At 43.6% G+C, this 144,179-nt stretch overlaps 1 long non-coding RNA gene, 1 other non-coding gene and 1 pseudogene across 2 annotated transcripts; all 3 read right to left on the reverse strand.

The window, feature by feature from the left end:
* Positions 1 to 6,013: 6,013 nt before the first annotated feature.
* LOC119851831 lies at positions 6,014 to 76,232 on the reverse strand. The gene is made up of 2 exons (XR_005291419.2): positions 75,685 to 76,232; positions 6,014 to 6,190 (listed from the first exon to the last, which is right to left on the reverse strand). It is a non-coding gene; the product is annotated as an uncharacterized LOC119851831 (long non-coding RNA).
* Positions 20,692 to 20,872, reverse strand: LOC119852394 (annotated as a pseudogene).
* Positions 24,371 to 24,589, reverse strand: LOC119852392. Its single transcript, XR_005291644.1, has one exon. It is a non-coding gene; the product is annotated as a small nucleolar RNA U3 (small nucleolar RNA).
* Positions 76,233 to 144,179: the final 67,947 nt, after the last annotated feature.

A 144,179-nucleotide genomic window follows, 5' to 3' on the forward strand; every position in this document is an offset into this window, starting at 1 on the left:
CTCTTTTTTTTTTAAACAAAAGAGTAGGATTCTAGCCATGTTGGGTTACCTTGAAAATATGAAGTAAGTGTAACCTAGAGCTTCAGAAACCCAGAAGACAAGGTTAAAAGAACCCAATATTTATTTATTTTAAATATTATGATCTTTTGGGCCTTCCTCCTGACTTCTAAATGCCTGGGGTTGGCAATACTGAGCTATACCATCAGTTGGCCACTAATAGTTGGAATTGGGGCAAATTCCTGTATAGACAAGGCTTAAGGGAACGGAGTATAATTTTTTTTAGAAACTGGAAACTGGAGCCTGGCTTGTACGGTGTCCTGACTTTATTCCGGGGAATTAAAAGCTGATCCCTTCATGAGACTCAAAGACTGGATTAGTATTTATTCAACCTGGGGAATTTAGTTCTCTAATTGCAGAGGACTTGACATAATCTGAGTTGGAACTTTACTAAGTTAACAGTTAGAAAAGTTGAAAGTAAAATTAAAGTTCCCATTTGATGTGCAGCATTGCTTACTTGAGATTAGCTGTTATTAATGAAAGCTACATACCAAATGCTATAAAAATCTTAAATCTAGAAGAAAGAGAATAGAGTTTTACTTACAAAATAATGCTTTTTATTTAGAGATTTTGAGCCTTATATTAAGAACTTAAAAGTAACTGGTGAGGAAAACCTCTAACTTTGCTTCCTTTGTGGATAAAGTTGAGAAGCAAACAACACATTTGCAATGGAAAATTGCAATTATTCACATGATCAGCTCACTCCCAGCCTTCTCCCCAACTCTGCATGCTAAGTTATTGAGCCCAAGTTTTTTTTTGACATACTTTTAGGGCTAATTTGTGCGGAGAATGGATGACAGGGGATGGATCACTCGGTAATTGCCCAGTTCTGTTCATTGCCTCCAAAGCATCTGGCACCAGCACTGTCAGAAGACAGGATACTGGGCTAGATGATCGAGTGGCCTGACCCTGTATGGCCATTCTTATGTTCAAGGCATAGCAGGTGGCGTACAGCCATCCCACCAGCACAGGAGCCTCAGAAAGCATCGTGCCTCAGATAGGCACAGTGTCCATGGGAGCCTGCAGGGAGTGTGGCTGCTGTGACACCCTTGATCTACGAGTACATGCTGAGCCCACCAACATGGGGTCAGCTGTGGTAGCCTAGTAGCGGTAGATTCGGAATCCTTGCACTCAGGGAAATACAAGGACTGTGACTGTGCATGTGCAAGAAGTGAGGGAAAACTTCCTGCCCCTTGTCCCCCCAAGCTTTGCATACGCTCCTCCTATTACCCGAGAAAATTCTCCAGTCTCTACTTTGTATTTCTGCCCTCTATTCTGAATAAGTAAAAATTACTCCACCCTGAGCTGGACACGGCAGACCCTGAGCACGCTCAGTGAGAACTTAGGATTTCTAAAATGGCAGCCCTAGCAAAGAGCCAAGTATGTTTGGGTGGACCAGTAGAATCACAGCTCGGAGGTAAATGACAACCGGGAGCATGTGGAAGATTTACTGCACACGCTCAGTAGCCACCAAAGATCCTGTTGGGTTCTGGGGGGTGGGCGGGCACAAGCCTACCTATGGCTTAAGGCCCCTCCCCCAGCCTATGGGGAGGAGCCACTGAGCCCAGGCCTCAAATAAATATGGAGGACAACAAAAGAAAAAACAGGCAGAAGTATGAGGGTCAAAGGGTCAAAAGCAGGGAACCTGAAGGGGACACCAGGCAGTAAGGGGTGACCGAGAGGGCAGTTAGCTGAGCCGCTAGCTGGTCAGAGCCCACTCATACCAGGCACAACTTGTTTTAAAGGTCAGAGCCGTCAATCAGAATTCTGGGGTAACCGTTAAGACTGGGCATGTGAGAGTGAGGTAATTGTTTCTAAGAATAGGTATATTAAGAGAGGTAATATTAAGAAAAAGTACATTAAGAGAGAGCTACAATGTAGCCTAAAAGGCCAGCTGCCAGCAACGGCTTAGGACTCCAGAGTCTGCATCTGAGAGAGAGATTGGCATTCGGACAGAGCCGAGAAAAAAGCAGAAGACGACAAAGAAAAAGACTGCTGCAGAGCAGGAAAAGAAAGCTGGAGTGGAGTAAAGCTGCCTGACCAGGAACTGAACAGCAACAGCAATTTTTAAAAGGAAACATCCATGGATTTATGGAGTAAGCTTGATAGTCTTTGAATTATAGTTTAGTATAAATATACAATAGTATATAGAGTTAGTGTGTGTCTGATAAGAATGCATAAAATTCTGGTATTAATTGCAAAGTATCTATGTAAACTTTAAAGCAATTTAAGATCTGCTGGCAGCAATTTGTTGCAAACTGGCCACTTGCAACAAATGGCTTCGCTGAGAATCATGTAAACTATATGCTATTGTAGTCTGAATGCTCTTTATCTTGCACTAAGGGATTTGTGTTGCAGGGATTTTGTGCCTTGTTTGGATTTTTAGATAAGATTGTAGTAGGGATTATAAATTACATAAATAAAAATATACTTCGTTTTGGAAAGAATACTGCCTGTTACAATTACTTTATGGGAAAGCTATATCCATGTCCTTTAATGTTTTCTTAACAACCCCAGGAACTCATACCTTGGGAAGAACAGACCAAGGGGTAACAGACAGTCATTATAGTGGTGTCCCAAAATTCATTTTTCAGGGTAGTACTGTTGGATCCACTGTTGAGCTCTTATTGCATATAAAGCATTTGATGTGGCTCTCCACAAGTTTTCTTCAGTAAAGTTTCTGCCTGTGAACGTTCTACACCGGCAAAGACCCCCCAACTCATCTTAACACCATCATTCATTTACATAATCTTCTTATATTAATTTATATTTACTTGCAGCATGGGCAGCCAGGATTTGTGACCCTCCCTTTCCCATCCCCCACCCAGAGTCACAGGAAACTGCCTGAAAACACTAGGCCCCAGCAGCAGCAGCTCCACATGAAGTCCCTACAAGAGCCCGTGCACCGTACCAGAGTGGATCGGCTTCGCCAGGAGGCAATTTAAAGGGCCTGTGGCTCCCAGCCGCGGCTAAAGCCCTGGGCCCTTTAAATTGCCTCCAGAGCCTTGCTGCCAGAGCCCTGGGGAATGGGAAAGCTGAGAAACAGATATTCAAACAAAAACAGTGAGAATTATATTTTGTGAAAGCATCTAGGGAGTATGGATTTGGATACCTTTAGCTCAGAGTCCAACCTGAGAAAAAAAATCAGCAGTCTATTGGTGAAATTGTAAGCCCAATGCACAATCCTGTGGGGAAAAAACCCTAATTATCCATGCTATCAGCAAAACATGGGCACCAGCAGCGGGGAAATTTCCCTTTCACCTCCTACAATGTACCTCAGCCCTGATTTGGAAGGACCATCTCCGAGGATCATAGGATAGTTCAGTTTTCATAGCCATTCAGTCTTTGGCCTCTTTACTAAGACTGCCACAAGTTATTTACATTTGGACTTTATTTTTAGAGCTGTTCAACTGACAGATAGCTAAGAAAATGATAAAGAATGGTGATGTGTATAGGGGAGTGCTATTGATGCTGAAGTCATGCTGGAGATAGGTTTCAGAGTAGCAGCCGTGTTAGTCTGTATTCGCAAAAAGAAAAGGAGTACTTATGGCACCTTAGAGACTAACAAATTTATTAGAGCATAAGCTTTCGTGAGCTACAGCTCACTTCATCGGATGCATTTGGTGGAAAAAACAGAGGAGAGATTTATATACACACACACACAGAGAACATGAAACAATGGGTTTATCATACACACTGTAAGGAGAGTGATCACTTAAGATAAGCCATCACCAACAGCAGGGGGGGGAAGGAGGAAAACCTTTCATGGTGACAAGCAGGTAGGCTAATTCCAGCAGTTAACAAGAATATCAGAGGAACAGTGGGGGGTGGGGTGGGAGGGAGAAATACCATGGGGAAATAGTTTTACTTTGTGTAATGACTCATCCATTCCCAGTCTCTATTCAAGCCTAAGTTAATTGTATCCAGTTTGCAAATTAATTCCAATTCAGCAGTCTCTCGTTGGAGTCTGTTTTTGAAGCTTTTTTGTTGAAGTATAGCCACTCTTAGGTTTGTGATCGAGTGACCAGAGAGATTGAAGTGTTCTCCAACTGGTTTTTGAATGTTATAATTCTTGACGTCTGATTTGTGTCCATTCATTCTTTTACGTAGAGACTGTCCAGTTTGGCCAATGTACATGGCAGAGGGGCATTGCTGGCACATGATGGCATATATCACATTGGTAGATGCGCAGGTGAACGAGCCTCTGATAGTGTGGCTGATGTGATTAGGCCCTATGATGGTATCCCCTGAATAGATATGTGGACAGAGTTGGCAACGGGCTTTGTTGCAAGGATAGGTTCCTGGGTTAGTGGTTCTGTTGTGTGGTGTGTGGTTGCTGGTGAGTATTTGCTTCAGATTGGGGGGCTGTCTGTAAGCAAGGACTGGTCTGTCTCCCAAGATCTGAGAGAGCGATGGCTCGTCCTTCAGAATAGGTTGTAGATCCTTGATGATGCGTTGGAGAGGTTTTAGTTGGGGGCTGAAGGTGATGGCTAGTGGCGTTCTGTTGTTTTCTTTGTTGGGCCTGTCCTGTAGTAGGTGACTTCTGGGTACTCTTCTGGCTCTGTCAATCTGTTTCTTCACTTCAGCAGGTGGGTATTGTAGTTGTAGGAATGCATGATAGAGATCTTGTAGGTGTTTGTCTCTGTCTGAGGGGTTGGAGCAAATGCGGTTATTATCGTAGCGCTTGGCTGTAGACAATGGATCGAGTGGTATGATCTGGATGAAAGCTAGAGGCATGTAGGTAGGAATAGCGGTCAGTAGGTTTCCGATATAGGGTGGTGTTTATGTGACCATCGCTTATTAGCACCGTAGTGTCCAGGAAGTGGATCTCTTGTGTGGACTGGTCCAGGCTGAGGTTGATGGTGGGATGGAAATTGTTGAAATCATGGTGGAATTCCTCAAGAGCTTCTTTTCCATGGGTCCAGATGATGAAGATGTCATCAATGTAGCGCAAGTAGAGTAGGGGCATTAGGGGACGAGAGCTGAGGAAGCGTTGTTCTAAGTCAGCCATAAAAATGTTGGCATACTGTGGGGCCATGCGGGTACCCATCGCAGTGCCGCTGATTTGAAGGTATACATTGTCACCAAATGTGAAATAGTTGTGACTTTGTCCTGACCCATTCAAAACATTCAAAAACCAGTTGGAGAACACTTCAATCTCTCTGGTCACTCGATCACAGACCTAAGAGTGGCTATACTTCAACAAAAAAGCTTCAAAAACAGACTCCAACGAGAGACTGCTGAATTGGAATTAATTTGCAAACTGGATACAATTAACTTAGGCTTGAATAGAGACTGGGAATGGATGAGTCATTACACAAAGTAAAACTATTTCCCCATGGTATTTCTCCCTCCCACCCCACCCCCCACTGTTCCTCTGATATTCTTGTTAACTGCTGGAATTAGCCTACCTGCTTGTCACCATGAAAGGTTTTCCTCCTTCCCCCCCCTGCTGTTGGTAATGGCTTATCTTAAGTGATCACTCTCCTTACAGTATGTATGATAAACCCATTGTTTCATGTTCTCTGTGTGTGTGTATATAAATCTCTCCTCTGTTTTTTCCACCAAATGCATCCGATGAAGTGAGCTGTAGCTCACGAAAGCTTATGCTCTAATAAATTTGTTAGTCTCTAAGGTGCCACAAGTACTCCTTTTCTTTATGCTGGAGATAGTTATAGACTGATGTCACTGTTATAGAATGACAAATCCCTGGCTCTTCCGTTCCCATATCGTTGTGTGTGTCAACTTTCTCTCATTTCCTGGGAATAGGTTCTTGCCTCTTTGATTTGATCATCTCATTCAGGTCTCTTATACCAAACCAGTGACCAAATATCAAATGAATATATTGAATGAACCTTTGGTTTTAGTTTTACTTTATTGTAATTAGTATAGGGTTTCTCCACACACACAAAAAGATTACTTTATAAAAGGAAATAATGGAGAGAGAACCAAATGGTTATATTTATAATAAACATGTAATTTTAGAGGGTTAAATGTCAGACATGACATAGAAACAAATTATGTTTTTCAGTGAATGGCTGCTGGTGAAAGATGACAAGTTTTTTGTGGCTAACTCATTGATGGAATCTTCAAGAGTAACAATGCATTCAGGAACATTCACCGTACTCCTTACCTGCAACAAAAGGTCAAGAATGGGTGAAGGCAGAATAAGATCATTAATACCTTGTGAAATAGAGGCTGCAGATCAAACCTGAAACCTTCTTGAAAGTCTAGGGGTAATCACCTTTCCACTGATTTATGGCACAACCTTCAACAGCTAATAAGAGTTGTGATAAGATTCATAATAAAATAAAACTAGTCAAAACTAGCATGGTTTGGGGTTTTGTCATATTACAAACCCAAATCTTAATTACTAATAAATATTAGTATCATAGTAGAACCTAGAGATCCCAGTGGAGATTGGGATCCCAAATTCACCAGGGACAGTAAAAACACTAAGTGACAGAGAGAACCCAAAAGCTTACAATCTAAATAGACAAGACAGAAATTGGGTTGAGGAGAAACGTAGGCAAAGAAAAGAGGGAGATGTTCAAGTTCACACAACAGGTCAGTGGCAGAACCAGGATTAGAACTCAGTGCTCCTGATCCTTAGCTCTTTGCTTTATACACTGGCCCATGCTAACCCTGTTGTTGACTGTTCAGGGAGTCTTGGCCTGGACCTGAAGCCAAGAGAACTTCACCTTAGAATTTTGAGGTCAGTGTAACCCAAACTCTCCTGCCTGTATATTCCCCTCCCCATTCAAACCCTTAGTAATCCTCCAGGTGGTCATGAAGAGAGATAGTGAGCACAGGAAAGACCTGGCTCCAGTCTGTCTCTGGCACCAGCTGTGTGTGTGCTCAGCTGCTAATGCAGCCTCCAGCTCCCAAGAGGTGAGGCTGAGGAGCCAAGTAGGAGGAGCTATCATAGCCAGGTCCTGGGCAGCCAGCTCTAAGGTCAGCTGGGTCAGGACACCAGGAGGTCAGAAGCAGGAGACAAACTGGATATCAGAACCAATCAGCAGAAAAACTGGATGTTAGCAACTACAAGTCAGATGCTAGGAAATCAACCCAGAGGAGCACCTGACACCAAGCTGTTCAGACAGCTTCCTGTGCCTACTGCTGGTTTATGTAGGGTCAATGGGCTAATCAGCTGCTCTGGGACTCTGCTAGTCAGACTTCAGAGGTGGAGCCTCATACTGGGGCTAGGTTTATAGGTTCCAGGGAAGCTGTGGCTTCCGGGTGGCTGGTTAGCCTATAGCTGCTTCTATGAACCCTCCCCCTAGGTCTGGGTTCAACAGAGCTGCTAATCCCTTAGGAGCCCAGAAGTTTAGCTCCAGGATTCCCTCACTAATCTGTAAGAAGTAGCAATTAGTAGAACAGGAGTTTGCTATGACATGTTTAGAGGCCTTTCCTGACTCTGCCCTTCCTTATTCAACAAATCGTCCCTTGCACCACCTGCCTTGCTCTCCAGTGATGGCGGCTTATCTGCTCCTCCTTCCCCACAGACATTTTTATATTCTCCCAACACTGTCCCACCATTCCTGAACAGATCCATAAAGCTACTGCCCACTCTCCCTTTCTCAAGACTCACTTCTGCCTCAATGTATACATGAAATTAGCCAACATATGATGGAAAGGAAGCTGAGGGGCAGCTGATGATTAAGTACATATTGATGAAACACAAAAATAGTTTCTATCTATGTATCTATTTTAATTGTCTCTCCTCCCCCAAACCCTTCAGTTATTACTCAGCACTGGGGCAAGGACTGCATCTTCTTGTGCCAAGCCTGGTATAAGGTGGCACTTAGGGCTAGTGTAATAAAAATTATAATAAATATGTCCAGAGTTTAATATGCTGGAGGAGTAAGGGGCCTGATCCTGCAATCCTCAGACAGGCAATGCCTCCATTGACTAAAATGGGGATTTTGCCTGCACAGGGAATTCAGAAACCACTGGGAAGTCTAACTTGCTTTTCATCTTAAGGAAACAAAGAGCCATTTGATCAATATGCAGTTGGTGTGTCTGAGCATTTTTTGGTCTTGGCAACATAGGGGCTTATCTCACAGTCTGCATGCAACCAACACTCCCATCAACTTCAGTGGGAGTTTTACCAGCACAAGGACTACAAGACCCTAAGTACAATTTTGAAGCTTTCAAGGGCATGTGAGCATCTTAAGGTTTTTTGAAGATTACTAGGGCATGTTTAATGCAGATGGCGAGAAAAGGTTTTTTAATGAACACAGAGAATCAACAGCGAATTGACTGGTAGTGACAAGTAACAATGAATGAGCAAAACATACTCTAATGAAGGAACCATTGAAAATGAGGTTCAAAAGTTTGCAGTACTGGTAGGTTTTGTATACGCTAGTTAAGAAACACCACGTGACAGAGCTAAGATCATCTGGACCAAAAGGGATAGAAGTACACTGCACAGACAGTTTGGGCAGGGCAAAACATGCAGATTGGATCAGTTAAGTTTTGCAAGTACTCAGACTGTCTGGTGTAAGACTTTATACATTGTTTCAACTAAAATAGAGTTAAATGTTTTTAAATGCTGGGAACAAGATTTATTCTAATCCTCCAAAAATGAATCTACTTGCTGGGATCCCTGTGGAATCAAGGTTGAGTAGTTAGTGTGTGAGAGAGTGTCAAATATTTTTAACTTTCATTATTTAGAAAAAAAAATTACAATCAACTCAAAGATGCATACAATAAATAAAATATTTAATCAGCCGAACTAAGATCTATAGCATATATCGATTATGTATTCATTGCAGAATAGAGAGGTGCTAATCTCTTCCACGATAAGGTTGAACAAGCCTCCAGTTATAAACCCATTTTGACTCCTCTCCCCAGCTTTGTCAAAACTAAATTAATACGTCTGCAGTCTGGCAGGCTTAATCTAAAGATAGAATTGTCCTAAGATGTTTTGAGGCAAAGCGGAATAGACATTTAGGAGATATAAGGGGGGAAAAACAAAATGGGACCAATTCACTATTGCCCTGAAACTTGTGTAACCATGTACACAAGTGCACACAATGGAGTCTGCCCTACCAGACAAGAAGCTGGAGTTCTGCTCTCTGAATCCACAGATCCCATGAGATCCATGAATATCTGAGAATCTGAAGGATGCAAGGGGTAACAGAGCAGTAACAGTAGATATCCATCAGGGATCTGTGGAAATTCATATATATACACACAATGGTGATAAACAACATTCAGAACCTAGAAATGAGAAATAGTTTTGAGTCGATTTGGGGGTTAATTTAATTTCATTCACTACTGATTCACTCACTATTTCTGCAGAATTAAGGCAAGTCTTGTTTTTGTTGTTAAGGGCTAGTTATATGGTAGCAACAATGACATAAATCTTAATATTTGTCAACAGAGACTATATGGGCAGTGTGACTGGGTGTACCAGGCTCTCATGGCAACCTAATGGAGGGCCTGCTGCTCAGTTAAAAGAGTTATTGGTGGGGAAAAGAGCAGCCATTTTGGAAACCAGCAAGATCTGGTTGTCCAGCAGCCAGAAGGGCTGGGGATCAGCAACAGCCAAACAAGGCCTAGCAGGCTGAAATAAAAAGGAGCTGCCTGCGGACAGCAAGTCATTTCCTAGCTGGAGCCAAAGAAGTGCCAATTGCTGGCAAGGATTAAGAAGGAACCCGGCTGATTCAATCCCAGAGAGGGAATTTAACCAAGAAAAGGGAAGAGCCTACCTTGTTTATAATTGGCCCTGAAGGGCAAGGAACTGTTTTTATTTTTTTTCTTTGAGTTTGTTATACACTGGAAAGGCTTTTGGAGTATGTGACCCAGTTGTTTGGCTGAGTCACAGACCCCCAGAGGCCAGCTGACAACCTGCAGGAGGTGCTGGTAGCCAAAGAGAATGGCAGCATCAAGACTGGATAGCAAAGGGGTCTCAAGAGTGAGTGAGTGCAACCCTCCACAGGTAGTCACTAGTTGTTCTTGTTAGTCAGCTCTCTGCACATACCCACACTGTGCATGGGTCAGCCAGCTTGGACAGAGTTAAAAATCAGTCAGCCATTCTCCAGAAATGAACACAATTGAATACCTGCTGATTTTTTGTGGTTCAAAACAGTTTGGTTCATTTTTATTTTTTTTTCCTATGCCTTTGCAGTTTGTGGTTTTAATAGGAAGACCTTTTTGCAAGGCTGTGTCTAACCTAGTCAGAACAAGGAAGTGCTGGAAAGATCAGGCTTTTGGTAAGATTAGGAAGTCTTGTTATAATTTTGACTGTAGTAGTCAAGCAGTGAGCAACCTTAAACTGGATTCTTTATTCAAATAAACCATAGAAGGCAAGAGATTTAATATTTGTTTCACTCTTTCTATCTACTTGCCTAGGAATTTATAGCCCTCATTGCTGTATCTGAGAACATCCTGCCTTATTTCCTAAGCCCCTTCCAGTGTTCTTAAGTGTATACCGAATTTACAAACTATAGCTGTATTCAGCTAGTATTAGTTACAACAGTCTTCCATCCCAATCTCCAAAACAAAATGACTTGGATAAATAAGTCCAGATAAGTACCTCAATCTTTTCAGATTCACCCAGCCACAAAACCCCATCATTTTTTATAGGTTAACCAACTGAGACTCAGTTTTGATAAATAGTTAGAAACTAAATATAGCACATAGTGAACAATTTAAACAATTAAATATGAGGCATGAGCCAGTAAGCAAGTCATGGTGTGTTGTCTTCATCTCCATTGCTTGACAGAACACAACAAAAACTCAAGTTTTGGGGTACATCAAAGAAATTGAATGCTGAAAGACCAGGAAGTGCCTTGGTATAATAAGTAGTTCTCTGTCCAAGACACTTGTATGTAGCAGGGTTTTATTCAGAGGGAAGATAAGAAAACAGAGATAAGCAGCATTTCATCCCTCTGCTTGGCAGGCTGGCATCCATCACTGCATCAACATGGGAAGATGGATGTCAAACAATGCTACAATTACTTGTGAGAAATGATGGAAAAAATGCAGACAAGATCTATGATTGCTGAGCATTTTTTTAATATATTATATATATAATAATTTATATAATATATAAAAATAAAACAGATCATCCATCAGTCAGATGCATCTCATTCCCTGTATGGCTGTACCATTTATTCTGGTAACATATCTTTCAGCCTTACTGCTGAACCTTTCATACTGACTTTGAATACTTTAAGCATCTATATGCAGAGACAAGAACTACACAATGAATCCCCCACTTTACAACACAGAGCCGCTGGACAGCAGAGGTTTAAAACTCAGTGAAGGAGCACCCTAAAGCTGCAGCAGAGACCTTACATAATATGATGGTGCAGTGCAGAGGATGGAATGTAAAGCTGCCTCATCGAAAGCAGACTCTTGGCATGTATAAACATAAAAGCCGATGCTTCATACACTCCTCAAAGGGAAAGTTTTTTTCCTAGCCTGGGGGGGGGGTCACAAACAGGTGTTGGAGGTTGCAACCACACTCCATCCCCACCATATTGCTAAATGGGAGGGTGGCTAAGAGGGGCTTCCCAGGATGGAAAACATTGAGAACCACGGACTCAGAGGTTGGCTTGTGCCCTGAAACCTGAGATTTACATCCCTTCCCATTTAAAAAAAAAGTCTTACTGCTGTAAATTTGGCTGTTTTCATTATCCATATAAATGCCTGGTTCCCCAAATCCTGCTACTCTTGTGGTCTCAGAATTATTTCATGGCAATAAATTCCACAGGCTAATTGTGGATTGAATGAAAAAATATCTTATTAGTTTTAAATTTGCTGCCTTTCATTTGTATTGGCTGTCCCTTTGTTCCTGTAATAAAAGAGAGTGAATTGAAGTCCCAGATCTACTATATTCCAGTCATTATTCTGAACATCCTGTGCGCCCTTATGTCCTCTCTAACCAGTTTCCCCTCTAAAATAAACAGCCTCATCTGCAGTGGAATAAGCAAGGGTTTCAGCATGTGATTGTGTTGCATGTTAAACCCAACTGAATCCTCTTCTCTTTTGCATTTGCTCTTTTCTAACCTCTTCCTGAATGCAAAAATATTTTCCCAAATTCCCTTTTCTTCTTTATTCCATTTCCCATGTTGATGAAACAAATAGATGAGGAGGACGAGGTGTTTATAAGTTTTCTAAATTTAAAAAATAATTTATTATTTAGATGTATAACATAGCAGTAACAAGAAGCTCCTGACTGAACACGCAATGCCTCTGACACATACTTTAAAATCTCAATGGGCTAGAATTTTATTCACACAAAGACCCTGCCAGAGTGGGGTAAAGTGGTGGTCTTCTTACAGCAAATGAGAATAAAGCCCAACAAATCAAAAAAAGCAGCAGCAACTCTTTAGGGTATTAAAATACAACAATAACGGAGTAGCACAAAAATACACCAAATACCCCCACTTTTTTTCTTTAAACTTCACCTGCAACAATATTTGCTTTCTTTTTAGCAGCTCTCCAAAGACAACATGTCTTGCAGTGTGCGTGGAAGGTCATCAGTACTGAGCTATTTCTGACCAGGAATTACAAGAAGCAAATGTAAAGCATAGGGAAGAAGGGTCAGGACAACCATTGCAATTGTTTCTCTTCATTATTACCTATGACTTGTTCTGGAGAAAATAGGGCCAAGACAAAATAGTCACTTGAATGTATGGATGGAGAGCTGATATAAAAGAGAGGCTTTTACTTTTGTGGCATATTAATGTCATTTTGAGGTACATAAAGCCTATACAGATGAGGCAAATTTCATCCAAACAATGTTCTTGCAGAGTCTCATAGACTCATGAGAAAGAGCCAATGGGGGAATGTCAGCTACACAGCAGTACTGAAGAGAAGAAAGGGAAGCTCAGAGCATAAAGATCTGGTTGAGGAGAAAGACAAAAAGGATTAGTGTGCTTGCAAAGGAAATGAACTAACAGATTAAATTTGGGATTTGAAAGTACTAATAAGGGAAGAAGCACTGAAACCTCAAAGAATGTTATTAAAGGGCTTATGCAGAAATTGGAGAAAATGGAGCAAAAGAAACCAGGAGGCGGGCGGCATCCGCAAAGAGAGAAAAGAAGAATAGAATGAGCTCTTCTGTAACAGAAGCTTGAATTTTAAAGTATCTAGGAGGTTTGTAAAGGATGGGAATAACATCACGCCTTCCTCTCGATAACTCCCTTCCCTGGGGGCCATCTTGCTGGGCTCTGAGGCGGGGCACTACTAGAGATTCTGACGCTTGCTGCTCTTGGATTCTGGAAGTCAGTTTGTAGGGTGGGACAAGTTAGACTGCTGCAACATTGTTCATTATTAATATTAAAGATGCAAAAGCTTGCTAGGCCCAGAACAAAGTGCAGATAAAGACAAGTGACCAGATATCCTGGGACATTAGGACCTTTTTGCCCTGTTCCACAGGTTGGGGGAAGCATGCCTAAAACAGCTTAACTAGCCACTGGAGGATTCCCCCTGCCTCCTCTGGTGGCATACAGCTGCTGTAGTGGCTTCAGAGCCATCCCCTCTACTAGAGGACTCCATGACCAAGGAAGAGGGGGTGTGGATGGGGTTTCCCTGTGCCCAGCTGCCTTTGTGGACCCTAAAGGCTGTTAGGTTGAGTACAGCAGGCTGTAAACTATGCCAGAAACTAGCTTGGTGTCAGGATAGTAAAGGTGACTTAAAGCCACCTACCACTTCCTCTCCAGACTTGCAACCCAGATAACAAGTTACTAGCACCTGCCCTGAACAGCCTACAATTTACCCACAATAGAGTCCATTGATGCACAAGCCTTCTCACAGGATATGGCACAGAAGTCAAATCAGTAATGTTAAGGGATAGATTGAGTCCAAGCATAGCCCTGAGTAGGGGTCATGGCGCACATAGCAAACCATGCACATAGGTATGCTCTCCCTAAGGGAAGCACAAGGAGGCAGTGGGCCTCAGAGACATAGTGCTTCTGGTGCACTATTGCTGTGCTGTAGGGGAGCGGAAAGTCAATTGCTTCATCCTTTAAAAGGGTGCAGCATGCTTTCCCCTGTTCATGCAGCCAGCTGTGCTGGCTGGCACTCAGGGACTGGTGCAGCCCAAGCATTGGTTCCACAAGCCTGCTCTCTTCCCATTACCTGTAGCTGTGATCCAGGCTGTGCTACTACAGCTGCACATAGGGGTAGCAGCTGAGGATATAGTCCCCTGTAGAGGTGCATTCAGCCAGGGCTCTTTTTAATTGCCTCCCCTTTTGTTTCTAAATGCTTAGAGAAGAAGAAATGACGTCAATTTGATTGAGGGGGAAATGCAATTAATAAAAATATTAATACATTCCTCTATTTCCAATTAACTCATAGGGGGGTTATGAGACACTAACCTCATGTTAAACTCCTTTTAAGAATCTCATTGAACATCCTCCTCTAGAAAAAATGACAATGCAATAAAAAAAAAGATTCAGGACTGTGTGGGGTGTAACTGGAATAAGAGAGGGCAAAAAAAGAATTGCTGTGTTCAGTATCTGTTACGAGCTTCTGAACAGCAGGGCTGAACTATTACAGATAAGCCCCCACACATCATTTGTTGCTGTTGAGTCCACGGGAACAAGTAAAGACTATTCCTGCCCTGGAGTGCTTACGAATTAAAGGCTTTTCATTGACATCAGTAGGCTTTGGATCAGCCTGTACAGTTGTGAGGCAGCGTAGTCCACCAATGCCAATCAGGAAACAAGCAGTTAAATCATTCAATACCCCTTCTACAATCACTTCCCCAACTACCTTCCTTCTTCCAGCAGCACTGCAGCCACTTCTTCTCTAGCACAGCAGGTTGCAATTCTGTGAAGAGCCACGAATGGCCAGATGCCTTGGATGTCCTGGAACACCAGGCAACAGAACCCTTGAGAGCCCCAGTCTATGTGCACTGAGGGCACTGATGCTTCATAGAAATGTAGTACTGGAAAGGACCTTAAGAAGTCATCAAGCCCAATCCCCTGCACTGAGGCAGGACCAAGAAAGCCTAGATCTTCCCTGCAAGGTGAATGTCCAAACTGTTCTTTAAAACCTCCAGCGATGGGGTTTCCACAACCTCCCTTGGAAGCCTGTTCCAAAACTTAACTATCCTTATACTTAGAAAGTTTTTCCTAACATCTAACCTAAGTTTCCCTTGCTAAAGATTAAGCCCATTACTTCTTGTTCTACCTTCAGGGGACATGGAAATTAATCTGTCTTCTTTATAACAACACTTAACATATTTGAAGACTGCTATCAGATCTCCCCCTAGTTGTCTTTTCTCAAGACTTAATACTGAGCCTTTCCTCATAGGTCAGGTTTTCTACACCTTTTGTCCTTTTTGTTGCTCTCCTCTGGACTCTCTCCAATTTGTCCACTTCTTTCCTAAAGTATGGTGGATACAGAACTGGATACAGAACTCCAGCTGAGGCCTCACCAGTGATGAGTAGAGCAGGACAATTATCTCCTATGTTTTAGATACAACACTCCTGTCAATACACCCCAGAATGATATTAGCCTTTTTCATAATGAGTCACATTGCTGACTCATATTCAGACTGTTATCCACTGTAATCCCCAGATTCTTTTCAGAAGTACTACCCTCTAGCCAGTTATTCCCATTTCATAGTTGTAAATTTGATTTTTTTTCCTTCCAAAGTGAACTACCATGCACTTGTCTTTATTGTACTTCATCTTGTTGGTTTCAGACCAAATTCCCCAATTGGTCAAGGTCCTTTTGAGGTTCTAATCCTGTCCTCCAAAGTGCTTACAACTCCTTCCAGCTTGGTGTCATGTGAAAATTTTATAAACATGCTCTCCACTTCATTCTTCAAGTCATTAATGAAGCTATTGAATAGTACTGGACCCAGGACTGTTGACCCCTGTGGAACTCCACTAGATACACCCTCTGAGGTTGACAGTGAAGCATTGATAACTACTCTTTGAGTATGGTCTTTCAATCAGTTGTGTGCCCACCTTATAGTAAATACATCTAGATTGTATTTCCCTAATTTGCTTATAAGAATATCATGTGGGACTGAGTCAAAAGCCTGACTAAAATCAAGATACATCTCCTGCACTCCTCCCTCAGAGCCATCTTTCTCTCCCTTTGTTCCATCTCTCACCTATACCTTGTGTTGACCTGCCTCCCTTTCTGAGCCCCCTAGGTCTCTGAGCTGAGCAGAGCTGGTGAATCAGGGAGATGTGCTTAGGGAAACAGAAGTGGCAGAGGGAAGTTGGTGAAACTATTAATTTGTTGTTAATATGGGGAATAACATTTTATGGGTCTAGTTTTGAAAGCCTAGCGTGCATGTGGAGATGAGTATAGAGTTTGGAATTAATTAAAACAGAATGATTCTTGCTTGCATATTTATACCTGCCTCTGGAAATTTCCACTACATGTGTCCGACGAAGCGGGTATTCACCCAGGAAAGCTCGTGCTCCAATACATCTGTTAATCTATAAGGTGCCACAGGACTCTTTGCTGTTTTTATAGATCCAGACTAACACGCTACCCCTCTGATACTTAAAACAGGCTGTCTGTCCTCACCTGCATTCAGCCATGTGGAATGCCACCTGGTCCTCTTGCCTCTGATGGTTACAGACTGACAAGTTTCCTCTCTGGTTTTCACAGTGTCTGGTTCCTTGGTTGCCAGTTCATTGTTCTTGAATGTGGGAAGGTGATGCTTCCCAAATCTGGCTCTCCAGGAAATCGTCAGCCTCTCTGATGTCTTTTGGCATCTGTACTTGTCCTTCCAAACCAATTATCTTTTCTTCCAGCACAGCCAACAACTTGCACTTCAAACAGAGTGTAGACAGGTCCCATCCCAGGGTACCCCCTTGCAGCCTAAGGTGGCCCTGCAGATACTTTGCTTGAATTTCCCTCTGAAGTTCCAAAACTTACACTGAGTCCTTAAAATGATATTCCCCATCTCCTGGGGTCTAATTAATTAAGTCCATCCAACTCCTAAAAGAGCCTCTTTTGTTCCCTCCCCTTATTAGGCTCAGGGTTTCACAGGCCTCCTTCTGGCCACAGTGCTTCAAATCCTGGCCTGCAAAGTCTTCTCCCCTTAAGTTCAGGAGGTTCACAGCCCTCCTCCTTTATGGGGCCTGTGTTTCCTAGTCATAGCCTCCTTGGCCTAGAGACTCTCCCCACTTCCTGGGGCTGTGTGCCTTGCTTTCAGGCCTGGATTCCCAGACCTGTAGACTCTCTCCCAGATTCAGGCATTACACAGGAGTCTCCTTTCTGGGGCTGTATCCAGATTGAGTTCTTCCCCCTCTGCAGCTCCTCCAGGAGCTAGCTTCAGCTGCCCCCCCGACTAGGCTTGGAGCCTCCTTTTGATTCACCTGTGCAGTCACCTAATCAGTTTCTTAATCCTTCCCAGGTGTGCCTAATAACCCTAAACAACTGTCTGTACTAGCATGGAGACACAGGAGCCTTGCCCAACCCATTCTACAAGGCTCCTGGCCCTAGGTCCTTAAAGTAGCAATGATTTGGGATGGCCCTGTGTCTTCCTTCTCCCCGACACTGACTGTTCCCTGGGACCATCTTCTTCTCTGCCAAGTATTGCTTCAATTATTTTCCAGCCTTCATATATCTCTTTGGACACATGGTACAGGGTAACTGTTCTCTCATTGTCCTCGCTGGCCTTAAAGAGACAGTGTCCTGTTATAAAGAGGAAGTCCCTTCTGGCTTCAAGCAGGAAAAAAAAACAGTACATCTGCTGCAGGTCATCAGCACTGTCCCATCGCTGGCCATCACAGTATAGAGCAGGGATTCTCAAACTGTGGGTCAGGACTCCTCAGGGGGTCACAAGGCTATTACATGGGAGGTGATAAGCTGTCAACCTCCACCCCAAACCCTGCTTTGCCTCCAGAATTTATTATGGTGTTATAAATTAAAAACACTTTTTTATATATTTAAGGGGGGGTCGCACTCAGAGGCTTGCTATGTAAAAGGGGTCACCAGTAAAAAAGTTTGAGAGCCACTGATATAGAGGATAGAACTGTATCTAGAACAGAAGCTTCACACAGTCCCTCCAAAATTATCTTGGCCGCTTCAGTTCACTTGCTCAGGAGTTTGCCTGGCAACTAACGTTGTCAACACCATCTTTCAAAAATATGGGGCAGACCTCAGATGTCCTCATAGAGGAGGGGGCTTTGCTGGGGGGCACAGACAGGGAGTATCTTCCTTCAGTGTGGGGAATGCTTTTGCCGCACGGCAGGACCCAGAAACCTGCCCAGCCAGCCTTCACTCCTTCCTGTTATGGAGCAGCTCCAGCCCTTTGCCCCAGCTCCCTGTGCAGCCCAGTCCCACGGTAAGCCCCACTACTTCATGTGTGCCAGCTCTGTAGGAAAGGCACCCCGATTCACTGAATAGACCCACCTTCTAGCAGATAGGGTGACCAATCAAAACATTGTACAGAGAGAAGAAGTAGTCATTGAATGCTGCCTGTTTCATTCTTCAGGATGTGTAAAAAAGCCCATGAGAAGGGAGGGAGTCAGCAGAGGAGGAAATATGGGATAAAAAGCATCCCATAATGATTTTGTATGGAACCGGCAATTTTTTATTTAAATAACAGTCACCCTTTATTTCTACAGGACTATTGACAACCTTACAAGCAACTAACCTTTGTACTAAGCCACACTGTTCAGCTCAGTGCCCTTGTTAACAGGGAGAGATTACCCACTCAGACATCAAATTACTGGGCAGATCAGAGACCCAATGGTCTCAGCTGCATATTCTGCCAAGACATAATCATACCTTCTCATTTAGTGGCCCACACCCAATCATTAAAAGTGTGAAGCAGAGGGATGTTAGTCTGATTGTAAGTGCTAGCCTCCACATAAACTTAAATAGGACACCACCTCCTCCACCTGTTGTATCCTATCACCAAATATATTTTATGGGCAAAATTTTCATTTTATTTATACAGCCAGAATTGTCAACTCTTGGCTAAAGTTAGGCACGTAAATCCATGTTTATGCATCTGGCCCATAACTGGGTGTTCTAGGCCTTGCAGATAATAAATAAAAGTAGTTTGATTTTCAGCAGTATGGGAGGACCCACAATTCCCACTCCAATTGTTGTGAGCCCCAGATGCTCAACATCTGAAAAATTAAGCTATTTATCTAAGGTGCATCCAATTCCCATCAGCGTCAGTGGGAACTGTGGCTGCTCAGCACCACTGGAAAGTCAAGCTACTTTGGCTCAGGTGCCCACATATCTATTTAAGTGCCTACCTTTAGCCACCATATGTGACAATTTCCACATATGTTCATATATACCATTTCGGCCACAAAATACACATCACTTTTTTAAAACACTCAGTGTCCTTTAGGTTTGGAATTCCAGGAAGCACTTGAAGAAAATTAAAAAGAGACTGCCAAAAAATACAGCCATCATCAAGCTCCAGCCCTAAACTTTATTGGAAAACAGATATTAAGTATGTATCTTTATTACATTTTGAAACCATGAATAGTAGATGGAGCTGGCTAAGGCTGAGCTCTGGAACAGTGATCACATGGTTTATTATTCAAACGTAAATGAAAGTGCATTGTATTATCAATTAATGTTTGGCTCTTTTCTAAGAAATACATAAAAACTGCCAGGCTTCAGCTGGTGATTTACATATTTAAGTATGTTTAATCTCAAGCCTAAAAGCAAGGGTTGGAAGATAGTAATAGCCAGAGCTGTTGCCAAACAATTTATCCCTGGATTTAGCATGATCATGAAAGGAAAAACTACAAGGAATTTAATTAACTAATACCTCAGCTTGTTCCTGCCAAGTGCTGGCCATTTTCCTTTAATTCAGAATCGATTGCTGAGGAATGACCCACATTAAGGTCAGTGTTTGGAAAAGTCAACACTGTATACCTTTTGGAGACTTCTACTCTACCAACTCGTTTAGCAACAGCTTGGGCATGCATGTTGCATTTTCAGGTTTTAGGGCAACATCCCTCTGCCCTCACCCAGCCCAAGTAGCTGGACATGATGGGCAGATGTGTGATGAGGCATGGAAACCCTCCCACCCTGGGAAACTGCTCCAAAAAAGCAAGGATATATAGCCATAGGCTTGCCTTTGAACCAGACCAGAGTCCAGATAAACTCCATCAAAATGTCTAATCGCTATTTGCCTGGATGGACGCCGCTCGTCAGTGTGTAATCTAGAGTTGGTGATGTGTTCTAGGCTCCTCAGAGACAGTGAACGATGGGAATGCTGGGTGCTGTCCTCCTGACCTCTGAAATGCCAGGAGGAAACAGACAAAATCTTCCCAAGCATCAGTGGCTCCAGTGGTGTTAGCAGGGAAGCATCATAAATTCATCCCAGTGTGGAGAAAAATCAACAGGTGCCACGGGGACAGGAACCATCAGACAGGGGAGGGACAGAAATAGCTATGAAGATAAAGCAAAACAAAAAAGACAATCTTTTATATGGTAAACCTGCTGACTGCAGAAAATGGATTCAAAGACATAATGGAGACACAGTAAGCATGCAAAGAAAGCCCCTTTTTAAAACCTAATGAAAAACAAAGCCCAATCATCTGGGAGCTGAAAACTGACAGCATCTCACCACTGGAGGCTCAGCACACCAAACTCAAAAGCAGCACAGCTCTCAGCAACTACACCCAAGCACTTTTTCACACACACAGCAGAACACACTCAAAGCTAACCACTCAGACTGTGTTCTCTTCTTCTGCTCTTCTACAGCAGAAAACAGCTACTACAAAACAGTGCTTTCTACCACTCTTATGCTCAGAAGGAAACACTACAGCTCCTCATCAAGGTTACAGAGTAGCAGCCGTGTTAGTCCGTATTCACAAAAAAAGAAAATGAGTACTTGTGGCACCTTAGAGACTAACAAATTTATTTGAGCATAAGCTTTCGTGAGCTACAGCTCACTTCATCGGATGCAGTGAGCTGTAGCTCACGAAAGCTTATGCTCAAATAAATTTGTTAGTCTCTAAGGTGCTACAAGTACTCCTTTGCTTTTTCATCAAGGTTAGTAAGACTAGCCTTTAACACCTACCCTTCTTTACTCACCAACTACAGAAATAACCCTCAGAAAGCACAGCCTTAACCAACAAATATCCTGCCAGCCACGGACCATTCCGGCGCATTGTCCTCTCACTGGTGGTTGCTACAATTTGGCCTACACAAGATAGAGAGCACTATGAGAAGCCCAACATGAGCAGATTCTGGCTCTCAACTCTGCCCTCCATGGTCCCCTTCCATAGGCTGCCTCTCAAAGCAAAAGCTGCTCAAAGTAGCCTTCCCCTTTCATTTGCATAAACTGAAGACACAGACAGGCCACTCCACCAATATTCTCCTTCTCCCTACTCTGCAGTGCCTAAGACAACAATCCTCTAGCTGGCCAAGCCAAAAGCTCTCTAGAAACTGTAACCTACACAGTTTTGGACACCCGGAGCATGTTTCTTTGGCACCAGTGAACATAATGGAGGAAGTCAGCAGTGGGGAGCCAGGCTCTCCAACAAGGGGCATTTCCTGAACCCAAGGACCAGTCTCATCATTCTCCAGGGAGCAGGAACCCCCTGGAGAATTTTTTTGGGACCCATCCCAGAAGCTTTGACTTAAAGGTAGTGTTATGTTTTTCAGTTTTTACTGATATTCACTGATAAGTTACCATGTTTTTTAATTAAAGGAGTTCAGATTTTACTGATTTACACCCATTTATCAAGCCACTCAATATTTTTGGGGTATTTATTTTTGTTAAACACTAATGCTTTACGCGATTGTTGTGTTCTGAAGCTCTGAGATAGAGCAGTCTTGCAGTGTAAAATACAGAACACACACACAGCGGAGGTCAGAAAAAATCAAACAATGTTAATATCATGCAGTGATTGGCTGACAAGGAGATGCTGCCCACCTATTTCTTTGCATCTGTTTATTATGGCACTGCATTTAATCAATCCTCCACAGATAAAGATAAGATAAAAAGGTAAACATGGAACAAAACCACAAATCTATGCCTGGATATCAGCAAGAAAATCAGTGCATAGAAATTTTCAAGAAAAGTAAAGACAGAAGTGAAGAGGATGCGTTGTGCTGCAAGTACTGCAACATTGAGATCAGTACTCACGCTGACAGAATAAAAAGCAAGCAACAGAAGAAGCTTAAGAAAGTGAGCTTTGGGATAAACAGTCAGTATCAGGAGCTTTCACCAGGGCTTTAATGAATGAGAGAATATAGCCATGAATTTGTGTGTGCTCTTTGTTTTGCTGGACAATCACTATTAATTGCAGAGGGGCCTATTAGTGACTTTATGTGACATTACTGTCCAGCAGCAAAAACCCTTCCTAATGCAGACAACTTCACTCGTAAGTATCTGAAAGAAAATGACAATGCTTTAATAGCTAAAACGATAGAACGAATTGCTGGAAATGTGGTGTATAGTCTGATTTTTGATTAGTCTCCTGATGCTTTTAACTATCCAATTCTTGGCCTTTTGTTTTTGTTTTTTTACTTCAAAATGAATAAATTTGCATAGTTTTGTGCTGAGGTGATATTCATCCCCTTTGCTGACATGGATTTTGTCGACACAGCAATAACTGACCTGTTTGAGACGTATCAACTAACTTGGGAAAATGTGGCCACAACTAACATAGATTCTGCTTCCGACATGGCTAAATTTACACAGGAGATTAAACTCAATCAGAAACCAGAGCTACTACATATTACCTGTCCTGCTCAACGTTGCGCTTTCAGCAGCTACTGTTACAGAAGAAATGAAAGAAGTGAAATTTTGCATCATTGGATTCAGGGCCATTTTCAAGCATGTGAACAAGTTGAAGGCTTTGTTTTACACAGTGTGAGATGACTACAGAGCCAACTGCTGATTACCCTTCCCTGTTTTGCCACATTGGTGGGTGAGCTTGTACTTTGCTGCCAGCCATGTAAATAACGCGTGGACTGTGCTAATGCATCTCCTAGACCAGTGGTTCCCAAACTTGTTCTGCCGCTTGTGCAGGGAAAGTCCCTGGTTTGTTTACCTGCCGCGTCCGCAGGTTCGGCCAATCATGGCTCCCAGTGGCCACGGTTCGCTGCTCCAGGCCCATGGAAGCTGCTGAAAGTGGCGCGGGCCAAGGGACTGCTGAATATTCTTTTTGGAATGTCATCCAGGTGTTTCACCCCCTTCCTCAAAGTGAATTTGGCAGCAGACTATGACCGTTACACCAGAGTGGCTCAACTATTTGCCACTAAAGATGAAGTTTCAAATCTGAAAAGGGAATTTACTACTTATATGAACTTGCCTAACCCTGACAATGTGAAACTGGATGTGTTGGCTTTTTGGAACAGTCATCAAGACACACTTCCCAACTTCAGCAAAGTGGCACGGTGAGCTTTGAGTGTACCCCCTGGATATATTGATGCAGAGCACTTATTTTCAAAGTTGAACTACCTCTAAGCCAGCAAGAGGATACTTTGAAGAAAATTATGTGCGTATACACAAATCAGAACTTTTGGAAAAAAACTACCAGCTCTGAGACAGACAAAATATATTTAGTGCATTAAAAATTATACTGTAGTAAAATGTGTATATTATGAAAGCTTTTTTCTTTTTTACCCTCCCCCCTGATTTTTATGGTTTTTATTTTTTTAATTTTTAACATGATTTCATCCCAGGTTTAATGTTTAGAAAATAAGCTGAAAAATTCCCGGATTTTTTTTTTTTTTACAAATAAGAAAAGAAAGCATGGTATTCTACTTAAAAGCCAGGATATATACCAGAGGCTTCCCTTTGACCTGGACCAGAGTCCAGATAAATGTCACCAAAATTTCTAATCGCTTTTCACCTGGGTGAAAGTCACTCAGCAATGTGTAATCTAGAGTTAGTGATGTGTGCTATGCTCCCCAGAGTGTGAGAATGGTGGGAATGCTGGTCGCTGTTCTCCTGATCTTAGAAATACCAGTGGGAACAAACAAAAACTTCCCAGGCATCAGTGGATCCAGTGGTGTTAGCAGTGAAGAATCATCCATTCATTCCAATATGGAGGACAATCAACAGGGTACCACAAAGAGATAATCTGTCATATTTAGCAAAGGAGCAGAAATAGCTATGAAGCAGAACAAACAAGAGAATAAACACAATCTTTCTATGGTAAACCTGTTGACTAGAGTTTGGAGCAAAAACATAAAAGAGACAGTACTCATACAAAGAAAGCCCTTTCCTAAAAACTATTGAAAAACACAGCTGACCCACACAGTACCTGAGAGCAAAGAGAGCATTTCATTGCAGGGATCTCAGCACACCTAACCCACAAGCAGTACAGATCCCAGCATCCACACCCAAACTCTTTTTCACACACCCAGCACAATAAGCTCAAAGCTAACCACTCAGACTGAGCTCCCTTCTCCTGCTCTTCTAAGGAAAAGCAAGACACTCTTCCACAGCAGAAAGTAGCTGTCACAGAACAGCACTTTCTACCACAATCATACTCAGAAAGAAACACTAGAACTCCTCATCGTGGCTAGCAAAACCAGGCTTTTACAACTACTCTTCTCCAGTCACCAACTAGAGAAATGACCCCCCCCCCCCAAAAAAAAACAACATAGCCTTAACAATACCCACCCTGCCAGTCACAGACCATTCCAGCACATGCTCCTCTAACTGCTGGTTGCTACAATTTGGCATTCATGAGACAGAGAGCACTATAAGAAGCCCCAGGTGAGCAGATCCTGGCTCTCAACTCTGCCTTCCATGGCCCCCTTCCATAGGCTGCCTCTCAAAGCAAAGCGGTTCAAAGTAGCCTTCCCTTTTCATTTGCATAAACTGAAGACACAGGCAGGCCACTCCACCAATCTTCTCCCTGTTCCCTTCTCTGCAATGCCTAAGACAACAATCCTCAAGCTGGCTAAGCCAAGAGCTCTCTAGAAACTATAATCTACACAGTTTTGGACACCCAGAGCATGTTTCTTTGGCACCAGTGACCGTAATGGAGGAAGTCAGCCGTGGGGAACCAGGATCTCCAATGAAGGATGTTTCCTGAACCTGAGGGCCAGTCTTATCATTTTTGTACTAGCAGGAAATCCCACCTTTTCTGAAAACCACTCCAGAAACTTTGATAGGGCCTCCACACCCCTTAAACATCCCAGATGCAGGGTGGAAGACAGTGAATCTGTCACAACCCACACCTCTCATTTTCCTTTCTATATCCTCCACCCCTTCAGCTACCAAACAACCCTCCATGTTGCTACAGTGGTTTATTCCTGTAAGAAGTTTTTGTGCAATTGGTGGAAGGATTCACATAGAATCATATGATTGGAATTGACCTCAAGAGGTCTTCTAGTCCAGTGCCCTGCACTCAAGGCAGGACTAACTATTTTTTAGAAAAAAGAAAAGGAGGATTTGTGGCACCTTAGAGACTAACAAATGTATTTGAGCATAAAAATATGGAACGCTTCACGAATTTACATATTTTTATGCTCAGATAAATTAGTTAGTCTCTTTGGTGCCACAAGTCCTCCTTTTCTTTTTGCAGATACAGACTAACATGGCTGCTACTCTGAAACCTATTTTTTGGACTCTCTCTGACAGGTGTTTGTCTAACCTGCTTTTAAAAACCTCCATGAGCAATTTATTCCAGCTCTTAACTACGCTGAAGTTGGGAAGTTTTTCCTAATGTCCAACCTAAACTGCCCTTGCCACAATTTAACCTCTTCGTTTCTTATCCTATCCTCAGATGTTAACAAGAACATTTTTTTGCTCTCCTTCTTGTAAGGACCGTTTATGTTCTTGAAAACGGTTACCATGTCCCCTCTCGGTCTTCTCTTTTCCAGACTAAACAAACCCAATTTTTTTCAATCTTCCCTCGGAGATCATGTTTTCAAGAACTTTAATCATTTTTGTTGCTCTTCTCTGGACTTTCTCCAATTTGTGCACATCTTTCCTGAAATGTGGTGCCCAGAACTGAAAATAATACTTTTGCTGAGGCCTTATCAGCATGGAGTAGAGCAGAAGAATTATTTCTTGGGTTTTGCTTACAGCACTCCTGCTAATACATCCCAGAATGATGTTCCCTTTTTCTGCAACAGTGTTACACTGTTGACTCATAGTTAACTTGTGATCCACTATAAAAGCAGATTACTTTCCACAGTACTTCTTCCTATGCAGTAATTTCCTATTTTGAATCTGTGAAATTGATTGTTCCTTCCTAAGTGGAGTACTTTTCATTTGTCCTTATTGAATTTCATCCTATTTACTTCAGACCATTTCACCAGTTTGTCCAGATCATTTTGAATTTTAATCCTGTCCTCCAAAGCACTTGCAACCTCTCCCAGCTTGGTATCATCCACAAACTTTATAGGGCCATTATCTAAATAATTTATGAAGATATTGAACAGAACCACACATGGGACCAATCCCTGTGGAACCCCATTTGATATGCCTTTGCAATTTGACAGTGAACCACCGATAACTGCTCTATGAGAATTTTTTTCCAACCAGTTATTCACCCACCTTATAGTAGCTCCATCTAGGTTCTGTTTCCCTAGTTTGTTTATGAGAAGGTCATGTGAGACAGTTATCAAAATCCCTACTAAAGTCAAGATATACTATATCTATCGCTTGCCCCCAGTCCACTGGCTTGTTACCTTGTCAAAGAAAGCTATTAGGTTGGTTTGACACTATTTGTTCTTGACAAATCCATGCTGACTGTTACTTATCTTATTATCTTCTAGGTGTTTGCAAATTGATTGCTTGATTTTTTTGCTCCATTATCTTTCTGGGTACTGAAGTTAAGCTGACAGGTCTGTAATTCCCTGGTTTGTCCTTATTTCTTTTTTTATAGATTTGCACTATATTTGCCCTTTTCCAGTCATCTGGAATGTCTCCCATCTTCTATGAGTTTTCAAAGATGATCGTTAATGGATCAGATATCTCCTCAGTCAGCTCCTTGAGCATTCTACGATGTATTTCATTAGGCCCTGGTGATCTGAAGACATCTAACTTTTCTAAGTCATTTTTAATTTGTTATTTCCCTATTTTAGCCTCAGATCCAACCACATTTTCACTGGTGTTTGCTGTGTTAGACATCCAATTGCATCCGATGAAGTGAGCTGTAGCTCACTTAAGCTTATGCTCAAATAAATTTGTTAGTTAGTCTCTAAGGTGCCACAAGTACTCCTTTTCTTTTTGCAAATACAGACTAACACGGCTGCTACTCTGAAACGAATTGCTACTAAAATCTTTGGTGAAAACTGAAACAAAAGTCATAGAATCATAAATTTAGAAGGGACTTCAAGGATCATCTAGTCAACCCCCTTGCCAAGATGCAGGATTTGTTGTGATGTTTGGCACTTCTCCCATTTCCAAGTTTTCTGTTATTGTTTTCCACGTCCCCCGCCCCCGTCTCCCCACACCCTTTCACTGAGTAATGGGCCTACTCTGTCCTTGGTCTTCCTATTGCTTCTAATGTATTTGTAAAATGTTTTCATGTTACCCTTTATGTCTCTAGCTAGTTTAATCCCATTTTGTGCTTTGGCCTTTCAAATTGTCCCTATATGCTTGTATTGTTTGTTTACATTCATCCTTTGTAATTTGATCTATTTCCTACTTTTTGTAGGACTCTTTTTTTTTTTTTTTTTGAGTTTCAGATCATTGAAGATCTCCTGGTTAAGCCAGGGTGATCTCTTGCCATACTTCCTACATTTCCTATGCAATGGAGTAGTTTGCTCTTGTATCCTTAATGATGACTCTTTGAAAAATTGCCAAATCTCTTTAACTGTTTTTCCCGTTAGATTTGCTTCCCATGGGATCTTACCTATCAACTCCATGAGTTTGCTCAAGTCTGCCTTCTTGAAATCCATTTTCTATCTGTGCTGTTTTCTCTCCTACCATTCCTTACAATCATGAACTCATCATTTCACGATCTTTTACCCAAGCTGCCTTCCACTTTGCAATTCTCAGCTAGTTCCTCTCTATTTGTTAAAATTAGATTTAGAACAGTCTCTCCCCCAGTAGCTTTTCCCACCTTCAGAAATAAAAAAAGTTTCCAATACATTCCAAGAATTTGTTGGATAATCTGTGCCCTACTGTGTTATTTTCCTAACAGATGTCTATGAAGCTGAGGTCCCCCATCACCATTGAGTCCTGTGGTTTGGATGATTTTGTTGTTTAAAAAAAAAAAAAACCTCATCCATCTTTTTTTCCTGGTTAGGTGGTCTGCAGTAGACTCCAGCCATGACAGCACCTTTTTCTTTTACCTCTTTTATCCTTACCCAGTGACTTTCAACAAGTCTGTCTCCTATTTCCCTCTGAACTGCAGTCCAAGTGTATACATCTTTGATATAAAGAGCTCCTCCTTCCTTTTTCCCTGTCTATCCTTCCTGAGCAAGCTGTACCCTTCTTTACCAATATTCCAGTCATGTGGACTATACCACGAAGTCTCCGTCATGCCAACTATGTTATAGTTGTGTTTATTCACTAGCATTTCTAGTCCTTCCTGCTTATTCCACATGCTTCATGTATACCTGACCGCTGCTCAGAGTTCATTGTCTATTAAAAACTGGACACTTGGGGATATAAACAGAACATCATAATTAAATATGTATAAGGACATAGAAAATAGCACACCACTTTTTGGTGAATCATGTTTTCTGGGCTTTCAAATGACAACACACCATGGATGAGTACATTGGTACATTTTGTCTTTCAACATAAAACAATGCTACTAGGAAAGAAATATAAACCAGCTAGTTTCTGCAGCAGGACAAAGGTACAGAAATTGGTACTTCTCCGTTAAATATTCTACCTACAGACATTAATTTAAGGATATTCAACAAACATAAGCTTCACTTTGACATAAGTTTCCTTCTTAAACACTCTATTAAGAGGCTATAAAGTAGTTCCCTCTATTAAGAGGCTATAAAGTAGTTCATCAACAACCACTGCCACCTATGGGATTTGCCAGCAAAGAAATAAAGGAGAAGGTTGTCCTAGATGGTGCTTGTCTTCTTGAACCATATGCCCAGCTCGTCTTTAGGCTGTAAAAAAATGGTTTATTGTGAATATATTGAACAAAAGATGTAATTGTGTGCCTAACAGAAAAAGTCTCAAAAAAGTTTCTTTCAGCAGCAGTAGAAAGCTACCATATTGCAAACTGAAACTTTGCCCATCTTAGTGTCAACAACCCAGCCACCATCTTCAGAGACACAAATTCAGCTACAAGGTCAACTGGATAGTGAAATAAATGGGTGAAACTCAAAGGGTTCAAAGGTTCAGGTTTGATTCAGATGGACACACACTGACCAATGAATATGCAGACTCCTGGTTGTGTTTACAGTTTGAACTTGTAAGCATTTTCTTGCATTCATGGACCTTCACCAGTTTTACAATGATGCAAGTTGGGTTAGTCAATAGGCGGCCCACAGTCCAAATCTGGATTGCTAGAGGCTTTTAGCAGATGGCTGGGCATGCCGGGACTCAGGCCAAGGCCCTCACAGGGACTCAGTGCTTCAGCCCCACCTGAGGCACTCTGGGGCTTGCAGCTTCAGTCCCATGGGGATGGGGGGGGTGTTTCAGTCCTCGTGTGCCTCCTGTAGAGCAGAAGCCCCAGTTCCAAAACCAAAATAATTCAATATAATCAAAACAAATAAGTCAGGTCCAACAGCCTCTTCCTCAGCAGACATCCACCCTTGCCCACGCAGCAGGCATTTCCAGAGAGATCTTCCACTTAGCTGGAGTGGAGAGCCACTCTCCAGGTCCTTTCCCGTAACCCAAAGCTTTCTACAGGAATCTTCATGCTACAGTGCTTATGTCAGTGCAACTTATATCACTTGAGGGGTGGGGGAGCGGTTCACACCCTGGAGTGACATATGTTACACTGACGTAAATGGTGAGTAGACATAACCAAAATGTCTGCAGTGTATGTGGGAAAACCTAAGACATGGGCTCTGGTGTAGAGCTGGGCAAAAGTTTTTCACTAAAAATTTCTTTTCACTGCAAAATGCAGATTTGACCAAAATATTTCATGAATTTGTGTCAAATTCACCAAACTGTTTTGGTCAAAAACAATTCTGAAAAAAATGAACCATTTTGTTTTGACCCTTTCAGAATCTTGATTTTTCATTTTGAAAATTTCATCAGTTTTAATTTTATTTTAAAGTAAGAAATCTTCAGATCAAAACAAAACACTTTGTGCTACGGCAAATGAAACATTTTATTCAACCCAAGGAGATTTTTTTTTTTTACTTTTTGGTTCACAAACATTTCTCTGTTCAGGTTGATCCAAAACCAAACATTTTCAATATTTTAGAACTGCCAGCAAATAAAAAAAAATCAGCTATTTGCACAGCTCTACTTTAGCTGCTAGTTTCCAATGGGAAATACTGTTTGTAGCATGTGGATGGGTAGGTTGTTTTATTCTAATTCTTCATTCTGCTTTTAATTAGCTGCTAACTCTCTAAATTAACACATTATTGATTATGTTGTATCTGATGGCACTACTAACCAGGAAAGGATGGGTACAATTTGGGCAGAGTTTATCAGCCAGTGTAAGCACACATTTCCACACGCTAAATGCAATCACATGCAACAAAATGCTGCAGAGCAAGATTCATCTGACAATCTTCCACCCACAGTTGCTCTGGTCAGATGTTCTGGGTGAGATACTGCATGGAGAAATGGGTGGTAAAAGACTAATGATGATGATATTTAGTACCCTCAAAGAATTATAGGACAAGTAATTAATCCTGAGAGATAGATAAGGACTGTTATAATTTCTAAGGAAGGCTGGAAGACAGGTTGTGTCTGGGTTTACACAGGCGGGACCACACACTGCGGGAGAGACAACTGGCAACTACAGTGCCTCCGTATGACTTGTACTGGTGGTAGTGCTAGTCTTCCCCAAAAAGAAGGGGGGAGAGGTGGGTGGAGTCATGGATGTAACTCAATCAACTATAGCCACTGGAGTTGGCTGGTCACAGAGTGGAGCACATACTATGCCCCCTTTTGGCACAGCAGAGCTGCCACTGAGACAAATTCCCAAGGAGGAAGTACAGTGGCCAGAATTCCTCCTGGCTAGTTTGTGTTTCACTAGCAACTTTTTATGAAGACTCCAGTCCTATTGCAGCAGATCCCCTTCGTGCACCCTTCCTGCACGGGGTGTGGCTCTAAGCCACAATCAAGTTAAAGATTCAAGACAACCCAGCACACTGGGTACTGAGCTCTCATGAGAATCTCACCACAAGTGAGACAATGTGAGCTGTTGGGTGCTGAGTGCTTCTGAAAATTGGGCCTTATCTAAGTGCATAAATGGGAATCAAGTGGATGTTCATCCCTAAGTGACTCTCCCCAAGGCCATGCAGAGTAATTGGAGACAAAACTACAATGGGATTAGAAATCAGGAGTTTTTGCTGAGCCCTTTGCTAAGATTACCTCTCTCCTCCCCTGGAGCTGTGTTACTCCAAGGCATTTTGAGCAGTGTGGGAAATTAGATACCCATTTCCCATCATTGTTGCTGGAAGTGATCCAGCCAGCCGCCATGCTGAAAATGTAGCCTTGTTTGAGAACAAAGAAACATTAAGATGACTTGTAGACATCATTTGGAAATCAACTGCTGAGTTCTAACAGAAGGATCCTATTTAAAATTTGCCTGCCCTAATTGGAGAGCTGGACAGAAAAATTTCCAAAAGAAAAGTAATAGTCCAAGATGATATCCACAGCCCCAAACCTACCTTGATCATGATTCATTTTGCTTCCTAACAAGATACATGGAGTATTGGTCCTAACCACCAACAGTACCAGAGTTTGCAATGTGCTACACTGCCTACTTTAGTTACTCCCTGCTGAGAAATAAGTTCATTAATGTTTATCAATCAGCAGTTGTCTCTGCTTTTTGTCTGCCCTTGTCACCCAGTTCACCTAGTTCCTGCCTTCTCCAGTATTACCTTGTTTGTTCTAAATAATTATTTTTTTAAATGATCTGTTCCCTTGGCAGAATCTTCTATATCAGCTTGTCAATTATATTTGTAAGCTTTTGTGAAGACAGAAGTATGCTTGCTTGGTTTAGGCAATGTTAAAGAAAGCACACTTAAAAATTTAAGGATTAAAGGAAGGTTTGAGTTGTATGAATTCCATCAAGCCATAAAATCAATATGCTGGAGGGGTTGGGGGGGAGTGGATAATTGAGATTTTCTTGACTCAAACAAGGAGGAGACTAAAGAAAACATCAATGGGATTTCAACATTTGACTTTCATCCTTCCTTTCGGAACTTCTTTGTACACTCATGTTTACCATTTTTTCCCCTCTTGCCCATTCTTCATTTTCCTCTGGGGAGGAAGCTCAAGAGATGAAAGTTTGGGACGAATTTATATTCTCAGTCTCTGCATCATGTGGAAATATCTAAATTGATACAGCAGTAGTTTGACTGTTTCAGCAGATCAAAATGGATTTTTCTACAGCCTAAAGGTGGATTAATGGTCTAATTTTTGTCTTCCCCATATTATGAGACTGGCATCTTATATAGACAAATATAAATATAAGACACTGGCATCTTTTCATATAATGTTGTCAGGAAATATTCAGGTTCAGTCAAAAATCTTTTGATCATCCTTGTTTGCATTATCCAAGGAGCCAAGAACTTCAAGACGGTCTTCTATGAATCAAAGATTATGCAATGTTGCTATTACACATGAGCTGCCATTCAATAGTCTAACAGACTATGAGGAAAGATGAATGAGAAGAAATGTTCAGTTGAAACAAAAGGTAATCAAACATGAAAAAAATTAAAAAAATAATTGAAAAGTAATTAAACGCCCTAAAACATGACAGCCATTGTTGCTGGACTCCCTTTTCACATTCCTGTGTTGCTAATTTAGAAAGGCACCTAGTGAAGGTACATCAGTGTAATTCCCAGGCATAACAAATAATCCTGTTCCCATTCAAGAAGAGAATTTTTACACGAACTTCAGTGGGAGCAGCATCAAGCCCAGTGAATAGGTTAAACCATGTGATCCTCCAGAGTGCATGACCAAGAGGACATAGGGCCCAAAAGTCCTGTTTATTCCATGCATACGAAGAAGTCATAATTGGCTAGGGCAGGAATGGGCAGCTACGGCTGCCTCCAGTGTTATGTGGCCTTACAAAATATTTCTGGCAAAGTCATGGCCCTTCATGCCCTGGTACCAATAAGCAGCTGCAAGGGGACAACAGACTACATGTCCATCCAGCACAGACACAAAGAGACACTGCAAACCATGCTCCCCACAGACTCCCATGACTTCTACAACCGTAATGCCGTTCTCCAACCTACCTTGGGGCACAAGCTGCTCCCTACTCCCTCATATGCTACAGTGGATAAATACATAATTCAGTTTAAGGTGACATATTTATGGGATTGCAGATATTTACCAGCAGATCCCTGTTTGAAGCAATCAATGTACAAAAAAACCTATACATTTTGCATGAAATTCACCCTGTTCAGAGAGACCAGCACAAGGCTTAGGTACTGCTTCAATCCTACCTAAGAGGGACATAAACCTACAGGTCCCAATCCTGCAAAAATCTTATGCATGCACTTAACTTTAAGCATGTGAGCAGTCTGGATGACATCAAATAAAGAGTTCAAGAAAGCAGATCATTATGCAGTATTCATCATAGGAAAGGGCAGCATGGTAAATAGATTGGAGCATTCAGTGATGAGGCAAGGCAAGGATTGCAAGACATCTGGCCAGGTGAGATTTGAAAAAAGGTGGAAGTCAAGTCAAATGCCCTCAGCCTGGCATGTGGACTTGGGGGAAAACTGCAGAGAAGAGCCAGGCAGACTCCCGATAGAAGCAGCTAAAGTGGGACTGCTACACTGGGAGGGGAAGGGGAAAATAGGGTGCAGGCCACCAAATAGAAAATTGGCCACCCCACATCCAAAACTTCCTTGAACCCAGAACTATGCAGAGGACTCTGCTGACACACACTCTGGGGGCACTGGGATCCAGACGGTGCCTAGGATTGCCAACTTTGGTTGGCTGTATTCTTGGAGGTTTCATCACATGACAATCTTTACTAGAACAATCCTGGAGGGTGGCGACCCTAGTGGTGCCTCCCCTTCCCGAACCATGTATCCTGGAGAAAAACTGCAGAGCCAAGCCAATCAGAAACTCAGCCGTAGGAGTAGAGGCAGCCAAAGCAGGGACCTTTGGACATTCAGAGAACTTTCAACGATTCTGAGCAGACTTTCTTGTAGGAGCACCCGGTCGAAAAGGGACCCCGGTGGCTCCGGTCAGCACCGCAGACTGGACCATTAAAGGTCCAGTTGGTGGTTCTGCATCGCTAAGACAGGCTAGTCCCTACCTGTCCTGGGGCACCGTGCTGTGCCCTGGAAATGGCCAGCAAGTCCGGCTCCTAGGCGGGGGGGCCACGGGGCTCTGTGCGCTGCCCCCACTCCAGCACCAGCCAATGGGAGCTGAGGGAGCGGTGTCTGTAGGCAAGAGCAGTGTGTGAGGCACCTCCTGTCCCCCTCCCCTGGACCTGCTGGCTGCTTCTGGTGCACGTGCAACACGATGCCAGGACAGGCAGGCAGCCTGCCTTAGCCTCCCCACACTGCACTCCTGATCAGGAGCTGCGCGAGGTAAGCCTGCACCCTAACCCCCTGCCCCAGCCCTCAGCCCCCCAAAACTTGGTTGAGGTAGGGGGTTTGGGTGAAGGAGGGGGCTCCCTCAGTCCCCTCCTGCACCCCAAACCCTTCATCCCCGGCCCCAGCCCAGAGCCCTCACCCCCCACTCACCCAACCCTCTGCCCCAGCCCAGAGCCCCCTCCCACACCCTGAACACCTCATCCCCAGCCCCACCCCAGAGCCTGCACCCCCAGCCCAGAGCCCATACTCCCTCCCAAACCCCTGCCCCAGCCCAGTGAAAGCGAGTGAGGGTGTGGGAGAGTAAGCCACCAAGGGAGGGGACATGTAATGAGTGGGGATGGGCTTCAGGGAAGGGGCAGGGCCCCGCAAAGCAGTGGGGCTAGGGTGTTAAGTTTTGTGTGATTAGAAAGTTGGCAAGCCTACTCAGAGGGAATCCCAGCATTTCTCTGCCGAGTGCTGACTGGATGTTTGCTCCAAACCTCCCCTTTCTGTCTCGTCACTTGAGTTTCACTCCGTACCTGTCCCGCCTCTTAACCTTTTCTTCTCAGCCCTGTCCTTTGTAGCCAAGAATGAAAGATATTAAGTATATTTAGGATATAAAGGTGAAATACAAGTATTAATTAATATTGTTACACAGGGCCTACAGGCCTCAGACCTACAAAATATTTAGCTTAGCCACACAAGGCTGTAGGCCTGAAGCAGATTGGCGTGACTAGTTGATTGAAAGACAACCTTGTACCAGTAAAGTGTATGATTACAGTAAAAGATGTGTTAAGTGCTGATGTTCTGAAATTATGCAGCAATAGTCTGAAAAATATACTGCAGTGTGCCAGTTAATACTGTAGAATGTAACATTTTGGGGATTCTCTAATAACCTTAAGTTGCTATGGTAGCTCATTGATGTAGATGTTATGAGACTAAGGGGAACTGAGGGCAATAAGAAATGGGGCACACCTAAATTAGTGGAGTGTGAAAGTATGGATATCAAGAAAGGGATTGGAACCCTTATGCATATGTATAACCTGAAAGGGAGAACTGGCGTTCACATGGCACTGTTGTAGCCAGTGTTGCAAGGTATTTACGTGCCAGATAAGCTAAATGTTCATATGCCCCTTCATGCTTTGACCACAATTCCAGAGGACGTGCTTCTATGCTGATAATGCTCATTTAAAAAAATATGTTAATTAAATTTGTAACTGAACTCCTTGGGAGAGAATTGTATGTCTCCTGCTCTGTGATTTTACCCACATTCTGCCATATATTTTGTGTTATGACAGTCTCGGATGATGGCCCAGCATATGTTGTTTGATTTAAGAACATTTTCACTGAAGATTGACAAAACACAGCAGTCGACCCAAGGTTTAAGAATCTGAAGTGCCTTCCAAAATCGGAGAGGGACAAGCAACACTCTGATGTAGAAATTATAGAACCCGAACCACCATAAAAGAAAATAATCTTCTGTTGGTGGCATCTGACTCAGATGATGAAAATGAAAGAGCATCGATCCACACTTCTTTGGATCATTATCAAGTCCAGAACCCACCTGTTCTCACTTTCAGGTGACATTGTAAATAAGTAGTGGGCAGCATTATCTCCCATAAATGTAAACAAACTTGTTTGTCTTAGCGATTGACTGAACAAGTAGGACTGAGTGGACCTGTCAGCTCTAAAGTTTTACATTGTTTGGGTTTTGAGTGCAGTTACGTAAAAAAAAAAAAATTCTACATTTGTAAGTTGCAATTTCACATTAAAAAGATTGCACTACAGTACTTGTATGAGGTAAATTGAAAAATACTATTTCTTTTGTTTTTCATTATTACAGCGTATTCCGTGTTGTAATTAAAATCAATACATCAATATATTTGAAAATGTAGAAAAACATCCAAAATATTTATAATAAATTTAAATTGTTTAACAGTGTAATTAAAACTGCGATTAATCATGATTAATTTTTTAACTTAGTTAATTTGGTTTGAGTTAATCACTTGAGTTAACTGTGATTAATTGACAGCACTACTACAATGGCATTTTTAGGAACACATGCAGAGAAAATACACAAAAATCAAGACGTGTCATCGCCTCCAAGAACTCAAACAGTCTAAAGCAACAATACACACTGTTGGCATGTATGGCAGAGAAGCTCAGCAACAGAGCTGAGGTCCTGAGAATAGAGGTTGCTTACATTCAGATGCTATGGGGACAATGTATTCAAGAAGGCAATTCTGAGATGTGTGTGACTGGTATTTCCTCCTGGGTGGGAGGAAAAAAAAAATCTTGGATGTGCTGTGATGCAGTGTTCATTGCAATCTAATCAGGAAGAGGATTTGTAGCAGCTGTGAGAACAGCTATTAAACTTGAATCTTATGGCTAAACAAAAGAGGTGCTTGTTGACAGCAGTTGTCAGATGGGAAGAGACCAAAAACAATATGAGCCGCTAGTGCAGATGATACCTGGCAGAAAAATTAGGTTTAAGTTATTCCTTTGCTTGGGAAAGCAAATCCACCTGGAACCAGGAAAGCTATATGTCTGGCTTCCAGATTAGCATTTGGTGACAACATCCTGGGTGAAATTAAAATAAAAAAATGGAAGTGTAACATCCACACATTAAAAAAAAAGGGGGCGGGGGGAATGGACAAAGAGGTTAGAAATGTTTGTGATTCAATTAAAAATTCTGGACCAGTTCCTGAGCAGCAATAATTGACCATAGCTGAAGCTGAGTTCCACCAGTTGAGAATCTGAACCATTATCTTGAGAAGTTTAATATTATTTTATGTGTATCAAAGAATCATAGAACTGGAAGGGACCTCAAAAGGTCATCTAGTCCAGTCCCATGCACTCATGGCAAGACTAAATATTATCTAGACCATCCCTGACAGATGTTTGTCTAACCTGCTTTTAAAATCTCCAATGACGGAGCTTCCACAACCTCCCTAGGCAATTTCTTTCAGTGCTTAACCACCCTGACTGTTAAGAAGTTTTTACTAATATCCGACCTAAACTTCTTTTGCTGCAATTTAAGCCTATTGGTTCTTGTCCTATCCTCGGAGGTTAAGAAGAACAATTCTTCTCCCTCCTCCTTGTAACAAACTTTTATGTGAAAACTGTTATGTCCCCTCTCAGTCTTCTCTTTTCCGGACTAAACCAACCCAATTTTTTTCAATCTTCAATAGGTCATGTTTTCTAGACCTTTAATCATTTTTGTTGCTTTTCTTTTCTGGACTTTCTCCAATTTGTCCACATCTTGCCTGAAATATGGCACCCAGAACGGGACACAATACTGCAGTTGAGTGCAAGGTAGAGCAGAAAAATTACATCTCATGTCTTGGTTACAACACTCCTGCTAATACATCCCAGAATTATGTTCGCTTTTTTTGCAACCGTGTTACACTCTTGACTCATGTTTAGCTTGCGTTCCACTATGAACCCCAGAACCCTTTCTGCAGTACTCCTTCCTAGGCAGTCATTTCCATTTTGTATGTTTGCAACTGATTATTCCTTCCTAAGTGGAGTACTTTGCATTTGTCCTTATTGAATTTCATCCTGTATACTTCAGACCATTTCTCCAGTTTGTCTAGATCATTTTGAATTATAATCCTATCCTCCAAAGCACTTGCAACCCCTCCCAGCTTGTTCTCATCTGAAAACTTTATAAGTGTTCTCTCTATGCCATTATCTAAATCATTGATGAAGATATTGAACAGAACCAGACCCAGAACTGATCCCTGCGGGATCCCTCATTATGCCCTTCCAGCATGACTGTGAACCACTGATAACTACTCTATGGGATTGGTTTTCCAACCAGTTATGCACCCACCTTATAGTAGCTCCATCTAGGTTGTATTTCCCTAGTTTATTTATGAGAAGATCATGTGAAACAATATCAAAAGCCTTACTAAACTCAAGATATACCACATCTACCGCTTCCCCCCATCCACAAGGCTTGTTACCCTGTAAAAGAAAACTATCAGGTTTTGTTTGACACTATTTGTTCTTGACAAATCCATGCTGACTATTATTTATCACCTTATTATATTCCAGATGTTTGCAAATTGATTGCTTAAATTATTTGCTCCATTATCTTTCCAGGTACAGAAGTTAAGCTGACTGGTCTGTAATTCCCCAGGTTGTCCTCATTTCCATTTTTATAGATGGGCACTATATTTGTCCTTTTCCAGTCCTCTGGAATCTCTCCAGTCTTCCATGACTTTTCTAAGATAAACATTCTCTTTCCTGTGAGAATCCAAAAATACAAGCTGTTTACATATAGCACAGCTAAAATGCAGCCATCACTGGAATGAGAGGGCGGGAACCAACTGGCACATATAAGTGGTGAGAGGGGAAATACTGGGTGAGGACAGGAAGGGAAACCCAAATTCTTACAAAAATGCCATGACATCTTTAATATCCATTCTGTTCTTTTCTAGTACAGTTCATCCCATAGTATCCTTGCACCTTCAAGCAATACTAGGGTGTGTCATGTGTGGTTCCACGCAGATTAACTAGGACATCAGGGTGTAATTCTGATCTCTCTGATAAATTTTATGGCATTTTTTACTTCGATGTGAGTGATAATCCTGATTTGCGTTTAAGTGAGATCAGACTCAGACCACTGTTTTTTTGGCATTATACTGAAGGCAGTGAGAGTTAGTGTATCTAATTAAATTAGGTTGCCCATTATTTCCCTTCATGTGCCTGTGGCTCAGTAGTATACATCTACCTACAACTGGGGCAATCCAAGAGAGTTCTGTTTCTGCATTGTCTGCAACTCAAGTACAATGCACTCATTCTACCCTGGGTAATATGCACTACTTAACCATTTTCAGGCTTCTTTAGGTCTACATACTGCAGCACAGACAATAAAAAAAGGACAGCATTAAATGCACAGGCCTGTGAGCTGGATGGGAATTTGGCAATTAATTTTCATGTCAGGCATACTGTAAATAATAAAGGTCGCTGGTCAATGATGTTCTCCTAAAGAATGAAATAGCTAAATGGATATAATTCCACAAAACCTGAGAAAGGACTCAAATTTGACCTATTTTTCTGATATCACTTTGGGAAATCAATAGCAGCTGGATTGTTTTAGTCTCAAAATAAAAATCCCACATCTGTTTTTCTTTCCAATGACAGCTGTCCAGTACCGTGAGCCATTGTACAACAATGAGCTGCCAGGCCACTACAATGCAGAATGTAGGAATCAAAGGAGTCAGGAAATTGCACAGAAGCAATTGTAAGTAATTCCTTTGCTTTTAGCAACAGAGTATGATGGGGAAATACCTATGCCAGGGTACCTGCTTTTTACAATAGAGGCAGTGGGTGTAGGGCACTGGACTGGAACTCAGAAGAATGGGTTCTTCCTGGCACAGTCACTGACCTTCTGTGTGACTTTGGGTAAGTTGGTCTCAGGGCCATCTCTCCCCTCCCATCCATTGTCTATTGAGACTGTAAACCCTTTACAGCAGGAACCATCTCTTACTGTGTGTGTACAGTGTCTACTAGCGCAATGGAGTCCTGGTCTCATTCGGGGCCTCCGGTTGTTACTGTAATACAAACAAATAATAATAACGAATGGGACAGTGGAGACGTCAGAGAGAGGTGATGGATCTGCACAATAAATAATATTATAACAAACTGTCGGGGCCAGACTGTATAGCTACAATGCTATTTATCATTAAGAAGTTTCACATTTTAATACAAATCTAAATTAAAAATAAAATCAAGTCCCCAAGTCAAATTTTGGTCTCAGTGACAGTAGTTTAAATGTAGAGCAACGCCAGTGAAGCCAATGAAGCTACTCTGGATTGAATGAAGAGCAGAATTTGCCCCATATCTAGCAAATAGTTTTGTTTACTTTGTAAGTCCAGGTAACACATTTATTTTATATATAAAATATGCTAATTTTCCATGTCCCATCATTCACCTGGTTGGGTTTTTTTCTTCAAATTTATTTGTATATTTGAAATAAATCCTTCATAAAAAGGACCAGATTCTCAGCTGGCATAATGTAGTTATGCCAGGTTACACCAAATGAGAATCAAGCCCCTGGGGCCAAATCCTGAGGTTCTAACTCCCATTGACTGTAGTAATGTCAATGCAAGGAAAGACTGAACAAACAAGAAGCAAACTCTGAACATGAATCTGTGGATTTGGCCCATTAGTTCTTGCTTGACAGTAATTTTATTGCTTTTATCCCCAAACTTTCATTTATGGACAGCTGCTGGAATATGCGTCAAGAGGCTTCTTAATTGCTATAATGCCTCCCCTCCGCCCCCAAAAAACAACAAACAAAAAACTTTATCTATTATCCAGGGCAAGTGATCAATTTCATTTCAACATTATGTATATGTCATTGAGTGATTCAGGCCTGGCCTTGCATCTGGAACTGCAAGTGTAGACTCCTTCACCCAACACTGAGTTCAGTGGAACTCGGTATAACCGCAAAGGTCTATGCTAGCAGATCACAATATAGGTCTAGGTTGTCTTAGAACAGAAAAGGCACTATTAGATCTAGTCTTCCACTGCCAATATAGTAATGCTCCCTACAGTATGTTCTCCAGTTTTTACTTTGTCTAGTTTTAAAGGACTCAAATTATAGGGCTTCCACCTCTTCCTTACAGACACTATTTCACAGCCTGCTACTGTACATCTCAACAACAGGAAATATTTTCTTATATCCAGATTTTTCTACAGCTTTGGGTGAGAATTTTCCTCCAGGGCAGATTGGAGAGGCCCTGGAGGTTTTTCGCCTTCCTCTGTAGCATGGGGCATGGTTGACTTGAGGGAGGCTTCTCTGCTCCTTGAAGTCTTTGAACCATGATTTAAGGACTTCAATAGCTCAGACATGGGTGAGGTTTTTCATAGGAGTGGGTGGGTGAGATTCTGTGGCCTGTGCTGTGCAGGAGGTCGGACTAGATGATCAGAATGGTCCCTTCTGACCTTAGTATCTATGAATCTATGAGATTGAATTTTGTGTGGTGGTCTTCACAGCCCTTTTTTCTGAAGATTTTCAGAGTTTTAATCACAGCTTTTAATTATACCAAATGAATGATTCTTCCCTAGGTTATTGGTATATGAATTGACAGCATTTAACCATCCTCCTCCCCCCAAGATAAAAAATGTTTTGAGTTGTCAAACAGAGATTTTTATATTACTAACTCATTGCAGAGGCTTTAGATTGCTGATTCTATTTTGTCTTTGATTATGCCAGTCAAGCTAGTCAGTTTGATCTGTATATAAATTGTTGTTTTTCTGCCTTTAATTCCAAGAGACTAATAAAATTTTGGGCAGCATTTTGACAAGGGAAGTATATTTGATTTGTCCAATATATTTTATAATCTGATGCTTTTCCAGCTTTTGATATAATGCTGAGTGATTTTGGTGGTTTGGATATTAGATTTTTAATTGTAAGCAGAATCATCTGCATACATTAATAATACGTGGGCATCTGTCTTGTCCTTTTTGTATGCTTTTTGGTTCCAGTAGTGTGTGTTCACATTTTGACTTCTAAGATGAATAATTGTGTTTTTCTGTGTATTGTTAGTGGCAGACATTTTGCTATCATGGTTCATGACAGATGGGCATGTGTATGGTGCTATGATAAACTTTCCAAATTTATATTAAAAACTGCATTTATTGAGCTTGTAGTATAGATAGAGTAAGACTATCAAAAAAATTGTCAATGTTTAGTGCTTTTGTTGCTCTTGATGTTTCTCTCTTTCCTCCTAATATTGCATCATTGATGAGAATCACTAGATGTAGCTATTACAGATATTCTTGCTAGGTATGTTTGACGTAAGTGACTTGAGAGCACAACTCTCATTGAGTACGTCTACACTGCAGCTGACAGGTGTGATTCCTGGGGTGGGGACAGACAAACTCCCACTAACTAAACTAAAAATCTAGCTGGCTAAAAATAGCAGTGTGGACACTGCAATACTGTCAGCGGTTTGAGCTAGCTGCCTGAGTCCAAGCCCACCCATCCCCCTGAGTCTGAGCTCAGGCAGCTAGCCTGAGCCATCAGCAGCGTCACTGCTATTTTTAGCTGAGCTACCATGTAGACATATCCATTGCCTTTTCATGTAATTTATGCTCAGTATCTAAAAAGAACTGCATCACAGTTGTGAATAAGCATTGCATCCAAGAACTAAATGCTCATACATTCAGGGTGGCATTTTCAAAAACATCCAAAAAACTTAGATGCATAAGTTCTACTGAGAGTTAGTCAAGTTAAACAGGTTTCAGAGTAGCAGCCGTGTTAGTCTGTATTCGCAAAAAGAAAAAGAGTACTTGTGGCACCTTAGAGACTAACAAATTTATTTGAGCATAAGCTTTCGTGAGCTACAGCTCACTTCATCGGATGCATTTGGTGGAAAATACAGTGGGGAGATTTATATACACACAGAGAACATGAAACAATAGGTTTTATCATACACACTGTAAGGAGAGTGATCACTTAAGATGAGCCATCACCAGCAGCGGAGGGGGGGGAGGGGGAGGAAAACCTTTCATGGTGATAAGCAAGGTAGGCTATTTCCAGCAGTTAACAAGAATATCGGAGGAACAGTGGGGTAGCCTTTGAAAGAAATGCTTATTGTCAGCTATGAACTTTGTTATTTAAGCTAAGCATACACCAAATAAAACCTCTCCCCTGTGCTGGAATTTCACCTAAAACTCATTCTTAGGTGTAGTTGTTGCTACTGGTTTATATCCATGCTATCGAAACAAAACAGTACATCGTGTTGAGACATTACAAATATGTGCTTGTTGGCATAAATTTTGTTTGGTCTTGGTTTATTAAAGGAAGTTTTACTTAACCCAAGTGAAGACTGCAGGATTTTTCCCTATTTTGTTTAGTCTAGTGTGTATTCCTCGAAAGATGGTTGTTGGGGAAATCGGGTTAAATATCATTAGGGAGACCAGATAGCAAGTGTGAAAAATCAGGACACATTTTTGGGGTGTGTGTAATAGTTGTGTATATAAGACAAAGCCCCTAATATCAGCACCGTCCTGATAATCTAAGGACGTCTCGTCACTCTAGATATTGTCATCAGATTGCTCCAAATCATTTAGCTTTTTGCTCCCTGAAGGGCTGCCATAACAACAGGGCTTAATAGATTTTGCAGATTTCCAATACTGTTGCAGCATTTCATTACATTCAGTGCCATGGGTTGCATCTTCAAATCAATCTTTGCTGCACTCAGAACTCTTCAGAACCAGAGCTTCCCACACACTGTCAGGGCTTCTAATGTACTCTTAAAGCAAGAGAATAGATGAAGTACTACTCTCAATAGCAGTGTGTAGCGCAAAAGCATTCTGTGTGATCACCTCATTCTGTGGTGCGCATTCCTAAGATTACTCCTCCTAGCACATATGAACAAGATACACCCTGTAGTCTGACATTTCCAACACTTTCAGTCACATTTGTCTGAGCCCTGCAAACAATCTCATCCTCTTGCTCTTCCTTTATAGACAGACACAGATATACAGAAGCATTGACTGTACTATGCAAGATGTTAAACTTTATGGCACCCTTGCAAAATTTTCATTCAGAAGTACCAGTCCAGGCACATATCTGCTCACCCACCTTTACCATAATGATGATATTTTACTCACCTAAGGGGAATAACAACCTTTTTCTTGGATGAGTGAGTGGGAGAGTAGCATTTTGCAAGGCTGCTGCATGGTATGGATACATTTGTCTTTACACAAGCAGAGCAGGTTTCAGAGTAGCAGCCGTGTTAGTCTGTATTCGCAAAAAGAAAAGGAGTACTTGTGGCACCTTAGAGACTAACAAATTTATTAGAGCATAAGCTTTCGTGAGCTACAGCTCACTTCATCGGATGCATTCAGCCTATGCCAATAGGCCAATTGCCATTGTAAGAAAATTAGCAATATTGATGAACATACATCAGGGGCTCAAGGGCTCACATTCATCTTCCTTTTCCTTCCATTGAATCAACTGAAGTGAGCAAGAGCTGCTTTAGGGCTAACAGTACATGAAGTGCTTGAAGCAGATGCTACTATCTGTATCTAATTTAAAAATATCAGCAAGGAAGAAGAATATCAAAATAAACTCTGGGAGTAATTCAGAGTAAGGGTGAGGTAGGAGCTTATTGATTCAGCTTGCTATGGAGGAGTGATTAGAATAAGTGACAGTGGTCCCTCTCCCATTGTGGGTAATATCTGTGAGTGATTTACCTCCAAATGTTGATGGATGGATGGTTATAGCTAGCAAGAACCATCCTAAATATGTGTTTGCCACTGCTGACTGAACATGTCACATGCCAGCATCTTGAGTCAGGATACTTGAAAGACAGCTGGGTATGACAGGAGAGGGTGGTGGTTGAGAGAATGAGTATCCATTCCACAGCAAATTGGAAAAGATATTATTTTCACCTCTCACTACTTTCCTTTTATCCTTTATGGTCAAATCCTGCTCTCACTTGGAATTACATCAGTGTAGATAGGACCAAAAAAAAGGGGGCACTATTCCTCTAATGTGGGTTAGAAATAATTCCCATTGAGAGTTGCTCATAGCCTTCAGCATGAGAACACGTCTAATTGTTGTCTTGGGGCTACATGCACAAAAGCACTTAGGCACATAACTGCCACTTTAGGTGGCTAATCCCAGCATTTAAGTGCCACTGAGGTCCTCAAAACCCCTGCTCAGTTGTCACCTAACTCTGCAGCTGTCTAAAGTCTCTAGGCACTTAAATGTCCACTGGTGATGTCTCCTAGGTGTCTAAAAATCTGAGCATCCACACAGCCATCTCAGTCTAAATGCCCAGGTGCCAATCACCTAAACACAATGTTGTCCTCAAACTAAACATTTCCCCTATCTGTTGACCCAGTTAGCTGTCTCAGAAGCTGCCTACCAGATTGTATCGCTCACAAAATGACAGAGGAGGAGGTACCCCCTTTACAGCTTGCAGGCCAGTCATTAGAGCTTTCACCCCAGATGTGGGAAACTCTGGTTCAATTCCCTTCTCTGCCTAATTTGGCAAAAGAACATGAACTAGAGTCTTCCTACCCCCAGGAGAGTGCCCCGATCACTGGGTTGTGCAGATTTGCTCAGTCTCTTCTGTGGAAGCTGTTCCAATGTATATAAATCAGGGGTTGGCAACCTTCAGCACGCGGCCTATCAGGGTAATCTGCTGGTGGGCCATGAGACATTTTGTTTACACTGACCAGCCGCAGCCACAGCCCCCCACAGCTTCCAGTGGCCGCAGTTCACCATTCTCAGCCAATGAGAGCTGCGGGACATGGCCCGGACTGCAGGGATGTACTGGCCGCTGCTTCCCGCAGCTCCCATTGGCCAGGAATGGCAAACTGCAGCCACTGGAAGCTGCGGGGGGATGTGCCTGTGGATGGTCAACGTAAACAAAATGTCTCACAGCCCGCCACTGGATTACCCTGATGGGACGCATGCTAAAGGTTGTCAACCCTTGGTATAAATATTTAAACGTGCATTGGGCCAGAGAGAATCAGAATGACGCTACAGCCCATTGGTTAGTGCACTTACCTGGGATGTAGGAGACACAGACCTCCTACTCCAAAGCTTATTTAGTTATTTATGCACAGTGGAACAGCTTTAACAGGAGAGAATGAAAGCAACCTGAATAGCCCAAAGGGTATTCTCCTGGAAGTGGAGAGACCCAAGTTCAAGTCCCTTCTCTGCATCAAGAAGGCGGGGGAGGAACTGAACCAGGGTCTTCCACATCCTGGATGCGTGCTGTAACCACTGGGCTAACAGTTAAAGAGGGATGCCACTGCTACCTCTTCTAGTAGTGTCATTGTTTGCAAGAAAGGGCTTAGCTATCTAACTCCAGGAGAGGATTCTGGCTGTGAATCCCAAGCAGATGGAGGTGCCTAGCTCCGACCCATACGTCCATGTGAGGGGCAGGGCTTAGATCACATCACTATTCTTGGCATTTCCTATTGGCCAGATTAGGTGGTCCATGCTGAGCATGCTGCCTTCTGTAGATCCCTTCCTAAGGTGCCTAATTATCCCCATGTATTGTACAGGGCACCTATGTGCCTAACTCAGGGCTGTGAATTCCACTGGGTGGCAAGATGCTTAAAAGTTAGGAGCACTGCAAGTTCTTATGTCTCCTTGTGGATCCACACCCTACTCTATAAATAGTAAAACTCAAGTCAATTGGGCCACTAGTGGAATAAAATGCTTCCTAACATGAGCAAGAGTGTCAGACTCTGGCTCTTAGTATCAGTTACTTCCATGCATTTTGCACTGAATAGGGTCAGTCATTTTCCTTTTCTTCTGTTTGCCAAAGAGCAGGTCGTCTTCTGAGATGTGAAGTCTCTATTGCTTTCTCATAATGCATCCATTCTTTTCTCTCATTCTGTGTGGTGGAGAATATTCAGGTAACTTTGTCTGAATATTGCTGTTGAAGATGATACTTGCCATGGACAATCTGGTAGTACTAGGAGACATAGCTCTATCATGGTATAGAAATGTCTACATGTCCTGTCTCCAGGTCTTCCCAATGTGCAGCTAGAATACCTTTCCTAATAGGCTTTCTGTGGTAAATCACTTGACTTGTTCATTTGCCTTAGGCTAGAATCTTATTGTGGTGAAACCCTGCATATCTGGCAAAGTTCTTAAATTTCTGCCCCTGAAAGGGAACAGTAGGCCATCTCCATTTTCATTGTCTCTGGAATTCTAAGTATGGATAGTGCCATATCCAACAGTTGGAACCTCATGTTGGCTGCTATAGAATGTACTATTTCTACTTCAAAGTACTGTGAACACTCACCAGCTAGAATCCCTTTTGGAAAAGGGCTACACAATTCTGCACACACTTCCATCAATTGCCTCTGGGATAGTTTGATCATTCTCGCAACTCTAATTTTATGTTTGTCATGGCAGCAAGACACAGAATCCAAACTTTATGCTACTTGTAAACTAATGCATCCATCAGGGAAAACCAGATCCTTTACTGAAAAAATGTTTTTTCTCTCTATAATCCTTTGGTGCCCACCTTGTGCATGTGGCACCACTTGATTTTGTGATGTAAGTGAAGTCAGGATTAGGCTCTGACTGTTCCACTGTAGTTGACAGCTCTGTAGCTTTCCACTATGTTGCAGAGTTTAGTTGTTTTTTCCTTTGTTTACACTAGCCAAGACTTTCAAAAGTGACTCAAGATTTTGGGTGCCTCGATTTTGAGGTGTCCATGTTAAGACATCTCAGAGGGGGCTGATTTTTCAAAAGATGGGTGCTCAGCACTTTCTCAGGATCCAGTTGGGTGCCTAAGAACTGAGGCACCCAAAATCACTAGTTACTTTTGAAAATCTTGGCCCTTGTTCCTTTTTGTGCTCTTCTGGTTCCCCCCCCCCTCCCCCATTTTACTGCTATTACACAGACATGGAAACTGCTGCAACTACTGTATCAAACGAGCTTTATTCTTCAACCTGACCCCCACTTGCTGTACCTGCCTCATACCTGTAAAGCATAAGGCTGACTTTCCTCAATTCTCATTTAAAAATAAAACAAAACTTTTTTTCCCCGTGAAGAAAGGCAGAAAAACAGGCATCTCCCACACTTATAGATATTAAGTTATATTCCCACAGGTTTATTGGCAAATGGCATGAACAGACATGATGAAAAATTTGAGGAGTCTTTACCGAGTTTTGGTAATGATATTGTATACTTTACAGAATCACTTCTACTCTCAGGCAAACTTTTTAAAGGAGCTTCTTGCCTTAGATATGGAACAACTTGACAGGGAGAAATGGTGCTTTGAAGAATACCGCTTCAGGACAAAATGCTATCATATGAGAGAGAGAGCCCATCAGAAAGCTCTATTATGCCTCTTGCAAGGCTGAGGCACTCTGTGGAGGCGCTTGAGCAGCCGCGTCTTGAGGCATTATGTTTCCTGGGTATTGGGGGTAGAGCCCTGGGAACACTGCTTGCTCCGCAGTGCTGCTCTAGTGGTGCATCGGGGGATTCTCCTCACCCCAGCAAGCTGTCCTCTCCCCTTCATGCTCTTCTGGCTATCTGTAGGTGGTGTACTGAGGCAGGATGGGCTTTCTGCACCTCCCTCACCCCACATGCATGCAGGCAGGGGAGGTATAATTTAGCTCAATCTGTGGGGGGGAAATGGCCCTGGGAAGCCACTCTCATGGAGCCTAGCTGTCCCTACTTGCAGCGGAAAGCACCTTGCGACACTCAGTGCTCAGTACCGTGCACCAGAAGTCTCACAAGTTATACATAATCACACACACACACATTTGTGAAGAATTTTGACCGTGCAGCCAGCACAGACTAGAGCTTGTCATAGTCTACTCTGCCCCTCTAGGATCAGGAAAAAAAGGGCACAGAATGTCTCAAGGGAGTAACGGGCAAAGAAAACAACAAACAAACCCGGTAATCTGTTTAGCCAGAGACAGACCTCTGTGCATGGAAAGTGGCACAACAACATGAATATATCATAGCAAACACCAGTCACAGGCTACACCCCTCAAGGACGAGTGTAATAACCCTGTAAACAGCCTGGAGCAGAATAAGCAGGACAGGGAGGATACCTAAAGACACTGGCCAAATGCACATTAGAACTCAAACCCAACCCAGTGTGATATGGATGCTGGAAATAAATGATCTGCTGGCAATGGGTATGAGCCCAAGCAGGAATTTATCTGTATGAATAAGAACCATCCACGCTTACTCACAATCCACATAAAGTGGAGAAACATGGCTGTGTGTGCCCGAGTGCACATGCTGAACGAATACAGGCGTTGATCAAAAGGCACTGTAAAGATGCCAACACCAGCTAGATACAGAATGTCTCTTGATTTCCAAAACTGTGGCCAAGTAGTCAAAATGTTCTAGTGCCTGGTATGATTTATCTCTGCAATAGGAGAGGGAAAGGAGGCACTTCCGCACTTTTAAACTTGTAAAGTATTTTTGAAAGACTGCTTGTAGAAAAGATGCTATATAAAATTATATAGTATCACACAGAATAAAGAGTTTGCAACAGCAGATCTGAACATCGGTTCACCTTCTTCAACATAAGCAGTAACCTGAGCCCCACTGTTCTGCCCTTCTGGCAGAGCACTGTGGCACTCATTTGACAGGACTCCTTTGCAAGAAAGTCTTTGCCATATTCATTTGGTGTCTAAAACTGTGATGCCCATGGTGAACTGCATCTTTAAATAGTCTTCTTTCCATTGTATAATATGTTCTTAGACCAACCCAGACGGTCAGAGAAGACACATAGCATGAGTTTTCTCAAGGGAAAGTTACTTTTGTTGTTCTATTAATCTAAAAATGTTATTCAGACCAAAAGGATCTGTTTGTTTTTTGCACATGGTAAAACAACATGTTCTATAGCCATCAACAAGTAAAAAGAATCTGCTTTAGACTTTAGATGTTTCTTAAAGATTGCCAATATTCCTTTAATAGCACTGCAACTTTAATTCACCACTGATCTTCAGAGCCTCTACAAGAGCATTCCAATAAAGCCGGATTTAGCTTGCCCCCAAGCAAAGTATAACCTTTCTCCCAATACATTATCAGCAATGCGTACCCATCAGGAGCTTACAATGTATTTTTGAAATCCAGTAACACACTAGAGCTGCTACATAGATTAGTTAGCAAAAGGAACCAAAGCAGATTGAATTTGTCAAATGATTTGTTCTCTACACAGAATGTCAGGATCCTGTTGTTCTGCTACCAGGTCATGTTCTTACAATAAGTTTATCCTGAACATATAATTAAAATATAATTAGCCCCAGTTTTGCTTTTCCTCCAGTATCTTTATTCATATGCTATAAAATACATGGAAGATGGGGTTTTTTCACCCCAAGGCCACCCATTTTATAACCAAATCACAATAGAAGTCATTGCATGAACTCATATGCTGGGTGTTAATCAACGGAAATCAACAGTGCTTCAGAGGGTATAAAATTTGACACGGTAATAAACAGAAATGAACCATATCCCTTGATGCAAACATCCCCAAACATTGGGAAAATGTCTGGATCTGGATGCCTCCATATCTGAACCTTGTGGCAACCTATATAATAGACTGAACCGAGATCCCTTAACTGAAAATCCCCAAACTTTGGGAACTTTCATATCCTATCCAAACTTCTTGTCTCTCACTCATCTCTAATAAAAATGCACTATAAGCTTCACTGTTAATTAGCTCAGTCTAACTAATCTTTAATGCCTTATCTGAATGACATTATGTTTGCATCCCAGTCATACCAGCATTCCACTGAAGATTGGTCTTTAGGATTTAAAATATTGAACATGACAGCACAGCACCATCATCCCTGATTTGATTGCTATCTTTTTGTCTAGAGTGCTGCAGGCTCATTCATGCCTTTGATGCATTGTAATTAACAAAAAGTGCTTGTCTTGGTGAAAAAAATAATCACTGGTCTATTTTTCTGTATCTTTTGAATAACAGTTATTCTGCTCTATTTTTCCATAGACTTATTTTTTCCCTAACATAAAGAAAGAAAGACATCCCCCCAAGGTAAACACAGTCACAACATTTATCATAGAGAATTATTTCCTACATTTTGCTTACCTGAAAACAATGAGCAAATGTATTCAGTTACACCTGTGCAAAACCACTGCTATCAATTGAGGCACATGTATGAAATGTGGCCCAGAGTCCCTGTTAAAAATCCAGTCTCCTCATTGCTGCATTCCCATAAATTTAAGACAAATCCAGCTTTTGGTTGAATTATTGTAATTTCAAAATGACACTTCTGAAGTTAATGGGATTACTGAGTTTACACCAATTTGATGGACAGCATACAGGACCATCAGTGCCCAATTTCTCTCTCACTTACACCAGTATAAGCTAGGAATAACTCCACAAACATCTATGACACTTCACTAGTATAAAAACCTGTCAATGTGAGTGGGGAAGAAGCAGACCCTTCAAGTTTAAAATGCACTCTGGATCTTACATTCCCATGTGAGCAGAGGTGTCTCTCTCTCTCCAAAGTGAATTCAAAACCACAACAAATTTAAAGCCCCCTATTTAAACAGAAAGAAATTCAAATTGAAGCCATGTCCACAAACATTACTATCAGTGTTGTAGTAGCACCTAGAGCAGAGGTGATGCATGAGGTGGGGGACACGCAGGGTCATATGCCCCCTCAGATTCTGCTTTCTGCATTCCTTTCCCACTGCACCTAGAGACAGCAGGGGACTGGGTGGGCTAAGTCCTGCTTGTTTCTTAACAACTCAGCGCCTTCCCCTCTCCGTCGGGGCACAAAGTAACTGATTTAATGGAACCAGTCTGCACTGAGCTCCCCTCCTCTTCCCCTCACTCCCGGGGTTGGGCTGTTTTCCACCACTGCTCCCAGGCTCACATCCCGCAGGCAAAACAGTGGCCGACCCGCAGCATTGCCTGCCTCTCCCAGCCAGCCCACTGGCCAGGCACCTCACAGGACAAGGCTTTTCACCTGTGAATGGCTCTGCTCCAGCTGCCAGCAAAAGTCCAGCCAAAGTCACCAGGCAAGTTTCAATTTTCCCCACGTCTCTTCCCCTCCTAGAGGCAACACCAACCTTTAAATTGTGCCCCTCCCCTATCAAGAGTTACTCATTGTCTCTGGCCTAGAGGTTCCAATCCGGGGTCAAGGTCCCCATTGTGCTAGCTGTAGTACACGCAAGACAAGCATTATCCATACAGTCTTACCATATGATCCGAGAACAGGTGGCTATATGAAACAAATAGGGTGAAAGGTGGGGAAAAGACAAAGCAAGAGAGAAACAATCTTGTTTAGTATAGTAGGCAGGAGTCACAGCACACCAGCTACTTAGCTATTGCTGAGTGTTTTGTAGGCCTCATGGCAGGGGATGGTTTTCAAGGAGGATAATGTGATGCCTTTATGGATTTTTACAGGGAGTGCCTCCCATGTATGATGGGCATCTTGGGAGAAAGGTGAAGGCCTGGAGGGTAAATTGGATTAATTGGCAATGAAGGCTGGTGTGCTTGGCACAGCAGTGGCAAGAGCTGATGGCTCAGTAACTAAAGATTTAAATCAAGTAAAGTTTATATTAAAAAACTTTAAAGTGGCAGCATAGGAGCTCACTAATGCACAGCTGCCACCATGTGCTCATCCTCCAATTCTTCTCCGCTGTGGTAACTGCTGTATGACACCTTATGGAATCACAACTTTAGAAAGTATTCCTTCCCACTGTACTCACAGGGCATCCTGACTCTAGATGGAGAGGCCCCCAGGTGTTGTCCTGACACCAAGAGGAGGAGAATGGAGACTCCCTCCTGCCCTCTTCAAGGATCTCCAACCTACCTCAAGCCCTGCTAGCATGAATTCGTGTACCCACACTCGAGAGCTTGCTCCTAGCTGCAATGTAGACATTCCCTCATATCTTGGCTTATTCCCAGCATCCCTTGTAGAAACACCTTCTAACTTCCAAGCTTCCCCCGGGCTAAAAAAAATCTCATTGCTACCAGAAATAGGGTCATGCTGGATCAGAGTCCGCCTTCAAGTACAGTACGCCGTTTCATACTCCAGGAAGAATTGGCACTGCTGTGTGATCATATGGAGGTTATGCACTAAGAACAAAATTCACCCATATTAACAGGGGCCGAGAAAGCCCACAGTGCAGAGCAAGTGTCACAATTCTGCTGTGCAGTGCATGGGTGGCTGCAGTGAGGGTATACAGTGTATGTCTTTGCACATCCCCATTTGCTTGCTGCAAAGCTGAGCTTCACAGGGGCCAGCTCAGAGGGGATGGTTAAGGGCAGGCCGGAGAAGGCCATGTTCATGGACAGTGAGCCATTGGTCATACAGAGCTGATAGCCATAACCCTCAAATTAGAGGATATACAGGTGTAACAATCATTATTTCAACCCAGGGGCCGGAGCAGTCGCTGTGGAGAGCCTGCCCCACAATCTATGAGAGCTGTAGGTGAATTCTGTCCCCACAGCCCCAGAATAGACTTCTCACATCCAAAAGCCTTTTCTTCATGCTCTGTGCGGTGCCTGTATTTGTGTAGAGGAGGGAGGAAATTTCACACTAAGATGCCAGTCAGTTTGAATGGGACACCACAGAACCAATTGGCTGGTGTTTTTCCACTTCCACAGTATGTGTCCATTTCAAAAGGCTTTAAAGGGTTAATATTGCTCATGCTGAAATAAAAACATTTGCCGTGCTGTCTAATCAACCTCAGAGAAAGTGCCTTCAGCACCCACCTCTTTTTCCAGCCAAAATGAAATTGTTTAGAGACCTTATTTTCAAATCAATCCCCACCTATTTTTTAAATGACAACAGCGCTCTTCAAGGGAAACTGTTAAAGGCAGCCAGAAATAAATGCGTGCACACAGATAAATACATTAACTAATTAATTTGAAGTATTAAGATCTAAAATGGTTTGGGATAAAACTTGATCCTCACAGAGACCCCATAAAAAGCCTTCCTTGCCTCTGAACCTTACCACATCTCTCAGTGGGGGTGCACACAGCCCTGAGCTATCTTAGCATCAGCTGGCGTGGAGGGGGCAGGACAGGGGAGAATCTATGGTTAACACTATAGTTGGCTGAAATTTTTTTGAAGGAACAGTTTTCTGTCCGAAATCTAAATGTTTTGAGGGAATGCATCAATTTTGATGAAATTTTCAATGAAAAAATTTCAGAACGGTTCAAAATCAACCTGAATTATTTTATTTTGTCCCGACGACATTTAGCATTTAGTTTTGTTTCAACTCTTTCATTTCATTCGGGGGGGTGCACTTAAAAAAAAACAATTAAATCCATTTCAGGTGGACAGCATTTTAAAATAATGTCCACTGCAGAATCTTTGCATCTCCTGCACAAGTGGATTCATGGGCTTTGTGTCTTTGGTAGGGATAAAATACCCTGCTCCATCCCTATAGCTAGGCTTCTTATGATTACTTATATTACAGTGGTACCCAAAGGCCCAATCAGAAATAGGCCCCCTTTTGATAGGTGCTGAACAAACACATGAGAAGACACAGGGCTTTATGTTTTATCATTTCTTAGTAATGACTTTGGGGTATAACTTCCAAAAGCTGCTGGGCTCAAACTTGAGGGGTGGAGGGGCAAAAGCAATTCATGTGTGAATCCCAACATGGGCTGCCTGACTGGGAATCCAAGGAAGAGCTGGAGGCACCGTTATCAACTGTTGAGAGGGTGTCCATGGTTGGCAGGTGGGTCAGGGAGATTTGAGCTTCCAAAGCGGCCCCTTTCCTAAGAGGGAGCTCAGGCTTATTAGGGTATAGATGAGGAGTTGGCACAGAGCTACAGCCTCCTGAAAGCAATTATCTTTGTATGGGATTTTAAGAGGAAGAAACCACTCAGTTTGAGGAGGAGACAGCAGCACCTGCAAGGTACCCCACAATAACATATTACGAGGAGGTAACAGGCTTTGTGAATGAACATTTTTTCCCTGTACTGTAATTACAAATAGATACCAATACTGGAGAATAAAAAGGATTTGTGGACTGGATCATGATGATCTGTATGACAGAGCAAGCCCTAGTAAAAATGATTAATATTTTTTCTTCTGCTCCATGACATACCAAGATTTAATACCTAGAGCTATTTTTTTTTCTGTTTTAAAGGAAATCCTAGTTAGGAGTTCCTTGTCAGACCTGACCTTCTGCAAACCACTGATCCTCTGCACCAGTTCTGTGTGTGATGACATGTGGGACTAATGCATGGGAGGAAGTAATATATGAGATGGACAGATCTATAGAGTGTTAGGGCCAACCTCTGAGATTAGGAATCTTTTTCTCTCTCTCTTTTGTGTTCTCCAGCTGGAGCAGTTCAAAATAAAGATGCTCAGGAGAAAGAAATTTTCAGCTAAAGCAATCCCAGGATTTCTACTTCAGTAAGGCTTGTGGCTAAGCTATATAGTCAGAAGGACCATAATGCCCCATTAGTAAAACAGGAAAATGTGGGATTTGATTCAGTGATTGGCATAGCTCTAACGATCCCAAAGAGCTGCATCATAGTGGTAATGGTAGCAAGCCAGTTGATGATCCAAGAATCACAGCAGCAATAATGTGAACAATTCCAGAGACTAGCTACTGGGGCAGCTTTATGTGGGTCCCATAGGTGCAAACTGCCCCCACAGCAATCAGGCTCGATCAGCTCAAACTTGAGTGGTGGTGTTTCAGTGGAGTCAGTCTTCTAGCAACACACCCAACACAGCTGATCCCAGCACAGACTGCCTGATTTATGGAACTTCCTAACTGGTGGAGAAGTGGAGCTAGCTACTATTGTGCCCCAAAGAAACACCCTGGCACCCCCATATTCAGAAGACGTAATTTGTACAGAACATATGAGGTATCATGCTAAAAGTCTTGATCTGTTGAACATTAATATCCTGTTGGATTGTATGTGCTATCATTGTATGTGAAGTTATGAAGTTTTTTGTGTTACTGAAATATGTTATGAAGTTGGAAACACCCAACCCACCCAGTTGGAAACAACTGGCCTTTCAGGTACAACAATGAAGAAGTTAGACAGTGCTAATGGCCCTATTAAAGGGAATCCACATGCCCAATGACTATCTCAGGGACTGTTTGCAATGCAGGCTTCCCAGAGGGAGCACGTAGGCAATGGAGGATGCTTGACCTAAGGGGTAGACCCCTACGTCATAAGCAAAGATCTTTCCAGCAAGCTGGAAGAAGCTATAAAGGAGAGAAGTGACATCATCACTTGGCCTCACTCCCCTAACAATTCAACACCTGGAAACTTCTTAGGATCAAAGACTGAACTTGGGAAGGGGGTTTCAGGGGGGAAAGAAGGTGCCCCTGCCTGTGTATGGAAGATTGGAGGACTGTGTACCATCAGAGTGAAACACTGCTTAATTCATATCCAGTCTAGTTTATAGAACTTAGATTGTGTTATTTGTTTTATTTCTTAGGTAAACTGCTTTGATCTGTATGCTCGCTACTTATAATCACTTAAAATCTGTCTTTTCTATTTTTCACCAAAAACAGTGAAGTGCATGGGAAAGCTACTCAGTGAACAAAAACTGGTGCATGTTCTCTCTACATTGAGGGAAGGGCCAACTAGGTATTAATTTTATACTGGTCAGGCTTTTGATCATGGCAGGATGGTACAGGCCAGGGGTGCAAGCCTAAGGAGCTGTGGGGAATTGGCTGGAGTCTCTCTATTGTTATTTCATGAATGGCTGAGGAGAAGCATTCATATAACTGCAGCTAGGTATGTCCCTGCCTGGGTAAATGTTTGTGTGAGTGCAGGACTGGGAGCAGTCTGCAGCTTGTCACAGCATAAGAGGGGGCCCAGATTGGTATACCAGGGGGTTCAGCGACACCCTAGTTCCAGGTTGCACCCTGCTCACTCCTGCCTCACCTGCTCTTGTGCCTGCTTCAGCTCCTGCCCTTCTCCAACCTTGACACCCCTGGCTCTGCTTCTCAACTACCTGGCTCACTCATTGGCTTGAGCATTTGGCTTCTGATCCCTGGTTCTGCTCTTGACTATGCCCCTGTGTGTCCTGATCCTTGACTCAGCTCATTGGGCTTGAGGGAGTGACTCCTAGGCTCAAGGAGAAGAGTGAATTGTCCACATTTTAAGGAGCCATGCAATCATATGTCATATTTCTAATGTTATAATATCAAAGACAAATATAAAAAGGGCAAATTCAATAGCACTAGTCATTTTCTATTGGAAAATGCTGTATCAAAATCTTAATGTTTTGCAGGAAGGTGTTGATTTTGATGACATTTTCAAAGGAAACATTTTTGAAACAGTTTGAATTAAAATGGAGTATTTTGTTTTGCCTCTCACTTTGATTTAGCTTAATTTGTAATTTTAGTGTAGCTTTATTATATTATCTTTATGGCTCTATTTAATATTCAAATTTATTATAGGATAATGTTTAGACATTAAATGTTCCAGTAACATTGTCTGAATGTTTGTGAAATGAAATAGTTTTGAATTTCTGTTCTGTGGTAAATGTCAATGTCTTGGACAGATCAGGGATGAAAGGAAATTTCAAAGTGTTGAAATTTTGTCCTGCAGAACCAAAATTCCATTTTCTCCTCACCTCTAAAACAGAATGATTCAGAGGAGAGGAGAATCTGGGCAACAGAGCAGCCCCCAGCAGAAATAAATTTTATTATTTTCTGGTGCAATCAATTGATCTTCTACACATCTCCTGCATACATGGTGATGCTCAGTCTTAATTCAGGTTTCAGACTCCTTTTCTTTTAGTCTTAATTCAGAGTTGCAGTCCCAATGCAAATGGGGAATCAAGTACTGAAGACAGTGAGATTGGCAAAAGCTGGGTGTCATGAGGAAAAAATACGCTGCTCTGTAATTTATCACTTTTTTTTGAATGCGGTGCTTGTGTTACAAATTTACCTTTCACATTTCAATACTTTGAGCATTTAATAACCCAAAAAGAAAAGTAGTATAAATAAATAAAATGGGGTAGGGGGGAGATAAGATGTGCTCTGAGAAAAAGCCTAAAACTTTAAAAATGAAAAATGCCAAGGAGTACACTGAAAGTGTTGAAATACATTGTGTGTATAATTGATACACCAAGACTCCACTCCAGGGGAAGAAAGTCTTATAGAGCCTCTTCAAGTTCTCCATGTCTGTTTTATCTGGGAGTTAAGTTATATAATTAGTGCCCACTTCAAAAACTAAACTTTCTGAATAATTTATATGACATGGCAACTTGGGTCAAGGTTAGGGGAGCCTGCAGCTAATCTCTGCATATCAGAAAAAGACAGGAATCTATGAAATAAAAAGATGCCACTTTGGAAAAATAAAATACAGTGCTGGAAAAGGATGAAGCTACAAGCAACTGGCATTACTCACAAATCACTGTTCTCTCAAGGATTTGAGATTAGTCACTGGGAAAAACAAGTACAATTTTCAACTGGTAACAATTTTTAATTGGTTGACATGGCTAAATCCTTGACAGAATAATGAATTGAAGCCAAAGGCAATCTTTATCTGTCATTCCGATTGACCAGTCTTAACAATGAAGGTATGTATTGCTGACACCATGGCAACAGGCTAAAATCTTTGCTCCCAGGACAAGCCCAAACTTTTTTCAAAGTTAAAGCTTAACTGAAAGTGAGGTGCATTCAGCTAGGCACATGTGGTGCTTATCCTACCAACATGCAGGCTGATAAGCTACATTTTCAGACAGTAGTCTGAGCACAGGTCTGGGAGCCAGGAGATCAAGTCTCTTCTCTGCTTCCACACTGACTCACTCTAGCCTTAAACAAATCATTCAGAACCTGATCTTCACTTCAGCTGAAACCAACTGTTAACTTCAGTGGTGCAGAATCCAGCGCTTAAACACTCCACATTAATTGTCATCTGCAAGATAGATTTATCTCTATGACCTTAGAGGGATGTTGAGAGGATTCACTAATCAATGCTATATGATACGTATTACGAAGTGATGATACTGATGCTATTAGATGTTGCCAGTCTTTTCTTTCTTACTGTATCATTGTATTGTAAGAAAATCATTTTATCACAAAGTGGGGATGTAGTGCAGTGTAGCAGAGGTAGCAAAATGGTGATGGAAAAAAATCAGTGAGTTTTGTCACCGTAAGCATATGGCATGGGTTGAGTGTTGTGCTGTATTTTCCTGTGCATCTAAACTAACCCTATTACAATATAGACACACTGCAGGCAGACCACCTTTGTTTTTAAGGCTAACAGATTTAGTCCCCTTGGAGGAATACAACTAGTCAGAAGACTGCAGCACTTCCAGACCTGACCACAAGTGATCCACACATTTATGACATCCAGACATGGATACTGAAACTCCTTAGTTTAGGAATGAAGTCTCACACACACACCCCCATCATGTTTTAACTGGTGCAAAACTAGAGCAGCACATCTGGTTAGCAATGCAGGTCACTGCGAGCGGAGCGACTTGGTAATCTGCCCTCTGTGCTGGCTCCCCATGGAATACATAGTCCTGTTTGAGGTTGATGTCTTGATATTCAAAGCCTTGCATTGCATTGGAATCGAAAGAACCTCTTCCTCTTCAAAATAGGACTTCTCATGACAGCTGTGTTCCAGCAGAACCTTGAAATTGTTGACCAACAGGAGACTTGTGCATGCTGGAGACAGAACCAGGCCAGGACGATGGAACCTTGCAAGACTTAAGTCTCACCACATGCAGAACTAAGTGAAAAACTAATTTCATAATCTCTTCTAATAGACACACAACAAACCCACTCACCCACTTTAAAAGAATAATCCTAATCAAGCTATATCTCCTTCAGGCTAAGAAGGAAGAAAGTGAATAAGATTGTCATTGTTATTTCTACTTTTAAAATCTTTCAAGACACCGATATTACATTGGTAGAACTATACAAGTACTCCTAGATTGACAGTTCTCCAGGAGACAGGCTATTTTTTCATTATTTGTCTGTACAGTGCCTAGTACAATGGGACCCTGATTGGGGTCATTAGGATGTAGTGTAATAGCAAATAGATTTTGATTTAAAGATCTTTCACTATGACATTTTAAAAAAGGAAAAGAAAAGGAGATATTAGAGATGAGCCTGAGCTCCAGAATTTGGATTGGATTTTGAATGCCTAGTGTTTCAGGGATGTTTCAGGTATCAAAGATAAGAGTTAGTTGTGAGGAGCCAGCTCATGCAGATCTGGATTGAAATTCGGACCTTCTCCAGTAACCTCTGCCCAGGGGGATTTCTTGGGCTTCCCCCCCACCAGGGCAAGGCAATTATTTATCAGCTGAAGAGTGCTAGAAGAAAGTTGACAGCTGTCAAAACCTAGTCATTAGAAAGCCTATTACAGAGTTCATCATTGATGCTAATCCAAAATTCCTTTCCTTCTCTGTCAGAGAAGAAGAGATTCATCTCATGGCAGTTTGGGAGATGATTGCCACAAGTGAAAAATCAGACTCTTGAAAGGGATACAGTGGTCTGGAAAGGTTGAGAGCCACTGGTGTAGTTCATTGCATCTCCTTACTGTAGCTTGCGTTATTGCATTATTCTGTGGATTATTGAACATATTGTAATTGATTTATGTGTTTAAATAACCATTAGTTTGTTTTTGATAAATTACTGCTTGAGTGGCAATCCTTGAGAGGAGGGCTATATCCATATCCTCCCAAGGGTAAACAGAGCTAGTCTATTCTGGGGAGTCCTCTAAGGGTCAGAGATAAATTCCCTGGTAAAGCCTGGGTAATTCCCCTAGGGCAGGCTGCCTCCTGTTACCCATTGAAATGGGCCAAATTGACAATTGGCTTACAGTCATAGGCAGTTTGTTATTGGGGTGCCTTGGCTCCAAATTTTGGGATAACCAACCACACTGACAGGGCCTAGCATGTCTTCAATATTGATAATAAAGGAGGACTTTAGCTTATCCTCAAACTCCTGTTAGAGTAGCCCTGCCACTAGAGGGGTACTTTTTTGCACCTCTCCCTCAGAGCACAGCAGAGAGTCATCCCCTAACACTCATCTCAGCCCCACTCTGACTCCTATTGGTGAGATAGAGAATCTAGGGCCAGACATTATGGACAGAGATCTAGGATGGAGAATCCACCTTAGTATGCACCCTGAGCCCTCAACCCCTTACTCCTACAACATTCAGTCCTGGTCCTATTTGGCACCTTGGGGCATGCAATCTACAAGGAAACCAACTCCTACGGTCCCTGAAAGGCTAGAACTGCCTCTCCTACAAAGTTGTCCTTCCCAGGATGCACTTCCTCACACTGCAGCAAGATGGGCAATAAAATTAGGAGGAGCATGTTCAGACAGAGGAGCAGTTATTTCCAGCAGCCATTTCCTTGTCATCCCTAGATGAGGCAGTAGGGTCAACCACTTCTTGTTGCCTGATTAGAAGCCTTTCCAAGAATTGCTACATCAAATGGTATATATCCTTGAGATCCCAGTTGAAACTGCCGGAAAAAAAAAAAATCACAGAAGCTACTTGATCTTTTGCATAGGATAATGCCAGGGAGAATGGTCAGGCCAATGAATGAGCAGCTATTAGAGCTAGCAAAACATTTTGCAAACCTCAGCATCTGCAGAGCCCATCTTTAAAAAGGCCAGGAAGCAATATCAACTGGGTTCCAATACTGTTACACTTGCCCAGCCCAAGGATTAGTAGCGATAGTGGTTGTTCATAAGCAATCCAGACAGCAAGGGCCTCTGAAAGCGGCTCCAAGGGATAAAGATCCTCCCAACAATTTTTTTTGAAGTTTAGAAATGTATTGCTAGTTATTAGTCCCCATTAGCAAAATACACCTACCTACATTGGGACAAAGTATTTAACTTTGACAAATTTCTCCAAGGAAGCACTAAAATTTATCAGTGATGGTTAGCTGATAGCCAGTACTTTTCAGTGGGGCTGCTCTAACAATTTTGCCACCCCAAGTGGCAGAGCTGCCACTGAATTGCCACCGTGGGGCATGGACTTCTGCCCCATTCGGAATGCTGACCCAAGCACCTACTTGGAAAGCTGGTGCCTGGAGCCGGCCCTGCTTTTCAGGCAGCACTAGATGCATCAGACACAGCAGCAAGATCTATGGCTGTATCCATTGTCACGCCCAGGGCTTCATGGTTACAGGGATACCAAAGGAAGTCCAGACAACTGACTTTAATATCAAGACTGATGAAGTCTGCATTTCTTGAATGATGCGCATGTTACTCATGTTTGGGGGTTTATACAACAGCATCTAAGAGAAAATAACCTAGACTGCAGAGTTATTCTAGACAGAGGCCCTCAACAAAGATCCTCTGAACAATCTAGGGAAAAAGACTTCCCTGGAGGAGACCCTCTGCCTCTCTCTATGGCTACTCATCCCGCACCCAGCAAATTTAATGCTTTGATCAAGAACTATTTGGCGGTTCTATTTATTCTCAACTTGCAGGATGCATACTTTCACTTATCAATCCACCCAATGCACAGAGAATACTTGGGATCCCAAGTGGAAAATTCTCACTATCCATACATAGTCCTGCCCTTTGGTCTTTCAACAGTGCCAAGAATATTCACTAAAAGCTTGGCAGTCATGGTGGCTTACCTGAGAAAGCAAGGGATCCAGGTATACCTGTAGCTTGATAATTTGAGGGAAACCACCACAAGGGAAATGACTCCATTTGCAGGTTCTTACAACTTTTCACTGTCCTGGGTCTCAGAATCAGAGAAAAGTCAATTCTAGTAAGACTCATATTTTAGAGTTCATAGAGGCAGTGCTAGACTCCACAATGTCAAGAGTTTATCTGCCACAAGACAGATTCAATACCACAGTAGACCTTAACCACCAGCTTCAAGGTTACCCTCAAATGCCTATACAAGCCTGCTTCAGACTTCAGTCATATGCCCTCCTAGATGCATGTCACAGCATCCCAGACTTCACCTACATGGCCTGCAAGGGTGGCTGAAATCTGTATCTACCAAACAGACATCACATGGGCATAAGTGTAAAAGTTCCCCCAGAAGATCTCTCATCATTAAATTGGTGGAAAGACCCACTCTGGGTATGCATAGGAGGACTTTTCTCCATCTACTCCCATCAAAACCCTGTTGAAGGATGCTTCTAGGCGTGGGTGGGGAGCACATCTGCATCATCTTCAAACCGAAGGCCTATCGACTCATGAACTGACTTTCCTTCATGTAAATATACTAGAGCTCAGAGCTGTTTGGCTAGCATGTATCATGTTTCTCTTCATGCTACATGAACCGATAGTCCTGGTTGTGACAGACAATGCAAGGGCAATGTTTTATGTCAACTGACAGGAAGGAGCATGATCATCCCTCCCAGAGATGAACAGTTTCTTGGCAAAGGAACTGGTGTCACAGTTCAGGGCAACAACATTCCTATTCCCCTTCTGTGGTTGTGCAATGGCACCCACTCTAGACTTCAGACAATCGCCTCTCTTGGGTGGAGAGACACTTCTCTTGATCCTGAATGGGGTATTCTAGGCTGCACATGCTGTGATAAGCCAAGCAACAGTCAGATGGAAAAGCAGGCCTGCTTTGCCTTCTCTTCAGAGACATGCATGGTGTAACTGCCCCAGTGCTTTCTAAACAAGCTTTACTCTTAAGGTAAAAAGCATTACAGAGAAAAATGTTAAAAAAAAAGACCCTAATTAGCTCAGTTGATTCGTTTGCCAGGTTTCTTTCCCAAACCCCACTCCAGCCAAGGGAGAAGCAAAACCCCACACACTTGATGTAGCTGGGACTATCAGTTTACCTGAATAGAACAAAGTAATTCCGTCATGGCTTTTCATAGTGTTTTTGGACATGAGGGGTCTGGCAATATCTAACCCCTAAACTGTCTATATGGGTGTCTAATTTTATTAAATCATGTTTGAGTTAGCTAGATTAGATCCACGCATGTAGTTTAGAACCCACTCAACTAGTGCTTGAACAGCTTCTGTGGCTTCCCTGAGAAGCATACCAGTCTCTGCAAGGTGGCTCCGGGTGGGGGGGGAAGAAGAGATCAGTCTAAACTTTATAGAGCATTATTCCCTTGTTGAGGCATCAAGATCTGATTTGTCCTGCAATCATTATTCAATTAGACTCTGCACTCCCATCTTCTGCCTACAAGGTCACTGGTCGTGAGGTACCACATGCAGAATATATATGGAATACCACTTGAAAAAAAAGAAAAGGTTTTTTTACTCTACAGTAACTGTGGTTCTTCAAGATGTGTTGTCCTCCTTCTGCACTATGATGCTATCCTGTAACACTTGGATTCTGTATTGGTGAACTAATTGAGGAACTGTTAGGCCCACTCCTCCATTTAGGCTAGTAGCAGGAGTGCATCTAGGGCTCACAAGTTGTTGCTCAACAAGAAGTTGGTAGGCTATAGCAACCTCTGTCCATCACTGAAGGTTGTTGAAAAAAAGTGTCTATCCTGACCTATTTAATTAAATGCTAGGGCCCAACAGATTTCACAGATCAAGGTACTGATATTTTGATGTGTTTCTTTATTAGCAGCCATTTTTTCATCTGTGTGGAACTTGTACAAGGATGTGTTGAAGCGAGTCAGATTTGAAAAACGGAGAATAAATTCAGAGGAAAAAACCACTACCAATATTTGGAAACTATGGAAGTTAGCATGGACATCGCAAAAGGCAACTGATGGCAAGATTTATGACTGGACTGTGGGGATATACTGAGCAATTATTTCATTATGGATCTGTCTGAAGGATCTCATGAGGCATTCAACAATAAAGGAAAAAGAAATAAGCATTAAATCAAAAGTTATTTTCAGAACCTATTTCATGATGTCTGAAAAATCCAAAGTGCCACACTCAGTCATTAGTTTTGCTGTATTGCTGCATTTCACCATGTTTAATACAGAAATAAGCTATATGAAATCTTCCTATTTCTGAAGTCTAGTTTGCTTTGTTTTTAGCAAATGGAAGAGGAATAATAAAATAAACTGAGCACAGAAGACACTTTCATTTTCCAGTGGGGTCTCTGATACTGTACTCCTGCTGGGTTCCACTTGACACCCTCCACCATAGCCTCTGGCAACCCCTCCATGCATCCACATGCCCATCTGTCTTTGGAGTCCTCCCATAACTTATATTTTAAGTTGAAAATTACTAGACTTGGATGTTGCTTTCCTGAGCTTTGGGTGCCCCTACTTTAAATTTACACATGGTCTGCCTTGTGATGCCTTTGAGGGCTACACCAAATCTTCATAGATACTAAGGTCAGAAGGGACCATTCTGATCTAGTCCGACCTCCTGCACAGCGCAGGCCACAGAATCTCACCCACCCACTCCTATGAAAAACCTCACCCATGTCTGAGCTATTGAAGTCCTCAAATCATGGTTCAAAGACTTCAAGGAGCAGAGAAGCCTCCCTCAAGTCAACCATGCCCCATGCTACAGAGGAAGGCGAAAAACCTCCAGGGCCTCTCCAATCTGCCCTGGAGGAAAATTCCTTCCCGACCCCAAATATGGCAATCAGCTAAACCCTGAGCATATGGGCAAGATTCACCAGCCAGATACCCAGGAAAGAATTTTCTGTAGTAACTCAGATCCCATCCATCTAATATCCCATCTCAGGGGATTTGGCCTATTTACCCTGAATATTTAAAGATCAATTATTTACCAAAATCCCATTACCCCATCATACCATCTCCTCCATAAACTTATCAAGTAGAATCTTAAAACCAGATAGATCTTTTGCCCCCACTGCTTCCCTTGGAAGGCTATTCCAAAACTTCACTCCTCTGATGGTTAAAAACCTTCGTCTGATTTCAAGTCTAAACTTCCTGGTGGCCAGTTTATACCCATTTGTTCTTGTGTCCACATTGGTGCTGAGCTGAAATAATTCCTCTCCGGTATTTATCCCTCTGATATATTTAGAGAGAGCAATCATATCTCCCCTCAACCTTCTTTTAGTTAGGCTAAACAAGCCAAGCTCCTTAAGTCTCCTTTCATAAGACAAGTTTTCCTTTCCTCGGATCATCCTAGTAGCCCTTTTCTGTACCTGCTCCAGTTTGAATTCATCCTTTTTAAACATGGGAGACCAGAACTGCAGTGTTCTAGGTGAGGTCTCAGCTAGTGCCTTGTATAACGGTACTAAAACCTCCTTATCCCTACTGGAAATGCCTCTCCTGATGCATCCCAAAACCGCATTAGCTTTTTTCACAGCCATATCTGATTGGCAGCTCATAGTCATCCTATGATCAACCAAATTACTAGACTTGGATGTTGCTTTCCTGAGCTTTGGGTGCCCCTACTTTAAATTTACGCATGGTCTGCCTTGTGATGCCTTTGAGGGCTACACCAAATCTTTGATTACAATTGAATTCTGAATAAGGGACTGTCCATGGGATTCAGCAATGGAGTTGGTTGCCACATAGAGAGCTCCTCTCCATGTCAAAGTGATAAAAATTTTATCAGAAAAAAAAAACCCAGACATATCCACCCAATAAGGAAATATAATAGTCATGGGCTGCCCTTCTTGGAAATTTGGGATAAATAAAGCTCTCCAATGTTCTCTTTCCCCGTAAACTGGCACCTACCATAGCTAGATAAGCTTCTGGAAAAACGGTTAGAAGAGCTAAACAGGGTTTCTTACAGAACTTAAATGGTCTATTGACTGCACTTCCACTTAAGAACCCTTCATGTTTTCACATGGAAGCCTTGCAGGATATTATAAAAAGAACCTTTAAATATGGTTGGTTTCAGAGTAGCAGCCATGTTAGTCTGTATACGCAAAAAGAAAAGGAGTACTTGTGGCACCTTAGAGACTAACAAATTTGAGCATAAGCTTTCGTGAGCTACAGCTCACTTCATCGGATGCATTTGTTGGAAAATACAGTGGGGAGATTGATATACACACACAGAGAACATGAAACAATGGGTTTTATCATACACAATGTAAGGAGAGTGATCACTTAAGATGAGCCATCACCAGCAGCAGGGGGGAAAAAGGAGGAAAACCTTTCATGGTGATAAGCAAGGTAGGCTATTTCCAGCAGTTAACAAGAACATCTGAGGAACAGTGGGGGGGGGAAGAAAACGCTGCTGGTGATGGCTCATCTTAAGTGATCACTCTCCTTACAGTTTTTTTCCCACCAAATGCATCCGATGAAGTGAGCTGTAGCTCACAAAAGCTTATGCTCAAATAAATTTGTTAGTCTCTAAGGTGCCACAAGTACTCCTTTTTAAATATGGTTAAATTTAAAGCCATTATTGGTTCTATAAATCTTTCCCTGCTCTGGGTAACATCACCTTTCCTAAGAACATACCACCCCCTTACATAACATAGGCGCAGTGACGTTTTGCAGTGAGAAGATGTCCCCATTTCTCCTGGTTACTGAGTATTTCTGTTCTCTCCTCTTATGTTTTGCTACCTTTCTGGTTTTGGTGTCATCAGTAAATTTGATCCCAATTAAATTTACTTCCACTTTCCTCTTGATCCATGAGAATAATGTAGATTTGCAAACTGACATCTGCCGTCTTCCATTTGATACTGGTGCCCAATTGTGGGTCTTTACTCTCAGCATTTGTCTATTTTCAATTCTGTACATTTCTGGCTGGGTCTGAATCCTATTTATGTGGAATTTTATCAAATGAATGCTTTTACTAGTGCCTGCATGTTCTTCACTGCATTCTGTGTATCTATTAAAATCAGTCACTGCCTGTTTTTAGCATTGTAACTCTTATTAGTGTTGCTTTTCTGTTATTAGACACCACTCTCTCCAATACTAATACACCAGCTCCTTTATTTTATCTCCAAATGTTTCCCAAAGGATTGTTACTTCGCAGATATTCTCTGGTTATTCTTGCCTACATTTTCTAAAGAGGTCTACCCCGTTTGCCTTTTCTTGAACATCAGTTTCCTTTCCTGACTCCCATATCAGGGTACAAACAAGGTGCAGATGTCGGAGAACATTTATTATTGTGTAACAGCCTTGTTGCAGCATGCACCAGAAAAGCATCATAGAATATTAGGGTTGGAAGAGACCTCAGGAGGTAATCTAGTCCAACCCCCTGCTCAAAGCAGGGTCACCACCAACTAAATCATCCCAGCCAGGGCTTTGTCAAGCCGGGCCTTAAAAACCTCAAAGGATGGAGATTCCACCACCTCCCTAGGTAACCCATTTCAGTGCTTCACCCTCCTAGTGGGATAGTGTTTCCTAATATCCAACGAGGGTGACCAGATGTCTCAATTTTATAGGGACGGTCCCAATTTTGGGGTATTACCCCCCACCCCCCTCCCAATTTTTCCACACTTGCTGTCTGGTCACCCTATATCCAACCTAGACCTCCCCTGCTGCAACTTGAGACCATTTTCTCTTGTTCTGGCATTTGCCACCACCGAGAACAACCTAGCTCCATCCTCTTTGGAACCCCCATTCAGGTAGTTGAACCCTCCTCACTCTTCTCTTCTGCAGACTAAATAACCCCAGTTCCCTTAGCTTCTCCTTGCAAGTCATGTGCCCCAGCCCCCTAATAATTTTCATTGCCCTCTGCTGGACACTCTCCAATTTGTCCATATCCCTTCTATAGTGGGGGGGGACCAAAACTGGACACAATACTCCAGGTGTGGCCTCACCAGTGCCAAACAGAGGGGAATAATCACTTCCCTTGATCTGCTGGCAATGCTCCTACTAATGCAGCCCAATATGCCTTTGGCCTTCTTGGCAAGAAGGGCACACTGCTGACTCATATCCAGCTTCTCATCCACTGTAATTCCCAGGTCCCTTTTTGCAGAACTTCTGCTTAGCCAGTTGATCTCCAGCCTGTAGCGGTACATGGGATTCTTCCTTCCTAAGTGCAGGACTCTGCACTTTGAACCTCAGATTTCTTTTGGCCCAATCTTGCAACCTGTCTAAGTCACACTGGACCCTATCCCTACCCTCCACTGTACTACCTCTCCCCACAGCTTAGTGTCATCTGCAAACTTGCTGAGGGTGCAATTCATCCCATCATCCAGATTAAATATGTTGAACAAAACCAGCCCCAGGACCGACTCCTGGAGCACTTTGCTTGATACCAGCTGCCAACTAGACATGGAGCTGTTGATCACTATCCATTGAGCCCAACAATCTAGCCAATTTATAGTTATTCATCCAATCCATACTACTTTAACTTGCTTGCTGGAAGTTCACCCCAATAAACATCAAATTGTTTGCACCTTTGGGTATTGTTGCTCTCTGTTCATGTGAGAAAGACCAGGGAAGTAAGCAGGTGAAGGAATAAGCCCCCTAACAGTGGATAGCAAGTATTTAGTGGGATCAACTCTGGGTGGATACTAGCAGAATAACTCTGCTCCCTATGCCTCAAGAGCAGACACACAGCCAAAGCAACCTAGCGCACACTTCCTGGTGCTTGGAAAGTTCATTCCCCTCCAAGAACAGAACTCTCCCTACAGGCCCCATTGTGTAATAATACCCCCCACTCTGTGCTCAGATAACCCTGTGGTCATCCCAGCATTCAGCTATATACAAGCCCTCACAAGCATGAGCATTTTATTGCTATTTGATATCTTACATTCCTAAGTACAAGTATGTCAAATCAAACAATGATGTTATGGGTACACCTGCCAGAGTACACCACCACTAGCCTGATTCCGAATGGGAGTGTCAAGTGTCTGTGTGGGAAATCCATGTTGCTCGGTTTCATTCTAGGTCTCCTTTGAGGTTTTGCATAAACTCCTTTAAATTTTTGTCAATGGAATCTGGATTTTGATGGCTCTGTGATATATGATCTGGCAGAACCTTACTGGATTCCATTTTTCTGCACTCTGATCATTCCCTAGGACTGGTCACTCAGTTTTGCAGCTTTCTCCCAGGTTAATAGCAATCCCTGTCTCAGAGATTAGGTACTATATATATATATATGAGAACTGATGCCCAAATATTTAATAGGTTTTAGCTTTAATTTAGCAGTAATTGAGAGTTGAAAAACTCAGAGCCTACTTGCATTGCCTGTACACTTTTTCCAAGAATAGCATCATCCAAGAACTCTGCCCTGCTTGAACTCTGTCCAAGGTGTTGGAATGTTACCAGGGCATTGCAAAGTCCAAATAGCCTTATATTTATTGTATTCAAGAAAGTCCTTGTGAGTACAGGATGTGGCTGCTTTATGTACTCTTGGGGTCCCTGTGACCTATCAGTAACCAGATACCAAATTCAGGGTAGAAAACCAGTGACTGTTAATGTGTTGAGGGCGTACTGCATTTGTGGTGATGGACAGACATCTTTAGCTGTACCATCAATGAGAGCCTGTTTTTCGATACACATGATGAAAATTTGGTCCTTTTTATCTACCATTCTAGATAGATTCTTATGCCACCCTCAGCACTGTAGCATACGAGTATCTTTAACTCCACACCATCACTAAGGCCCTTCATTTTCAATTTTTGCTGATTTCTCCCAAAAAATTTCTGGGATTTAAAAAAACATTTTCACCAGATTTTGGATGTGCCAGAACTTCCGGAACTTAGCTCCCCATTCCAGAAGGAGAGATGACAGCTCAGTCTCCCCTCAGAGTGTTCCTGCTCAGCGGAGGGTAACTTCCAGTTGGTGGCTGCTAAGCTGCAGTGGGGGAGTGAGATGGGCAAGGTCACCCCACACACACTGCCCCACCTGCCCACCCACACATGATTACTGGGCATCCCTTCACCTGCAGGGCACCTGCCACCTGCTGCTTTCCTTGAATACTGATTGAAACTTTCAGCCATTGTATGACGTGCAGAAGAAACTGGAATTGTGTTCCTCAATAGACAGAATGTTCTTTAACAAAGGTGTATGGCATTTTGATCAACAGTGTCTGTGGCACTTTAGCACAAAGCACATCTGGGGAAAGTCCAGAAAAAAGCAAATCTTTGTGTCCACTTTGCCAGTCAGTGAGCAGGATACACTCGGAAAGGCTTTCTAAAGACCTTAACGCAGAGCTGTCAAGGAAATGGAAAGCTATTGTCACTCATATGTCCCCTGAAGCTCTTTAGAGCAAGCCATCATTCTGGAAAGTCATTGTGCTATTTGATCTCCCATTGCAAAAAAGGGTGACCTCTACTGATAAATGTCATGATTATTTTTGAATTAGATTCCCCATTGTGGCTCCTAAGGAAAAAAGGGCTAAACTGGAAAGTGAATTGCATGCAAACACGGCAATGCTTTCTCCAGACAACAGTGACATCACTCCATTTGAAATATGGAAAATCCTCTGCACCAAGTTCCCAAAGCTGAGACATGCAGCTTCTCACATCCTCACTGTCCTGCCTGGCTCAGCTAATGTGAAGAGAATATTTTTGTGAATTCTGCTACATCCAGGACTGCAGGAGGATGGACCTTGGAAAAGACACCAAAAAAACCTAAACTGGTGTGAGCCTACACCACCCAGGACTTTTGGAATTCACACTGAAGCTCCTTTATCAAGAGAAAAAACAGAAAACTGTTTTGAAAAGAAGCTTGATTTCTGCAGTGGGGATTAGAGAAATGGTTTCATAAACTCTTCCCTTTCTCATATTGTTGCTTTTTTTCTGAACTTCTGTCCCCCAGTATCTATCTATAAAACTGTGAAGTTGAGCGATACTCAGTGCAAAAAATTATTTTTTATTTGTTGTAATAAACACTGATAAACTCCAGGGAAATTTTAAACAAAATAAAAACCAGTAACAAAGGGCCTTAATCACAAATGAGGAAGCCTATGTGCTATTGCTTCTCTGATTCTAAGCTATACTTAGTCTGATCAGCTATATCTTTGTTTTTGATTAGCCACATTAGGGAGCTCTCCTAGTTGGTATGCCATGCTGCCCTAGTCAAATCTCAAGGTCCTGTGGAAAACACATTAATGCATATTTTTGGAGCACCTGAATCAATCCCAACTGTTCATAGCATCAAAATTCTGTGGAACAGTTTTCCATCATTGTGTTCACCAGTGATCTGGCACAGCAGATTGATTATCCTTATGTTGCTGAACAGTGCTGACAACTGTCCCTTCATTGCACCTGTCAATAGAAATACTTTCCACTCGTTCTATCTCCCTAGCCATAGCACCCTTCATTAAAGTTTATGGCATTGGTCATATCTTGTAGATTCTTAGAGGAACATTTTTTGCAATCTATTTGCTGGAGTTCTGGTTTTTAGTTCTGATTTAGTTTTACAGTGAAACTATGTAAAACCTTAAGTAGTACTGAAGAGAGCCTCACCTTTTACTTGGCTCTGGCAGTAGACATTTCTAGGTACTACCTATTCCTCCCACCCTCAAAAAAACCCCAAAACTACAGTTCAGGCTGTGCAGAGTTGTGAGTTTTTCCTTTCTAGCGAGTGTAAAATTAAGATACTATCTTCCCATAAAGATTTATTCTGTGGATCTCCAAAATTTAACCATATTGTGGACTATATTCTCTGCAGTAACAGTCATGAGGAAATTTATATTGGCTGTTTGCCAGTTTGCACTGGCAATTTAATCTCGCCACCCACCTGCACTGTGTGGCCTAGCTAATACCCTAGAGATATCTCCAGAGATCTTTCGCTGAGATTTTTGTTAAACTGCAGTACTTTTGGAGGGGCAGCACATTTCTCTCTGCATCACAATCAGCAGATAACATTTTTCTATCATGAAGGAAAATATGAACCCAACGGGCTAAGCACTGCCCTCTCCATGTCAGGGCAGCAGTAGTAATCCAGATTTAGGGTTTTATTCTATTTTTATTTAATCTCACTGAAGGTTTTCAGTGAGGTATTTGTGACAATGCCCTAACCCTGAGTTATGTGGCAAATAATCCTAGATCAATCCTTGTTTCAGCTAAGAGGTAATTAACATCCAAATATTTTGAGTCCTCTGACATTGTATTTACCTAGGAAAGGGTTTTGATTTTGGCTTATCCTTAACCAATCTAAAAATCAGTAGACATGTTGAACCTTTAGCTAAAATCAGCAAGACAATTTGTCTCAAGTTTTCTTTCCCTTTGAGAGGATTTTCTTGGCCTCAACATGGGAACTAAATGTTCTGACACACCCTTCCCACCCACTTGGATAAACCAGCTGATCCTTCTCTCATTTTACCTAGTAGCTTCAAACTTCACAGATTTTGCCTAAAGTGCATGGCAACATATCCTAATGTGAGTGTTAACTTCTGATTACCTAAGAAGTTTCCTGCTAATGTTCAGGCATATCTCAATACACATTAGAGGCCTTCTGATAACTATCCCAAGGGAGCTGAAAATGAGATGATGCACTCTGAGACTAAGGAGTTCTCTAACAATTCTATTGTTAAGGGCACAGCATGGTTGGAAAGCCAAAATTGGCTTCCAGCTCTGAAACCATCCATTGTAATCCCAGGCATCAGATTGAGAGGTGTAGTCCCTTGCAGTTTAAGCTACATGGTCTTTGTACCAGTAGCTGGCCTTTACACAGCTTTCAAACCAATAAAGGTGTGATCCTGTGCCAGTAAGGATTCTTTCCTCAAAGGCTGAGTTCTCATCACTGCTATCACTATCATGATTAATCCCGTGTCTGTGCATGATTTGGAACCTTGGTTGGGGATACTCACTGATCCAAATTAAAGAGGCATGTGCATATTTACAAAATTGTGAAGTCTCCCACCAAAAAATACCAATGTGCCTCCAAAAATATTTCACTTCAGATCTTTTTACAACTAAAAGTAAGGATGTATGGTTAAGCAGCATTTATCAGGATTAAGTCTGGATAGAAACTAACTCAACATGCCGCCTCCTCCTTCTCAATCCCTAGCCCTCAACACCAGAGGGAGAGAAGGGAACCCAGAGCTTCTGGGTGTTCAGCAAATACATTCCCTTCCTACCCAAAAGGTGAACTCCCTCTACAGGCCCAAGCAGGTAATATATTGCAGGGTAGAGTCATCATCACTCTGTCCAGGGACCATGCACTCCCATCTGCCTGGAGGCATAGGTGCTGGAACTAAGGGTGCTGGGGGTGTGGAAGCACCCCCTGGTTTGAAGTGGTTTCCCTGTATACAGGGTTTACAGTTTGGTTCAATGGCTTTCAGCACCCCCCACTATAAAAATTGTTCCAGCACCTATGCCTGGAGTAAAGTTGCCAACCCTCCAGGCTTGTCCTGGAGTGTCCAGGAATTTAATCTTTCATTCTCCACACCCTTGCCACCTAGGTTGTTGAGGGTGGGATCCACAAAGGGACTTAGGCATTTCTGTGCGAAGTGCTGCAGTGCCTAAAATATCACAGGAACAATACAGTAATCACAAAGCCTGAGTTAGGTGCCTAGGCTCCAATATAATGCACGTGGAGACATAAGCACCATAGAATGAACTCTACAAAGGTCAGCATGCTGGGTGGGGAGCAGCTTAAGATGCCAATGGGAGATACCAAGGAAAGGAGTGCATGCTAAGCCCTGCCCCTCTCTTGGAGATTGGCATCAAATTCTGGGCTGCACAGAGCCACCTGGCTCTGTTAGTGATCCACGAATTGGGGGCAAAGAGAGGCACTGAGCCATCTTAGATGGCATGCAGGACCTGAAACAGAACAGCCAGGGAGGAGTCCTCCCTTATAATCTTTATTTTAGCAGTTAGGTAGTCACCCAGGATGTGGGAGATCCACCTTCCCCCCTGATTCAAGTCCCCTCTCTGCCAGAGGAGGAGGGATTTGAACAGGGATCAGCCACATGCCCTAGCCACTAGGCTATGGAACTGTCTGAGGTGCATCTTCCTCAATCTCTCCCCTTGAAGTTCTTCCACTTTAAACAATGGAACATAGGTGCTGGGACAAGGGGTGTGGTAGATGCTGCAGCCCCCCCGGCTTGAAGTGGTTTCCATTATATACAGGGTTTACAGTTTGGTTCAATGGCTCTCAGCACCCCCGCTATACACATTTTTCCAGCACCCATGCAGTGGAATACTTAAATATTAATTGGGTCAGAGAAAGCATTAGAAAGACACTATTCCCTAGTACTGTCATCTCATATGAGGGGGGCAGATTCTTATTCATATCCCTTTCCTCCCTTCAGGGGAAGAGGGACTTGAATCAAGGGATTCCATATCCTGGGGGAAGTACCCTATCCACCCAGTTTATAAGGGAGGGCCTTCCCTCCCCCTCAGCTGTTTTGGGTGAACTTGCCTGAGGAGCCTGATCTGGTAGCCATGCTCAGAAGCCACCTAGGTACTTACAGGGTTAGGCAGCAGCTTACCAGGTGTTTTGTGGATTGCCTAAAAACAGGACATAGGCATTTAAATACCTTTGTGGATCCCAGCCCAAAAATAAGGTCTTTAAAAATAAAGTTTTCCTCTGCCTAAAACCAGATTCCTTTGTCCTCCACTCAGCCATCCTCCATGTTCTGCCTTTCTTCAGCTTCAAGATCCTGGTGCAGCAGGCTGACAGCCTCCATGGGGAAGGGATAAACCTCTGTCTCTGATATCCTCATTTGAACCAGCTCAGCTATAAGACAAGTCCATGCTATATTCCATGCTATTACATTCTGTAGAATATTGTACTCCTGGAGGAGCCATCTTTTGTGGGGGCCATAAAAGAGAGCTCCTAATCATCTTTGATCCCATGACACTTTTTTGAAAGAGTAGGGCATTAGCCCTGGCATTTTAACCACATTTCCAGCATGTACACCAGTACTTGCATTCTACCGACTGTGACAGGGTTAGGACTCACCACCGCTGGCACTGCCCGCTGGTTGCTCCAGGAATTAGCTCTGTCCAGTCATGGAGCACCTTTTTCGCATGGTGCCTTGTTGCTCCCCGCTCAGCAGCATCTTCTTCAGGACACTGCCCTCCAGCAATGCCCACTGCTCTGGTCTCGCCCCCTTCCAGGGGTTTGGTCTTATAAGCAGTCCACAATCTGCACCTGTTGTAGTGTCTGGCTGCAGCCTCTAAGTCTAGCCCCTTATCACAGGGCCCAGCCACAGCCTGGATCGGGCCACACTCCTCTTCAGCCCAGTGAGGCACAAGGGGAAGGGGGGGACCCAAGCCCACCCACTACTCTAGGCCCTGACCCAGGGACCCTCTAACAGCAGCCTCTCCACCCTCCTTCTCTCCCCTTGCCCGGCTATTATCCCTGGGCCACTTCCCCTTCAGCCCTATGCACCTGCCGGCCTAGGCCGGCAGCCTAGGGCTTTCCTTGGCCAGAGCTCCACAGCTCCTTCTGGCCTTAACCAGCACTGCTCAGTCCAAGGTGCTACCTTCCAGCCAAGGAGCCAGTCCTCCTCCCTTGACCACCAAGAAGAGACTACCCACTCCCTTCCTGGGCAGCCTTTATATATGACTGAGTCTGGCTCTGATTGGCTTTCTCTAGCTCACCCTCTGATTGGCTCCCTAGCAGGCCTTCTCTGATTGACTGCCTACCTGCACCGCCTCCCTGGCCTGCTGAAGCCCCATCTAGGATAGGAGTGGGGCAGCTACCCCACTACACCTACCTACAGGTCAGAGTCCACAGCGCTCTTAGGCACCAGTAAATTCCAACCTGCTGCCCAGTGACCACCGTTAACAGTCACCAGAACTAGAAACTCAACTCTGACAGAGGACTCCAATCCTGGGCTCTGATTGGTGGATCTCCAGGGATCCTGATTATTTTCCTGTGTAAAGCATGGCCCCTTTAAATCTTTGTCCCGGGGGAGGAGAGTGCTGTTTTTGAGGGGAGTGGAGAGAGGAGGAGAACAACAGGGTATGTGTGTCTGGAGCTCCATACAGAAGGACTGCAGCAATAGGGTGGCCAGGTGCCCAGTTTTCGACCAGAAAGTCTGGTTGGAAAGCAGACCCCAGAGTGTCCAGTCAGATCTACTGACAGGACACCCAAAGTCCGGTTACTGGGAGGTGGGGAGGCACCAGGTCATCATCTGCTGCAGCCCCTAATCAACTGAGGCTGCCCCCTACCTATCTTGGGTGGCTGCAGCTCCCAGCCCCGGCTCCGCAGGCAAGCCCCTCTGGGACCCAGGCTGCAGGTGGGAGGGGAAAAGCAGCGAGCGACAGGGGATGGGGGAGAAAGAGAAGTGGATGGGGGCGGGGCCCCAGGGGAAGAGGCAGGGCAGGGACGGGACTTTGGGGGAATAGACAGGTCAGGGGTGAGGCCTCGGGAGGAAGAGGCAAGGCAGGTGACGTTCCAGCACTCCTGTTGGAGTGTCCAATTTTTAAATATTATTACCAAGTTGGCAACCCTATGCAGAAAGCAGGCCCTCACAAAGTAAAGCATCTGAGAACCTGCCCGAAGCCTGGGAGGGACAGAGCAGTCGATTGGGGACACCCCAGGACAGGAGCCAAGCGGAGCACTGTGCCAGGGAAGAAATATCCCAAGAAGAACAAACCAGAGTTGGACCCAGTACCACTGCTGCCCAGAGCTGTGAGTACTGGGGCATGACACCTTGTGTTGGGAATAAAGAGGGAGGCTGTTAGCTAGTTAAGTGGGGAAGGTGTAGCTCTGTGCCCATTTGCAGAAAGTGGCAGAAGAGAGCACCGGAGGGGTTTGTTGGGGGAAGGTTAATGGTGCCCAAGATGACCAGGAGCACCCAAGACTCAGTACTGGACTGCAACTTTTCCCAGGACTCCTAAACGCTGAATGCAGATGCATTGCTCAGTGTCTGCCATTTCAGAGGACACCACTGGGCCTGTGAGGGCCTTGTGTTGAATGCAACCCAGTTTTACCACTCCTCCTATCTTTCCCCCTGATGTTTTTCTCCATTCATCCCTCTGTAAATAAATATTTCCCTTTCCTATATTCATTGTTCTATTCTGGTGTGTGTGTGTGTTCACTCTGGAGGGGTTGGAAAAGGTGCCCTTGGAGTGGAAGGGACTTTCCCTGCTATGTTCCTGCATATGCCTTTTCTTGCTCAGAACTGCCTGCAGAACAGACTCTATCCTGGCCATGAGGGTGCTAAAGTTATACCTGCTTCTATTTAAACCAAGGAGAGGAACAGGAAGTTGTCTGTGCCCCTGGGTTTTCCCCTGCTTAGGCATGCTTCTGTTGTGCTATCTGCTCCTGCTGTCTGCTCTGACCTACTGGTATCCTGACCCAGCCCCCCGTCTCAGACTTTGATCTCCTGGTACCTGACATCTGAGTCCGCTCTCTGGCACTTCTGCAGACTCTGATCCCCCGGTACCTGACCCGGCCTGGCTTCTGACTACAGCTTCCACCATTAGGTCAGACTGCCTGTGTCCTGGTAGTGACATGACATTTCTGCTGCACTTTTAATTACATTAGCTATTCTTGGTGTTCTGTCATAAAACCTAATGCCTGACTTATGTTGTATTGTGCACAAGGCTGACTGTGTCTCAGTGATGGGAGAAGTGGTTCTCTATATATAATCTGTAGAGCAGTTTAAATTTGTCAAGTGCTTTGTAATCCTCCAGGATGGAAAAAATACCATATAAATGTAAACTACTCTGTTATTGTTTATTATTCCATGCATGGTAAGCACCCCTGGGATGTTCTCTTTGCTGTGCATTAGATATAGTGTGTTATGATGCTGATATGCTACCCAGCATTGCACCTTGCTACAGCAAAAGGAGCTTCACACATGAAGAAATTAGATAAATAAGCCAGCTCTCTACCAGCCAAGCATTTTGCATTTCTTATATCTTGTAGTTTTTGCTTCTTAAGTTGTCAGGAACTGACACTCTCATATTCAGTGAATGAAATTCCTCTGCTTTGTCTGTCTTCCTTCAGTCATTGGTGCTCAGTTCAACATGGATGAAAGTAGCCCGTGGTTCTAAATATGTGCTAGCCTTGAAGCTCTCCTCTGAGAGTGACACTGATGAATTTTTTTTCTTGCCAAAGGAGGGACAAAGGAATGGCAGAGAAATATACATTTCCGTTTTAAAATGAGGTTCTATGATGTTTTGGAAAACATCTCTGGAACATTCGGTTCTGTTTTGCCATCCCTGGCTTGTGCACATAGGCGAAGCAGTCAGTCTCTACTTCATACAGGTATGTGTTTCAGATGTGGTCTTATCACATGATGATCCAGGCTTTCATCACTACTGGCCTAGCCCAGCGACCTCCACCCAGGGCTCAGAGTGAAGGTGGTATGAAAGCTTCAGCTTGTTCAGCAGGCAGATGGCAACCTTTTAGATCAAACATCCCATGAGATTAGAGTCTATCACATGCTGTGCTTTACAATGACTCTTTACCTCATTTCAAATTAGTTTCAAGGTCCTCGTTCTTATCTTTAAAGTCCTCAATGAAATATTGTTGAGAGAAAGGTGTCCATGTCTCAGTGCAATAGGGAAGTTGCAGTTGATGGCCCACACGGTTAAAAGACCATGGGGAAGAGTGTTCTGGGTGGGGTACATAAGAACATAAGAAAGGCCATACTTGGTCTGACCAAAGGTCCATCTAGCCCAGTATCCTGTCTTCCGACAGTAGCCAATGCCAGGTGCCCCAGAGGGAATGAACAGAACAGGTAATCATCAAGTCATCCATCCCCTGTCGCCCATTCCCAGCTTCTGGCAAACAGAGGCTAGGGACACCATCCCTGTCCATCCTGGCTAATAGCTATTGATGGACCTATCCTCCATGAATTTATCTAGTTCTTGGTTGAATGTTGGAATGGGTAATGTTGACTATAGAATACCCTGCCAGCAGGGAGCATGATGCACCTAACTCATGGCACTTTTAGGGAGTAATGTAATAGTTCTCTCTCCCGGCCTGATCCAAAGCCCATTGAAGTAATTGAAAATATTCTCACTGACTCCAAATGGGCTTTGGATCAGGCCCACTGTGGGGCTCTTCACCCTGTTACTGTGAATGCAGCTGCTTGAAGCATTTGTATGGGAGACATATAACAAGAGGGCTCCCACTTAATAAATGATTGTAAAACAGGGGAACTCAGTAGGGGTATGGTCCATTTGGATGGAAACTATAATTATGAGTGTGCCTAGAACTAAACACAAAACTCACCTCTTTGACTCTGCTTTCCCTCAACAAGTTACACACGCACACACACACACACACACACACACACATTTATAAAGGAATACAAACCCACTGCTATTCAAGTTCTTTCTCCTGAAGGCTGAAAAGGAACACAGATTATTTCTACCATGAATAATATAATAACCAATGTTGTATGCAGTGTTGTTGTAGCCGTGTTGGTTACAGGATATTAGAGAGACAAGGTGGGAGAGGTCATAACTTTTATTGGACCAACTTCTGTTGGGTGAGAGAAGTAAGCTTTCAAGCTTATATAGAGCTCTTCTTCTGGTCTGGGAAATGTATTCAGAGTGTCACAGCTAAACACAAAGTGAAACAGATTGTTTAGCATAAGTAGCTAGGACATATTTCAAAGGACCATACAAGGTGAAGTGATCTCTTAACACCTCTACAATCACAAGGGGGTGGGGGAGGGGAATATGCCAACCTCTTCATGGGTCACCTTGAAGAAGAATTTCTGGACAAATGCACCACAAAACCAGTGATATTCTTGAGACCAGTTTCATCTTCTGGACGGGTGGCCTAAATTCCCTCTTAGATTTCCACAACTTCAACAACCACCACCCATCCATTAAACACTCTCTGGAACACTCCGGGACACTCTGAAACACTCCCACACTAACATCAACTTCCTGAACACCATAGTCAGTTCAACAATGGAACCCTACAGACCACTATATACAAGAAACCCACAGATCACCACACCTACCTTCACAGATCCACTAACACACCAAGAAATCTGTTATCTACAGCCAGCCACTCATATACCACAGAATATGCTTTGAGGAGAAAGTCCAGGATATGCACCTTAACACACTTAAACTGCCTTCACCAAACAATGACATTCCACCAGAGATGGAGATTGCATCATGGAACGGACCACCCAAATACCCTAAGAGAACCTGCTTCAATACAGGAATAAAACCCCCTCCAATCACACACCCCTAGTTGTCACCTACCATCCAACACTGGAACTCATATGGGGTATCATCAAACAATTACAACCCACACTCAATGGCGACCTCAGCCAGAAAAAAATCTTTCCTGGACCCCTCTTCTGGCTTTCAAACATCCCCCCAGCTGCTCCAAGCTTATCATCAGAAGCAAGCACCCCACAGATTAGGACACAGCAACTCAAAGCAGCACTGACGCTGCCAGAAGAACAGATGCAAAACCTATAGATGTATCTCCACGGCTAGGATGATAAACCCGCACATAACACACCTTTCAAGATTCATGGGTCCCACACATGCCTATTACAACATGTGGTGTACCACATCCAGTGCGCTAAATTCCCTAATAACAACTATATGGATGAAGTGTATCACTGCACTCTCAAATGAACTCACACAGGCTAATGACACACACAGAAAACGCCATATCACCTGTGGATGAACCCTTTTTAACAAAGCTATTGCCTTGTATCTGACTTCTCAGTTCTCATCCTCAAAGGAAAGCTGCACAATACCTTCAAAAATACATAACTTTGCTAGCCACTAAAAATCATGGACTGAATAGACAATGGATTTATGGCTTATTACAAAAATCTATAACCAACTACCCTCTCCCCATCCCCCATGACTGGACAGATTGTCTCACCAACAGAAGTTGGTCCAATAAAAAATATTTCCTCACCCACTTTGTCTCTCTAATAATATAATAACGTAGATATAATCTCTTTTATAACTGGCAGGGAAGATATATGTGCAAAAATGAGGGAGTACAAAAAAGGGAGTGGTAGTCAAATATTACTCCTTCCTAGTGTACACATGAGGACCATGATAGATTTTTATTCATATGTCCACTCTACTGTTTCCTAGGAAATGTGTTGGATTTGGATTGGGAGGCTGGGAAAGGAGATGGCCTATAAGAGTAGTCTATTTATATGAACAGTTGTTGTGGATTACCTGACTTGGGAAGCAAACTTAATTAATAAGAAATAGAACACGTAGCAGAGAATATAACATAGAGATGAGTGAATCCCACCATAGAAGCTACTTGTAATCAGAGTTGGAAAGATTTTTACTTAATACATTTTAAAAAGTTCCAGCCGATTGATCTGCAAAAGCTTTCCCAGATGTAGTAATAGAATAGGTACATCAGTTTTCCACCCCTTCCAGCTGTTGGTCCAGAGAGTGGTAATCGTAAGAACATCTTAGTATAATAGTAGACCAGGGTAAGACAATTTTCCCTTTCAGGAAGCTGATACAAACAGCAGATTTGACCTTCCTTCATTTTTATGCCCAAGGTCACTAAAGGTTTGAACTAATAGTAGGGAATGCCATTAATCCTTGGGGCAATGGGTAGGCTCAGCTGTGACACTTAGGCATAGCCCGGAGTCAATGTGGAACCGCCATGTATTGGTGTGTGAGGAGCTGGCCGGCACCTGGAGCAGCTCATAAAGGAAGTCTCCCCAGTGAACAAAAAGAAGCATGCCTTTGTGTGGGCTTTGCAAGTGGGAGGCAGACTCTCTGCACCATTCCCATCCCCATCAGGGCTAAAAACACTCTGACTTTTTACGGCATCCAAATGGATGAATTTAGTATCCATAGAGCTAGAAATTGGGTAACCAGAAGTGGTGAGGTAGGCCTAGTTTAGGTGTGTGTGTTTGGGTCAGCAAATAGGATCAAGGGTTGTAGGATGCTGAAGACATCTTGGTCAGCCTGAAAAATGTTCTGGAGTGAGTGCAGTGTGTAAGTGACAGGGTTATGAGCACTTTAGCCAAATGTAACCATTTATCCCAGGTTATCTAGCTAAGGTATTTATATGGCCCCCATTACCTGAGGATCCGAGTGTCTCACTCACTACCTCTAAGGTATGATAATCCCCATTGTACAGATGGGGAACTGGAGGAACAGAGAGACTAAATGACTTACCCCAAGATCACGCAGGAAGTCCAGTGAATAGAATTAAGGTCTCTTAAGGTTAGGCTAGTGCACCTAATCACTAGGCAAGCCTTCCTCTCTAAAGGGGACACCAAACAATTTTCCCCCTCACTGCCAAAAGCTACATTTACTTTAATAACATTGAAACTGCAAATCTCTTTAAAATATATAAAACTATATGCTAGGTAAATCCCACCAGAGTTGATTTTCATTTTGGATCATGCAACACTGTTCCAGCAGAAACATCCATAGGGAGCTCATTACAATAGTGGCAGCAAAATCCTCCCATCAGAGCCAGTCCAGGTATGGCAAATTATCTCAGTCTTAGTGTGAAAATGCTCATTTTCCATATGTATCCATGCTCTAAAATATAGATTTGCAGTGACTGAGCCCTTGAGTATCTACATTGATGACATTTCTGAAAGAAGGGTGTGCTTTGTCCAAAAATAATTTTTTTACCTCCATTCCACCTCTGTCACAAGTTCTGCTGAAATGAATTGCCTGGGAGGTGCAGAATTCAGTGCGACTCTTCATAGGTTCTTTTAGAGTGTCCATAAAAGAAAAGATGTACAATAGATAGTCCAGATGTGGTGCTACTAGAATGACAGATGTGCTGTGTGTATATATATATATATACATGTACAGCACACATCTGTTATGTGGAGCTTGTAAAGCAAACATAAGCCCATATAATGTATGATAATAGGTAATTGAGGGGGGCGGTGTTGGATCAATGGTTTTCTGGGAGTTGCCTCTGCTACCCAATGAAGCAGAGTCCATTGGTACCCTATATTTTGGCCTGCCACATCTTTGGCCTTCATTTCCATAGCCTAATGTTTATAGAGTCGGTCTTGATAGGCAACTCAGGAATCCAACTAGCTTTGTTGTATCAAGATAACCTGTTGGAAATATAAGATTCCCATTGACTTCAGTACCTGCTGGATAAGGCCCATGAGTGGAAAATATCAGTGCTGAGCAACCACAGAGGTGTCAAAATGCCTCATCCAACCTTGAGCTCACTCAAAGCAGTCATCAATTACACAGGAATAAAGCACTCTATTGTTTTACTCCATTGCTGCCTGGCTTCTCAGAGCTCATGGACCAGCAGAAATTGATATTCAGAGCTGAGTATATTTGGTCTTACTGTGAAATCATACGTGGAGCTCTTTTCTCCCATTTCAGGACATGTGCAACTCCTCCCATTGAAGAACAGGAGTAACACATGTCCTGCACTGGGAAAATCAGTCCCTCAGGAAATCACCACCACCTGAAACAGAATGAGCCCTGAACTTGAAAGGGAGAGGAGTATAACAAAATGTACACTGGACCTTTAAAGAAATATATAAGCTAGACATGGCCCTAGGTGCTGCCGTGCACAACCAGGGCATTGTGGGGGATATAGTCCAAAAGGAACGCTGGGAACTGTGTGGCTGGCATCGGGTGACTGCATGATTACATAATGCAAGCTTTTGACTCTGTTTAGGGAAGTCCAAGATAAAGGGAAGATCTTGAGTAGTTCCTCTTCACTGAGGGAGCTAGCCCAGACAGGACTGTGGTGAAAAGGGCCCATGATGATGCCTACAGAGAGGCAGAAGATAAGACAGGAATCCCAGGGAAGGATAAAACACATAAAGGAAAATGACTGGGGCAACAAGATGAGGTCTTTGTTAGATCCTGTCTTGTGCTTGTTCAGAGGTTGCAGGCTGGAACTTCCAAGAAGGGTGAGATGAGGTCCCTACTCATTCCCCTGCACCATCTCCACCTGGGGCAGACCAGTGGGAGCTGCCGGGATGGCACCTGTGGGCGCGAGGCCAGCACAAGAAGCCTCCTTGGCTGCCTGTGCATCTAGGAGCTTCAGGGACCTGGCGGCCGCTTCCCGGGACCTGTGGTGTGCCACCGGGACCCGGAACCCTCTTCTGCAGCCCAACCCCATGCCCCAGCCTGGATTCCCCTCCCGCACCGAAACTCCCTCCCGGAGCCCGCAACCCCCCAACACCCCAAAACTCTGCCTCAAAGCTCCCTCCTGCACTCCAAATCTCTCATTCCCAGCCCCATCCCAGAGCCCACACCACCAGCTGGAGCCTGCACCCCCCCACACACCTAACCCCCTGTACCAGCCTGGAGCTCCTTCCTGCACCCCAAACCCCTCATCCCTGGCCGCATCCCAGAGTCCACAACCCCACTTGGAGTCTGCACTCCCCCACACACCCTAACCCCCTGCCCGAGCAGGGGAGTCTTCTCCCGCACCCCGAACCCCTCATCCCCGGCCCCACCGCAGAGCCCACACTCCCATCTGGAGCCCTCACCCCCCCACACACACCAACCCCCTGCACCAGCCCGGTGAAAGTGAGTGTGGGGGGGAGAGCGAGCAATGGAGGGAGGGGGGATGGAGCATGTGGGGCCGGGGTGTCAGAGAAGGGACAGGGCAGGGGGCAGGCAGGGGTGTTCGATTTTGTGTGATTAGAAAGTTGGCAACCCTAGCCAAGAACCTGTTTATCCCTTCATAATAGGGTAAGAGGCTATTTAGGTTTGGTAAGGCTAAAGGACTACTGAGCTGTGTATCAATGGGATAAAAGACTGTTGAACCTAGGCCACTGAAGGACCATTATGTGTCTCAAGACACTCCCAAGACTACCCCTCCCCTCCCAGGCTTCAGGGTCTGAGTTGCTATATAGCCACAGCTATTTCTAGAGCGCTAGCGAGAGCCCTGCTTGTGTGAGTCTGTGGACCTGAGCTGGAAGACTCACTCCCTGTTGCAGTGTAGACATGCCCTGTGAGAGAGAAAGGGATAAAAAGTTACTGTAGAGGCTATATTATCAAACTAAGGGAATACACAACATTGAATATTCACCAGAAAAACTTTTTGTGCATAGTGTGTTTTCTCTGATGTTCTTCTTCACACAAGCCATCTTGGGCCCCAAACTGAAAACAAAGAGGCCCTGTACATCAGAATCATACCTGGGACGGAATTGTTTTGAGTGCCCAAGAGAGCCCATTTATTTCTAGTTACACTTGTGTGAAAAAGAGTCAAGCTCTTTGTTATGCAAGTTCAGCTGCCACAGTCAAATCTGCCTTCGTATTCAGGGGGTCTTCTCCACCACCAAATGTAATGAACATCTGTCAGTATACTAAGATTAATAAGCAAAGGTACAGTTGCAGATGCATCTCTCTTGATTCCTGGCCAAACAGGCTAGTTAAGGCTTTGCCTAACCTTAGTTTAATTTGGCCAGTCTGCTTACTAACTGCATTAATTGTTATAGTCCTTCTTATTTGACATCTGTACCATTTAATCCAAGATATCTGAAGGTGGATCTCTCCCAGGTGCAGACCCTGCAAAGGTTGCAACAAATTTATAATCTACCTTTTCATGAGGAGTTCCTGAAAAATGTGGTGTCTTGCAAAAGTCTTTTCCTTTAGCAATATATTATGCAAGTAAAATGTGCTTTTGGGATGGCATGGGGTAAAAAGCACACAGCTCTGATCTTCCTCCACCTCAAACTTCATGAAATTCAGTTAAACCAGAGCATCCAGAGTCTGAAAAACACACAACAAACTCATGAGAAACTCTCAGAAATATAATCCTTATCTTCTGGCTTCTCATCCTAGGCTGATTTCTTTCTTTTCATGCTTCTTGAATTCAGGACTTCCCTTTGTGATAGAAAATAAGTTCTGGGAGCATTTGTAGCTGATTTCCCTTTTAAAGGGACAGGCATCTAGCTAGCTCCAGTCATTGTGCAAACACTTTTTCATTATTTCTCTGGAAACTCAGCTGCATAACCATTTAACTGAGATAGTATTTGGGGGGAAAATATACTCTTGCTTTACTATTACCTGTACAGAGTGCAGTCATAGTCCTTATTTTGGGGGTGGGGGCTCAGGGAGGATGCTGTCGAAGGATAGCTATCCAATATCTATGTGTGTGTGTGTGTGTGTGCATGAGAGAGAGAGAGAGATGCATAAAAAATCCAAAAAATTACCATAGTAATTAAAAACCCATTTAAGATGCAGTAAATAAATCATAAATTCTAATTCATATTGCAACATGAAACATTTATATACAGCTTGTAACTTGGTACACATTAAGAAATATAACAACCCACAGGAGTCTGGTAAGGTTAAAACCCGATAGCAAAACGTGACTATTAAGCCAGGTGTATTAAGATGTTATGAAAACATTCGAAAACTGAAAAACTTCCCTTCCCCCAACTCATGTTAAGTCAATCTCCACTAGCAGAGGGTTGGGTTGTCTTTGTTAAGCTTGTTTGAAATCTGTTTTAACCACTGAACAAAGCACACAGTACATTCTGTAGATGGTGAGCCAGGCTTTCCTAGGCTTGGAGCATTGTCACTTGCATACCTGGTTCTGACTGTTTTTACAACGATACCCAAGTGTGTGTGTAAGTGTTTCCTCTGGATCCTGATGAGACAATATTTTGACCTTCTTCTTGCCTTTCTGAGATAGCAGCCTGGTTGACTGTTAACGTTTTGAAGTTGAATGCTAGGATTTTGGGGGGATTATTTTTTTGTATTTTGTTTTTTGGGGGAATTTTCTTTTTGTCATCTCAAATTACTCTTTGGATCCTCTTCTCCGCTTCACTGTCAGCTTCAATGAGATCAACTTTGTTCTAGTTAAGAAAGACAAAGTTAAAATTTTTGTGTTTTCTTTAAAAGGCTATTAGATAAGCATGTTAATAGCATTAAAGCATACCATATAAGTAACTCTTCTAGTGCTTGCTACCACTGAGATGGCTCTGGGCCATGCTTTTTCTTTTCCATAATAGATATTACATTTAATGATTCACTGCTCCTTCTCATTTCACACATACTGTAAGTGGCACTCACCTATGGTACTTCTACCAGTACTGGTATTCAATCTTGTGCCACCAATATTTGACTGGCCATACTTCCCATGTGTGGAAGTCTTTGCAAGCTCCATCCCTCCTTTAATTATGAAATCAATTTCAATCCGAAATAGAATTTTGCCTGACCAGTCTCATCTGATGTAGCATGAGCTGTAGTTTGTGGGCTAGAAAGTCAGCAATTGGCAGATGCCACACAGTGATCTGTCACAGGGATCTGGCAGGTGAATTAGAGGTCTTAATCTAATAAAGTAGCACAGTTGCCTAAAAGCAAAAGAATCACTGATCTGCACCTTCTGTAAAATTTGATCATCGAACTTAGGAGACTAAGCTTTCTCGTCACATCATCCATTAAAATACATGTGTTAATGTATAGATGAACTGATGCCAAGATCAGTGGCAGGAAGAGAGTGATCTGTTTGGAGTTCAAGCCTGGTACGTCTCTGGTGATGTTGGATGATTGATGAAAGAAAGCAGAAGTGATATCTGCTCCTTTGATTGAAAGAGTTTTCCTTTCTTTTGTTGCATTTTGCCTTTCTTTTGTTGCTTAAGTTTACAATCTGATTGGGTTTCTAGGACCTAATAGGAGGCCAGATAATAGGAGAGACCAATAAAACTTAATTCAGTCCTATACTGAGTTTTGCTGGTAGGACACCACCTTTTGAGTTCTAATTTAAGAAAATTCTGCTCTGAGGAGATTTAAGTGTTTTATCTTCTAATTTAGTTCTGATAGGACAAGTCCAGGAACATGTTCATATGTTGGCCCTAATATATTTGGGATAGATTGTACCTTCGGCTTGACTCTGAACAAAATGTGGCATGTAAGCTGCACATCATGTCAAGGGCAGCTCTGGAAGGCATTGGGTACCGGAAGAGTGTCTGAGGTACAAATGACTTCATCTTTTCCCCCCCATTGTTCTTGGGCAAAGAAGGTGGGGGGCTAAGTGGGATTCTCACTTCCTGTTCCTTTTCTGCATGGCTTTTAAAGGCTAGATTGTGACTTAGTGATGGCTCTTTTACAATGCTAGGTATTTTCAAATCTATATGACCTTCTTTTCATTCAGTCATGATCACATCCAACAGAGGGTTTGATCCAAAGACTACTTAGGTCAATAGAAGTCTTTCTGTTAGTTCAGTGGGCTATGGATCAGACCCAAACTAATGAAAACTATCTACAAATATCACTAGGAAGTTTCATTTGGTCTCCTCTGCTTTAGGGGTACCTGCTATCTTGCCAGTGATGATATATTTTCCCACTTAAAAGGATAGTTTAGTGTCAGGCAGAGTCTTCAACAGCTGTCTGCAACTTAGGGCTTTTAGTTCTTGCCTCGTTTTCCATGAAGTCTCTCTATATGCCAAATAAAAAAATAACAACAACCTTCCAGTAAGATGAAGCTAAGGTTGAAATTACATATCAGTAACTGAAAGATAAAAACGCATTACAGAGATGTTGGAACTATCCCAAAACATTACCAACTCAGGAAATTCTAAATTAAGGTTACACTTAAAAGACATCCAAATATGTTAGGAGATGAAAATGCACAAATAGGGCACTCAGACTACCTTAACTTTGCTCTGTCATGACACTTTAGAATACCTGTAAGACTAGGGGATTTTAGTGTGTCTGATGCAATTGACTTTTAAAGACACATTAGTCTTTTTATATTTCCCCACTCCAGGGTGAGCCAAGATGGTTTAAGTGCCTTGTCTGTATATTTTCATAGCTTAATGTGTTTAGACTTCTTTATATTGTAACCTGTTCTCTGAATTTATTTTTTAGCATCCCTGTCTGGCAATGAGATCTGCTTCTGTGCTTAGCCCCATTGACTTCAGGCTCGGGGCAGACACAGGGATCCCTCCTAACGAAGAATATTGTAGAATGTGGCCTTTGACTGCAAGCTCTCCAGAGAAGGGGCTGTGGGGCAGATCCTCAGATGGGGTAAATGTTATTGGAGCTATGACCACTTACACTGGGGCAGCACTTTTGCTGGTGCATATTCTTAGTAGTAATGAGAGAGCAAAATGTGTGTGTTTGCTGTGTAGCAGGCTGCTTATGAATGTAAAATTGCAGTTGCCAACATAGCAGAGAATAGGGCCTGTTTAATTTTAAAAGTACAGCAGACGGGAAACCAGTCAAACAGATACAGGGCACAGACACCACACTTATCTTTTGTTTGCTACCAAGAACACTACATAGTGGTTGTCTCAAACTAGAACATTATGCAAACATGATTCAAGACCCAATATCAGAGCTGCAGCTTGGAGACTGTTTGATTTTCAGCACCTCAGTGACATGCAAAACTGTGTTCAGTGAAACTTTTAATGGAAAACTGAACTGCAGCACTCAACGGCGGGGTGGGGATGAGGGCTGAGAGGCCTTCTCAGACAGACAATGGCACCCTTGAAGTGCAAGAAGCAGGAGTCCAAAATGTGTCAAGAAGGCTTTGCAGATGCTTTCAAATATTTCCTAGTCTGTAGGTGACAGGAAAGTTCAAACGAATTTCTCCCAGGAAAAATGGCAAAATACCAAGGATCCTGAAAGACATAGCAAGCTAACATGAAGGGAGACCAGTGGCTTTAGGGCCAGAGCCTACACCTTTGAGGCAGCTGGGATTTTTAACATGGGATTCATTAGGAGCAGAATTGTGTCCATAGTGCTTGCTCAGGTTGACCCAGCTGTGGCACTGCTGAGATACTTGGGTTGCCCCTGGTAACTCAGATGTATTGATATAACTGAGTACAATGTATATAGCTGTGACTCTTTTAATATCCTTCTGGTTAGAACCTCTAGCACAGAATAACTGAGTTACCTTAAGCTATATTTCCTCTTTGAACAAGGAGTATTAATGGCTTCATAAGGATGAAATAAAACAATTCATTTGGTGTTTTGATGTTATTCAGCATTTGCTCAAACTCCTTGATGTAGAAATAAGATTTACATAAATATTAACTCCCCCCAAAGGGTTAAGACGGGGGGGGTGGGGGGAAGAGAACATTAAAGATTCTCTTCCCTAATCAGTATTCTTTTATCTGCCACCACACTGGATTATATGTGTCTGTGGAGAATTACAGGAATTTATAGTGATTCTTCCATATTACTAAAAAAGAAAAGGAGTACGTGTGGCACCTTAGAGACTAACAAATTTATTAGAGCATAAGCTTTCGTGAGCTACAGCTCACTTCATCGGATGCATTTGATGAAGTGAGCTGTAGCTCACGAAAGCTTATGCTCTAATAAATTTGTTAGTCTCTAAGGTGCCACACGTACTCCTTTTCTTTTTGCGAATACAGACTAACACGGCTGCTACTCTGAAACCTGTTCCATATTACTGTGTCTACTTCTGAATTCCTCAGGCACACCAGGAATAAAGGCAGTTCTTTTTAACTCTCTGCTTTTCATTCTGACCATGAAGAGAAGATAAATAGGTTAATGGTTGGGAAAGGGCCTCTAATTTTCTACTGACCCATTGTGTATCTGTTTTAAAAGATTTGCTAGTGGGAGATCACTGGAGTGAAATAAATAGTTTAAAAGCCATTGCTTTCAAGATGCCCATTTTAAACAAAACATCATTAATGTGCTGACCCAAGCCAATAATTGCATTTTACTCTTTCACAGCTAATATTGCAGGCTTTTAATGCCAACTAGAAATGAGCATTAATATTGGATTATCAAAGTATTTGTAACACAACTTCAGGAGTCCTTCAAATACTGCATCATTATAGTTTATATAAAACAGATATGTGCATTAAGGGCCAGACTGTGATACCTTTACTCACATTAGGTGTGGACTAGATGACTTCTTGAGGTCCCTTCCAGCTCTACATTTCTATGACTATTTTGCTCTACAAATAGCCCTCATGGAAGTCAAATTGGGAAGTAATACCCCTTCCCTAAGTAAGGGTGTTGCAGTTTTTGGCCCTAATGCAATATATTGATAATATAATTAGTGTTTCAGATACACTTCTCAAGAGTGGCAAACCCATGATCTCAAATGAGTGCTCATAAAAACTAACATCAGATTGTCCCACCATATATTCTGTAGTTGTCATGTGTTACAGAAACTGTTTTAGCAACATTAAGACTTCTGTAAAGATTTTGTTTAAAATGTTATTGGGATTTGCATCCATTGGCTTCTAAAGTCAGGTGTATTAGTTACCATCACAATTCAGAGCATGCCTATGAATCTGAATCATTCTTTTATCCAGTTTGGGCCTCTGGTCTAGTCCTCATGTAATAGGTGATCAATATACAAAGGCTTTCTTCTCAGGGCACAGCTTCGAAAGGATGGGTCCGGAGGTGAGAAGTTCGCTTCCTCCCAAGTATTTCCTGGGAATCGCACCTAACTTCATTTGTCTGGCATGTTGGTTCAAAGAGGCCTCTGCACCTCATAACATTTCCCAAGGTTTATGTTAGTCAGATCTCCTCCCTAGAGATGCTACATATAATCCCACCAGTAATAAAAAAATGCATTTTTAATACAATGAGCTCCTAAAATACTTAAACTTAATTCAGTAAGATTTGCCCAGAGTATTGCAAGAAATTGCCATATCTGTCACAGCCACTACTAAACTTTCAACATTACGGTATTAAAGTTGGAAAATCTTGGCCTAGGTGTCCAAAGTGACCACTGATTTTGGGGTGCCTCAACTTTTCGGTGTCTCTAGATGGATATCTTATAGGGGCACGATTTTTAGAAAGCGCTGAGCATCCAGCCCCTGAAAATTGGGTCCTTTCAAGGTATCTCAATCAGGGGAACAAGCAAGGCAGTGCTTAATGAATGCAGATGGTCCTCTCCTCCCCTATCCATAACTCTCCCTGCCTGGCCCTACTGCTTAACCCCCTCCGTCTGCTCCTGCTTCCTCTAGCCCTAATGGTCTCTCCTGCCCTACACGTATCTTCTCCCATCTCCCCTACTTGTTGCGTCCCCCCTCCCCCGCCTACTCCCTCTTCAGCACCCACCACAGCACCCCTTCTATCCCCCCTCCCCTTACACTTCCATCTGCCTTCTGCCCTGGCCCCTACCTACAGTTCCTGCCTCACTGCCTCTCCCCAGCCCTCTGAATCCACCTAACACCCTCTAGCTCCCCAGCTCCACTCCTGCCTCCCCCTGCATCTAACACTCCCTCTGCCTGCCTAGCCCTGCCTCTGCCCCATCTCTGTCCCTCCTTTCACTCTGACTCTCCACCCCACCACCCGTCCCACAGACTGCTCGTCCCCTGGGTCTACTGTGGTGACAGCTCCTGTTCTCTGCCCCTTTCCCCCATTGTATATGTTCCCCAGACCCAACCATCCAGCTTGCCCTGGATCCCCCAGTCCCTGACCCATTTTCCCATCTCTTTCCCCAGCGTGCTGCTAGAGGAGAAGCAGGCAGGATGGGACATAGCAGGCTTGAGCTGTTCTCTGCAGAGTACAGGCGCCAGATTTCTAATTTCCCCCAGGGTGCTCGATCCCCGCTCCACCCCAGGCCCCACTCCCACCCTGCCTCTTCCTGGTCCCTGCTCCACCTCTGCCCCACTTCTTCCCACCCCCGTCCCGCCTCTTCCCACCCCATTATGCCCTCTCCCCTGTCATCGCCTCCTGCATGCCACTGAACAGCTGATCCATGGTGGGCAGGAGGCACTGGTGGGGGAGGGGGGAAGAGCTGATCGATGTGGCCACCGATGGGTGCTGAACACCCACTATTTTTTTTCCTTTGGTGCTCCGGCATCTATGCTGCAGAGCAACTGGCCAGGCCACTGGGCAGAGTCTCTTGCTTCCTGCTGAGATGAACAGGCTTCTCCTGACTGGGGTGTTGGAGCTTGGTTTCTGCCAGTGACACACCAAGCCCAGACAGGAGGACCTGGTGTGGTTGGGTGGACCCCACCCCAACAGATCAGTAGCACCAGGGCTCTGATCACTTTGGTGGCCTCCCCGTCTCTCCATGGCCCATCCCCTCACTGCAACCCGATTCTCCCTGATCCCCCATAGGACATTGGCACCTGCCTCTGCTGCGGGTCCTACAGGAAGGAGGTAAGGGGTCCAAAGCTGCGGGCCCCCAGTGCCTTTGAATGTCAAAAGTAGTTTAGCCCCTAAAAGTAGTATGAGTCTTCCCCTGCTTCTCCTGTAATGTGAGCACTGGTCTCAAGTTGAGCACTAGTTCCTTTTGAAAATCTCGGTCTTATTTTTACTTGAGGTATCTAAATATAGATTTATCCTGATTTTTTCCCCGAGGTGATAAGCGTACAAAACTCAGCTTAGATTTAGCTGCTTAGTAGCTCTGAAAATCAGGCTACTTCTGGTTTGAAAATTTTGGCCTTTGACTTCAACTGTCTAACTTCTTTAAAGAACCTAAAATAGCTTTCCTAGACTTAAAAATGTCACAGCTCTAATTTGCAATGGTATAAATGACTCCTGCAGGGCCATGAGCTACTGGACTTTGAAGCTGTAAGACTTTAATTTATAGAAAGTCTGTTATTGATAGAGGAGCTGAATCTTATCTGACGTGAGCCTCTGGGTAGGTTAATTTGGAAGCAAATTCTGTATTTGTGGGGAGAAGGAGAAAACATTTCAGTAGCAGGCTGGCTACATGAAGTTGCCCAGATTTTGAAATATTTGCAGAGAGAGACAGAAAACAATACATCTTATTCATTACAAGGCTCTTCTATTTATTAGATGCTTTCTCTATCAAATAGATACAATATCCATGTATTTGATATATTTACTACATATAGTCTCATACTTTTATATTTAAAATAACTTTATTATATCAATTGCTGAAAATGCTAATATACAGCTAATATACTCGATGTCTAGCAGAGTGCCCCAGGGGTCGGTCCTGGGGCCGGTTCTGTTCAGTGTCTTTATCAATGATCTGGATGATTGCACCCTCAGCAAGTTTGCAGATCACACTAAGCTGGTGGGAGAGGTAGATATGGTGGAGGGTAGGGTTAGGGTCCAGAGTGACCTAGACAAATTGGAGAATTGGGCCAAAAGAAATCTGATGAGGTTCAACAAGGACAAGTGCAGAGTCTTGCACTTAAGAAGGAAGACTCCCAGGCACCCCTACAGGCTGGGGACCGACTGGCTAAGCAGCAGTTCTGCAGAAAAGGACCTGGGGATTACAGGGGATGAGAAGCTGGAAATGAGTCAGCAGTGTGCCCTCGTTGCCAAGAAGGCCAACGGCATATTGCGCTGTATTAGTGGGAGCATTGCCAGCAGATCGAGGGAAGTGATTATTCCCCTCCATTTGGCACTGATGAGGCCACACCTGGAGTATTGTGTCCAGTTTTGGTCCCCCATTACAGAAGGGATGTGGACAAATTAGAGAGAGTCTAGCGGAGGGCAACGAAAATGATTAGGGGGCTGGGGCACATGACTTACGAGGAGAGGCTGAGGGAACTGGGGCTATTTAGTCTGCAGAAGAGAAGCGTGAGGGGGGATTTGATAGCAGCCTTCAACTACCTGAAAGGGGGTTCCAAAGAGGATGGATCTAGACTGTTCTCAGTGGTAGCAGATGACAGAACAAGGAACAATGGTCTCCAGTTGCATTGGGGGAGGTCTAGGTTAGATATTAGTAAACACTATTTCACTAGGAGGGTGGTGAAGCACTGGAATGGGTTACATAGGAAGGTGGTGGAATCTCCATCCTTAGAGGTTTTTAAGGCCCGGCTTGACAAAGCCTTGGCTGAGATGATTTAGTTGGTGTTGGTCCTGCTTTGAGCAGGGGATTGGACTAGATGACCTCCTGAGGTCTCTTCCAACCCTAATATTCTATGATTTCTCTTTGCAGTGGTGATGTAGCTGTGTTGATCCCAGGGTGTTAGAGAGACAAGGTGGGTGAGGTAATGTCTTTTATTGGACCAATTCCCATTGATGAACGAGACAAGTTTTTGAGCTATATAGAGTTGGGTCAATGAAAGATATTATCTCACCCACTTGTCTCTCTCGTACATCTATCTATGATTGTTCTACATGTAGAACAGACATTGGCCAGTACATTTACAGACAATAAACCTCTGTAGTTTTTTTTAAAAAGATGTTGGGAAGTAATACAGGGTGTACAGTACAAAGATTTGCAAAACATAGTGTCACAATTTCAGGACAAATAACCTGTATCTAGTGGTGAGGTGGAGCCGGTTGGCACCGGTTTGCTGGAACCAGTTGTTAAATTTAGAAGCCTTTTTAGACTCCATGGGTGCTCCGTGGCTGGAGCACCCATGGGGAAAATTTGGTGGGTGCAGAGCACCCACCGGCAGCGCCCCTCCCCGTCCCCAGCTCACCTCCGCTCTGCCTCCGCCCCTGAGTTACGCTCCACCCCGCTCTGCTTCTCCGCCCCCCGGCTTCCTGCGAATCAGCTGTTTGTGCGGGAAGCTGGGGGTGGGGTTGAGAAGCAAGTAGTGGCTTCACGCTCAGGCCCAAGGAGGCGGAGCAGAGGTGAGCTGGGGCGGGGGAGCGCGAGGAGAGCCGCCTATGCCGCAGCAGGTAACCCTGGGGGGCGCGCAGGGGAAGCGCTCCCCGCCCCAGCTCACCTCCGCCTCCCTGGGCCTGAGCACAAAGCCGTCGCCTGCTTCTCAGCCCTCCCCGGCTTCTCGCAGGAAGCTGTGGGGGGTGGCGGAAATGCAGAGCGGGGTGGCGTGTTCAAGGGCAGAGGCGGAGTGGAGGTGAGCTGGGGCCGGGGGCGGGGAGCTGCCGGTGGGTGCTCTGCACCCACCAAATTTTCCCCATGGGTGCTCCAGCCCCGGAGCACCCACGGAGTCGGTGCCTATGTCGCCACTTTTCATGTGATCAGTGGGGGGAGTGGCCGCTCCACCTGCTCCCCTCCTAGCTTTGCTACCCCGCCCCTAGGAGCCAGAGGGACCTGCCGTATGCTTCCTGGGAGCCGCTCCAGATAAGCACCACCGGGACTCCCCACCTCGCCTCCCGGCAGGTCCCTCTGGCTCTTAGGGGCAGGGCAGAGGGGGCACCCACTACGGTGGCCTACGAGACCCTCCTGCCCGATTCTGGGGGCAGTCAGGGGAGGGGGTGGATGGGGCAGAGGTCCCGAGGGGGGGTATGACCCCCTTGTGGGTGAGGAGAGAACCAGTTGTTAAGATTTTGGCAGCTTATCATTGCTTGTATCCCCTCAGCTCTGTGGTCCACTCCAGGAATATCCAGTCTGGTCTTAGGCCTCCAGTTGACACAAGAGTGGGCAAGGACCCTTATCTCACTGGGCAGTTTACGGCTGCACAGCTGCCTGCCTTACACTGTGACTTCCCCAAAATTCTTCTCCCATCCACCCACCATTGCTTATTAATAAAATAACAGTGCAATAAAATCAATAAGGCAATAGGGGGCAGCACAGTCCAGGAAACAAAGCATGGGAGGTGAAGTCAGGAGGCCTAGGTTATGTTCCTGGATCTGACACTGACTTCCCTTGGGGACACTAAACTTCTTTGTGACTCAGTTTCCCCATCTGTAAAAAAAGGTAATGATTATACCTCTACTTGTAGAGTACTTGGATCTATGGATGAGAGTTATTTAAGAGCTGGCGCTGTACAAAGTACACTGCCAGCAGTTTCTATGCTTCAACCTGGAGACTATTTTTTGTTTTTTAATCCAAAGGTAAGCTACCAGTATATGTCATTCAAGTCTTACTGTGATAAGGAAAAAGAAGAGCAGGATATGAAGCCACCTTGGAAGGCATCTACACAAATGAGCAAAGATAAAGGAAGTGATTTTTCCACAATTTTTTTTAACTCCACTGCCTTTAAGGGAGTCACTCCTGATTTACATGGATGTAAATTAGATTAGAATCAGGCCCACAGGATCTATAAAGAAAATCTCATGAAGCTGAAAATGCTCTACATCCTCTTTTGCTGGGGAGAGAGAGAGAATGTAAGAAGGGAAGGGAAGTTTGAGTAGTGTCCATCATGGTAGAGAAGGAACAGGTGGCAATTAATGATAAATCAGATGATTTTATTGGGGCTGCAGGACATGGATAGGAATCTGTAGTTCTCTCTTGCTTTCCAGTTCCCACACTACCACTGTGCTGTTTAGATTCATCACAGCTAGTATCATTCCTCTATCTTGCATGGACTAAGCATTCATGAAGAAGGCTGCTGATTACACTATACTTTAGTGCAGGGGTTCCCAAATTTTTGTCCTTGATGCCCACCTATGCAGCAGCAATAGGCACTGTGGTCCACTATTAACATGCCTCTGGCAGGGAGAGGAGGCCCATGGGGCATGCCTAGCCCCTCACCTCAGGAGGGACCAGGGTCAGCGAGAAGGTGAAGGGGTCAGGCAGGTGCTATAGCCAGTCCCTGCCGATAATCTCTGCCTCAGCAGCACACTGAGTGCCTTGAGTTGGTCACCTGGCAGACCTGCTCACCAGCCCAGCACCCTGGCGTGCCTCACAGATATCTGGGAACAAAGGAAGGATTCAGTGCCTGCCAGGGCTAGGAAGAGGCAGGCACTGGGGCCAGGCATTACCTTGACAGTCCCAATCATGGCATAGTCCAGGCAGAAACGGAGCAGCACCACTGAGCCCCAGTCCCTGGGGGGGAGGGGGCAGGACCGATACTCCAGGGGACCCAATAGTCCCAGATTCTGGGTTGCGGAGGCTCAGAGTGGGAATGGCTGCAAACCCGCCAGCCTCCTCCAGCTGTGCTGGGAGCAGCTGCCTCTTGGAGCCAGCCCCTTCTCCTCGCCCACAGTCCAGCAGCTCCGCTTCGCCCTCTGCTGCCCACTAGGGGTGCTGGGCTCCTCCGGCGCTGGACAGGGGCTATTACAAGCCACCACTCTGCCAACATACACAGTTTGGGAGGGCAACGCCCCTCCATGGCCCTTCAACTCCACCCACGGTGGCTCAGCTGGGACTGTGTTACGGGCCACCTTTGGGCTGTGGCCCACAGTTTGCTGTGCTTTAGTGGATCTGAAAATTCACTATTTTGTTTAAATAAATGTGTCTCTGTTATAATACCCTAAAGTATAAATTGTAATAAAATAAATACGTATTTTTTTAAAAAATTGTTTATCCTGACATCTCTTCAATATATAAGCAACAACAACCATAAACTCTAGGTCAACCCATATTTGTGAAACTGACTTCCCTAGAAGAACCCCAAATCTTTTCTCAAATACTGCAGCGACTCTCCCTGCTGGGTGTTATATTCATTAGAGTCACTCATCAGCAAGTGTCTCCATGATTGAGGCTGCATCCATTTTTACTGAGATGTTCAGAACTTATTTACGCTAATATAGCATCTAGCATAACAGCCACAGAACAATCTTATTTATTAGATGAAGTTGGTCCTTATTAAAAGTATGTGTTTTCGTCTTTATTAAATTCCACTCCCAGGAAGGGAAACTGGAGTTCTTTCTAAAGCCCAGGCAATGGCAGTTCCAGCTTCCACATCCCACACCACAATGTGCTTAATTCTAGAACAGGGTTGGATGGTTTCAGTGATGACAATAAAGATTCTGCTGTTGCAGCGGCTGGGACTTTAGCCCACTCAGGGAAATGAGAAAGTAAAGTAAATGTATCATTATCCCAATTCTCTATCCCATTAGCAGCTGTTCTGTGTGAAGCAGCTGCCTCGGAGCCCGGGGATGTGTAACGCACATGGGCATGCTCCAATAGGAGGCTTCAAACCAGCAGCAGCTTAACTGAACAACTTGGCAGCCACAACAGGGCACAGATGGGTATTTTAAAAACTGGCTGTTTAACTAACGAGCACATGTGCAGCTATGGCAAATTACAGCTAAAATGGTGACTCAGAGCCACCACTGGGCAAGAAGCTGAACCCACCCAAGCCAGCTGCATATGTCCCTGCTAAACAGCGTCAGAGTTTGGATTTGGCATTTGTAGGCAGAACGTGGTAAAGGGTGGAAGCACTGATGAAAAGGTGACACTGAAGTTTGTGCAGCCTCAGTGGAGGTGAAGGGTGGGGGGGTCTGTTTTGGTCTATATAGTTTTTTTATAACATGTTCATCACCATAGTATCTTCCTTCAGTGCATTAAGTAATGCAACTACAAATCTGTCACGTGTTTGTTCTCTCATCCTCTTTCCAGGGGGAGAAAGAAGGTTCTCTTGGCCTACAATGCAGACTCAGCATAGCCTTGAAGCAATTTATGTTTCATCAGCCTTCATTTTCTGCCATCTGCACTTGAGCCTCTGCCCCTCTCTTCATCTATCACAGAGTGTCAGAAAACCAAGGAGATATGTGTGGCCAATGGGGAATTTATGTGGCCAACTGGAGACTAGGATGTGATGACCAAGACTACCATGCAATGATGATTCACCAGATCCTCAAGTCCTCATTCTGTGGATGGAGTGCTGCTGTCCATTAGCAGGCTCTGGAATTTGGTGGACTCCATGAGTCTTCATAGTTGAATCAGGATCATGGCTCTGGCTTGTTGCCTGGAGCTGGAAAATGTCTGACCACTGCCTTAGTAAGCCAATGGTCTGCCCAACACAGTGGCTGGGTTTTGATGTCCTTGATATTGACTCTTAGGTCCAGGGTGTAACCAGCTGTTTGGATTGGACCAGAGATGACCTGTGAAAGTCTTAGGGAGGCAAATAAAGAGATGAGATTTTTGGCATTTGCATGTGTGACCTTTCTGACATGCCTGTTGAACTCCCACGGGAAGAGCAGGTCTTTTGGAACTGTAACATAGTTGAGTCCAGGGACTGGGTGGAGCTGAAGCAGTGTGTTCCTGGAGTAGTGGTGGGTGTGCTGGAAGCATGGTGGCATAACAACACTGGAAATAGTAGTGACAATAATAATAGGTAGTGACAGGCCCAGCAAAAAGGGGAGGTGTCAATGGTGTCAGACATCCATTTACTTAGAATATGCTGTCCATGTTGTCATGACATATTTGTTGCTCTTACCTGCTTTGGGAAAGAGGTGGATAGAAGGTGGGAAGGGAGATTGCTCTTATTGTTTAGTAATGTCTGTTACAGGTGTAAAGTGATCCTTATGTCACTGCTGGTTGTGGGGAGGTGGGTGAGAGATGGCCAGGGAGCAGGAGGACTCAGTCATAGGTGATTTAAATCTCATCTAGGTGTAGTGACTTTTCAAGGAAGCTTCCGGCAAGTGCTTTGAGTTTTAGCTTTGGAGTGACCAGTTTGTGAAACTCTCCTCCAAAGTTTTAGATTGACATGGAGCCAAATTCTGAGGTCCCTGTAGCAGAGGTGGTGGGGAGGGAAGGTAAATGCCATGTTGTTTCCCACCATTGAATTTTTCACAAATCCCTCTGTTGGGAGAGCAGGGTTTGTACCTCCGTTTTCTGGGAATCTGTCAGAGGCACAAGGCCTTCCATATTGGAACTCTGCCTCAGCACCTGCCCCGGAGTTCCCTTTCTCTCAGTCTGTTCCCAGGCAGCTTGGCTCCCAGGGCTTCTCCTTCCAGCAGACACCCCTAAAGGCACCCATAGTGGGGGAGGTTGTACAGTGCAGAGGGGGATCCATGGAAAAATTAATGTAGTCTCAGTGCCAAGCATGTGTTGCACTGACCTAAAGGGGGTTTTGTAATAATGGGCACACACAGTGGGCAAACCACAATGCATGCCTAAAACTGCCAGCTACCTGTAGCCGTGGCAATGCTAGTCCCATTAACACAAACAATTCATCCACCCATGCATCCCTCTGAGATGCATGATAAGAGATCACTGGAAATTACATTCACCTTAGGACAAAATTTGTTCTTTTGTGGCTCCCTAGCCTGGCATCTTGAGTACTAAAAATGTGTGAGAATCACTCAGAGAACAGATCTCACCTGCCTGGACAAAGAAGGATAGCTTTCCTGTCTAAATTATTAAAAAAAACACACACTCCTATGCATGCATCATGGTTTTGACCAATGCTGAGACCCACTTCTCTCTACTATTGTACATGAAAACTTTATTGAAAATTAGAGGGTGGATGGGGGTGGAGTTTCACATGTAATCACTTGATCATGTTGAACAAGAAAATTATACATCTTTTAGATTATATTATTCAAAATAAAGCAATGCTTCACCATTACAAAGCAATACAATAAAATAGAGCCTTATAAAACGTACAGATCCTTGAGACATCCTGTTCTGCCTCAATCTTCTGTGTCAAACTTCCCCCCAGAAAAACCACCCCTAGAGATCCCTGCTGTATTAAAATGATTGTTGTCCTGAGTGTGACATGAATGCACTTCTATATTTTTTTTCTTTAGCCCTATATTGCAAGCTATCATGACATAGCATGTAGCAACTCTCATCATGGTTTGAATTTTCAGTATCCCATATTAAATAAAATCAATCATACTGTCAGTAATGATCACCTGTAAATAGGGATTTAGAATTAGCATGGTGATTTTTAACATTACAATATTAGGTTCTGATGATAATGTGAAGTAGTGTAATGATTAAAAAAATAGGCATAATTTTGAATGCAATAATACAAAAGGTATAATTTCCTTGATCAATGTGTTTGTGACCATATGTGACAAATTTTCCCTCCACGCAGCTATTATTCACCCATTTACTTTTCATGACAGCGCTTTCAACTTGCATCAGAAGTTTTGTTTCAGAGTTCCAAATGTCTGAGGTCATTTTGCTAATTGTCGAAGGGACTAAATAAGAGGTGGAACGTTGGAATATGGCCAAATTGCTACCCTGACGATAGGGTCACACTCTTCAGTGCTGCTGTAGGCCAAGCTGATTGCACGCAGCAGTGGGCTCCTGCCATCCTTCTGTTCACCCCCACCCCAGTCCACAGCTCCCTGTGTGGCACCCCCACAAGCCCCTCCATTCCTATCACCTCCCATTCTTCTTCCACCCCCTTCCAGGGTCCCCATTTGCCCCCCATGCCAGGGCTCTGTTTTCCCCCTACATTCCTTCCTCCATCACATACCATGGTCACTGTGTGCCCCCACATCTCCCTTTTATCTCATACCATTGCTCCATATTTCCCCCTATGGCTTTCTTCCTTCCTCCCTATGCCAGGGGCTGTGTGCCTTCCATTACCTCTGTCCCCCTATACTAGGGTCCCTCATTCCCCCCCATGCCAGAGGTTCTGTGTGCTCCTATTCCCCCCTTGTCCCCATATCAGGACTCCCCATTTCCCCCTGTTAGAAAGTCTGTGTGCTCCCATTACCTTTTCCCCCTGCATGCAAGGGGCTCTGTGCATCTTCTTTTTCTCCCCCCTCCAAAATACCTATCCCATCCCTCACACACACACCCCAAGTGGGCTGCAGAGAGCTAGTGTCGACTCTCTTTGCCTCTCTCCTGCCCCAGCTACCCAGGGATGACAGCCAGAGCCCTGTCACTGTCAGCCCTGGGGAGCTGGGGTTTGGTTAACACAGAGAGCTGGATAATAGAGGCTTGGATAAATGAGGATCTACTGTAAATCAATAAAACATTGTTTTCAACTGATACCTATTTATATTGTGCTAGGGAACTAAAGTTCAGCATTTTATTTTAATCGCGCTTTTTTATGGTTTTTAATGGAAAAAAAATGTATCATTGAAAACTAGGCTCCCTGGTCAGCACCACCGGAAGTGGTGTAATGGCCATGCCATACAGCAGTGCCCTTCCAAACCTACAAAAGATCACTGTACCTGAGAGTTTGGGCCCTTTAGTTGACCCACCCTGATAACAGGTGGTGTCACTTTGCTGGGAGACGTTAATTGATTTCTTCTGACTAACTGCAGCGGGTGCAGCTAGTTAGCCACAGCCTAGGGTGTGTCTACACTTCGAGCCGGGGCGTGTGCTTCCCAAATCAAGGACAGCTACCCACAGTAGCTCTTATCAAGCTAGCACACTAATAAGAGTGTAGCTGTGGCACCGCAAGCCACAGGAAGGACGAGCCACCCTGAGTGTGTGCCCGTCAGAGATGACAGGTACGTGGCTATCCTCTCCCACTGCTCAAGCTGCTGTGACTAAGCTTCATTTTTAGTGTGCCAGCCCAATGAGGGCTAGCAGGGGAATGTCTCCTCGAGCTGGGAAGCAAACCCCCACCTCAGAGTATGGATGTACCCGTAGTGGGAATGACCCTGTAGGCAGAGCATTGTAGGGTTTGAGGCTTAGTGTCCATTTAGGAGGGAGTCTGCATAAGGGGGTAGGCCTTGGTTATCAAAGTTCTGTAGGTGCCTAACTCCTATTGAAATCAGTGTCTAAGTCACATAGGTGCTTTTGAACGTTTTACCCATACGCTTATGGATGTGGGCCGTGTACTCCTTCACCCTACGATTTGGTTAAAACCTTCTGTCTGGGATTAGTATCCAAACTCCGTGGGGAAGGGGGTCATGTCTATCTGTGTTGAGGTGCTTAGCACATGCATGGAGGCTGTAAAACAATAAATAAAAATCAACAATAATTAGGATTGTTTTACTGATAATAAAACCTCATCTTAGCTCTATTGCATGCTGACATTTGCAAAGCATTATGGGCATTTCACACATCAGCCTAGGAAATTTCAGTGTCTCATGCCCACCACCTGATGCATAAAAAGTGCACATTCTCTACAATGTTTCTCTACAGATAGGTTGCCACCCCTCCTCCCCCACACCCAGAGGAATCACAAAAGACAATGACAGAGATTGTGAGGCATTAAAAAAAAATTTATTGTCTAAAGTATAGAAAATCTCACTCCCTGACTCCGCAAACACCCTGGTTCTTCAAGGTCCTGTATTCTCTGTCAGCCTCTCAAATCTTACAAAAATAAGTTATATAGGCTTTTATCATTGGTACCACAGATATTTTTTTACTCATTTATAGAAAATGTAAAGGAGTCATGGAAATTTTTTACTTTGCTAAGTAGTCACCAACCTGAAAAGGTTTAGAAACACTGCTCTGTGGGTGAGTGTGCAATCCAAAGGGACATAATAGAGTTTGGAAAGACTGATTAGGTTGTTGAGTCAGGATAGGAGATTGTCTCCCAAGAAGAGGGACACATCATTTGCTACAGTAATACCACTCTTGACCTTAACCAAAAGGTAATATAACCTTCTGTCAGGAGGGCCAGGGGTTCTTCTTAAAATTTGCAAATACTCTGGCTTGACCTCCTCTGTCCCACAGAAACCAGCGCAAACCAAATACCTTCCCTTGGGCCTCCTTATCAGGCAATACTTCCTCTCCTGCAACCACTGAATCTGTGTATAAAACAAGGAAAATTATAATAAGGCAGAAAGGAACCAGCATTAATGTAGGCAAAAACAACAATGACAAATCAACAGTACATATAAACAAATAATGAGTAAAACACCCACCCCCATCTTTAGCAGTAAACATTTGCTTCAGATTCCCCCATCTGCTGATGTGAGTGTCTGGTAAACAAAAGTTCCCTTTAACACACCACTTCCTCCCCTTCCCTCCACTGCACCTCACTCATGGTTTGTTGCCAGTGCTTAGGGAAGCCCTAGAATCGCTGATGGCACTCAGGCAGGTCCATCTCTAGTTCCTAGAGATGCTGTCTGACTTCCATGCAAGATGCCTTGATGCCTCCTCTGTGCTCGCCTTACTGTGAATGTGCATCTACACCATCTCTTACCACAATGTTGTCTCTACAGTCAGTTCAGTCCAGAGACTCTACCACATCACCTAGCTTTAGCAACTGAATGTCTAGGGCCACCTCTGCATTACCTCTCACAGCAACACCCCCTCAATGCTATCTCCTGCTATAATACCAATTGTAGTTCCTCACATACCATCTAACTTTGCTATAAGAACTTCTCTTCCAGTAATATGAGATGGGAGGGTTCTTTCCAGAATTTGTTCAACTCCACCATTATACTGAAGAAGAAAGTTCATTAGTGCATGAGAGAGAGAGAGAGAGAGTGTGTGTGTGTGTTTCTTTCTTCTCTCTGGCTTGTGTCCAAACTCCTTTACCCAGCCATGCAAGACTGAGACTTTGTTATAGTAACTTCTCACTCAGGACATATTCAGTACATTTCTGCTGCTCTTTTGTCACACAATAAGATAACATTTCACTACCCCTACACCCAAAACTTAAATGATTTTTTAATAATATTATATTGTTAAACATAATATTCACACTGGGATAAAATAGGTAACAATCATGCAATAAGGTCTGACTCATTCTCTGACTCTTTGTCCCGTTCACCAAGGGATGACAACAGAAAGCTCCTCCCCTCTAGAGATTTAGACCACATAGTGTTACAGTACTAACACGGCTGCTACTCTGAAACCAGTAAAATTAAAATGATTCTTGTAAAAATATGCCCCCCCTTTCAGAAACAAATGTAGGGACAGAGAGCATAGCCAGGTTCTTATATGCCCCTCCTCCAATCACCACATATCTCAGTAATATCTCAGTGTCTGTTTGCAGCTGGGGTTTAATCTTTAGTAGACATATAAGCATCACAAATGGCACTGTCTTAGAGTGAACTCCCTTGATTGTTTTTGCTAGTTCTCAAAGAGACGTTCTCATCCCCACTGTAACTCATACAAAAGGAAAGAAAAAAGGCTCCTCCTAATTAGCACTTAAACTTGCTTTTGTCCTATATGGAACAGCCTGTGAACAGATATAATTAAAGCTGAGCTGTGACAATTAGTGCATGCAAAACTTTTACAAGCAGAAATCAGAAGTCATACTTTGTGATTCTTCTGAGCAAAGTTTCATGAGACTTGCTCATTCCCTTGGGGTGGCTAGTATGTATCATTCCATGGAGGTGTCTAGCCTTCTCTAATTTTATCTCATTAGCATTGTACCTAACCCTTTAGGTGTATGATACTGTTCTGACTTTAGTGTAGCTTTTACTTTTTCTCTCCTTCAGTATTTTAGAACAAAGCTGTACTATTTTCTGCTTCTATTAAATTGAATCCCTCCAGCCTGACTGTTGGAGAATATCTACAGGCTCCCTTAACCATGCCCCGTATTGCTATGCCAATAAATAATTCAGGAATCTTAGTTTTTGAAGTGGGCACTAATTATAGAACTTAGCTTTCATCTAAAAAAGTACACAGGGAAATTTGAATAGAACACCTTCCTTTTATTTGAGTTGAAATTTTGGGGATGAACTTTGAGAAGAGGAAAATGTGACTGAAGCCAAAGTGCAGCTGTAAATGCTGATTTCAGAATATGAGCCTGATTTTTCAATGGCTTCCAATGTGTTTCATCATTTACTCCTAGGCAAATGCAGGGTAAAATGCTATCACTGATATAAACCAGGGTCTGAATGACCTCTCCTCTAACATCTAGTGATGAACTGGGGGAGAATGAGGGGGGACTTCAGGAGCTGACTGTACAGTATAGAGCTGCTTTGCCAAACTGATCAATTTTGGCGGTTTTGGGTTAAAATTCACTTTAGTGTTGAATGCAGGGGTAATGACATGTTGTTATCCTGATTGTATGAGTAAAGGGCAGCAGACTGGTATTTAGCAAGCACTAATTGAGGAGGTCACCTTAATTTTAAACTCACTCTCTGGGTAAGCGGTAGTGATGCCAAATCCAAGTAAGAGTCAATGGGTGGGGATAGGGGTTCTCATTTGATGGTGTGGCCTTGTTGAAAAGGTCCTGTAAGATATTTGATGCTCCTCCATCCAAAGCTGTTTAAATTCTTTGAGAGTCTTGGTTCTTTCTTACTGATAATCTAATCTAATCTAATCTAATGTGACTAAGCTTTAGACTGTAGCTGTGAAAAGACAATATGGAAGAGGTAACCACAGAGATCATTAAAGAGCTGATATCACTGAGAACATGATTAAGTGGTAGAACCTCAGAACTCATCAATGTAGCAAGAGATAGCAGTGACAGAAATAGCTGCAGAGACACTGATGAGCACAAGTGAGGCATCACTCAATCACCTGCTCCCATCAAGAATGGGAGGTGAACCCCCCCCCATACACATCCCCAGATTCTAGGGATGTTGCTGACCCTGGATAACAAATTCTGAGTGGGGTGCAGCAGAGGGAAAAGAGAAGTCATGTCCCTCTGTTAGACTTTCACACCACAAAGTGGGAAACTGAGGCAAAGGACACTGCCCAGCACACGGTGGGGTGGATGTTTACTTGCAGTTTACATGCTTTTGAATCATTATTGCAGTGTTTTCCCAAATTAATGCTGAGTTTCCTCTCCCTTTTAATCAAAGTTTTATTTTGTTATACAGAGACTCAGGGCAAGTCTACACTAGAGTGATACAGCGCTCAGCTGTACCAGTGTAGCTGTACCTGGTTAAGACTCGCTAGGCTGATGGGAGAGAGTGCTTGCCCGTCGGCAGAATCACTCCACCTCCACAAGAGGCGGAATCTATGTCAGTAGAAGAGCGTCTTCCACCGACATAGCGCCAGTGTGGACAGCGCTTAGGTCACTCTAACTTGCGTTACTCGGGTGGGTGTCTTATTCACACCCGCAAGGGACATAAATCACATCAACTTTAGCGTTAGTGTAGATCAACCCTTGGTGCTTGCGAGTGGGGAAGAGTTGCCTCTTAGAGGTGCCCAGTGGTGGTGTTAAGTTTTCTCAGATTATGGGGCCAGTTCTGTTTTGTATTGTTGAGAGGAACCCCTGGATAGTGAACCCAGCCCTTGTTGCTGCTGACACCACCTGGCAGAAGGGTTACACTTAGATTTAGAGTTTTTCCACCACCTTCTATAGGTATAAATAACAACACAAGGCACTGAAGAATGAAATATTGTATGTCTGCATGATTCACAAGGTCATCTTCAAAGTATTTGCCAGTCAGCCTTAGAGAGGTTTCTTTAACCTTTTGCATTTTTCCTTAGTCCATTGGTGTCTCTCTATATTCCATATTTAGTGCTTTGGAATAGAAAACCCTTTCTGACTATAATGCTTTATGAAACCATAGGCCAAATATCTCCAAACACTGAGGGACACTCAGAATTGAAACCTTGATCCAAGACCAGTTCTTGCAAATAGCCTCTCTTTTTACATTGTGCCAAACCAAAACCTCAGATCCAAATGTTCCTTTAAAACTCCAAGGTGTTCAAATTAGGACATGAATTTTGCAGCTTGGGTTTGTTACTAAATGTACAGTTTAACGGGCATTTGGTTTTATGTTAGCATTCAGCAACTGCTTACTCTCCGGAATTATTAGCACTTTCAGTGTTCAGCTGTGCTTTTTATTTATAGAACATGCCAACATGCAGACTTTTATTCATTAGAAACTAGATTAGAGCACATACTGCACTGCATTACTAAGTAGGGTTATCTAAACTTAACTTGTGCTATAGGTGGGTGGAATTGTTATGCATAATTTCAATAAAAATCTGGGTAAATTAGATTAGCCCTAAAAGGCTCCTTTTCCATTACTGCCATTAAGATGTGAGTAACAGCGCATCACATAGTGTATGCCGGTCATTTTCTATTACACAAAAGCACTTTCCTCCCTCTCCCTGGCTTTCAGTCACGTTTGCTTCACTGTTAATAACTCCCTAGTTCCTCTTGCTGCATCTCAACTGCCTAAGGACTCAATGAACCCTGCATTGTGGGCAGTTTGTAGCTGCACAAGTCACCATTTGATTCATAATCAGAATCCATAAGATGAATCTGAATTCATTAGCTACCAATCTTCCCCTGTACTGTGTGTGCAGAATCTGAAATGGCAGATGTAGCCGAGTTCAGGAGTGAGCTCTACTCAAGTCAGCTTTTCCACTGCTCCCACTCATTCATGTCTGTTAATTGAGCCTGTTAGAAACTACTGGCACCAGAAAAGCCCCTTCAGCCCTGATCCACAATGTCTACCCAAGGGGTGTCTGCTACACAAACATTGTCTCGAGAAGACCAGTGTGGAGCAGTGATTGCATGGGGTGGGTGTAGGTCAGCCCAGAATCTGGACCTCTGTCCTTACCCTGTACTGTGCTGCATGATGTTAACAACTATTTCTCCACAGTATGCCAACATTTTTATGGCTGATTTAAAACAATGCTTGCTCAGCTCTCGTCCCCTAATGCCCCTACTCTACTTGCGCTACATTGATGACATCTTCATCATCTGGACCCATGGAAAAAAAGCCCTTGAGGACTTCCACCATGATTTCAACAATTTTCATCCCACCATCAACCTCAGCCTGGACCAGTCCACACAAGAGATCCACTTCCTGGACACTACAGTGCTTATAAGGGATGGTCACAAACACCACCTTATACCGGAAACCTACTAACAACTATACTTACCTACATGCCTGCAGCTTTCATCCAGACCACACCACACAATCCATTGTCTACAGCCAAGCTCTACAATACAACTGCATTTGCTTCAACACCTCAGACAGAGATAAACACCTACAAGATCTCTATCAAACTTTCTTACAACTACAATACCCACCTGCTGAAGTGAAGAAACAGATTGACAGAGCCAAAAGGGTACCCAGAAGTTACCTACTACAGGACAGGCCCAACAAAGAAAATAACAGATCGCCACTAGCCATCACCTTCAGCCCCCAACTAAAACCTCTCCAATGCATCATCAAGGATCTACAACCTATCCTGAAGGACGACCCATCACTCTCGCAGATCTTGGGAGACAGGCCAGTCCTTGCTCACAGACAGCCCCCCAACCTGAAGCAAATACTCACCAGCAACCACACAACAAAAACACTAACTCAGGAACCTATCCTTGCAACAAAGCCCTTTGCCAACTCTGTCCACATATCTATTCAGGGGACATCATCATAGGGCCTAATCACATCAGCCACACTATCAGAGGCTCATTCACCTGCGCATCTACCAATGTGATATATGCCATCATGTGCCAGCAATGTCCTTCTGCCATGTACATTGGCCAAACCGGACAGTCTCTATGTAAAAGAAAAAATGGATACAAATCAGATGTCAAGAATTACAACATTCAAAAACCAGTCGGAGAACACTTCAATCTCTCTGGTCACTTGATTACAGACCTAAAAGTCGCAATTCTTCAACAAAAAAACTTCAAAAACAGGCTCCAATGAGAGACTGCTGAATTGGATTTAATTTGCAAACTGGACACTATTAAATTAGGCTTGAATAAAGACTGGGAGTGGATGTGTCATTACACAAAGTAAAACTATTTCCCCACGTTTATTTCCCCCTCCCTACTGTTCCTCAGACATTCTTGTCAACTGCTGGAAATGGCCCACCTTGATTATCACTACAAAAGGTGTTTTGTTTTTTTTTCTCTCCTGCTAGTAATAGCCAGGTTACCTGATCACTCTCGTTACAGTGTGTATGGTAACACCCATTGTTTCATGTTCTCTGTCTATATAAAATCTCCCCACTCTATTTTCCACTGCATGCATCTGATGAAGTAAGTTGTAGCTCATGAAAGCTTATGCTCAAATAAATTTGTTAGTCTCTAAGGTGCCACAAGTACTCCTTAACTATTTCTCCCTTTGTTTGTGCTGTGATCTGGGGATTTGCTTTGGGCCCCTCTATAGTAAGAAAGTGGCTCAGAAAAGATACATGTGCTTACAGCCCAATTAATCTTCTATCATTGCTGAAGATTGTGTATCAATTGATGCTCCTTGGCAAGCCCCACAACAAAAAGGTGTGTGTTTTGGAACCTTCTTTTCAAGTGGCAGAGTGGCAGATTGCTGAGCCAAGTCTTCTCTTGGAAAAATTGGTTAAAGAGCAAGGAAATACCACCTGATTAAAGCATGACAAAGAACCAAATCAACTTTGTAATCACCCAGCAATGCTGGAGATCAAGTGTCCAATGGAAAAAGACTTTCCCGAGTGCAGCTTGTGGGTCAGACCATCAGCTATTAGCCTCAAACATCAAAGTAAAACTTAAGATACAGTGTTGGACAGGTCCATTGTGTTTGGACTTGTCCAGAATCAACAAAAATTATGGAACTTCTCTCCAGAATGGATTTAAGGCATTGGCATAGGTGACAGAGGAGAATAACCTCAAGCACGTGTTCTGAAAAGTCAGTATCGGACCACACCATGATTAATGGGGAAGGTATTCCAGCTGGTAGAAAAATGACGCAGAGTGGACGAGAATAGCTTAGAGACAGAAGAATGTAAGAGAGAATATAAAATGAGCAGACCGATTTAAAGGCAGACTAGACCAGACAAGAGCAGATATATAAGGGCAAAATGTCTTGAACTTGAGAAATATAAAAGGAGTAATAATACAAAATGTATGTTCAAATGGTTGGACTTCTTACCAAAAGATTTTCCCTGTGATCAAACATAATAAAAGAACATGATGGCAGAGTGCCCACTGAGGATGATGATATTAAATGCAGGTGGCGAGATTAGTATGCCTCACCAGAGCCGCTCATTCTACAGGACAACAGAAAAGAGAGCATGGAGCCAGAGCCATCATTCCCGTGACAGGAAGCAGGGCATGCTATTATGAAAATGAAGCCTGGGAAAGCATCAGGGTAGATAATGTGCCAGCAATATTATTAAAAGCAGTTGGTAAATGCAGTACGGATCTTATGTGGAAATTTTGTAATGATGTATAGATGACTAGATTTTGGCCAGAGGACTGGACAAAGGGAATTTTTCTACCCTTACCAAAGAAAGGAGATAGAGTGTAGGAACTATTGTGCCATCTCCATATCGCATGCAGATGAAGTTCTGCTCTACATAATCCAGAATCGCATGAAATGCAGAATAGAAGCAGAACTACCACCACTACAAGCTGGTGTCAGAGAGGGCCAAGGCACATGTGACAAAATAACAAATATCTGTCACATCATTGAAAAATGCAGAGAGCACAATCACCCTCAGATTATGTGCTTCATTGACTACTCGAAAGCATTTGATACCGTCTGACACAACCTTCTTTGGAGGACACTGGAAGACATGAGAATTCCAAAGCAGCCCACTGAACTCATCGCAAACCTCTACTGCAACTGACCACAGTGCGAACAGTAGTAGGCAACAATGAATAGTTTTCCATTGGGCAGGATGTGAGAAAAGGGTGTATTTTGTCCCCAAGCCTCTTTAAGATACACACAGAATTTATTAGAAGACAAGCCTTGGAAGGTTTTGACAAGTGGAAGGAGCTGGGATTTCCATTGGTAGTTACCTCTTAACCAACCTCAAACATGCTTATGACATGATGCTCTTTGCTACAACCACCAATGCAAGGCAACAAATGTTGGAGTCTGTAAAAACAGTTAGTGAGGAATATGGACTATTCCAGAATCTAATGAAAACAAAATGAATATTCCCTGACACAACTAACAAAACAGGATGCAAGTGGACATCACAATTAAAGGACAAGCTGTAAAGGCAGTAGATTAATTTAATTATCTGGGATCATATACGATCGATCAATGTGACTATTCCAAAAAAATTAGACGACGACTAGGGATGGCTCACTCAGCTCTGGCCTCCCTTCAGAAACTTGAAAAACCGTGACATGTCCCAAAGAATGAAGGTGTGATTGATGGAATGCCTAATTTTTTCCATAACCATTTATGGATGTGAATAGTGGGAAGTTAATGCTGCTGACAAGAAGAAAATTGAAGCTTTTGAAGTGTGGTACTGGCAAACACTCTTGCATGTCTCCTGGATGGAAAAAAGGATTAATGGTTTTGTGAGAAATATGACTGGAGAGAAACAGACCTGGATAGTGGAAATCAACAGATGCAAAATTATGTACTTTGATCACATTAGGCATAGAGATGGAAATCACCTCAGAAATAACTTTGAGAAAGTTATCGTGGAAGGAATAGTGGAGGGTCATCGTAGTACAGGGTGACCAGCAAGGAGATGGATGTGTGGATGGATGGATGGTGTGCAGCAGAACACTGACAGGTCACTGATGAATGCTTGAGGCTAGCGATGGAGGCTGAAGGCTTCTGAAAATTCTGCTATGATGTCACCGACCTTCAGACATGAATACATTGAGTTACACTTACTAAAGCAGTGCCTAGGAATATCCCCTCCATGTTCCTACCCAGGACTTTGGAACAACTGAGGACCAGGTGGATTTATTTAAATCAGCAATTTAAATCATTATTTGGAATCACCAAGTAGAAATCCTAGATTTAAATAATCAATTTTAATCAACTTTTCCATTTGTATTTCAGTTATTTTCCTAAGAAAGGTGCGTTTTTGTAGGTTGATGTAACCATTAAAACATTTACTTACAACTAAATAGAGCCTCTACACTAGATTTGGTACATCTTTTTGCTACATAGGAGGGTACACTATAATTATATAGATTTATTTAAGCAATTATAAAGCTTAATATTATCAGATTCTTACTAATTGTACATTTTAGTATGTTAGTAAATGGTGAATGATATATTGTTTATTTACAAGATAATTAACTTTTTGCTCATGATTTGTGTCAAGCTGCATTAGGATGGTAATTGGAATTTAATTAAACCCACAAAACAGCATATAAGTTTTTATTTTTAAAAATGACCTTAAATTTTATGGATATATAAACTTCTCTTCTCTTCTCAAAACATATTTCAAATTTACAGCTAGATGATTTATTATAGGAGCAGAAGGATTAATTGTAGTCAGTGAATTAAACCAGTGAATTCCAGGTCAGCTTAGTAAAATTTTCAAATATGCCTAAGTGAAAATGACTGGAATGTACGTTCCTACTTGCTTAAGTCACATGAAAATGAGACAACTACTAAGGTACTTAGGCTCTCCTTCAAACTTTTACTCATAGACTGGAACAGAAAGAAATGTTTTCCTGGTTTTTCAATTACCAATCAATTTCTCAACATTGAATAAATTCATGAAGAAAATATTTTTTTCTGTGCCTGCAGATGAGGCGATTGCTGTCAAAAGCTAGCGTAGCTAGTGATTTCCAACAGTTCAGTGGTGTGACTCTTTGTAAAACATCAGCAAACATATACTGCTTGAATGGTTCATCTCCAGCCCTGAAATTTATTATAGTTGGCATGTTTGATGGGTGATTATTAAATGCCATGTCATAGCAGTCGCATCTTCTACAGCAGTTAGGCATCTCCCCTGGTACTTTGGGTTGAGAATATTGGCAAGAAAATGAAGTGGCATAAATGCTTGATCAATCCGCTTCTTTACAGCCTGCAATTTAACTTTGTTATTGGGTATTTCTTTCTTCAGTGTCTCTTGATGTTCTTTCCTAATTTCAACTGCATCAGCAATACAGAAGTAATCTTCTTGCAGTCTGTCCAAGGCTATGGAAATTTGTTTGAGTATATTCAGCATATGTTCTTCATTTCTCTTTAGTTTGATGTTGACGACTTTGGCTGTGATAGTTCCATCTATTTTGTCACAATTTTCTTCACAGATTGTCATCAGAATAGGTCAGTTCTTAATAAATAGCACAAAACACTCAACCACTGAATTTCATTGTACATCCTGGGGGAGAATTAGTTTCGATCCTCATGCTCTCTTCAGTCAATCTGAAGTAAAGTGATTGTTACAGAAGTATTTTGCAATTTCAACAACATTTTCCTTTATTCCTGGAGTTATACTTAAGTCTTTGGCTAAAAGATGCATTAAATGAGCACTGTATCCATATGTTAGAAGTTTCAGGTTCCCTTCCTTATCTTCTTCAAGATTTCTTCTCATCTTTGATACATTTGCAGCAGTCTTTGACAAAGCTACACAGTTGACACTTGAATTTTTGTTTACAGTTTGTTATAGCTTTTACTGCTACTTTTTAAAGTATTCTCCTGTACGGACATTTCCTGTTGTATCAGTTGTTTCTGTAAGATAGCCCCATCTTCTGTTGTTACACAAGCATATATTACTGGATCATTGTGTACATTGCACCAGACATCAAGACTCAGATTAATGAATTTCCCATCATTTTTTTCACACACTGTATCCAGCAGCCTTCCAGCAATGAGTGTGGCCTGATCATAATGACTGAACCATGTCAATGAAATGTTTGTTCTGAATAAGACAAAAAAGAATTTGTTGCATAAATGAACTGAGCAATCTTTTCATCTATTGAGTCTTTCTGGCATTTGCTGGTCCTGATTATGAACTCATCCCTGGTTTTACTGGATGATGAAGAAAGTTTATTTTTATACAGATAATTTACTGTACAGTGAGGTGGCAAAATTTGGAGATGATACAAAATTACTCAGGATAGTTAAGTCCAAAGAAGACTGAAGAGAGTTACAAAGGGACCTCACAAAACTGGGTGATCGGGCAACAAAATGGCAGATGAAATTGAATGTTGATAAATGCAAAGTAATGCACACTGGAAAACATAATCCCAACCATACATATAAAATGATGAATCCTAAATTAGCTGTATCACTCAAGAAAGAGCTCTTGGAGTCTTTGTGGATAGTTCTCTGAAAACATCCACTCAATGTGCAGCAGCAGTCAAAAAAGCTAACAGAAAGTTGGGAATCATTAGGAAAAGGATAGATAATAGGACACAAAATATCATATTGCCTTTGTATAAATCCATGGTACGCCCACATCTTGAATACTGCATGTACATCTGGTTGCCCCATCACACAAAATATATATTGGAATTGGAAAAGGGCAACAAAAATTATTAGGGGTATGGAGCAGCTTCCATATCAGGAGAGATTAATGAGACTGGGACTTTTCAGCTTGGAAAAGAGACAACTAAGGTGGGGGGGGGATATGATAGAGGTCTATAAAATCATGACTGGTGCGGAGAAAATAAATAAGGAAATGTTATTTACTCCTTTCCATAAAACAAGAATGAGGGGTCAGCAAATGAAATTAATAAGCATCAGGCTTAAAATTAACAAAAGGTAGCATTTCTTCACACAGAGTACAGTCAACCTGTGGAACTCTTTGCCAGAGGATGTTGTGACAGCTAAGACTATACCAGGGTTAAAAAAAATAGATAAGTTCATGTAGGATAGGTCCATAAATGGCTATTAGCCAGAATGGGCAGGGATAGTATCCCTAGCCTCCGTTTGCCAGAAGCTGGGAATGGGCAACAGGGGATGGATCACTTGATGGTTACCTGTTCTGTTCATTCCCTCTGAAGCACCTGTGTCATTGGCCACTGTCAGAAGACATGATACTGGGCTAGATGGACCTTTGGTCTGACCCTGTAAGGCCATTCTTTTGTTCTTATGTACTGTCTAGTGTATGCTGATTAGCAGTACTGCTGGTGGTACCAGCAGATGACTCTGAAGTTGTGGAATTGTGATGGTGGATGTTCATAACCCCTTATGTATAAGCTAAACAGGGAAACTAAATGGTTTTAAAAAAAGTCACTCTGACTCACTATTACTCAATGCCCTCCTTTAAAAAAAAAAGAGTTTGTAAATGAAAGATTCCTCCTGCTGCAACTGTTTGTACTACTAATTAAATTATATAATTTATTCTAAGCATAGTTTTGTAGGAAAAATAATTAATAAATCATAAGGATTATCTAAATCTATTTCAACCTCGGCTCTAGCAACATACCAAACAGTTTGAAAAAAAATGTTAAAATTCATACATCCCTAATAAAACTTTACTTTTAAACAGGGAATCTTCAACTAGGATGTTTAATTATATTGAGCAAACAAAAAATCATTTCAGAAGTCCAGCAGTAACAGCAAAAATGTAATTGATAAATACTCCCACAACTAAGGTACTGATTATATTTTGAGCACAAACATTTTGAAATTCATTAATAAGTAATTCACCCAAAACACAAATGTAGGACAATAATCTAAAACAATCTCCCCCTGCTAAACCAGGTTCTGTGAGCAAGGACTAGTCTTTTGGCTAGAGTGAACAGATTTCTAATGATTGGGTACTTAAAAGTCAACTACCCTCTACTGATGTTCTTTTGTCACCAGCCTTTTGAATTTTTAACACAACATGGAGGGAAACAGACCACAGGAAACTGAAAGCAACACGCTACTCCTTCACAATGGAGTTTGCAGCCTGTGACGGATTATATAAATCCTGCACCAGTAAAGAAGTGGTTAAGCAGCTGCTCTGGGCCCACCACACCTGCAAAGCATTCATGGCTTCAAGGAGGAGCTCAAAAGGAGAGCAGCCCATTTGGGGGGCAGCAGACAGAATGTGGAGGTGAAGTTGCCTGCTCTCTGAGCTCCTGCTGCCTGAGTCTTGCTTATGAGACCATGCCAAACTCAAAGGGAAGGGATTTGTGAGTCTCAGAAGGTCTGAGACTTTACCTTTGATTCCAGGTACTTTTCCTGCTGGGGAAGAGGGGTCTGGTAGAAAGTGATCCAGGGAGGCAGCAGTAGAGTGCTCTGTTGGTGAAAGACTTATCCACTTACACAGGGCCCTGGATTGAAGCCCAGAGGAGAGGGTGGGGCCTGGGTTCCCCAACTAGCCTGGAGGGGGTGCTGAAGTCAGAAGCTGACCATGATATGGGGAGTCTAGGGGAGGTCAAGATCCCAAGGCCTCATTTCAGGGGGGAGACCCAGAGCCCCCTTGTGATGGTCTGTACTATTATGTTCACCAAGTTTAAAAGACTAAGATACATTTTGTACAAATTATACTTTGTGACATATCATTTGAATTGTTGTCATAATCTGCTGAATATCATTATCATTATGGAATATGTGTAGCAACACTATATGTGAAGTTATGTGATTCTACTGTATGACTGTTACTGAAATGTGCTGTAATTCTGGGTAACACTCACAAGCCAGTTTTTCAGAAACAGACACATAGGCCCCAGCCAGGTGTTAAAGGGCTATCACTTGTTTAAGTAGCCATTCTCCAGCTGGGGGAAGATGTGAATAAGAAATTTACATTTCATCACAGGGCCAGTTCAAATCTCACGTCCACAAGAGACTGCTTGTCGCCTTAACCCTAGCTGGAGTTAATCATCAAAGTGGAGAGAGGGATATAAGAATGAGACAGAGGCCTTCACCTCACTTCTCTCTCCTCCTGTCTCTACTTACAGCAGCTACAATGCTCAAAAGACAAAAAAAATCATTATTGACATGGGCGAGGGGTGGTCCTAGTTGGAAGGCTTTCCAATTAGTACAGACTGCAGTATGCTTGTGGTGAGACAAACCTTTTTCCTTTTAAATTAGCTTGTTAGATTAGGCATTAACTTGCATTTTACTCTATTTTCTTTTGTAACCAATCCTGACTGTTATGCATCATCTCTTTTAATCACTTAAAATCTATCATACACTAGCGTATTTGGATAAAAATGTGTGGGGAAACTCCATTTAGGATAGCAAGGCTTGTGCATTATCATTTTCCTTTGATGAAATGACGGACTTCCTATGAGCTTGTACTGTTTAGAAGCATACTGAGAAATATAGGATACACATTTCTGGAGGGACAAGGCTGGGACTAGGAATTTGCGGATGTTACCCTGTATGTAATTCATGAGTGACTGGTCAGACTGCTTATGTGTTTAGCTGGGAGTGAATTTGCAGGCTGAAGGCTGTGTGAGCAGGCCTGGAGTGGATGTTGTGACAGCATAGCAGTGAAGAAGGCACTCCAAGATGAGAGAATTAAGCTGTTCAACAGTCCCAAATGTACCCTGGGGAATGTCACATTCCTCACCTAAGCCAGGGGCCTATCCCCTTGCTGGACTTTTTATACATGCTGAAAGGGGTGAGGATAAAACACTTGGACCTGGGAGGGGTGCTTCGTATCAGAAGGGGAACCATCACAGGACCAGAGTGGGTGTCAGGAAAGAAGATACCCTGCCTGACCACTCTGCAGTGAGTGACTCCCTTCACACAGCCTGCCACAGACCCATCGAGTTCATCATCTCACACAGTTATTAATTGTCTAGACATAGTCCAAATTAATCGCAAAAGAACTAGCAGCTCAACCTCCAGAAGTATTATCCTTCTCCCAGGCCTTCCCTTAGGTAATATTTTAGAACATGTTTTTTACTGTTGAGACCTTTACACATAGACACGTATTGGGGTAAGATTTCCCCTCCTCCATCATACTAAGAATGGTCACATTTTTCTCTTTCTGGATTGACAAATCACTGCATTGATATTTAGTTATACTGCAGCAGTGCCTAGTTGCCCCAGTCAATATCAGGGCCCCACTGTCTTGTGTATTAATTTCCTGTTTGGTCAGTGTGGCAAACTCAGCAGCACAGGTGACCATGCAGTCCCCCCAGAATCATAGAGCATAGAATGTTTCTATGCTCCCCCATCATCTCCATCCCTGAGGTTATCGCAGATTAGAAGGCAGAAAAAACACACTCACGATGACATGTTTTCTGAGCTCATGCAGTTCTCCCGCACTGATAGGGCACACTTAATGCATGGCAGCATTCAGTGGCAGAGGCCAGGAAAGAATTGCTGTGTTTGCTTAACAGCAAAAGTATCATGCCTCGCTAGCAATCCTGCCCAAGCCAGATCGCTGTGTCATATGCACTCCCTGCTGTGTCAGCCTTGGGCGGAGGCATGACCGCTTTGTGAGCAGGAAGGCCATAGATATAGACATTGCATTAGGTAGCTTCCGTAGCTAGAGAAAACATTCCTGTGCATTCAGCAAAGTCTGTGGGGGGGAAAAAAAAGAGAAACCCAATTCAAGTTGGGTTTCTGTAGAGTAGTGGTGGTTATGTTTGCCTAACACATGAAAGAGCCCTGGTTTAAAACCGGGCGGAAACAGGTCACTATTTCTTTCTCTGACTCCGCTCCTGCATTTTTAGTCTTAGAACAGACTGCACTGTGAAATTTTACTTTGAATTATATCCATTATGAGTTAAATAATATGGAAGCTCCCTTTAAGTTATAGTCCCGGGTTTCTTACCCTTTCAGCTGCTCTGATAAATTAACATTTTTATTAGGGGCGGGGGGAAATTTTCATGAAGCCTTTTATAGGGACTAAATGCTATCTAGGACTCTGAAATGATCTTAACATGGCCCATAGATTACAATCCTTTGCTCTGGATTTGTCATTCCACACGTTGAACTGCTCCTTGCTACTGTCCAGGCTTCATGAGCCATGGGAGCAAGGGGCAGGCTGGGGTAGGTGTGACCGTTGCCGGGAGAGCAGCCTGAGGCAGAAGCCTCCAGCTCGCATGATATTCCAGGCAGGACTGAATCTCCATGAGATGAAATTTAAAGAAGAGAATGACCTGGAATCACTCCCATTTGGTGCTCTAAGAGAAGGATAGCCACGTCTGTCCAGGCGCCCCTGATCGTCCTCACCGAGGTCTGCCAGGAGCACCCAGGAGACGTACCATGGCTATCAGTCCTACTGCACCATCTGCTGTGAAGGGAAGGAGCTGCTGCTGTGTAGCAATGCAGTACCGTATCTGCCAGCAGCACCCAGAAGATGTACGGTGACGGTGAGCTGAGCGGGCTCCATGCTTGCCTTGGTATGGCAACTATGGCAGCGAACTGAGCGGGGACAGCAGCCGGGACCCCAGCTGGCAGGAGCCGGTGGACAGAGCCCCAGACCGGCAGCAGCCTGAGCTGCTCAGCCTACTGCCAGTCTGGGGCTCTGTCCGCTGGTCCCGCTCAGCCTGCTGCCTGCCTGGAGTTCCAATCATCCAGGTAGGCAGCGGGCTGAGTGGGCCAGCGGACGGTACCCTGGAAAAAAGGCACGAAATGATTGTGACATTGCTTTCATGGAGGGAGGGAGGGGAGCCCGACGACATGTACCCAAAACCACCCGCGACAAAGTTTTTGCCCTATCAGGCATTGGGAGCTTAACCCAGAATTCCAATGGGCAGCGGAAACTGCGAGAACTGTGGGATAGCTACCTGTAAGTCGATGCTAGCCATGGTAGTGAGCATGCACTCCGCCAACTTAATGCGCTTAGTGTGGACATACGCAATTGACTGTATAAAATCGACCACTAATTTCATAGTGTAGACATACCCCTAGAAGAGACAATGCTTGATGCTGCTGACTCTTTAGGTGCTAAGAGAAAAGGAGTACTTGTGGCACCTTAGAGACATGCTCAAATAAATTTGTTAGTCTCTAAGGTGCCACAAGTACTCCTTTTCTTTCTGCAAATACAGACTAACACAGCTGCTACTCTGAAACCTGTCTTTAGGTGTTTATCAGTGTCATTATCACCTGATGACTTCTGATCTCTGTCAGCCTATACACAGTATATGCTGACTTGGTTGAAGATTTTCAGTCCGTCTTTTCTGATTCTTCCATGGATGTCTTTATCACACATGGGTTTTTTGGCTCAGTTCAGGGAGGTGCAAGTCTTTTCTTTCTTCTTCCTGGTAATCAGCCAGTATCTTTCTATCAGGTGAGCCTGTAGTACGCAGTCTATTGTACGCAGCAGATGCTAAGGGTTCAAGTAAACCCACCCAAAACAACATATTGAAGTGATGAATGAGGCTAGGTAGGAAGAATGAAACAATCTAGAGCAGTCTAAGATGCCTTTGTCCAGTTTTTCTTTCTGTGTATGTCTACACTACCCACTGGATTGGCGGGCAGATTTATTGCGTCTAGTCTAGATGCGATAAATCAACCCCCGAGCGCTCTCCCATCAACTCCTGTACTCCAGCGCTGTGAGAGGCACAGATGGAGTTGACGGGGAAGCGGCAGCAGTTGACTCACCGCAGTGACGACACCACGGTAAGTCGATCTAAGTACGTTAAATTCAGTTACGTTATTCACGTAGCTGAAGTTGTGTAACTTAGATCGAACCCCCCCCGACACACACACACACACACACACACAGAGTGTAGACCAGACCTCTGGCTCTCACCCACAGTCCCAAAGTGCTGCTTAAAAGAAATGATCCAAGTGATGCCAAGAGCCAGAGGAATATGACCGCACATGCTGCACACGGCTCCACTAGTCTTTCAGCAATTCTCTTAAATATCAGCATTGTTTTATTTCCTTTGGCAAAAGCCATTTAAGAAAACAAGCCAAAGCCACTCAAATAGCACAGCAGCTGGCTCTCCGTAGGTCAGCACAAACGGCAGGAGCAATCTGGGCTTTGACAGCTCCCTCACAATCCCTGGCTTGTTTCCCTTTCCCATGGAGATGGCAGCTTTGTCTCCAGGGTTTGGGTCTCATGTCCTCAAGTGTCTAACTCCTCCCCTATTGCTTCTCCTCCCTCCAGTTAGAGCCATTAGCTTGATTTCTCCCTTAACAACATAGGCTTTGTATCTCTCAGGAGATATATTTACCCAGTTACCATTGTGCAAGCCCAGTCCAAGGTCCTCAGCAGCACTTAGAGACCCTCATTTGGGGACTGTCCTGGAGACAGCAGCCATGCAGGGGTGGCTTTGTTCCTGTTTTGATGTGGAAAGGGTCTCACAGCACAGGCCAGCATGGAGGACAGTGATGGAGATCTGGGGAAGGATCCATATTTGCCCAGATCCTGTGGCCCACACCCTATGCCACTGCTGCATAGCAGCTCCAACTGCTACTCCAGCACATAGACAGCCATACTCCATGCTTGAATTTGGGGTGGGGATGGATTTCATCTTCCTGACTGCTCCTCCTGCAGCTTAAATCTTCCTTCTTATGCTTAGCCACTCACATTTTTATACAAATTGATTCAGAAAGGGGGACAATTCATTCCTTGTAAGCACAACGTTAAAAATGCTCCACCCCACCCCACTGCATGGCATCTCCGGTCAGCACCCCTGACCAGGCCGCTAAAAGTCTGATTGGCCACAGCAGCCAGCTCCGCACAGCTCCCGGAAGCAGACAGCATGTCTCTCTGACTCCTAGGCACAGGAGTAGCCAGGGGTCTCTGTACACTGACCCTGGCTGCAGGCACTGCCTCTGCAGCTCCCATTGGCCGCGGTTCCCAGCCAATGAGAGCTGCGGAGCCAGCACTCGCAGCAGCACCTGCACCTTGGGCAGGGACAGCGTGTAGAGCTGTCCTGGTAACTCCTGCGCCTAGGAGCTGGAGGGACATGCTGGCTGCTTCTGGGAGCCTCCTGAGGTAAGCGCCACCCAGAGCCTGCACCCCGACCCTCTTTCCATGCCACAATCCCCTGTCCAAGCCCTGAGCCTCATCCCGCACCCAGACTCCCTCCCAGAGCCCACACCCTACACCCTGTCAAGGTTCCTTCCCCACTCTGAACTCTAGGGTACAGATGTGGGGACCCGCATGAAAGACCCCCTCAGCTTATTCTTACCAGCTTAGGTTAAAAACTTCCCCAAGGCACAAACTTTGCCTTGTCCTTGAACAGTATGCTGCCACCACCAAGCATTTTAAACAAAGAACATGGAAAGAGACCACTTGGAGACATCTTCCCCCAAAATATCCCCCCCAAGCCCTACACACCCTCTTTCCTGGGGAGGCTTGAGAATAATACCCTAACCAATTTGTTGCAAAATCATCAAAGACCCAAACCCCTGGATCTTGGAACAATGGAAAAATCAGTCAGGTTCTTAAAAGAAGGATTTTATTTTTTAAAAAAAAGGTAAAAATCATCTCTGTAAAATCAGGATGGAAAATACTTTACTGGGTATTCAGATTCAAAACACAGAGGATCCCCCCCAAAACCTTAAAGTTACAGAAAACAGGAATAAACATCCCTCTTGACACAGGGAAAACTCACATAAAACAAAAGATAACAAGATCCGCCTTGCCTGGCTTACCTATACTGGTTGCAATATTGGAGACTTTGATTAGGATGGGTTGGAGAAGATGGATTTCTGTCTGGCCTCTCTCAGTCCCAAGGGAGAACAACCACGTAAACAAGAGCACAAACAAAAGCCTGCCCCCCCCCAAGATTTGAAAGTATCTTGTTCCCTTATTGGTCCTTTGGGTCAGGTGCCAGCCAGGTTAGCTGAGCTTCTTAACCCTTTTACAGGTAACAAGATGTTGCCTCTGGCCAGGAGGGATTTTATAGCACTGTATACAGAAAGGTGGTTACCCTTCCCTTTATATTTATGACACACCCCCTCCCGCACACCAAATCCCCTGCCAAGCCCTGAACCCCGTCCTGCACTCAAACTCCTTCCCGGATCCCACACCCACTCCCATGCACCAGCCCTGAGCCCCCTCCCATACCCCGAACCCCTCAGCCCCACCCCCAAGCCTGGGGCCCCCTCCTGCATCCCAAACCTCTCATCCACAGCCCCATCCCAGAGCCTGCACCCCCAGCCAGAGCCCTCACCCCCCAACCTCCTATGCCATCCTGGATTCCCCCTCCTGCACTCTGAACCTCTCATTTCTGGCCCCACCTTGAGCCCATGCCTCAGCCGAAGCCCACACCACACCCCCTTGCCTCAGCCCAGTGAATATGAGCGAGTGAGCAAGGGTGAGGGAGAGCAAGCAACTGAAGGAGGGGAGACAGAGTTAGTGAGGAAGGGGCAGGGAAGGGGGCAGGGCAAGGCAAAGGTGTTCTGTTTTCTGCGGTCAGAAAGTTAGCAACCCTATCTCTGTTCCTTAGTGTGTAATTCTCCAGGGGTGAGGAGTGCTGCTCATATAGATGTACCTGTGCTAGCTTTAATCCGACTAGCATGCTAAAAATAGCAGTAAGGACATGGTGGTGCAGGCTGCAGTGCATGCTAGCAATGCAAGTATGTACCCGGGGGCTGGGCTTCCTTGCTGTTATTTTTAAAGCTAGCCCCGGTACGTCAAACAGGCTGAAAATTACACCTCCGGTTGCAGGATAGGGGTAGCCTAAGATGGAGACAAGGGAATCAATCAGGAGCTAGCTGCATAAACTCTTCAAAACAGACCACTCTGAGCAAACCATACAGTAACAATAAGATAGGATGCATATTAGTAGGCTACTGGTGCGCTTTGCAGGTAGTCTGTCTTTGGCCTCATGTCTCTACAGGTATGTCTACACTACAAAAAAATCTGTTCTTAACTCAGGTTATCTAACGTGCTAAAATATTACTGAAGACACAGCAACTTTGCTTTTAACTCAGGTTAGCAGCTCAAGTTAACACCTATATGGGAGCCTGGGGTTTAATTTGCACTGCCAATCCAAGTTAAACTCTCTGCGTCTTCACTGCTATTTTAATATGGGTTCGCTAACCTGAGTTAAGATCACGCTTTTTATTTTTAGTTAATCCATGTATTAATTAATTTATTAGCTGTGTAGACATACTTTACAAGACACCCAAGACCCACCAGAGCACATCTTCTTCTGGCTGATTATGATGTTTACGCCCTGACTGAGTCTGGCTATGGACAGAATGCATTTACTGCAATACTCGTTATTTTCAAATAAAAATACCATTTACAGCAGAACGCTTATTTTACAAACGAATGAGGGACTGAAGGTCATAAAATCAAAATTGTCCAAATGATGGTAGATATGGTGCATAAGCAGAAGTATGGAGGCCTGCGTGGCTTTCTTCTTGTTCTTCAAATCACCGTAAAGTGATTTCCAGTGCACTGAAGGCATCGGAATGTGACAGGATGTTGACTTGTTCATCAATGTCACTGTGATTTCTCCCCTCTCCTCCCCCCACCCCCTGGGCAGGAAATTGGTTTGTACAACTGGCCATTTGTAAGACTGGTGTTTATAAAAATCAAAGCTGTACTAACAGGTTTCAGAGTAGCAGCCGTGTTAGTCTGTATTCGTAAAAAGAAAAGGAGTACTTGTGGCACCTTAGAGACTAACAAATTTATTAGAGCATAAGCTTTTGTGAGCTACAGCTCACTTCATCGGATGCATTTGGTGGGAAAAAACAGAGGAGAGATTTATTTATATATATATACACACACACACACACACACGCACACACACACACACACACACACAGAGAGAACATGAAACAATGGGTTTATCATACACACTGTAAGGAGAGTGATCACTTAAGATAAGCCATCACCAGCAACAGGCGGGGGAAAGGAGGAAAACCTTTCATGGTGACAAGCAAGGTAGGCTAATTCCAGCAGTTAACAAGAATATCAGAGGAACAGTGGGGGGTGTACTGTATCTCTCTCTATTCATGGTATAATAATTAGAGGGGCTTCACTGTCAGGACACCTGGATTTGGTCACTGACTTGCTGTATGATCCTGGGAAAATCACTTAGGCTGCATTTCCGCAAAGCACTCTAACATTGACTTTAAACACTTCATTGACTTCTGAGTAGTCCCCTTGCAGTCAATGGACTGCCCCTAAGCTTAAAGTTAAGCACGTGCTTAAGTGTTTTTCTGAATGTGAGCCTTAACCTCTCCGTGTTTTAGCTTTCTCGTTTGTAAAAATGGGAACAATGATATTTGTCTTTTCAAGAAATATGGAGATCCTCAGATGAAAAATGCTACATTAGCATATTATTGTAATAAACGGGCACTGCAAACTCCAGCAAGCAGGATGGTAATGGATATCCATAGCTGTAGAATTATGGCAGATCAATCACTGGGGTTAACACCACCAGCCCAAGTACCCAAGACACAGAGTTTGACATTTTAAATGTCTCTGCCTCTTGTTTTTAATCTCTTTACAATATAGTTTATTCTCTGAATACTGTCAGGTGCTCTGGGGTGTGCGTCCTCCCAATCCAATTTTCAGGTAGTTGAAGGCCCTCAAGCCTTGTATCCACAGTGTACCAATACAGTTCAACCCACCAGTGCCTTACTGCTCAGTCATGCCATCTGGATTTCCTGATGCTACCTATTGAGACCCTGTGGGAAACCCAGAGGCTCTCAGCATGGTGCTCAGAATGGTTCCAAAGGCAAGGAACTGATCATTCTGGAATGACAAGCATACGCTCTTCTGGCACATGGCTGCTGGGACTCTAGAGTTGAAGCTTGCTATGTTGGTTCTGTAGCCCTCTATCTCTGAGAACAGCTGCTCAAGATTAAAGAAATAACATTAAATGTCTGGCTGGCACTTTTAACTCACTCTTATATGTAGGTATAATTGCACATACGGTGTCTATCACAGGATTCCACAATGCTGGGAATTACGCACTTCAATAATTTACTTTTAGACAATTGTACAGGAAGGACCAGAATGTTAGGGAGATAAATTTGGATAGATCCTATATCAGAGGCTTTCAGCAACACCAACCAATGTGTTATTCATAGAGAATTATTTTAAGTGTAAATATTTGAGCTATAAGACCCATGTAAGAGACTTTGTTCTCTGCAAATTATAACTTAAGTCAACGTGCCCAATTCTGATCTCAGACAGGCTTTGCAGCAATGAAACTTCATTGAAGTAAGTGCATTTACTACTGATTTACACCAGTTACTACTTATTTGCATCAGTCTTACAGAGATCAGAATCTCTTCCAGTGCTTTTATCACTTCGAATTTGAATTGGTGTGAGTGAATGGTTGTAAACTAATCAAAATTGCTCTGTTGTGTGTTATATATATATATTTGTGGAGAATTTTCTTTAAACTGTCACTCAAGACACTGCTATTTCTGATATCAGATGAACAATGTAACTCAGATCAGAATTAAGCCCCATTTTTTTTTAGGCATAGTCATAATGAAATTATCCATTGCCTGCCTTGCACACAAATACTATAGCAGTCCCCATCTGGTGGTCTGATATGGTCACCCCATCTCAGAAAAGACATATTGGAACTAGAAATGGTTCAGAAAAGGGTAACAAATTATTAGGGGTATGGAATGGCTGCCATTTGAGGAGAGATTAATAAGACTGGGACTTTTCAGCTTAGAAAAGGCACAATTAAGGGGGGATATGATAGAGGTCTATAAAATCATGACTGGTGTGAGGAAAGTAAATAAGGAAATGTTGTTTACTCCTTTTCATAACACAAGAACTAGGAGTCACCAAATGAAATGAATAGGCAGCAGATTTAAAACAAACAAAAGGAAATTTTTTCACACAATACACAGTCAACCTGTGGAACTCCTTGCCAGAGGATGTTGTGAAGGCCAAGACTATAACAGGGTTCAAAAAAGAACTAGATAAATTCATGGAGAATAGGTTTATTAATGGCTATTAGCCAGGATGGGCAGGGACCGTATCCCTAGCCTCTGTTTGCCAGAAGCTGAGAATGCATGACAGGGGATAGATCACTTGATTACCTGTTCTGTTCATTCCCTCTGGGGCACCTGGCATTGATCATTGTCAGAAAACAGTGTCAGGATGGGCTAGATGGACCTTTGGTCTGACCCAGTATGGCTTTCTTATGTTCCCATCAGCATATCTGAGTGCCTTATCCACATAACACTTGTATGAAGCAGGAACCTATTATCCCAATTTTACAGATGAGGAACTGAGGTATGAAGTTTATCAAGGTACTTTTGAATCATCTCATCTAAAAGTTTAAAGCTTTTCAAAAAACTCTTCTAAAAGCCACATAAGAGAAAACATAATTTCTGTTAATGGGTCAGATGGATACTGGATATACAAACTATAACTTTTTATCAATGACAGGAGGTGCAGGTCCATCTGTGCACCATTAGAACAGTGGCTCTCAACCTTTCCAGACTACTGTACCCCTTGCAAGAGTCTGATTTGTCTTGCATACCACAACTTTCACCTCACTTAAAATCTACTTGCTTACAAAATCAGACATAAAAAGACAAATTGTCTTATACCCAGCACACTTTTACTGAAGAATTGCATGCTTTCTAATTATAAAATAAATTAGAATATATTGTTATATTTCAGTGCATAATAGAGAGCAGTATAAACAAGTAATTGTCTGTATGAAACTTTAGTTTGTACTCCTTGACTGCTTTAGTTTAGTTTGCTACTGCTTTTTATGTAGCCTGTTGTAAAACTAGACAAATCTAGATGAGTTGATGTGTCCCCTAGAAGACCTCCGCATATCCCTAGAGTTACGCGTACTGCAGTACCACTGCATTCGAAGACTCCCACTCCCATCCAAACTGGAATTGCCTGTGAAATTGACCAGAACAGGGTTTGCAGTTGGGTTAACAAGCTTTTCTCTCTACTTGGGGAGCCCCATGGTAAAATTATTCCACATCAAAGAGAATTGTTTAGATCTCAAACAGCTACTTGACTTCAAATACTGACTGTGCCAAAGCTATCTCTGGTATAAGCCACTCCCAGTGAAGTTTGTTGGTCTCTTTTTTTGAACTCCTAGTTAAACACAGAGTCCAGGTAATCTTGAATGTACCTGAAGAAAAGATAACTGTGGTCTTATAGATGTCATTAAGGTACTAAATAGATGCCCTCGAGAAAGCTTCCCCTCCACTGTCCAAAGATTACATGGAACTTGCTTTGAAGCTTGTAAATACAATAGGCCAGATACTTAGCTCGGGTCAATCAGCATTATTCTATTTAAGTCAATGAAGCACCATATGATTACAAGACCAAGTCTGAGGATTTGGCCAATGTCTTAATTAAGTCAAGGGATCAATGCTGAGTCCTGTCAAGCACTCACAGGGGCTGTTTGTACAGAGGCATCCTAACTTTTGCAGGATTAGGAAGAAACTGGAGTAAGGATCCAAATCTCATCTCCTCTCACAGTACATGGGAGAACACACCCAAAGAGGGGAAATTCAGTAGTGGAAAAGATGACAGATTCATGCTTGTTCACAAGCCTTGATGATTTTGTCGTACAGCATAAAGTAATCATTTCCTTACAAGAGAATGGCTGGTTGTTTTGGACATGGCCCCGACCTTTCCACACACTTGAGACCTGGTGTGAAACTTAATCAGAAGTGCTTTATAGCAGGTGTCCAGTGTTCGGGGTTTATTCCTTCACCCGCTCACTTCCCTGGTCCTTCTTGCATGAACAGAGAGCAACAATACCCAAAGTCCAAAGGTGCAAACAATTCAATGTTTATTGGGGTGAACTTCTAGCAAGCAATGATTCCAATTTCCTTCTTTAGTGTCCCCCTTCCCAGCTCTGACACCACAGATCCTTGCCTGTGTCCCTGTTCCCATTCCCACCTTTAGCAAATGATTCCAATTTCCTCCCCCTTAGCAAAACATGATTCCAGTTCCCCTTCCCCATTCCACCTCCCTTCTTCCTGATTGACTGCAGATTATATAGTAAAACTTGAGTTCTGCTTAGCTATATCTTTACCAATCATTTTACTGAAATTTAACTAACCAATCCTAACATATTGTAACATGACCATTTATATCCCACCACCTTAATTCTTTTACACCCAGCAAAATTAATTGTACAGCAGACAGAAACAATCACTGAACCAGACAGAGATAATACAGACAAACAACAGGGAAATGGGGACTACAGTGAGCTGTAGCTCACAAAAGCTTATGCTCAAATACATTTGTTAGTCTCTAAGGTGAGCACAAGCAGTGATGAACTGCCAAAATCTTAACGAGTTCCCTCATCAAGCCACGAGGGGGTCGTTGCCCACCCCCGCCCCGGGACTCTTGCCCCATCCAACTCCCCCACATTCCTTAATGCCCCCCCAATACTCCTGCCCCATCCACCCCTGTCCCCTGACTGCCCCCAGACCCGGGCAGGAGGGTCTTGTGGGCCACTGTAATGGGTGCCCACCCCACCCCTAAGAGCCAGAGGCACCTGCCAGGGGGCAAGGTGGGGAGTCCCAGAGGTGCTTACTTGGGGCAACTCCCAGAAAGCATCTGGCAGGTCCCTCTGGCTCAGCAGGGGTGGGGGAGCGTAGCTAATGGGGGAGCAGCCGCTCCCCCCACTGATCACATCAAAAGTGGCGCCTTAGGCGCCGACTCCTTGGGTGCTCCGGGGCTGGAGCACCCACAGGGAAAGTTTGGTGGGTGCAGAGCACCCACCAATAGCTCCCTGCCTCACCTCTGGCCCCTGCTCATCTCCGCTCCGCCTCCTCCCCTGAAAGCACTGCCCTGCCCTGCTTCTCTGTGCCCCCCTCCTCCCGCTTTCCACGAATCAGCTGTTCAGCAGGAAGCCAGGGAGGGCTGAGAAACAGGTGGCGGCTTCCCGCTCAGGCCAAGGGTGGCAGAGGTGAGCTGGGGCGGGGAGCACTTCCCCTGCACGCCTCCCAGTTACATGCTGTCCTCCTTGTGCCCCTGCCCCACCCCAGCTCACCTCCGCCTCCCTGGGCCTGAGCAGGAAGCCACCGCTTGCTTCTCAGCCTGCACTGGCTTCCCGCCGAACAGCTTTTTCATGGGAAGCCTGGGGGGGGGGGTCGGAAAAGCAGGGCGGGGTGCGTGTTCAGGGGAGGAGGCAAGCTGGGGCTGGGTTTGGGGCAGGGAGCTGCCAGTGGGTGCTCTGCACCCACCAAATTTTCCCCTTGGGTGCTCCAGGGCTAGAGCACCCATGGAGTTGGCGCCTAAGACGCCACTTTTGGCCAGTTAAGTTTAGAAGCCCTTTTAGAACTGGTTGTCCCTCATGGAACAACCGGTTCTAAACGGGCTTCTAAATTTAACAACCGGTTCTAGCGAACTGGCTCCAGCTCCCCACTGGCCACAAGTACTCCTTTTCTTTTTTAAAAAAAAGAAAAAGAGGATTTCACATCCCAGCTATTGATAAGTGAGTTCTTGCCAGACAGGATGCTATCAAACTAAGTTTCCTTTTGCATCTTCTAGGCACTTCCCTTTCTCTGGAGGTGATAGGCATTATCAGGACAGGATTGTATTCCTAACAGCCCAATAGCACCTTATTTCAATGTGACCAGTTTGAAATGTGAGGATGTGACCTGTCGCTTCCCAGCTTATGGCTGCCTCTGCTGCTTAGCCAGAGGCCTTAGCTTAAGAACAGGGCTTCAGACTGTCACAGTGAGAAAAGACCTTACACAGGCAGACAGTGATTTTGAGTCTTTTATACCTCTATAACTACCTAAATGATAAACATACACCTAAATTCTTAAAGTATAGGCCTTTGCAGACAGGCCTGAATATCTATATCCTAACATCCAGATCTGCAGATTGCTATTTAGGGGGCAGATTCTTGATGGGAGTTAGGGGCCTAGGCACTTTTGATCATCTTTAGGTGCCTAAATACTTTTAAAAATCTGGCTGTAGATGACTAAGTGCAAATCTGAGAACTCAGGGACAGATTCTGAGCTGGAATAAGTCACCATTGCTCCACTGGACCCACCAGAGCCCATTTTCAGTGGATCTGACCCTCTGTGTGGAACTGGATAGCCTGATTTACAGCTGGTGTCCAAGTATGACAATTGAGTCCTCTGTTGAACTTCACCTTGATTAACTCAAGTAACAGCATGTACTTCCCTTCTTCGCATTGAAATGTTCTCAAACTCCAGGGCCAAATGATTTTATGATACTGGAAACTCATCCCAATCTCATCACTGGTGGTAATGGTAGTAGCAGCCATCCCTGTAGTCTCATGTACTGTCATTCAATAATCCATTATTAACAGTTGGAGGCAGTGATCTAGGCCTTCTGATTTTTCACTTCTGATTACAGCTAATTAGTCATAATTAGCAGAATTATAGCTCTGTTCCCTATTTGGGAGTAGAATAGTCATAATCTTATCACTGCCTACTTTACACTGTATCCCCACATCCTCAGAAACCGAAACCAACACCTCAATTAGAACTGAAGACCCAGGAGAGCTACAAAGGCAGAACAAAATAGTAATTTAGCGAGGCAGTTTTAACACAATTTCTGCTTGTGGTTTATAACTTGGTTAGAATGTTAACTAAGACGAGTTTGTACGACGTGGGCCCACTCCTGAAAATACTACCAGCTGGAGTATTCAGGGTAGTAAGCACTCCGCTGGGCACATTTCCAGGATCAAACTCATGGACGGCATCCTGCTGTCATTAAAGTCAAGGGCAAAACTCCCCCTGATATCAGTGGGAATGGAATCAGGTCCTTTCAGAGATGAGAAAGGACCATGAAGTCTCTAAGCACACCCAGAATAATATTTTGTTTTGATGGATTTTGACTGCTGAGACGTAGGGTTGCCAACTTTCTAATGGCACAAAACTGAACACCTTTGTCCTTCCCCCTGTCCTGCCCCTCTCCCGAGGCCCTGCCCCGGCCCAACCCTTCTGAGGCCTCGCATCCCGCTCCCTCCATCGCTCACTCTCCCCAGCCCTCACTTTCACTGGACTGGGGCAGGGGGTTGGGGTGTAGGAGGGGGTTAGGGCTTCAGCTGGAGGTGAAGGCTCGGGTGGGACCAGGGATGAGAGGTTTGTGACGCAGGAGGTGGCTCAGGGGTGGGGCAGGGGGTTGGGGTGTGGGCTCTGGGAGGGAGTTAGGGTGCAGGAGGGCGTTCTGACCTGGGGCAAGGGGTTGGGGTGCTGGAGGGAGTTTGGGGTGTGGGCTCTGGCCAGGTGGAGCTTACCTCAGGCAGCTCCTGGTCCATGGCACAGCAGGGCTAAGGCAGGCTCCCTGCCTGCCCTGGCTCCACGTGGCTCCTGGAAGCATCCGGCATGTCCCTGCGGCCCCTAGGCAGATGACCCAGGGGGCTCTGCACGCTACCCACACCGGCAGGCGCCATCCCCGCAGCTCCATTGGCCGCGTTCCCGGCCAATGGGAGCTGTGGAGCTGGTGCTCAGGGCAAGGCAGCGCTTGGAGCCCCATGATCACCTCTATGCCTAGGTGCCCCAGGGACATGCTGGATGCTTCCAGGAACTGCACAGCACCAGAGCAAGCAGGGAGTCTGCCTTAGCTTCGCTGCGCCACTGACTGGACTTTTAGAGGCCCGGTCACTGGTGCTGACCGGAGCTGCCAGGGTCCCTTTTTGACCAGGCGTTCCTGTTCAAAACCAGATACCTGTTAACCCTACTGAGGTGAGCTCCAAAATATGAAGGCTTTGATTCCAAAGACCATTTTCCCCTATGTTATTTAGTGCCACAGTAGGGGGAAAATGCATTAGCCCCATAATGCAGACAACATAGACTAACTCACTTTAAAGCAGCATGAAGGCCCTGGAGTCCAATTCACAGGTAATCCACACTTCTGACATTGTTTTCTTCTTTATAGCATCCCTCTTGCCCCAAGAAATTGGCACAGTCCCCCACTTGCCCCCCTTCACCCTCCAACACGAGATTCAGGTACAATCCACCATAGACAAAATATTAGTTTAAGTTAGGTTTTGCTTTTCCCAACACTGCTGGGTATTTCTCCACTAGCCCAAATGTCTCTTAGAGGTATTATACACTGCTGGGGGGTAAAGTGAACTTTTCAATGTCTTCATTTTTAAAAGATCCATAGGGGCCTCATAGAAAACTTAAAATGATTTGAGAAGTAATTTATCGTGTTTCCTAAATGTGCTGTATTTCTTTTCTCTGTTTACCAAAAAGCAAGGATGTGTCTATTATAAACAGGATTGCTGATTCTTTGGAGCTTATTTGCTTCTGCCTTTGATGCATCGCTGGATGGCATGCTATACCTCTCTGCTTGTGACATTGTTTCCACAGCAACCAGCGCTGATGTTACAGGGAGTTATTATAAATGCAGATGCAAAATGAGGTGCAGGAGAAATTAAGAAATAAGAGGGCCAAATCCTGAAGGCTCAACTCAAGTTAAGTTCAGACTGAGGTCCATGTGCAAGTAAAGATTGAGTGATAACTTGGGTCCAGATCACACCTCCTTTGTGGGACCTTCTGTGCATAAATGTTGCACATCCCAGATTGGTCAGACAGCCTCTGCTGTATGGCCCTCTCACCCCTTTCTTGGATCACTATAGAAGACTCTCTGCAGGGTATAACCAGTGGAAGCTCTGACAGCATTACTCCATTGGTGCAGAATAAATGGGCCAGTATGGCAACTCATGTGGATCTGCAAGAAACCAATTCATTCTGAGAGCAGGCCCCCTTAACTCAGCCCACGGGTGGGAGGGCAAGCATGCCATGAGGAATCCCCTCCCCCAATCTCTCTATCCTCCAGTATTTCTTGGTGCTAGGGGTGAAGGGTAGGGAGTGTGACTTACCCTGAGTAGGGCAGCAAGATTTGGCCAGTGCTTCCAGGGAATTTGGATGTGCTCAGGCTGAATAGAAATGTGAACCACAGTGCAAGTTTAATAATGCGGTTCATGTTCCCCAAAGAGTCCGTTAAGGAAAACTCACACGCTGCAAAGCATGTAGGCTTTTAATAATAATTAATAATAGGTATTGCTCAGATAGGCACCTCCTAAAAACCAGCCACCCACCCACAAACTGCAATCAAATGACAGCTGAAGCTACAAAATGAGTTCACAGAATCATAGACTATCAGGGTTGGAAGGGACCTCAGGATATCTAGTCCAACTCCCTGCTCAAAGCGGGACCAATCCCCAACTTCTGCCCCAGATCCCTAAATGGCCCCCTCAAGGACTGAACTCACAACTCTGGGTTTAGCAGGCCAATGCTCAAACCACTGCGCTATTACCACCAACCATTCCATATAATTATGGAAGCACAATTACTTAAACATGTTTGTGATGTAAACAACTGTGCAAATTGCATTTCTAACTGCTATGACTGTACCCACAGCATAATTAGAAGCAATTTATTACTCAGTGTAATTAGAAGTAATTAACTACTATAAGTAATTAGAAATAGTAATTCATTACTTAATATAATGAGCTGCTTTTCCTATGTATTTTGTATGTCTGTGTGAATATTTAATAGCTGATCTTCAAAAAGGTAACTAATTTATTCAGGACTTCCACAGCTGCCTTGCAAAAGTACTGCATCCCTCTCTTGGAGGGGAGAGATTTGTCATAGCACTGACCAGATTCATAGATACTAAGGTCAGAAGGGACCATTTTGATCATCTAGCCCGACCTCCTGTACAGCGCAGGCCACAGAATCTCACCCACCCTCTCCTATGAAAAACCTCACCTATGTCTGAGCTATTGAAGTCCTTAAATCATGGTTTAAAGAACTCAAGGAGCAGAGAAGCCTCCCTCAAGTCAACCATGCTCCATGCTACAGAGCAAGGCGAAAAACCTCCAGGGCCTCTCCAATCTGCCCTGGGGGAAAATTCCTTCCCAACCCCAAATATGGCAATCAGCTAAACCCTGAGCATATGGGCAAGATTCACCAGCCAGATACTACAGAAAATTCTTTCCTGGGTAACTCAGATCCCATCCATTTAATAGCCCATCTCAGGGGATTTGGCCTATTTACCCTGAATATTTAAAGATCAATTACTTACCAAAATCCCATTATCCCATCATACCATCTCCTCCATAAACCTATCGAGTAGAATCTTAAAACCAGATAGATCTTTTGCCCCCACTGCTTCCCTTGGAAGGCTATTCCAAAACTTCACTCCTCTGATGGTTAAAAACCTTCGTCTGATTTCAAGTCTAAACTTTCTGGTGGCCAGTTTATACCCATTTGTTCTTGTGTCCACATTGGTGCTGAGCTGAAATAATTCCTCTCCCTCTCCGGTATTTATCCCTCTGATATATTTATAGAGAGCAATCATATCTCCCCTCAACCTTCTTTTAGTTAGGCTAAACAAGCCAAGCTCCTTAAGTCTCCTTTCATAAGACAAGTTTTCCTTTCCTCGGATCATCCTAGTAGCCCTTCTCTGTACCTGCTCCAGTTTGAATTCATCCTTTTTAAACAGGGGAGACCAGAACTGCACAGTATTCTAGGTGAGGTCTCACCAGTGCCTTGCATAATGGTACTAAAACCTCCTTATCCCTACTGGAAATACCTCTCCTGATGCATCCCAAAACCACATTAGCTTTTTTCACAGCCATATCACATTGGCAGCTCATAGTCATCCTATAATCAACCAATACTTCAAGGTCCTTCTTTGATGCATCCCCAACTTATAACTAAAATTCTTGTTATTAATCCCTAAATGCATAACCTTACACTTCTCACTATTAAATTTCATCCTATTACTTTTACTCCAGTTTACAAGGTCATCCAGATCCTCCTGTATAATATCCCGATCCTTCCCCGAATTGGCAATACCTCCCAGCTTTGTATCATCTGCAAACTGTATTAGCACACTCCCGCTTTGTGCCAAGGTCAGTAATAAAAAGATTAAATAAGATTGGTCCCAAAACCAATCCCTGAGGAACTCCACTGGTAACCTCCCTCCAACCTGACAGTTCGCCTTTCAGTAGGACCCGTTGAAGTCTCCCCTTTAACCAATTCCTTATCCACCTTTTGATGTTCATATTGATTCCCCCATCTTCTCCAATTTAACTAATTCCCAATGTGGCACGGTATCAAATGCCTTACTGAAATCTAGGTAAATTAGATCCACTGCATTTCCTTTATCTAAAAAATGTTACCTTTTCAAAAAAGGAGATTAGATTGGTTTGGCACGATCTACCTTTTGTAAAACCATGTTGTATTTTGTCCCATTTACCATTTTCCTTGACTAATGTCCTTAACTAATTAACTCAACGTCCTTAACTAATTTCTCCAAAATTTTTTCCAGGACCTTGCATACTACAGATGTCAAACTAACTGGCCTGTAGTTACCCAGATCACTTTTTCCCTTTCTTAAAAATAGGAACTATATTAGCAATTCTCCAATCATTCGGTATTACTCCTGAGTTTACAGATTCATTAAAAATTCTTGCTAATGGGCTTGCAATTTCAGGTGCCAATTCCTTTAATATTCTTGGATGAAGATTATCTGGGCCCCCCGATTTAGTCCCATTAAGCTGTTTCAGTTTTGCTTCTACCTCAGATATGGTAATATCTATCTCCATATCCTCATTCCCATTTGTCATGCCACCATTATCCCTAAGATCCTCTTTAGCCTTATTAAAGACTGAGGCAAAGTATTTGTTTAGATATTGGAGATTACTTTAACCTCCACTCCATCCTCAGTGTTAAGCGGCCCCTCTTCTTTTAGTTTTCTTTTTATATGGCTGTAGAACCTTTTACTATTGGTTTTAATTCCCTTTGCAAGGTCCAACTCTACTCGACTTTTAGCCTGTCTCACTTGATCCCTACATGTTCTGATCTCAATAAGATAGCTTTCCTTGCTGATCCCTCCCATATTCCACTCCCTGTATGCTTTCTGCTTCTTCTTAATCACCTCTCTAAGATGCTTGCTCATCCAGCTTGGTCTACACTCCTTCCTATGAATTTTTTCCCCTTTCTTGGGATACAGGCTTCTGATAGCTTCTGCAGTTTTGATTTAAAGTAATCCCAGGCCTCCTCTACCTTTAGATCCGTAAGTTCTTCAGTCCAATCCACTTTCCTAACCAATTTCCTTAATTTTTGAAAATCAGCCCTTTTGAAATCAAAAACCCTAGTTGCAGATTTATTTTTGTTAATTATTTATTTTTATATTTATTTAGTTTGAACTGAATTAGCTCATGATCACTTGAGCCAAGATTGTCCCCTACAACCATTTCTTCTATGAGGTCCTCGCTACTCACCAAAATTAAATCTAAAATGGCATCCCCTCGAGTCGGTTCAGCAGCTACTTGATGAAGGAATCCATCAGCTATCGCATCTAGGAAAATCTGAGCCCTATTATTACTAGCACTGGTCCTCCAGTCTATATCTGGGAAGTTAAAGTCTCCCATGATCACGCAGTTTCCATTAGTATTTACTTTATTAAAGACATTAAAAAGGGCTCTATCCATATCCAAATTAGATCCCGGAGGTCTATAGCACACCCCAAGCACTATCGTAGGAGAGGCTTTACTAGTTTTCTTCCCCAATGTAATTTTTGCCCAGACAGACTCTGTCTTATCCATTGCATCGCTTCTTATTTCTTTACATTCTACCTCATCATTGATATACAATGCTACTCCACCCCCTTTACCTTTGTTTCTGTCTTTCCTAAACAGCACATACCCTTCAATACCTGTAGTCCAGTCATGACTACTATTCCACCATGTTTCTGTTATCCCTATAATATCTGGTTTCACTTCCTGCACCAGTAGCTCTAGTTCCTCCATTTTGTTACCTAGTGTATAAACATAATTTTTGCTGTTTGGCCTCGCTCACATTTTGTACCCTATTAGGCACAGTCATTCTACAGCCAGTATAACCTATTAGACTAGTATCCACACAGCCTTCGCTCCTTATATACATTCTCCTACCCACGGCTGTATCCTTTCTTACTTCGTCTTCTTCCCTCTCAATGCTAAAATCTGGCGTGGAGATTTCCTGGACATCTCCCAACCATCTCCCCCTAATTCCTAGTTTAAAGCTCTCTTTATCAGTTCCAGCCTTGATCCTAGAAGTCTATTTCCTTCCCTACTCAGATGAAGTCCATCCCGAGAGAACTGTCCTCTGTCCGTGAATGCCTCCCAGTGGCCATACATCCCAAAGCCCTCCTTATAGCACCACTGCCTAAGCCATCTGTTGACAATCATAATCTTGTCACACCTTTGTTGCCCTTTTCTAGGAACAGGAAGGATCCCGCTAAACATCACCTGAGCCTCAATTTCCTTAAGCGTCTTCCCCAGCCTAGCATACTCTCCCTTAATACTTTCCAGTGAGAATCTAGCCGTATCATTTGTTCCCACATGAAGGATAATTAGGGGATTCTTTCCCGCTCCCTTTAGGATCCTTTTCAACCTCAGGTCTACATCCTGTATCTTAGCACCCGGAAGACAGCACACCCTTCTATTCTCTGGATCAGCTCTAGTTACAGGCCTGTCTATTCTTCTCAATAAAGAGTCCCCGATCACATAGACCTGCCTTTTCCTGCTGACGGTGCTATTCTCCAGTCTCTCCCCTGTTCCCTCTGGCTGCAAGTTCTTTCCATTCCTGTTTTCCCTTATAATCCTCTTCAACCCATCCTGTATCCTCCTGGGGTTCATATTTGGTGTAGTCTCCCTTGACTCTTCCCCTTTTTCTATAGGGCTAGCCTCTCTTCTCTTCTTCCTTACCCTTCCACCTTCAAGTAGCTGCTGAGCCCCTTCTTCATTTTCCAACTCTGCAAACCTGTTCCTAAGCTCTATTTCTCCTTCACTAGCCTGTCTTTTCCTCTGCCTGATTCTTTTGGTCACATGCTTCCACTGACCACTTTCCTCACCCAGTCTCCCCTCAAAATTCCCCAGCCCTGCTTCCATCCGTGAGTCTGAGCTTTTTCCTTCAGATACCTCATATCTTTGATCTATCATCTGCTCAAACCCCTTCCTAAACTCAACCAGACTTTCCACCTGCATCTCCAAACCTCAGATCTTTTCCTCCATCAGCTCTATCAGACAGCATTTCATGCAGAAAAAACTCTTACCGGGTCCCCCCTCCAGGATCATGTACATACCACAGCTTCCACATCCAGTCATCCTCAATGTGTCTTCCACTACAGGAGTCACTCCCACAGCTGCCTCTGGATCTGTCATTGCCTTCCCACCTAAATCCTGTTAATCTGGGAAACACAAGCCACACCAAAACAACCACCCCCCCAGCAAAAGCAAACCCCAAACAAGCACCACAATACAAACTCCCCTGTTTAGAGCTCTGTCTGCTAGCTCCTGTGCCACAGCAGCTGTCTGTGTCACTGCCTGACTGGCTGGCTACCTTTATAGGACCTCTAGTCAGAAGCCCCACCCCCTAATCAGGGCTCAGCTGCTCTCCCAGCACAAAGCCCCTACACACACAAATACTAAAAATACAAAACCAAGTACAACTACCTTCTCCTCCAACAGAACTCTCACTAACATAGCAATTTCCATACCAAATCTCACGGAATGGTGTTTGTTCAGGAGCCAGGCATCCTCCTCTTGCAGTTGGTTTTTCCCTTGTAGGCTCTAGGAGTGGTTTGGCAGCCACCGCTGAAGGGATGGTGACAATGAAGATATCCCGCATGTTAGCACTGAATTGTCAATTTTAGGTATTGCTTCACACCCAATTAAGGGCCATAAGGGGAGTGTGATGGAATAGAAGCTGCTGTGTACTAATCTGCGGATACCTACACATAAAAATGGTCTGAATATTGAACGTGACCTGGTTAGTGACTAAGCATTCCAGTGGTGGGATATCACTAGAGGAAATTCTAACTTACAATGGGCTCTGGGAAGAGCAAATAGGAAAGCAGTTCAGTAGATCTAGTTAAGGACACTGCAGCACACACTTGAAAGACAAAGGGAAAAGCTGTTTCTTTGAAGGATCCTGGCTCCAACAAGTTGCAAGGCTTTTTTTGCCCTATCAAGGAGCCTGAAGATCCAAAGAACCCTACATGGTTATAAAGCCTTTCTCAAGGGAAGAAGTGGGGGGGGCACTTGTCAGCCGCTGTCTAGGGAAGACAGGCTGACGTAAGGTATGCCACAACTGCAGCAAGGAGCATGCTTCCTAGGTTAGGAAGACCGACACGTGCAAATTTTGCCCAAACTAGAATGCTAAAGCAGCAGTGTAGCTAGGATAGCATGGGCAGAGGCTCAGGCTAGCTGCCCAAGAACATATCCCGGGGGTCCAGGTAGGTTTGCACTCACGCGGCTAGTCCAAGCTGCCACCCATGGTGCCCTGGCTACACTGCTGTGTTTAGTGTGCTAGCTCAAGCAATATTAGTATGCATAGGTGCCATCTTTCTGAGTTGCCATGGGGGGGGCTTGACATCCCGCTCCGCCCCAGGCCCCTCCCACACTCCACCTCTTCCTCCAAGCCCCCACCCCACCCTGTCTCTTCCCTCCCCCATCCCGCCCCCACCTCCTGCACACTGCTAAACAGGCAGAAGGCGCTGGAAGGAGGGGGAGGAGCTGATTGGCGGGGCCGCCAATGGGAAGGAGGTCCTGGGGGGGAGGGAGAGAGACACTGATCCATGGGGCTGCCACTATTTTTTTTTCCATGGGTGCTCCAGCCCTATCAACATACTGTCAACATACCCAGAGAGAGCCTCTGGGAGGGAGTATAAAGAAGTCAGGTCTTCCCACATCCACGGAATGGTAAGCCTTAGCAGAAAGCTAGATCTGTGTACACAGTTTTCCTGATTTTTTTTTTCTGAAATGCTCCTGTTCTGGATAATTAATACTTTGCTCCTGCTCGGCCTTACCCCCTCTCCACTCTTCCCTGCTCCCTTTGGGGCAGGAACAGAGCAGCAATCAGTCCCTGCAGGGAGGAGAGCCCAGGAACTGCAGCTATGGCTGCTCTCTGAAGGCTGTGTGCTCTCTCCAATCTGCCACAGGCTCCTGGAAGTCTGAACACCACCTCCCCTGCGCCCAAGTTTGTGGATGGTCAGTTCCAGGGCTGAATCTGAGTGATTAGCTCCTCTCTCTGTAACAGGTTGAGCCAGAAACCCAAACCACCACAAACTTTGGAGAATCATAGAATATTAGAAGATTAGGTTAGAAGAGACCTCAGGAGGTCATCTAGTCCAACCCCCTGCCCAAAACAGGACCAACCCCAACTAAATCATCCCAGCCAGGGCTTTGTCAAGCCAGGCCTAAAAAACCTCTAAGGATGGAGATTCCACCACCTCCCTAGGTAACCCATTCCAGTGCTTCACCACCCTCCTAGAGAAATAGTTTTTCTTAATATCCAACCTAGACCTCCCCCACTGCAACTTGAGACCATTGCTCCTCGTTCTGTCATCTGCCACCACTGAGAACAGCCTAGTTCCATCCTCTTTGGAACCCGCCTTCAGGTAGTTGAAGGCTGCTATCAAATCCCCCCCTCACTCTTCTCTTCTCCAGACTAAATAAGCCCAGTTCCCTCAGCCTCTCCTCATAAGCAGGGGAATCCTTACCCATATGCAAAGTATGCAGCTGCGTAGGGCACCAGCAAATTTGGGGCACCAAATTTGGGGCACCCCTGCTCTGCTCCAGTCCCACCCCCACTCCCCTGAGGACTCCAGAAGCGGCCAGGCCTGCACTCACTGGTAAGTGAAGCAACCCGGCCCCAGCCTGCTCCGTTCCCCTGGCTCCCAGCCATGCTGCCGCCAAATGCTGGGGGGAGGATACCCCGCTCTCTGCAAGCCTGGGAGCAGAGCAGGCTGAGGCCGGGTCACTCCACTTCCCACAGGAAGTGGCCAGCCTTCCCATCCCCGTCCCCCACACAGCCCCCTCATGGAGGCCTGGTGGGCTGTGTAGGGCACCAAAATAGCTAGGGACGGCCCTGCTCATAAGTCAGGTGCTCCAGCCCCTTAATCATTTTCATTGCCCTCCACTGGACTCTCTCAAATTTGTCGTCCTCCTTTCTGTAGTGGGGGGGGGGGACCCAAAACTGGACACAATAGACCAGATGTGGCCTCACTAGTGCCAAATAGAGAGGAATAAATCACCTCCCTTGATCTGCTGACAATGCTCCTACTAATGTAGCCTATATGCCATTACCCTTCTTGACAACAAGGGCACACTGCTGGCTCATATCCAGCTTCTCAACCACTGTAATCCCCAGGTCCTTTTCTGCAGAACTGCTGCTTAGCCAGTCGGTCCCCAGCCTGTAGCAGTGCATGGGATTCTTCCATCCGAAGAGCAGGACTCTTCACTTGTCCTTGTTGAACGTCAGATTTCTTTTGGCCCAATCCTCCAATTTATTTAGATCACTCTGGACCCTATCCCTACCTTCCAGCATATCTACCTCTCCCCTCAGCTTAGTGTCATTGCTGAGGGTGCAATCCATTCCATCATCCAGATAATTAATGAAGACGTTGAACAAAACCAGCCCCAGGATTGACCCCCTGGTGCACTCTGCTTGATACCAGCTGCCAACTAGACATTGAGCTGTTGATCACTACCCATTGAGCCCAACAATCTAGCCAGATTTCTATCCACCTTATAGTCCATTCAACTAATCCATACTTCTTTAACTTGCTAGCTGGGAGATCGTTATCAAAAGCTTTACTAAAGTCAAGGTATATCACATCCACCGCTTTCCTCATTGCCACAGAGCCAGTTATCTCACCATAGAAGGCAATCAAGATGGTCAGGCATGACTTGCCCTTGGTGAATCCATGTTGACTGTTCCTGATCACCTTCCTCTCCTCCAAGTGCTTCAAAATGGATTGCTTGAGGACCTGCTCCATGATTTTTCCAGGGACTAAGGTGAGGCTGATCAGTCTGTAATTTCCCA

This window comes from Dermochelys coriacea, chromosome 2 (assembly GCF_009764565.3).
Source record: "Dermochelys coriacea isolate rDerCor1 chromosome 2, rDerCor1.pri.v4, whole genome shotgun sequence".
In the NCBI taxonomy this organism is placed as follows: Eukaryota; Metazoa; Chordata; order Testudines; family Dermochelyidae; genus Dermochelys; species Dermochelys coriacea.